Raw genomic sequence first — 133776 nt, 5'->3', positions numbered from 1 at the left:
CTGGCGGTGAGGGCCTAGAAAATCCTTACAATTGCTGCTGTTCAGTAAACTGACAGGCTGAAGGAGCTGCAGTCTGATGTCACTAGAGGATTAGAGGAGTAACAACAGCAGCTGCCACAACAGGCACACTCAGCAGCTATGAGCAGACACGTACAAGCAGGAACATTGCTTTTTCTTCAGACAGACTCTTTATATCCAGGCCACAAAGCAGAAAGTGAGGCCACTTACATGTGAAGCCTGTACCCAATTGGGGCCCTGGCAGATAGAGGGCATACATAAGCTGTGATTGCTGGTGCAATAATGGCATGGCTACCATGCGTACAATAAGTTTTCCCACCGGACTTAATGCAGCTCTACAGGAGGAAATTCATGTCTGGTACCATAACCCAAGACAAAATCCTATGGCTGGAGACATTGTAGGCCCCAACTGCAAAATAACTTCTATGCTTTTTGTTTGTTTGTTTTGTTTGTCAAGACACAGTTTCTCTGTGTAGCCCTAGCTGTCCTGGAACTCATTCTGTAAACCAGGCTGGCCCCAAACTCACAGACCTGCCTCTGCCTCCCAAGTGCTGGGATTAAAGGCGTGCGCTACTACTGCCTGGCTTAACTGTTACTGTTTCAATGGATGGAAGTAACATGTCTGACAAACTGCCTTATAAGCATCCTTGATTACACACAACACACCAACACACACACACACACGCACGCACGCACGCACGCACGCACGCACGCACGCACACACACACACACACACACACACACACACACACACGGACCACTGTTATTGTTATCTGCAGTTCATCCTGGGAGCAAACTTCCTTTTACAATGATGCTGTACTCCAGAGATTCATAACCACCAGTGAAGTTTCTGACATCGATATCACCCCCCTCTAAAGCTAAAAAAGTATTAAAAAAAAAAAAGTTCAGAGTCACAGGAAGGGATGGCTTGCTGTCCAGTCATATCCTCTGGATTGAAACATTCTCCCAGGGGAGAAGAGGAAGCACCAGATTCAGGAAGTAAACAAATTAACCTGTAAGCCCCAGAAAGCTAAAGCTTAAAATATACAGAGATAAGAGACTCTCTGAGCAGACAAGTTGCCTTCAAGTTGTGCAGGTTTATAGGACTGTAGTCAATACGCAAACTGGCTTGGGTGGTTTGGTGATATATCTGCATGAAAGTTGTCCATGATCCTATAAGCAACCCTAATAAAATCATTGGCTCATCAAGTTGGGCTCTGGAAGAATAAGTTTTTTGCTTTCCATCTGAGATAAGTAAATATTTTTTCACAGTACCTCACACAACAGTCTCTGAAACTGTGACAGACAATGCCTTTATTGAGTGTGAAGAACTGAAGAGATCTGGTTTATACAAAGGATTTATATATGGATATATTTTACATTTGTAGGGTTTTTCTCGAACATGGGTTATATCTGAAGAACCCATGTCTAAAGAACACTGTGATATGTAACTTTTTGGCCATAGTATTTACATTCAGAGGACTTCCTTCCAGAATGAGTTCTTATTTGTTTTGGGGTTTTGTTTGTTTGTTTGCTTGCTTGCTTGCTTGGTTTTTTGAGACAGGATTTCTCTGTGGTTTTGGAGGAGTTCCTGGAACTAGCTCTTGTAGATCAGGCTGGCCTCCAACTCAGAGATCCACCTGCGTCTGCCTCCTGGGGCTGGGATTAAAGGCATGCCCCACCACCATCTGGCAAATTCTTTTTTGTAAAACTGCCAAGTGTAACATCTAAAAGCCTCAGCACAATGTTCAGTCACACAGCTTTCTCCAGTATACAGTTTCTTTATAAAACTGAAGGTGACTATCTAAGGGCTTCATCACAGTGTTTACTTCATAGAGTTTGCATCTAATATGATTGATTTCATGTAATTGCAAGGACGCATATGAAACCTAAAGGTTTCCCAACATTATTTATACCGACAGCATTTTTCTCCAGTATGAATCCTTTCATGTGACAAAAGATAACTGTGAAATATAAAAGCTTTAGTATGTTATTTACACTCATAGGGTTTCTCTCCAGCGTGAATTCGTTCATGTCTCTGAAGATGACTGTGTCGTCTGAAGGCTTTCCCACACTGTTTACATCCATAGGGTTTTTCTCCAGTATGAATGTTTTCATGTAACTGAAGATGATAGTGACGCCCAAAAGCTTTACCACATTGTTTACATTCATAAGGCTTTTCCCCAGTATGAATTTTTTCATGTAATGTCAAGGAACCAGGAAATCTAAAGGCTTTTCCACATTGTTTACACTCATAGGGTTTCTCTCCAGTATGAATTCTTTCATGTAGTGGCAAGGAACCAGGAAATCTAAAGGCTTTCCCACACTGTTTACATTCATAGGGTTTCTCTCCAGTATGGATTCTTTCATGTAATCGAAGATACTTGGAATTTCTAAACGCTTTACCACAATATGTGCATTCATAGAGTCTTTCAGTGTGAATTATTTCATGTCTTTGAAGTTTAGTAGAAGAACTCAAGGTTTTACCACATATATTACATTCATAAAGCTTTCCCATAGTATGGGTTTCTCTGTATGTATAAGAAGCCTTTCCACATTCCTTGTATTGATGGGGTGTTTTTCCAACATGAGTCTCTTGATTTATACCTAACGAATTTGGAAAACAGGAAGCTTTTAAACATACCTCACATTCACAAGGCCCATTCCCAGTGTGAGCTCCCATACACCTCTGAAAGCTGGTGAGAGAGCTCAAGTCATACTGCTTGGCTCCACACTCCTCATGCTCATGTAGTTTATAAGGCGGGTAAGATGTGGTATGTCTACTAGAGAGTGAAGGACATGTGGAAGCCTCTCCGCACACTTTGGGTTCACATGATGTTAGTCCAGGAAAAACTGCCACGCTGCTGTGGAGATTTGCTATCCACATCATGGTTTCTTCATCCTGACCATCTTCAGTACTCTCATGGGGTGTCTCTAACACCGACGTTCTGAAAAAGGACAAGTATGTTACCAATTGCTGCTTTACTACCAACTGCTAACTAGTTCCCTGTTATACACTGCTCCCAAAATCAGGGAAAGTGCATGCTTTCTGACACCTGACACATGGGAACTGTGTGAAACTAAAGGGATTGCTGGTTCCATAATGTGGCTCCCACCGAGCTATACAAGAACAGAAGCATTCACTGATACAAGTTCTAGTCTTTTGTGTTTCCATGAGAGAACACTCTAGAAACACTAACGGGCACTCTAACATTCAACACATATTTAGGTGCCATAATTTACCTGTACTTTTTCTAATGACACAACTTAAAGCTGTTTTTGTTTTCTTAAATTTTCATGGGACATTAAAATTCCTTCAAGTACATTTGCTTCAACTTTTGATACAATTTACCTTAGATTTCTTCCAGGAATTCTATAGCAGTCTGCAACATTCTCCTTTTCCCATTTGTTTCCTAAAAGGTAATCCCAGAAGATTTAGGATAAATTATTAGAAATCACTGGAAAAAATTAGTTTCTAACTTCGATGTCCATAGTAACACTGCCTGAGATTTTTACCACATTCTTCCCCTTCAATAGTCCAAACCCCAGCAGAGCATCGATGCCAAGAGAGTCTTGCTACATAATCTACAGAGTGATGGGAAGACGATGTCCTCACCTATGGCAGCGAGGTTCCTGCAGGTTTCCAGCATCACGTCTCTGTACAGACTCTTCTGGGAAGGATCCAGCAAAGCCCACTCTTCCTGGGTGAAGTGCACAGCCACGTCCTCAAAGCTCACTGAGGCCTAAACATTGCACACACTTGATTGGCAATAGGCTCACTCCACACTGTGGGGTCTACACATCTCTCCCACGACACAGCAGCTGTCATGCAGACACTGAGGACGGGGAAGGAAGCAGCCCTATAGCAGCTCTCCTCTCATTACTGGGCCCAGGGAACAGGATGTGCTGCTGCTCTGCCCCAATCCTCTTCCTACAGTGCATTTCTACTTCCTGTCTCAGAGCCCTCCTCCCTGATAGAACGGTGTTAACACTAGCATGCAAGCGTCTGCTTGTCCTTAGAAATTCCTGGTAGCAATGTTTAAATTGTGATGGCATGAGGGAACTTAGTATTTTGATATCGTTCACATGAATATTAAAGGATCAACCATCCAACATAAATGATTTATGTAAATACTGTAACACTTCCTAAGCTCCTATTAGCCTTCAGAAAGAAAGTAGTGGTTATTGAGTATAATGGGCCTCTCTAGTGGGCACTACTTCACAGGTGCTGCCACAACAGCTAAACAGGTAAAGGAGACTGGGTGGTGGCACACGCCCATAGTCCCAGCACTCAGGAGGCAGAGGCACGTAGATTTCTGAGTTTGTGGCCAACCTGGACTACTGAGTGAAATCCAGGACAGCCAGGATGACACAGAGAAACCCTGTCCCGAAAAACAAAAGAATGAATGAATGAATGAATGAATGAATGAATGAAAAAGTAAAAGTCTTGGGTAGAAAGACTGTAACAGCCAGAGGAAGTGTGCTGTAAGATTGTGTCTCCTAGTAATATTAGAAGCTGAACTCATAAAGTCTCACCAACATGACTACCCAAACATGAGCTGAACAAAGATACACCAATGGGCATGCCAAAGGGGATTGAAAGCCCATAAAGCTTCAGCCTTACTCAGACAACTATAGGAAACTGAGGAAAGCTGGGAGTGGAAGAGGTGCTCTTCCTTGGGGAAGAGCACACCAATTGGTTGTCCAGTGCCAAAAGTTCAGCCCTGAAAACATACACATAAGTAGCATTACATGGACTAAACAGGTTATATTTAGGAATATATATGTTATATGCATGCAATAACAATTAATGAAATAAGGGGCCATGAATTTGAAGGACAGCAGGGAGGGTATATTGGAGAAAGTTTGGAGGGAGCAAAGGGAAGAGATGTTGGAATTGTATTTATAATCTCAAAAGTAGTTTTTGAAAATTCCACTGGGGAGGCAGAGGCAGGAGGATCTCTGTGACTTCGAGACCAGCCTGGTCTGCAGAGTGAGTTCCAGGACAGCCTCCAAAGCCACAGAGAAACCCTGTCTCAAAAAAAAAAAAAAGTAGTTTTTTAAAATACAAATCTTTCCAAACTGAAAATTCCTAGACCAATAAAAACTCAAGGAACTAATAAGATACTACAGCAAACAGCAAACTTTTGGAATACAAGATCAATACATGAAATCCATCATTTTCGTATAACAGCTATGAACAATCAAATGATTAACAATTTCACACTGCATATATGACACCACAGATCAAAAGAGACAAAGCAAAACTTATAATTTTTGTTTGGTTGGGTTTTTTGTTTGTTTGTTTTTCAAGACAGAGTTTCTCTGTATAAGAGTCCTGGCTGGGGGGCTGGAGAGATGGCTTATTGACTGTTCTTCCAGAGGTCCTGAGTTCAATTCCCGACAACAACATGGTGGCTCATAACCACCTTAAATGAGATCTGGTGCCCTCTGCTGACATGCAGGCAGAAGACTGTATACATAAAATAAATAAATAAAATCTTTAAATTTAAAAAAGAAAAAACAGTACTGGCTGTCCTGGAACTCACTGTGTAGACCAGGGTGGCCTCGAACTCACAGAGATCCACCTGCCTCCGCCTCCCGAGTGCTGGGATAAAGGAGTGCTGACATCACCACCACCCAGTGCAATAAATTTAACAAAGATCTATGGATGAAGATAAATTTCTTTTTCATAAACTAGTCAAGCCAGGCATGGTGGCACAAGTCTTTAACCCCAGCACTCAGGAGGCAGAGGCAGGTGGAATCTCTGTAAGTTCGAGACCGGCTTGGTCTACAGAGCAAGTTCCAGGACAGGCTTCAAAGCTATAGAAAAAACACTGTCTTGGGAGGAAAAAAAATTCAAGTCAAAAAATCATAAGATATGCAATGGTCCTGGTAAACAGAAAACATCAAGGTGTCATTTCCAAGAGCTGGAGAGTTGGCTCATGGGTTAAGAGCACTTACTGCTCTTCCAGACGACGAGGGTTCAATTAGCGGTATCCAAATAATGGCTAACAATCATCAGTAATAATAGTCACAGGGCAACCTAATGCCCTCTTGTAGCCTCTGGCGGAACTGCACGATTGTGGCATAAAAGATTTTTTAAGCTGGGTGTGGGTGGCACACCCCTTTAATCCCATCACTCAGGAGGCAGAGGCAGGAGGATTTCTGTAAATTCGAGACCAGTCTGGTCTGCAAGAGCTAGTTCCAGGACAGCCTCCAAAGACACAGAGAAACCCTGTCTCGAAAAAACATTAAAAATGTCGATTTCCTCAATTTAAATTCAACACAATCTCAACATCTTGTGTAACTGCAGAACATCTTGTATGAAAGCTATTCTAAAGGTTATTTGTAAAAGGGTAAACTCAATGTTCAACAAAATCCTAAAGAAACAGTACACAAAATAACACTGGCTTTATCTTTAAAAATTTTAATAATCATGATAGTGTAAGAATATCTGGAAACAAACCTATGTGCAAAAGAGTACAAAATAACTCAGAAAAAAACACAATACAGTCAATTATTTAAAAAGAGCACATGAAACTCAATGAGAGCGTGCTCTTCTCAGATACTATCCGACATCCTGGGCATCCATAAGCAAAAAATTAGAGTTTACAACTTCCACAAAATTAACTCAAAGTGGATTCTCCACCTAAATGTAAAGACAACTCAGAGAACCCGCGGGACCTTCCGTTTAGCAAGCAGCATCCGGGAACCAAAACCACGCGTTGTGAGTGACGTCACGGCACGGAGGGCGGGGCCTCCCGCGGCGCCCAGCGCTCTGCGCAGACGCGAACGAGGGGCGGAGCTGCATAGCGGCAGCGGCCCGTGCCGGAGTCCGGCGGCCCGGCTCGGCTCACGGCAGGTGCGGCTAAAGCTGGCCGCTCCTCCCCGCCTGAGGACAGCGGCCCGCGCTCACCATGTCGCGGGGTCCGAGTTCGCTCGCGCTTTCCTCACAGCGCCGCACACGGGACCACGGCGCCTCCCTCAGCCGCGGAGCTCGGTCCTGTGCGCGGCGGCCAGACAGAACCGCCTCCCGCCTCCCCGCGACGCTTGTGGTCGAACGGTGTGCGCTCCGAGGCACTGATTGGCTAGGGCCGCTCAGCATCCCCTGAGTGACAGCAGGGCCTGAAGTGATGAGCTGGCAGTGCCTGCCCCGGACTGCCTTTTCTCCTGCGCAGAGATTTACGTTTAAGCAGAACTTGTGCTCCTCCTTGGCAAGCTGGACCCTGGTGTCTCGGTGAGCTAGCTCAGCAGGCACTTCCTAGGCTAACCGGCACCAGATGGTTCTTGTACAGTGTGCAGTGTCATTGTCTCCGTGCCCTAGACCTACAAGGGCAACCCAGCCCACCCTTGGTTCCAGTTGGTATTGGAGGTAGCTGGAGAGAGGATGAGAACACTTGCTGCTCTTCAAACCCACATCAGGTGGCTCCCAACTGTCTGCAACTACAGCTCCAAGGTCTTCTTTGGCCAGCACAACATGCTGTCCTAGTTAGAGTTACTATGACCAAAGCAACCGGAGGAATGGGTTTCTTTGGTTTCCATATTCAGAATCACAATTCATTGAGGGAAATCGGGCAGGAACTCAAAACAGAACAGTAACCTGGAGGCAGGCTCCGATGCAGAGGCCGTGGAGAGGTGCTGCTAACTGGCTTGCTTCATATGGCTATCTCAGCCTGATTTATTTTAGGACCCAGTGGCACCAGGCCAGGGGTGGCCCTACCCACAATGGGCTGGACTCTCCTTCATGAATCAGTAATTAAGAAAATAAAAGCTGGGCATTGGTGGCACACGCCTTTAATCCCAGAAATCTGGAGGCAGAAGCAGGCAGATCTCTGTAAGTTCGAGGCCAGCCTACAGAGCAAGTTCCAGGAGAGGCTCCAAAACAATACAGAGAAACCCTGTTTCGAAAACCAAAAGAAAAAAGAAAAGAAAAGAAAATACATCCAGATAGTAGTGGTACATGCTTTTTAATCCCACCACTCAGGAGGCAAAGGCAGGTGAATCTGAGTTCCAGGCCAGCACGATCTACAGACAGTCAAGGCCACACAACTGAAACCCTGTCTCTAAAAACAAAACAAAACAAAAAAGGCCCCACAGGCTTGCCTAAAGCCCAATCTCAAGGAACATTTTCTCAGTTGAGGCTCCCTCTTCTCTGATGACATGTGGCGGCTGACATAAAACTAGCCAGGACACATACACCTACACATAAATCAAGATGATAACAATAGGGGCTGGAGAGATGGCTCAGAGGTTAGAAGCACTGACTGCTCTTCCAGAGGTCCTGAGTTCAATTCCCAGCACCCACATGGCAGCTCACAAACTGTAACTCCAGTGGAGTTACAGATGGGGATCTGACACCATCACACCAATGCACATAAAGTTAAAATTTAAAAAATAAAATAAAATAGGGGCTGGACTGTTTGTCAGTTACTTTTCTATTGCCATGACAAAACATCATGATGGAGGCAAATTATAAAAGAATGTAAGCCACCTTAGGTTCCAGAGGGCTTCAAAGGCTAGGCCAAAAGCAACTGGAGCAGCACCTGAGAGCGCTCACCTTGATGCACAAATAGGAGGCAGGGAGCACAGTGGGAATGTTACAAGTCTTTTTGAAACCTCAAAGAGCACCCCCTTGACAGAGCTCCTCCAACAAGGCCATACCCAGTTTTCCCCAAATAGTTCCACCATTGGGGACCAAAAATTCAAACATGGCCTATGGGAGCCATTCTCATTCAAACCACCACAGCTACTCGCTGGTCACCATAGACCATTCAATAGTGACCAATGCAAAATGCACTTAGTCCAATTTCAAAAGTCTCCATAGACTTTCACAGTATTGAAAGACCCGCTCGAAATGCCCCTGAGCCCCCTGCCCCAAAGCTGCCGGAGCCTCCCAAGCCTTCACCCCGGCAGGGCTCGCGCCCCCAGCCCGCCCCGCCTGGCACCGCGCCTCGGGGCTGGGGCCGAGCAACGAGCACCAGGTGGGCAGGCCCGAGAACGAGCACCGGGTGGGCCGGCCCGAGAATGAGCACCAGGTGGGCCAGCCCGAGAACGAGCACCGGGTGGGCCGGCACGAGGGCGAGCACCAGGTGGGTCGGCACGAGAACAAACACCGAGTGAGCCGGCCTGGAGCCCTGCCCCTGAGCCCCCGCCCCGCCCGAAGAGAAACACTCCGTCCCAAGGTCTCCGCCCCCAAGGTCAGCCATCAGGAAGGGGGGGGGAATTGAGTCTGCTGTACCAGACACCAGACCTTGAGAATATGCTGATCTGGAATGGCTCTGTGTCTTATTTGAACCATCCAATAGAAATGATTCTGTATTTCGCCTCATTTGAAAGACTCTGTGTTTCACCTCATTTGAATAACTCTGTACTTTGCCTCATTTGAATAACCCTGTATAGCGCCTCATATACATTGACCAATGGGAATAGCTCTGTACAATGCCTCATTAGAATTATCCAATAGAATCCCTGCTCCTAGCTTGCGCCTTTTTCCCTATATAAGGACCCCTTTCCCTTGGCTCGGGGCGCTTAGCCACACAAAGGCTGAGTCGCCCCGGGTGCCCGCGTCTCCAATAAAGCCTCTTGTTTTTTTGCATCCAGTTCGTGGCCTCGCTGATTCCTGGGTGTGTGGGTCTCCCTCTACGAAAGTGCCTCTTCGGGGGTCTTTCATTTGGGGGCTCGTCCGGGATTAGAGACCCCCCACTCAGGGACCACCGACCCACGTCTGGGAGGTAAGTGTTGTGCGGATCCGCTGTTTTGTCTTGTCTGGTCTGAGTCCGTTTTGTGAATTGCGCTTGCGTTTGTAGTATACAGCTGTGTACATTTGTATTTGGCGGATCCGAGAGGAGCTGACGAGCTCGGACTCCCGACCGCGGCTCCAGGAGACGTCCTGGTAGCGTTTGAAGCCCTCAGGATGAGGGATTTGTATTTTGAACTTGGGAAGCCCTCGGGATGAGGGATTTGTACTTTGAACTTAGATCTATGACTGGACATCTTCCCAGTCTCTTTGGAGAAGGCCCTCGGCTTGAGGGATTTGCAATCTTTACTGGGGGCGAAGAAGGAGGGCCCCCTTCTTCGACCCCACCCCCTTCTCAATTCTTTCGACTCTCTGTCGAAACCGCGCTGCGAAAACCTGTTCTGTGTTCTGTGTTGTTTGGCCTTTGTTTTGTAATTGATGTGCATAAACGCAAATGAATTACTCTTTGTTCCTCAGCTCGAGCGTATAAACTTATCTGGCCTGATCCGGACATCTAAACGGCCTTAAAGTTATTAAGAACTGTAAAAAGGACTTTGATGAAATTTTGATGTTAACTGAGAAATGAGAAAAAAAAATTATAGGAGACGTAAATAATAAAAAGGGAAAGAAAAAAAAAGAGAACTTGTCTAAAAATGTCTAAGAGAGTCAGAGAAATGAACTAAAAGGTTATAAAGAGTTAAAGCAAGCGGTAAAAGTTCCAGAGGGTTAAAGCAAGTTGTTGGAGGTCACAGAAAGTTACAGAGGGTTAAAGCAAGTTGTTGGAGGTCACAGAAAGTTACAGAGGGTTAAAGCAAGTTGCAGAAGGTCAGAGGAAAGTTGTCAAAGGTCAGAGAAAAGGTTGTTACAAGTCACAGAAAAACCCTGCCTAAGAAAGAAGTTAAGCTACTGTTTAAGGAATCCTGGCACTTAGATGTGCCTGCCCTGGCCTTGCATCACCTGTACCTCTCTAGAGCAGGTGCTAATTATTTACAGAAATAAGACCTTACCTAGCCACCTGTAGATACTTAATGTATGCTTAAGGCAAGTAATTAAAACAGACAAACAGACCTCTAATGCTTCAGAGATCTTCAGAATATGGCATTTAAATTGTTATCTTTAAAGTTTTTAATGTCAGACAGACTGCCAGATCCTGACAATGACCCAAAATCTCCAAAAGATTACGAGGCACCTCGGTTCCCGCACCTGGACCAGTGAGCGAGATGCTCAGATATAAAACCTGCCGCCTGCCAGAACCTGGCCGAGACCGTGGACAAAGCTGCTGGACGCTGGAAAATTGATTGTACCCCTTTGCCTAGACAAAACAAGGTCAGTCTTTTCCATGTCCCTCTTCCACAGAGAGAAAATAAAACCTCTCACAGTATAGGCCTGGCAAAGATTGTTGTTCTTTGAGACAGCTGCCTCCAACGGTAATGGAGAAACTTGGGTTTGGCTAACTGTATATGGACCTGCTTCTAACTGGCTTCTGTCACTTTTTAGTAGATTCGGATAAAATATACCCTTCTCAGATCTCTGAAATATTACTGGTTGTCAGCTTGACAGCATCAGACAGTCAGATCCACTATAGACTAGTCAGTATGTTAGCTGATAAAATAATGACTATCTACTGTTCAGGCACAAGCTCAAGGTTTTTAAGTTTATTTTGGTTGTCATCTAAGTACAAACTTAAAGGGCTTTTCATCAGGCCAAAGGCACCTCTGTCCAATCCATACCCGGCTCTCTGGACAGAGGAGAAATGTACATGCTTATAGCCCAAATCTGTAGTTCTTGCTAGGACTCAAAGTTATAAATATGTTCTTGCTGTTTGAACAGATATCCAGATATCTGCTTTTTCTGCACTGTGGGCTTCAATAAATAAGTTTTAACCTCTGTTCCCAGTTTAAATATGTCTTAAACAGGTTTCTGCTTCTGACAGACATCTGAATATCAGTTGCGGACTACAGGCTGTTCTAAATAGACTGCGAGCCCTGGACTTGCTATGAATATGAACCAGTCTGCTGATGTGGACACCCCCTATCTCTGCAACAGTGTCTGCTAACCAGAAGCCCCTGATGGATTCCCCATTGCCCAAATTCCTTTTTGCTTTTGACTAGCATTTCAACCTTCTGGGGTCCCTAACTTCGTCCCAAAGTCAGCAGGAAGCAGTTTGGAAAGAAATTTCGCCGTCCATTTTCCCTGGTTAGAATGCTAAGTCAAAAGGAACTCCCTTGCATGGGGATGCGAAACGACAGGGCATGCTCACTGGAAGCCTTCATCCTCATGGGACAAGATTCAGGTAACCAGAGGATGGCAAAAGGGCTCCACCGGTACCACCTCTATGCCTCTCCTTATTTCCTTTACAGCGTGTTAGGGAAATCAACCCGATATAAGAGGGAGCCAATATCCTTTACCGTGGCCCTATTATTAGGAGGGATAACAGTGGGGGGCATAGCAGCCGGCATAGGGAATTAATCATTTCAAACTTCTACAGCAAGCCATGCACACAGATATCCAGGTCCTAAAAGAGTCAGTCAATACACTCGAGAAATCCTTAACATCACTCTCTGAGGTAGTCCTATAACAGACCATACAGGAATAGAGGCAGCATGGCCAAGCTTAGAGAAAGACCTAACCAGAGACCTCTGAATGGAAGATTCCATTCAGTTACAAGAGAAATGGGGGAATGAAAGACCCGCTCGAAATGCCCCTGAGCCCCCTGCCCCAAAGCTGCCGGAGCCTCCCAAGCCTTCACCCCGGCAGGGCTCGCGCCCCCAGCCCGCCCCGCCTGGCACCGCGCCTCGGGGCTGGGGCCGAGCAACGAGCACCAGGTGGGCAGGCCCGAGAACGAGCACCGGGTGGGCCGGCCCGAGAATGAGCACCAGGTGGGCCAGCCCGAGAACGAGCACCGGGTGGGCCGGCACGAGGGCGAGCACCAGGTGGGTCGGCACGAGAACAAACACCGAGTGAGCCGGCCTGGAGCCCTGCCCCTGAGCCCCCGCCCCGCCCGAAGAGAAACACTCCGTCCCAAGGTCTCCGCCCCCAAGGTCAGCCATCAGGAAGGGGGGGGGAATTGAGTCTGCTGTACCAGACACCAGACCTTGAGAATATGCTGATCTGGAATGGCTCTGTGTCTCATTTGAACCATCCAATAGAAATGATTCTGTATTTCGCCTCATTTGAAAGACTCTGTGTTTCACCTCATTTGAATAACTCTGTACTTTGCCTCATTTGAATAACCCTGTATAGCGCCTCATATACATTGACCAATGGGAATAGCTCTGTACAATGCCTCATTAGAATTATCCAATAGAATCCCTGCTCCTAGCTTGCGCCTTTTTCCCTATATAAGGACCCCTTTCCCTTGGCTCGGGGCGCTTAGCCACACAAAGGCTGAGTCGCCCCGGGTGCCCGCGTCTCCAATAAAGCCTCTTGTTTTTTTGCATCCAGTTCGTGGCCTCGCTGATTCCTGGGTGTGGGGTTTCCCTCTACGAAAGTGCCTCTTCGGGGGTCTTTCAGTATCAACACTATTGAAAGGTACAAATCTCTCCTAAGACTCATAACAATCTCATTACTAACCCCCTGTAAAAGCAAATTACATACTTCCAACATACAATGGCACAGGTAATGCATTGCTATTCCAAAAGGGAGGAAGGGGGGCATAGTGAGGAAATGTTGGACCAAAGCAAGAACAAAACCTAGCAAAGTAAGTCCCGAATCCTTTAGCTCCGTGTCCCGTGTCAGGGTTTAGGTGGTTCTGCCTTTCCTGCTTTGCTGCCCACAACACACTTCTCTCTCTTGGGCTGGTTCCACTTCCTATCTCTTTCCTTAGCAAATGACTCATGACTCAGGGATCTGCACTACAATGCAGGCTCACAATGGCTTCTCAGTGCATCCATTCAGTGACTCCCCTGCTACATACCTGGCCTTCTCCATAACTACTGAGGAAGATTCCATGACCACTTTACCAATGTCTCCTTCATGACTCTAAAGCCTGAACAACATAGACATGGCCAAGTTCCACCTTCTTGGGACAGAGCCATGAATCACATTTGCAGCAGCTTTCCTTTGTTGTTGCATTTTAGGAATAGAAAATGCCTCAGACTTTTCCCTTTTCCGTATTAGAAGCTTAGCTGGGTAAGGTCTTGTTCTGAGGAAACCTGGGTAGTTTGAAGGAGGTCCATATGCTCAAATACTTGAATGTTTGGTTCGCAGTTGATGAACTGTTTGTTGTGGCCTTGTTGGAGGAGGTGTGGCACTAGGGGTGGACTTTGGGTTTTCAAAATCTCACACCAGGCCCCTCCCCCTTCTCCCTCTCAACCTCAAGTAAGTTCTGATACCGCTACAGCACCATACCTGATGTGGCCATGCTTGTCATGATGATGAATGTACTCTAACCCTCTGAACTAAAGGAAGCCCTGATTAAATGCTGTCTTCTGCCTTGGGTATGAAGTCTATGCACAGTAACAGAACATTAACTAAGACAATGAGGCCTTTATCCCAATACAGATCAGGCCTTGACTTGATTTCCCCCTGCCCCCAACTCTCTCTTATATTTTTCTAAACAGTTTCTCTGTATAGCCCTGGCTGTCCTGAAACTCACAGATATCCACCTGCCTCTGCCTTCTGAGTGTTGATATTAAAGGTGTGGGCCACTGTTGCACAGCCTCTCCCTTTTTAAGGATTTATTTTTATTTTATGTATATGAGTTTCTTGTGTACACAGATATCTTGGATGTGCCTAGTGAGGCCAGAAGAGGGCATCAGATCCCCTGAAATGGAGTAACAGATGGTTGTGAGCTACCACGTGGGTGATGAATTTGGTAATGTGTTAAGTCTCCCATGTGGTGTTAGTTTTGGCAACATGGAAGCTGCAGGATTGAGAGGCTGAGAATTGGCACCACGGGAGAACTGAACCTAAGTCCAATGCTCTGAACCACAGGGCCATCTCCTCAGCCCTGGTCTCCTTTTCTTTCAGCACAAGCCTTGATTTAAAAATTACATTTCCACTGGGCGTTGGTGGTGCACGCCTTTAGTCCCAGCACTGGGGAGGCAGAGGCAGGCGGATCTCTGTGAGTTCGAGGCCAGCCTGGTCTCCAGAGCGAGTGCCAGGATAGGCTCCAAAGCTACACAGAGAAACCCTGTCTCAAAGAAACAAAACAAAAAAAATCAAAAACAAAATTACATTTCCTGCCAGGTGGTGGTGGTGCATGCCTTTAATTCCAGCACTAGGGAGGCAGAGGCAGACGGGTCTATAGAGTGAGTTCCAGGGCAGCCCGAGCTACCCAGAGAAACCCTGTCTTGAAAAAAAAATTAAATTATCAAATTTCCTGGTGCTCTTTTTCTCTTAAAACTGTATATATTTTTCCCCTTCTTGCTTTTTCTGCATAAGAGTGATCACTAGGGCTGAAGAGATGGCTCAGTGGTTAAGAACACTAGCTGGTCTTCCAGAACTCCTGAGTTCAATTCCCAGCACCCACATGGTGGCTCACAACCATCTATAATGAGATCTGGTGCCCTCTTCTGGCCTGCAGGGATACATGCAGACAGAACACTATGTATGTAATAAATAAATAAATCTTAAAAAAAAAAAAAAGATAACTAATAACCACACAATGGAGTCAATATTACATTTTTTGCACCAGGTGTGGTGGCACATCCCAGAACTTGGGAAGCAGAGGCAGGTGGATCTCTGAGGTCGAGGCCAGCCTGTTTCTACAGTATGAGTTCCAGGACAACCAGGACTACACAGAAACACACACACACACACACACACACACACACACACACACACACACACACACCCCTTTTCATGTAGTTCTGCAGAAGATCTAATAACCACATAACAAAGTCAGTATTAGGCTGTCTTGAAATCTCCTCTACCAACAAAATTAGTCTTAAATTTAGTCTCAGGAAAAGTCTTAGGACAAGGATAGAAAGTGGCCACAGTCTGTGCTAAAATATCACCAAGAATGGGCACCAGCCCAGTTGCCAATTGTTCCTTCCTGAAACCACTTGAGTTGTGCCTCTACAATCTGTGGAGTTCTCAGCATTGCTGCCTTGAAAGCTGCTCTTAGGAAATCCTGTTGAGCCCTGCTCACAATGTACAACCACTTTCCTACTCCAAAGTCCAAAAGTCTTCCACATTCCTCCAAAAATCAACATGGTCAGGGTTGTCACAGCAGTAGTTTATAGTTCCTGATATCAAACTTCAATTATTTTTTCATTACTGAGACAGAACACCATGGACCAAGGCAGCCTATAAAAGAAAGGGTTTATAACTGGGCTTAGAATTCCAGAGGGTTGGAATCTATGATAGTAGAGCAAGAGCATGGTGATTCGGCAGAGGGTTAGGGGTGGAGCAGTAGATGAGAGCTCACATCTTGATCTTCAGCGAAGAGGTAGAGAGGGGACTCGGGGAATGATGAGAATCTTCTTAAATCTCTAAGCCCACCGGCTATGGGTTATGACACACCTCCTCTAACAAGGCCACACACATATGTACATACTGTTGTCACTATGTAGCTTAGGCTGGCCTAGAACTTAAAACCCTCTGGCCTCAACCACATGCTAAATTGTACCACCAAGCCCATCTAGAAACCACTTTTTTCCACTCTCTTTCTTGAACTCAATCTGTAAACCAGGCTGGCCTTGAACTCATAGACTCACCTGCTTCTACCTTCAGAGTGCTGGGATTTAAAGTGTGAGCCACCATATCTATGCCAAGACTTTGAATTTTTTTTAACTTTCTGTTTACATTTTGCCTGCATGTATGTATGTAGGTGTTGGCTACCCTGGAACTGGAGTTTCAGACAATTGTGAGCTGCAATGTGGGTGCTGGAAATTTAACCCAGGCCCTCTAACAGCAGTCAGTGCTCTTAACTGCTGCGACATCTTTCCAGCCCAAGACTTTGAATTTTTGTATTTGTTTGCTTTGGTTTTTCGAGACAGGGTTGTACCTTTGGAGGCTGTCCTGGAACTCGATCTGTAGACCAGGCTGGCCTCGAACTCATACAGATCCGCCTGCCACTGCCTCCTGGTGCTGACCATGAGGTCTTGTGGAGGAGCTACACTGGAAGAGACTAGGAAGAGAGGTTTTACCTATGCAGTTATGGGGAAGCCATCATACATATTTTGAAAACTTTTCACTGTGGCTGCTTTTGGGTCACCCACAAGGCTGTCAGCAATCCCCTACCCATGCTCTGTAAATTAAGTCCAAAAAATCCATTGATGCTTCATTTGGGATCTTAATATGACAGACACTGCCTAGTCTTTCCCAACCCCAAAGAGAAAACTCTCAAAACATGAAAAATGGTAGCCATGGCTCTCTGCAGATCAGGCTGGCCTAGAACTCCGAGATCCACCTGCCTCTGCCTCCCGAGTGCTAGGATTAAAGGTGTGCACTAACATTCCCCAGCCCAGATGGTAAATTTGTTAATATTATGTCTCATAGTATCTAAGCAAAAGAAAATGTTAGAAAAATATGGAAATCATATTAATAAAGAATTTGTATATAGACTTTGAGGACTGAATGTTCACAGAATAGAGAACTAAAAAGTTTATATAAGATATAATGGTCTGAATAAATTATTAAGATATATAAAAGATGGACTGGAGAGATAGCACTGGCTGCTTTTCTAGAGGACCCAGATTCAAGTCCCAGCACCCACATGGCAGTTCACAAGTGTAAGTGCAGTTCCAGGGGATCCGACACCCTCACAAAGACATGCAGGCAAAACACCAATGCACATAAAATAAAATCATTAGGAAAGATATAAAAGGTGAGGTTTAGATTCATTGTATTGAGTTTTGAAAAGGTCAACATTCAGTACATTGATGTCATAAAGTCCATGAAACCATTGATCTGCTTTCAGTAACAACTGCAAGGACTGGCCGAAGAACATCATTGTATGCCTGATCAATTTTGTTTTAAGAAGTGTTTGGGCCACACGGTGGTGGCACACACCTTTAATTCCAGATCTTGGGAGGCAGAGGAAATCCCTGAGTTTGAGGCCAGCCTGGTCTACAGAGCGAGTTCCAGGACAGCCAGGGCTACACAGAGAAAGCCTGTGTTGGGGGGGATTGTTTTTTGACCACACTTTATCTAAATATCACACAGTAGTTAAAAGCACCATCCAAGCATGGGGGCACACACCTTCAATCCCAGCACCTAGGACACAAAGGCAGGTGGCTCTCCGTGAATTGGATGCCATCCTAGTTTACAAAACAAGTTCTAAAACAGCTACACAGTAGAGACCCTGTCTTTAAAAATATAAAGGACACTTTAAGTGTTTAGTCAGTTATTATATACATGGGAGTTTTCTTCGTCCTTTCATGTCAAAAAAAAAAAAAAAAAGCCTGCAAAGCCTTTTATATTCATTATTTGATGGTCACTGAATCTATATTCATCAAAATTTCCCCCCTGAGTTTTCCCATATATTTGAAGAGAATTAGAAAGTTTAAATTTTTCACTATGTTCACATTCAAAGCATTTCCCTCCAGCAGGAGTTTTGTTTTCAAAGAGAACCACCCTCCGCCACTTCACCAGATAGTCTGAGACCCTTCAGACATAGGAAATAGATGTAGATAAATGTGTCACCTTCATCCGATTCTCACATTTGTCCAATACTATGAGCAACAATACCAAACTGTTTCCAAGGAGTGAATTTATTAAGCATATGTATTTACTGTGTGTGTGTATACATATATACAAGTGTGTACATATATACAAATGTGTGTGTGTGTGTATATATATATATATATATATATATATATATATATATATCAAGTACATTAAAGCAATAGGGGCTGATAAAATGGCACAGAGTCTGGCCCCTGGGACCCACATGACCTCTGTACAATGATGTACACACATACACACCCACACAAAACTAAAATTTAACAAAAAAGTAAAAGAAGCCAGGCGCAGGCAGGTAGGTGGATGTGTGTGAGTTCCAGGCTAAGCTAATGTACATAGTGAGTTCTATGCCAGCCAGGGCCACATAACATAGTGAGATGATGTCTCAAATAAACCAACAAGAATAAACAGAAAGCAACAGGTAGAATTTGTAGGTGAATAGCAAAACATTCTGAGACACTGACAACGTCCAGAAGACTGGAACAGCACAGTCAAGAAGCAAACTGGGGTGGCTGAGGGTGGCAGGAGATGGAGAAGTTCAGAGCTTAAGGCAACTCACTGCTTTGGGTTTGATTCCTAGAATACATATGGCAGCTCACAACTATCCATAATTCCAGTTCCAGCAAATCCAATACTCTCTTCTGGCCTCCCCAGGCACCAGGCACAAATGTGATACACAGACCTACACATAACCAAAATGCACAAATGTATAAAATAAAAATATATGTATATATAAAAAGCAAACAAAGAAGTGAGGCTTAGAAAACCCAGCAGAAATACGCTGGGGGAGACTGTGTAGGTCATCAGCATCCGGCTTTTTATTCCCACTGCAATCTTGAAATGCTTTACCTTCTATTTGTTCACAAAGATGCTACCACACTTTTTTGTTTTGTTTTGGAAACAGGGTTTCTCTGTGTAGACCACACTGGTCTCGAACTCACAGAGATCCACCCGCCTCTGCCTCCTGAGTGCTGGGATTAAAGGTGAGCACCACCACCACCCAGCACTACCATGCTTTTTAATATCTGCAGCTACTGCTGAACAACTGTCTCCCTGTCACAGGCCAGCACATTCTAGGACAGGAATAGAGAAACCTTGAGGTAAACATGTTTGAATATGAAAAAAAGGGAGAGTATGCCCCTCCCAGAGTCTGCAAACTTAAGCAACATGGCAGCTTGTCAACAAAATGCATATTACAACTGTGTGAAACTTTTTCTGAGGTCTGTCCACCTCAGACAAGGGTACCAAACACAGACACAAGGAAAAGATTTGACACAAGTGCAGCTTGATGAACCAATTATTTTAATTAGGGTTACTTACAGGAGGAGCATGGGTCTTTAAAGGGTTAGTGACAGGAACATGAGGAACTTATGGGTAGGTATTCCATTGAAGAAAGGGTTTCTCACTTTACCAGCAACAATCATCTGCTTTTATATCCAAAGGAGGGAGGTCTTGTGAGACTCTGCCTAAAAATATTCAGGGATGGGCTGGTCCATGGTGGCACACACCTTTAATCCCAGCACTGGAGAGGCAGAGGCAGACGGATCTCTGTGAGTTCAATGCCAATCTGGTCTACACAGTGAGGTCCAGGACAGCTAGGGCTACACAGAGAAATCCTGTCTCGAAAAATCAAAACAAAAACATATATTCAGGGAGACAAAGGTCTCTTGATCCCTCCCTGCAATGAATATTAACTGCCTGTAAATCATCAGGGAAGGTGCCAGGGCTCCATGCCCATCCCTCTGCATAGATACGAAAGGCCTCAATCTTGTGCAGGCCTCCTACGGGTCATCACAGGTACTGGAATTTCAAGATTGGCAATGGCATGCTCAAAGGACAGCATTCCAAAACATGCCATCCCTTCCTCTGCTGCCCCCTTTTCTAGAAATTTGTCAAGTCTAGGAGGGGGTGATAAGTCTCATCAGTAACTACTGCCTACAGAAAAAAGGAACTTCTCTTTCCAAAAATGACTGGAGCAGTACTATGCAGGCATGAACACAGAACTTGAAACAGTCATTTCACAGAAATATACCCATTTAGCAAACACCAATAGCTTTATCCTGTGACTGTCAAGCCATAGGTTGTGGATGGTTCTTAAGAGATGTGAATTGACCCCTGCAGAGCAAGCCTTCAATCCAACCAGAAAGCAGTTGGTCACTCTCATTAAATCATTCCACTATAGTCCTAGAGACTATATTACATTTATTTCTATATTGTTCCAGGAAGATGCATGCCACAGCATGAATGAAGAAATCAGAAGACAACTTGCAGGATTTGTTTCTCTTTCCATCACATGGGCTCTGAGATCTAACTCAAGTTGCCAGCCTTGGCAACAAGCACCTTTGCAGATGGGTGCCTGTCTTACCAGCCCTAGCAGGCTCATCTTGACATTTTAGTAATACACAGGGTTCAGAGCGAATGCTGGCCATCTTGCTTTCTCCACATTCAGGAACCAAAGCATGTGTGTCTTCAGGAACAGTCTTAACACTAATGCTAGGGACAACTTATAGCACTGGCAATAGCCAGTACCATCTGGGGACTTCCGAGGCATCTGTGGGCAACACCTGCTGGAGAAGTAGCCCACCCCTGACACTGCATCTTGACTAAAGAGCCTATGTTTGCCCACGTACACAGGGTGCCTTCATTCAAGGTTCTCAACTATTCTTTTAACGTTTAATGTTAGCCATTGGTTATAAAGGATTTCCCTCATTCACCTTGTTTTGCCTCACCTGTGTCTTACCCAACCATAACATCCCAAGAACTTCCCATGTGCCTGCCCTGTGCACATGTGCCCTCTGGTCATCACTCTTTCAGCTCACACGATGCTTTTCTAACTCTGTGGAACACTCACAGGCTAGCATTATGTCAGTGCTGACACCTTTTTACACAGGGGTCTCATCAGGATCACTGAGGATCCACAAGCCACCATCCCAAACAAGTGCCAGCTGGACTCAGGAGCTAGAAGGCAATAAATAAATTAACAAGACCCAACAGCACGAAGATACTGTCACTTGTACCAAGTGTGTCCTCAATGCTGACCTGAGGACATAGCACAGCTGAGAGTGGGTTTGTTTCAAAGCACAGGAAAACAGGTAGGGAGACTCAAGCATACAACCCCAGTATTTGGTAAGAGGAGGCAGGAGGACCAGGACTTCCAAGATCATCCTCGACTATGTAGTGAATTTGAGACCAGCATGGGCTACCTAAGAACTTGCCTCAAGAAAACAAAAAATAAACCCAAACCAGTATTGGATACAGTGGTGTAGATGGGAGGTCGTACCCTGCCCTGCACCATCTAGTGCTTCTTAACGAGCCACCTGTACCCTCATCTTGAGTGCAACCTTGGTGGGGAAGGAGCTGGCTCTTGTTCTCTAATTGGTATAGGGGCCAAGGGGAAACCCAGATATGCTCACCTGCTGTATCCCCACGGACTCCCTGGTCTGACAGCCTCTGGGCCCAAGCTGTAGCACACTGCTGCCTCTTCAGTGGACGTACATCCCTGGCTGCTGAGAGGTCCCTGGGCTGAACAAACAAGTTACACACAAGCATCCTTTCCTGCAGGAGAGCATACAACTCATTCTGGGGAAAAGACTCTAGGGAAAGAGTAGACTTCTCAGCTGCACTACTTTATCAGATCTTCCTTCATTGATGTTTTCTTTCCTCAAGCTTTACAGCCTCAAAGACAGAATATTTGCTATCACAACTTCCTCTGCTGGGCGACTATTTCGGCCTCCACTCACATGCTGCGCCCGATTTCCTAGTCTTCTGTTCTAAAGGTCAGGCCTAAGGGCAACATAACCACTTCTACTTCACTCCCTTTGAATACAGCGTCCTCATGCTCAAGGCTTTACATGGGCTTCAAGTTTCAGCATCCCCGAGGGACTACTTGACAGATATAACTTTTAATTTGTTCCCCTTATGCCATCTCCGGCTGTGAGAAACTGGAAGCCAGCAGCTCATTCATTCCATCCTCCTTCCTTAGTTTCCCTGCCATTTTGGAGGCCAATCCCATGGACAACATCTCCACATCTTTCCCTCAAAGTAACTCCTCCATTCAAGGGGCGAGTTCATGCTAGTAGACAGCTAAGCCTTATTCACATGTCTTATTACCCAACGCAAGGGCTGTGCACCTGATGCCCACTTAATCCAGTTCCACCTGTACAGGGGTGGGGGGCTCCATGTGGCAAACAAAACTTGTCACCCACTTGACACTACATGAAGGCACACTGCTGCACGGCACACTGGAAGGACTGCCACTTCAGAGTGAACACCACAGATGGTCCTCCCACAGAAAGCTTCCCTTTAGTGGCATATCTCATCACCCACAGCAGAGACAAGGCAAGTGCTCCTCTCAAACTCATCTTTGGTTCCATTGTGTCCCACATTTGGACGCCAAGTGTTATGTGAACATTTCCTGGCCACATGTTGAACAAGTGTCTATTCATCCCAGATAGGGCACTGAGGACAGAAGCAAAGAAATGATTCTATCCAAGTGAAGCCGGGGGAGCCACTGAATGTAATTGGACTTACTGAGCACAGGCAACTTACAGGTAGCTACACTACCAATAAAAACATCTGTCCATCTCCTGGCAACCAAAAATGTACCATACTCTTTACTTGTATAAGAAGGGTTTGTCCCATCATCAATCATTATGCATCTTTGAAAGGAACTGTGAACATGAAGGTGTCACATCTTTGTTCCCACTCACAGAATTGTTTCCAGTAGTTCATTCACGGAATCTATGGGAGCAATGGCATCTAAACATCATGGGTTTTTCCTCTAGTAAGATGTCTCTCATATTACCAAAGGAGCCTGCATCACCTCCTGAAGGCTCCAGCACACTGCTGACATTCACAGCCTTCTGCACTGTAAGTTCTTTCATGTGCTTGAAGCAAATAGAGCTAGAAGACTGACCACATTGTCTCCATTCATAAGGCATTTCCCCAGCATGAACTGGCTTCTCTGAAGCCAAGGACTTACCACATTGCTTACACTTGTACAAACTGTGCCCAGCATCAATTCCTTTGAGAATTTGAAGTCTAAACTATATAGTTCATATGGACAAGACTTATCACAGGACATCTTCTGCTCTCACATGTGGATAAGGATAAACACTTTAGCACACTGTTCACACTCATAGTGTTTTTCACCAATAGGCATTGTCTGATGTGTTTGGAGGAAACAGGGATAAAGGGATTAGATACTGCTGACATTCAAAGGGGCTTTCCACAGCATGGATAGATTTATGTCTCTGAAAGGAACTGTGACGGCTGAAGGCTTTCCCACATTGTTTGCACTCATAAGGTTTTTCTCCTGTGTGTGTTCTTTCATGTAATCGGAGGTAACTGTAACGAATAAAGGCTTTATCACACTGTTTACATTCATAGGGTTTCTCTCCACTATGAATTCTTCCATGCAGTCGAAGGGAAGAGTGATGTCTAAAGGCTTTCCCACATTCTTTACATTTATAAGGTTTCTCTCCAGTGTGAGTTATTTCGTGTAATCGAAGGGAGGTGTGGCGAGTGAAGGCTTTCCCACACTGCTGACACTCATAGGGCTTTTCTCCTGTGTGAGTTCTTTCATGCAGTCGAAGGGAAGAGTGATGTCTAAAGGCTGTGCCACATTCTTTACACTCATAGGGTTTCTCTCCAGTGTGAGTTCTTTCATGCATTTGAAGTAAAGAGGGGTAAAGGAATGACTTACCACACTGCTTACATTTATATGGTCTTTCACTAGTGTGAGTTCTTTCATGCATTTGAAGTAAAGAGGGGTAAATGAAGAGCCTACTACATTGTTTACATTCATAGAATGTTTCTCCACCATGAATAATTTTATGTCTGTGATAGGAAGTCTGACATCTGAAGGCTTTGCCACACTGTTTACATTCATAGGGTTTCTCTCCGGTGTGAGTCCTTTCATGTAATCGCAGGTAACTGTGACATGTGAAGGCTTTCCCACACTGCTGACATTCATAGGGTTTTTCTCCAGTATGAATTCTTTCGTGTAACTGAAGGGCACTGTGACATCTAAAGGCTTTCCCACACTGGTTACATTTATAGGGTCTTTCTCCTGTGTGGATTCTCTCATGTCTTTGAAGTGAAGTGGAAGAACTCAGAGCTTTCCCACACTGGTTACATTTATAGGGTCTTTCTCCTGTGTGAATTCTCTCATGCCTTTGAAGGGAACTGGAAGAACTCAGAACTTTACCACACTGGTTACATTCGTAACATTTTCTTACAGTGTGAGTTCCTCCATGTGTGTAAAGTGAACTATGATAAACAGAAGCCTTTCCACATTCCTTGTAGTCATAGAAGTTTTCTCCACTGTGAGTTTGGTGATATATTCCAAGTGTACTTGAAAAACCAAAGGATTTTAAACATACCTCACATTCACAAGGTCCATTAACAGTGTGAGCAGCCATGTATCCTTGAATACTTGTGAGAGAACTGGAATCATATGGTGTGTTTCCATATTCCTCATGTTCATATGGCATGTATTCAGAGTGAGACGTGAGATGCCTATTAAGGAATGAATGACACATGAAAACTTTCACAGAGCTTAACTTCAGTGGGAAGCTTGCTGCTCATATTTAAGTTCAGCACAAGGGTTGAGGTTTTGTCACCCTGACTACCCTCTTTACTGTCTAACATACAACTTCTGCAAAAAATAACAAACAGCCAGGCTTGGTGGTGCATGTCTTTAATCCCTCAAGGGGCAGGTGGGTCTCTGTGAGCTAGAGGCTAGTCTGATCTACAGAATGAGTTCCAAGCCAGCCAGAATTACATGGTGAGACCCTGTCTCAAAAACAAAAGATGCTGGGCAGTGGTAGTGCACACCTTTAATCCCAGCACTCGGGAGGCAGAGGCAGGCAGATCTCTGTGAGTTTGAGGTCAGCTTGGTCTACAAAGCCAGTTCAGGACTGCACAGAGAGATCCCATCTCAAAAAAACAAACAAACAAACAAACAAAAAAGACAACCAAGTTAGTTTCTAATGATTGCTTATTATTAAGGCCTAGGTCAGACACTGCTTTCACTGTATTCTTTCTGCCCTATCTGAACGGTGTGAAACTAAACAGACTGAGGGTTCTACAACAGACCTCCCACAGAGCTATAACTAGTGAATGTCACTGACACAGGGTCCAAGTGAATTATGTTTCAAACTGAGTAGCATTCTTACACCAAGGTACATATTTTTCTAATGATGAATAAAAGTTATTTCTTTTGATCATTGTTAAATTTATATGGCACGTTAAAGTTTCTACAAGAGACATTTACTTCCACTTATATATGCAAATTACCTTTGATATCTTCCAAAATTTTTGCAATCATCTTCAATATTCTGTTCTTCCCATATATATCCTAAAATATAGTACCAAAAATTTGTGACAAATTATTAGAAATTAATGAAAACAAAGCTGGATAGGGTGGTAAATGCTTTAACATCAACACTCAGAAGGCAAAGGCAAGTAGTCTTTGTGAGGTCAAAGCCAGTCTCTAAATAGTGAGACTCTATTTTGAAAAAAAAGTCAGAAATTTCTGAAAACCAAGAGCTGGAGCTAAAGCTCCCTGGTTAAGAGCACTTGGTGTTCATGTAGGAACACAGCTTTGATTACCATTACCCATAATGGGCAGCTCACAACCACCTGTAACTCCAGCTCCAGAGGAATCTGAAGCCTCTGCCCCTGCACTCATACACATACAAATACCCCCAAGCCCCTCACACACATAATTTAAAATTAAATTAAAGAAAAAGAAGAAAAGATGGGCTGGAGATATGGCTTAGGGGTTAAGAGTGCTTACTGCTACTGGGCAGTGGTGGAACACAAATGCCTTTAATCTCAGCACTCAGGAGGCAGAGACAGGTGAATGTCTCTAAATTCAAGGCCAGCGTGGTCTACAGAATGAGTTCCAGGACAGCCAGGGCTGTTACACAGGGAAATCATGTCTCAAAAAAAAAAAAAAAAAAAAAAATGCTTAGTGCTCTTGGAGAGGAACTAGGTTTGGTTCCCAGCACTCAGATGGCAGATAAAAACCACCTATAACTCCAGTTCCAGAAAGTCTGATATCCTATTCTGGACTCTAAGGGCTCCAACACACATATGGCACACATTTACTCACAAAGGTGCATACACACATAATGTAGCTCTGTGAAAGAAGGGATTTTCTTGTGTGTGTGTGTGTGTGTGTGTGTGTGTGTGTGTGTGTGAGAGAGAGAGAGAGAGAGAGAGAGAGAGAGAGAGATTTGTAGGTGCGCATGTCACGAGAGAGAGAGAGAGAGAGAGAGAGAGAGAGAGAGAGAGAGAGAGATTTGTAGGTGCGCATGTCACAGAGCACACATATAGATGAGAGGGTAACTTCGGGAGCTGTTCGACCTTCCCACCAGGTGGTTCCACCAGGCTTGCAGAATGAGGACCTTTAACTTCTTGGACCATCTCATCTGCTACTATTATTCACTTATCCACCAAATTCATCCCTTTCTACACCCAAATCACAGAAGACCATTTCTAACAGGGAAACACTTGCTCTCTAATTTACAGAGTGATGGGAAGACGATGTCCTCACCTATGGCAGCGAGGTTCCTGCAGGTTTCCAGCATCACATCTCTGTACAGACTCTTCTGGGAAGGATCCAGCAAAGTCCACTCTTCCTGGGTGAAGTGCACAGCCACATCCTCAAAGCTCACCAGATCCTAAAATATCCCACACATGTGTATAAAAGAACTGACGTGGGCTGGGTGGGGGGAAGACAGTTCAGTAGTTAAGGGTGCTGACTGCTGCTCTTCCAGAGGACCACAGTTCAAGTCTCAGGACCCACATGGCAACTCACAAGTGCCTACAACTCCAGGATCTGACACCCTCATAAAGACAAACATGCATGCAAAACACTGATATACATACAATTAATTTATAAAACTGGCAGTACTGCAAATATATGCTCAAGTGATAAAATGCTCACGTATTTCTGCAGTCTCCACACATGTCCTTCATGACTGGGGAGGTCTAATGTAAATCCTGAACAACTGTGAGCAGGAACATCCAGGTGAACAACAGTCCTCTCACTGAGTGGCCTGGAGTCAGGATACACTGCAACTCCACCCAAGTCTCACTCACAGAAAGTCCCGCCACCTGTACCCAGAATAGAGCCATCTGTCTCTAGACATCTATGTGGACAGAGTTTAAGCTCTGTTGGGTGGGGAGAACAAGATGGGGAGGCTCATGAATAAGCACAAAGAATGAGAATAAATCACTCAGCATAATGCGTCATAAAAATACTGTGGCAATTCAGAACCATTTTCCTTCTGAAAGTGAACTCATCTGTTACAAACTCAGAAAAACCTAGAGCCATCAGACACATTCCCAAGATAATGGACAATGTGTGTGAGCAGCTTCCCTGGTGAACACTCTGTCACCACTTAAATGGGGAAATGAACCATCTTATGTGCTAACAGGAAAAGAAATCATTAGAATTCCTGAGTACAGGGCTGGAAAGATGGCTCAGCGGTTAAGAGCACTCACTGTTCTTCCAGAGGTCCTGAGTTCAATTCCCGGCAACCACATGGTGGCTCACAACCACCTTCAACAAGATCTGGTGCTTTCTGCTGGCATGTGGGCAGAAGACTATATACATAATAAATAAATAAAATCTTTAAAGAAAAAAAAAAGATTGCTTGACTAGAAATCTCTTAACCACTAAAATAAACAAACCACAAGAGTTTGGAAACGTTCAAAAAAAAAGAAAAGAACTCCCAAGTACAACTTGCTCCAGTCCAAATGTTGGGTAGAAAAAGCCCCAGATCATTCAGGACTGGGTTGAGACCTAATAACATTCCAGCATGGCTGATTCGGTCACTCTGGCTAAGGGACCATCCCTAGAAAAGCAGGCTCACCATAAACCATACTAAAGAGACAGGGGTCATCATCAGTTCTTCAATGAGTTACTTTCTTTCCCTTCCCAGAATCCCTAGCCCTAAGTCTGCCTGGTTTTCTCAATTTTCCCCTCCTTTCTATCTCTTTTCCAAGCATACTTTAACTCTGCCCCCTCAACCTTTTGTTTTCTTAACTCCTTCTCTAAAGCTTCCCCATCACCATAACCGCTGGTTAGCGATGCATTTACCTCCATGCCAGCAGCTTCAAGGGCATGACTTCCTCCCTTCTCCTCCAGGCAGCTCACCTGCCCTGCATAGCTGCTCTTCTAAACACTGATAAAATTGTCCTTGTGCATTCTGAAATTCTTTTATTAATAAGACAAAGAACCCCCAAAGGGGACACCAATTTCCCCTGTATCACAAATCAAGTAAAGCAAATACTACATGATCAATATTTAAAGAGGAAAAACTGGCAGATCTCTGTAAGTTGGAGGCCAGCCTAGTCCACATAGGAAGTGTCAGGACAGCAAGGATAGAGAGCAGCCTCAAAATAAATAAATAGGTACTGGAGAGAGAGCTCAGAGCTTAAGAGCACTTGTTGCTCTTATAAAGGACCCAGGTTCCATTTCCAGGACCCACGTGGCAGCTCACAACCATCTGTGACTCCAGTTCCAAGGATCCAACACCTCTTCTTACTGCTCTCTGCAGGCAGGAAGCACTTACATGAAGAACATATGTACATGTAGGCAAAACACTCATGCATATATATAAAAAAGCAAATAAATCCAAAGAATGAATAAATAAATAGCTGGGCGTTGGTGGCACATGCCTTTAATACCAGCACTTGGGAGGCAGAGGCAGGTGGATCTCTGTGAGTTCAAAACCAGCCTGGTCTACAGAGTGAGTTCCAGGACAGTCAGAACTACAAAGAGAAACCCTGTAGCTGATTCAGGAAAGATCACCTGACTTCAGAAATCTGGGCCAGACTATGTCAAACAGTGGCATGTCCATATCTGGGAGGAAGGGAGACTGGCAGAGGTGCAGGGCCACTAACATTCACTCCTTCTTCATTACACTTCTATAAAAATCCCATCAATCTCACAGGCTTTTTTGTAGTCAACTAATTTTTTTTTCTAAACTGACAAGGAATAACAGCTGTTTAGCAAACTGGCAGAGTCTTGGTTTTTGTTGTTGTTGTTTCTCCAAGACAGGGTTTCTCTGTGGCTTTGGAGGCTGTGACCAGGCTGGTATTGAACTCACAGAGATCCGCCTGCCTCTGCTTCCTGAGTGCTGGGACTAAAGGCGTGAGCCACCACCGCCCATCGGCAGAGTCATGTTAACAATAGTGGGATATTATCTAAAATAGTTCAAGAATATATACAAACTATAAAGTTGACACAAAAGGCAAATTTTAAAACATATTCTCTCTTAGGAACTGAGGTCTTCAAAAGCACACAGGTATATCAAGGCATGTTGAAAGACACTTTCAGAAAACATCTGAGAAGGCTCTCATCTTGAACCCTGACTTCTCTCTAGGCAGGATTCAGCAGAAGGACAAAGGCTAGCTGTCTTAAAAGAAGGCCCCTAATTCAGCCATCCATAAATCCCCTCACAGGTAGCCTTTTTCAACCTTGATTTTAACTCTTGACATTCAAAGAAACCTGTGAAAAATAATAACTAAATACAAAGTGCACTCTGGAGGCAGATTGCTAGCACACAGGTAGTAGAATTTTGGAAACAAATACTTTGGTAACGTTTAACAAATGGCAAACTGAGCCTTCAACAAAGGGATAGCAAATCCTGGGGAAGACAGAAACTGACTTCCAGCAGTATTTACGGCCACAGTCATAGCTGGGCTGATCATGCTGACCTCTCCTGCCTCTACCTCCCAGTGCCATGTGCTACCACTAGTCTCAAATGCTCAGACCGTGTGCGTGCGTGCGTGCGTGCGTGCGTGTGTGAATTTTTTTCATTAGCCAACCAGTGATACAGTGAGACACTGTCATAATTTTTTTCAGGATTTTATTTTATTTTTATTCATGTGTGTTTAAGTGTTGTGTGTGTCACATGTGTTCCAGATGCCCATGGTTGTCAGAAGGCGTCAGATCCTCTAGTGCTGGAGTTACTAAAAACTGAGCTGCCACACCCAGCTCCATTCTTATCTCTAACACTCTGGAAGAGCAGTACATGCTTTTAGCCAATGACCCATCTAACCAGCCTCAAATGTCCCCTCTCCCCCAGGTCTCACTGTGTAGCCCTGGCTGTCCTGGAACTCATTATGTAGACCAGGCTGGCCTCAAACAGAGATCCACCTGCCTATACCTCCTGAGTACTGGGATTAAAGACAAACGCCACCACTGCCCAGCCTATTTTTAATTTCTAAAAATTTCATTTCACCTAAGTTACTAAATTTTTGACCATGGGATTGCAACATTTGTCCTTTATATGTGAGACATCCCCCATCCCCCAATAGGCTCGTGTGTTTGGACATTTCTCCACCAGCTGGTGGTGCTGTTTTACAAGGTTATGACTTAAGCACTTGGGAGGTAGAGGCAGCCTGGTCTACATGAGTTCCAGGACAGCAAGGACTACAAGAAGAATCCCTGGTTTGAAAAACAAAAACACAAAAAGAGGGAATATATCAAGAGACACACAAAGACAGACAATAGTCTGAATAGGCATGGATGTATCAAAAAATAAAAACTGAAACTCTTTAAAAAAAAATTACACACAAGTGCTGGGCGTAGTGGCGTACACATTTAGTCCCAGCACTCAGGAAGCAGAGGTAGGTGGATCTCTATAAGTTCAAGGACAGCCTGGTCTACTTAGTGAGATCCTGTGTTAAAATAAATAACAAATAAATAGAACGTTTTCAATTTAAAACTATGGCGATATTATTCCACACAAAGACAGTGAGTTGAGAAACAAAAAAACAAAAAACAAGAAACAACTATAGACAGATGGGAACAAATTCTCAAAACCATTAGAAAATGAAAAACTATTTCTAAGGTAGCACACAGCCAGGCACGGCAGCCCACATCTGCCATCTCAGAACCAGATTCAGGAGTATGAGGCAGTAATAATGCCACGACGCCCAGGCCAGCATGGGGCACAAAATGACACGTGTCAGTGTTTAAAACTAAAGCTGTGAAGGCTGGAATGGAGGTTCACAATAAATTCCAAGAATCAAGAGAAACTCAGGGAAACATATGACTAGGACATGAAATGCTGAAATGGGTGTATAAGGTGCAGTGTGCTGTACAACAGCAGTGAGCAAATGAACACACAAATGTCACACACAGTACAGCAACACAGACGGAAAGGGACATAAATACATATACACTTAATAAAGTCCTTGAGACTAGAACTCCATTGTTCTTAAAAAGATTTTTTTTAAACCACCAAAAAGTTTTAAGGGCAAATAAAGTACGAGTTTAGATATATACCAAGAGAGACACTGGGCCTCTCTGAGTGAAATAATACTTCTACTTTATTTCCAGATTTATTGTTTTATGCACATCATTGTTCTGCCTGCATATATGTGGGTGCCTGGTGCCTGTGGATCCAGAGAAGATATGGATCCCAAGACTAGATACAGAAGGTTGTGAGCTGCCAGGTGGGTGCTGGGAATCGAACCTGGGTCCTCTGCAAGAGCAACAAGTGCTCTTAACTGCTAAGCCAACTCTCCTGCCCCTCAAGAGGTCGCTCTGGGACTGGAGTGGCTGCTGTGAGCCACCTAAGGTGGGTGCTCCATAACTGTCCTAAGCAAGGAGACATCATCACAGGCCATCCACTCCTCATCCCAACTTCCTTTTTTGTTGTTGTTGTTTTTTTGTTTTGTTTTGTTTTCTCTGTATTGCTTTGGAGGTTGTCCTGGCACTCGATCTGTAGACCAGGCTGACCTCAAATTCACAGAGCTCTGCCTGCCTCTGCCTCCTGAGTGCTGGGACTAAAGGCGTGGGCAACCAACGCCCAGGCAGACAGGCTTTCACTATGTAGCCCTGGCTATGTAAACTAAGCTATCCTCAATCTGCCTGCCTCTTCCTTCCAAGTGCTGGAATTAAAAGTGGACCAACCCATCCTGCAAGGACTATAGGTTTCGAACCAAAAATAAAAGAATAAAAAAATCACAAAATAACAATATATAGTCCATGTTTATGAACAGGAAGCTTCTGTATTAGAATGTCAGGTTTCCTCAATCCGAACTACAAATTCAACAATGGCAATAAAAAAACCTAACAATTTTCTAAAAAAACTAATAAATTGATTCTCAAGTATATGGAGAGAGGGAAAATAACTCAAAATGGTCCACACAATTCCGATTGAACAGCACACAAACCAACAGTTTAAGACTACCAATAATACTACAATAATCAAGATAGGATAGTATTTTCAAAAGAATAAACAAATCAACAAAATAGAAAACCCAGAAATAAAAATCACAAAAAAGTAGAACCTGTTTTTGACAAAAAAGCAAAGAAACTCAACTATTGGTAAAATGCTATTGGCAGAACCGATATGCTTATAGACAAAGAAATGAATCGAACAAATGCTTCAATTTTCACAATATTGGGGCTGGAGAGATAGCTCTGCGGTTGAGAGCACTGGCTTCTCTTCCGGAGGACCCAGGTTCAATTCCCAGCAGCCATACGGAAGCTCACAACTGTCTGTTCCAGGAGATCCGGCACCCTCACACAGGCAAAACACCAATGCACATAAAATAAAAGGAATTTATAAAAGTTTAACATTTCACAGTATTGACTCAAGTGGAATGCTTGACCGAAATGTTAAATGTAAAATTCAGAACTCCTAGAAAGTAACAGGACCTAGACGACCTGGCGTTTTACCGACTGCAGGACCAACGCGCCAGCGCCGCACGCACAGCCAGAGTCCGGAGCAGGGCGGGGCCTCCCGCTGCGGTGCTCGGCGCACTGCGCAGGCGCGGCCCCCGGGGGCCGCAGGGGTCGCGGACACAGGGCAGCGCTGACGGGCCCGCCCCAGCCCCGGGGAGGACCCGGCACAGACGGCCGCCCTCGCTCGCTCACCATGGCGCGGCTTCCGGAGTCGGCGTGGTATCCTCTCAGCTCCCGGCGGCCGGGCTCCCAGCGCAGCACCGTGTACCTCCCTCGGCCGCCGCGCCAAGCCCGCAGTATGGCGGCCGAGAAGAACCCGCCTACCGCCGCCCATCGGCGCTCTTGATTAGACGGAGCGCTCCCCAATCCCGATTGGCTACCCAGGCTTGAGTGACACCTGCCTCCAAGCCACACCCATAGCCACCCTTCTAGGTCAGGCTTCCAAGCCCGACCAGACCCGGCAGTTTGGGGAGAGCTGCATTGTTGCCACTGTGTACACTCTATCCACTCGGTGATCCTTGCAGGAATCCTGCTGCCTCACGACTAGGAAGACACCCAAGAAAAGGACCTGGTGTTCTTCAGAGCTCAGGACCATCTCCTATTGTTCATCTTTCTCGGGCTATCCATTAACACAAGTATTCATTTCCTATATTTTCATAGCACACATGTTTTTCCAAACTACTCCAGTTAAGATCTGTGCCCGTGCCGGATGGTGGCATTGGTGGCTCATGCCTTTAATCCCAGCACTCGGGAGGCAGAGGCAGGTGGATCTTCGTGTGTTCGAGGCCAGCCTGGTCTACAGAGCAAGTGCCAGGATAGGCTCCAAAACCACAGTGAAACCCTGTCTTGAAAAAAAAAAAAAAAAAAAAAGTCTCTTCAAACTAGAGAGATGGCTCAAGAGTTAAAAGCACTGACTGCTATCCCAGAGGACACAGGTTTGATTCTCTGAATCCACAGGGCAACTCACAACCATCTGTCACTTCTGTTCCAAGGACAGTAACACACATAAATTTAAATTTAAATTTAAAAATTTAGCTGTGGGGCTTCAAAGCTACACAGAGAAACCCCGTCTCGAAAAACCAAAAAAAAAAAAAAAAAAAAAAAAAAAAAAAAAAAAAAAACAAAAAAAAAAGAAGAAGAAAAGAAAAAAAAGCAAAAAGAAAATTTAGCTGTGGAGACTGGAGGGATAGTTCAGCAGATGGGAACACTGGCTGCTCTTCAGAAGACCCAGGTTCAATTCCCAGCACCCACAAGGTAGCTAATCTGTTGGGACCCAGCCCCCATGGGGTCTCTAAGAGTTATTTTCCAGCATAACCACAGGTACTTCCTGTTTTCCTGACCTCACCCCCCTGGGATCAATATTCTGTTGTGAACCCTTTGACTGGGAGTTTTTGTAAGTTTGTATATAAGGCTGCTCCACAATAAAGGAGAGACATTCTCTTAGAAGTGGACCAGGAGTCTTGTGGTTCATCCAAATCTCCAGGCTTTCACCCAGTACTCGGACTTAGTGGCCAAGAGCAGCCACACTCATCACTGTTAACTGCAGTTCCAGGGGATCCAACACCCTCACAACAATATACATAAAACAAATTTTTAAAAATACCCAAATTTTAAAAATTCAGCCTCTTTAAAATACCTAATGTCTCTTTAAGAGATAAAGTCTCTTTAAAATATCCAAGGTCTCATAACTGTGGGTTTCTGTAAAATAAAAATAATAATAAAAAAAAAAAGCTAAATACTTTCTCCAAGAGGGAAGACCAGGGCATAGTCACAATCCGAATAAAGTCAAACCAAACTTGAACAGTGCAAAAAAAATTCAGTGCTTAATATCTGGGACTCAGTATTTTGGGCTCCAAAGGACCTCAGCAACTTCATTTACCTAACTCTGCCACACACAACATATGTTGTTTGCCTCCTAGAATCAGCCAGCTCTACACCTAACGCTGCCATTAGTGATTGTGCTATAGTAGCTCTAACATGTAGCTCGAGGCTTTTATGTGTCCTACCCAGTCCTGTAGCCACTTATAAAATATTCACTCAGAGGCTTAATATTAATTATAATTGTGTGGTCTATTGCTCAGGCTTATTATTAACTAGCTCTTACAACTTAAATTAACACATTTCTACTATTCTATGTATCGAAACATGGCCGAGACTTACTGCTAATGGTGTTCAGAATTCTTTCTCTTTTGGAGACTGGATGGCATCTTCAGACTCTGCTCTTCTTTACCTGTATCTCTGCTTAGATTTCCCACCTAGCTCTATCCTGCCTGGCTACTGACCAAACAGCTTCTTTATTAACCAATGGTAATAAAACATATTCACAGCAGACAGAGTGACATCCCACAGCACCAATAGGCTGGGGTATTCACTAAAACTGAGACTGCATCCTTACCAAAGGCATCTCCCAGTCTCTCTTTGTCCCGACCTACAGGACATCAACCTAGGGCAAGAGAGTCAGAGATAGGGAATGGGGACAAGAGACGCAGAAAGAACCACCACAAGACAGGATTCTGATCAAGTGGCAAAACTTTACTTTTTTCTCAGGCTAGCTTATATAGTGGACAGCAGGATATGGGGAGGGGTAGAATGGGTTGTTTGTGAGCCAGGTGTTAGTGTAGGCAGGATATTAGGAAGCCACAAAGAGGATGTTTGGCAGGGTAAAGAGTTTATGAGTAAGAGGTCCAGGAAGAGTTGCCTACGTGACTGAGCCTGTGGGTGGAGAACTGGGTCTTTTTCTTAAGCTGAGGTTCTAAGGAGCTCCTATGTAAAGGTTAATATACAGCTATGTGGCCGGCCAAGAATGGCCTAGGAACAAGCCCAGCCCTGAGATTTGGCTCCCAACATATCTTGAGGGTCTTTATCCCTGACACAGAGCTAAGCCTCAGCTGATGCCTCCAACACCAGTGCCACCTGGGTGACTCCTACACGTTACCGAGTTCAGTTGTTCAAATGCAGTCTTAGTCCCCTGCAGACCACAGCTTCTGGGGCTCACCTTCAAGAATTCTCCCAGGATAGTTGACATTCATCTCCATTCAACCACCATTAAAGCACAAGTTTCACTTAGTAATTCTGATCTCTTGATAATGATGGTCAATTCTTCTGTCTCTACTGACCAGAAGTATAGATTCTTAATTCAAAACATCACATGAACAGCCCTGGGAGTCTTTGCTTCCCTCTGAAGTTTCACAAGCCAGACTCCCACTGTCTGCATTACTCTCAGAATTATCTTCCAAATTGCCAGAATATCTTATTAAGCTCTGAGCACTCACTGGTTTTCAAACTCAAGTCCCAAACTGCTTTGATAATCCTCCCCCAAACAACATGGTCAAGTCTGTTACAGCAATACCCCATTTCTGGTACCAATCTCTACTGTGTCTCTATAGCTGTAATAATACACCATGACCAAAAACAAGTTGTGAAGAAAGGGTTTATTTGTCTCACTGAGGGAAGTCAGGGCAGGAGCTTGCGTCCAGGTCCACAATGTAATGTTTTATAACTCACAGACTCATGATGAGATCAAGGAAAATGTAGAAAAGAGTCTTTTAAAACTGAGTGCTGGGGCCAGATGGTGGTGGCACATGCGTTTAATCCTAGCACTCAGGAGGCAGAGGCAAGGGGATGGATCTCTGTGAGTTTGAGGCCAGCTTGGTCTACAGAGCGAGTGCCAGGACAGGCTCCAAAGCTACAGAGAAACCCTGTCTTGAAAACAAACAAATAGACTGAGTGCTGGATAGATGGCTTGTGATTAAGAGCACTGTCCACTCTTACAGAGGACCTGAGTTCAGTCCCCAGAATCCACATCAGGCGGCTCACAACCACCTGTAACTACACTCCTTCTTATGACCTTTTTGGCCCCTGCATACACATAAATGAAAATAAAAGCTTCAGAAAAAGCTAAGCAGAAGCCAAGCATGCTGGCACACACCTATAATCCCAGCACTGAGGAAGCAGAGGCAGGCTGATCTCTGTGAGTTCAAGGCCAGCCTGGTCTACTGTATGAGTTCCAGTGCATCCGGAGGTATTACTATGACCACATCTCAAAATAAACAAAGTTTTAAAATAGGGGAGATGGTTCATTGGATTAAGTGATTGCCATACAAGGACACGAGCCTGGGTTTAGATCCCTAGCACTTATGTTTCTAAAAAGTGAGGAATTGGCATACTTGAATCCTGTTTGCTGGGGAGGTGGAATTGGGAGGATCCCCTGGGCTCACTGGCTACTTAGTCTAACCAGATCAGTACATAACGGTATTCAGTGAGAGAGCCTGTCTCAGCAACAACAAAAACAAAGGTGTAAGCAATTCAGGAAGAACCATAAAGTATGCCCAAGGCCTGCAACAGACAGCATTATAATTAACAGCATATTGGCAGATGAACTTAGAATGTTATATTATGATGCAGTATAATTTAAACTTATCCTTCCTTTAACAGCTTGATAACTTTGTTATGTTGTTCTATCACATAGAAAGGAAAGAAATTTGTATGGTAAAATAAAATTTTGTCCTATGTTCAAAATATTACGTATAATTTATTGTTTATTTTATGTATATGAATGCTTTGACCCCATGTTTTTATACACACCATATGCATACCTAGTACCTAAGGAGGCTAGAAGAGGGTGTCAGATTCCAGGCAACTGGAGTTACACATGTTCGTAAGCGGCACATAGGTGCTGGGAACACACCTGAGTCCTAAGCAAGAGCATCTATAATTCCAATCCCTGGTGTCTGAATAACCTCTTCTGTTGTGAAATCTCACTTTGACTGTGCAAAGGTGTATTACATTTGTTTATGCTGCATTTTTTTAATAATGTAACTGATGGGGGATGTCCTTCTGTAAATATGTTTCTCTAATTGGTTGATGAATAAAACACTGTTTGGCTAATAGAGGCAGGAAGTTGGGTGGGACTAGGAGACAAGAAGAATTCTGGTAAAGGTAGGCAGAGAGGCACCTCAAGGGAGACGCCCTGTAGTGGAGGAAGGGGTAACAGGTACTTACCCTTCTCCAGTAAGATAAGACCACCTGGAAATAATTGGATTAATAGAAATGGGTTAATAATTAAGACATAGCTAGCCAATAAGAAGCCCTACCCATTGGCCAACAGTTTAATAATTAATATAGCATCCATGTTTTTATTTAGGGCTGAAGAGGCAGTGGGACCTGGCAGGATAAGTAACTCCAGCAACATGTAATGGTGTGCCCAAATTCTGAATCCCCAAGTCACCAAGAGGTCCATTTCGATGCAAAAGCAATTAGTCTTTTATTGCAGTTGTTTAACGAGCTAACCCCTTGTTAGCACGGGACTTTCATCCATCCACCATGACAGATGGCAGGGAAAAGACACCGAGAAGCCACAGGATAGAGATCTTATAGGGCAGCGTAAGGGGAGTGTCTAGGGGTACGCACAGGCTTAGGATTAGTGTGCCTCCAGGCTTGGAGGGCTTGCCCTGTGTTGATTGGTCAACTGCTTGTTATGGCCCATAGGCCCTCCCAGGGTGGTTGCTATGCTCTGCGTGTCATTGCTGTGCACTTGTCTGTAAAGCACACCCAGAGCCATAAAGCACAGCACTACCAGCTAACTTCTGATTGGTTCCTTGCCACGAGGCAGGCATCTGACCTCCTAATGACCAAGGCAAGGTCAGGCAACATGTGTTAGGCTGTTATGGCTGCTGAAATGGGGAGCTGGTCCCTTACAGTAACACGATGTTACATTTGTTTGTGCTGCATTTGTTTACTTATGTAAAGATGTGCTCCATTTGTTTCACCTTGCCTGCCTAAGGTACCTGATTGTTCTAATTCAGAGCTGAAACGTCCAATAGTTAGGCAGAGAGAGTGATAGGGAAGGCTGGAAGGCAAAGAGAATAAGTAGGAGAAATCTAGGCTTGAGAAAGAGAGGGAAATGCCTGGGGCCTGACAGACACATGTAGAAAAGTAGGATATACAGAAAGAAAAGACAAAAAGCCCCGAGGCACTGGGTAGTGGTGGTGTCCCGCGCGATAGTCTTGCTGGCAAGAACCACACAGGACATTCGGATCCTTCTGCAGTAAAGCTTTAATGCGTCTTGAGAGGAGAGCATAAGCTTACCAGAGCGGAGACCCCGAGCCAAGAATCCCGTCCCCTAATAAAGGCTGGCAACCGCCGCCTCGGACGTGTTACCCCATGATTGGCTGTAGCTCATCGGACCATATGACGCCATGGAATAGGCAGAGACCAAGGGATGGAAAGTTACCCAGCGCCTGTGCATTAACTTGTTTACATTCGGTGCCTGCCGGATGCAGGCGCCATCTTGTAATGGAGAATGCAGGGACGGCTCCCTACAGATCCCCCTTTTTTTATTAATTAATGATAAGGCTTCATATTTTTACAAGCAAATAGGTCACCCATATGTTGAGGGATAGAGGCAGAGGTTGTACCTTCCCAATCAAACATTAAGACTGTGTACAAGAGTCGCCATCAGGCTGTTAGCTTGACCCGAAGCGCTCTCGACCTGTCCTCTGCCATTTTTCTGGGAAAGGGAGACTAGGGCAGGCAACCCTTATGTAGGACAACATGCCTCCAAGAGAAGCCTGCATACTGGGCAACTCTCTGTGCGATGCCTTGCTCGACATCCCTCATGGGCTGCTCAAGCCAGACACTCTACCCTGTGCAATGAGCCTAGGCTCCGGGTGTGCAAGAGCTGTCTGGCCGGCGGCCTATTGCTTAAGCATAGTTAGCCAAATATCAGTGGAAGCCCCTTGTTCCAAAGCTATAAGCGCTTGGGCGATAACCACCTTGTCTCTCTTAGTTAGAGCCCTGAGCCTACAGACCAGCCAGAGAAGTAACATCAATCCGCAGCAAACGGCTGCACCAAACAATCCCACCCCTACCCAATCCTTAAAATAGGAGACAGCTGAAGCGATCCATGATGACAATCCCTCCGTCAAGGACAGGTCAAGGTGCAAGGAGTTAATCTGGATAATTGCGGCTCTCAACTCCCGGGGAGAGGGTGGAGTTCTGACTTTTGAAGGTCCGAAGGGGCTCTTTGGGTGAGTCTTTTCGGGATCCACAGGGGATTCTCTTTATCCTGTGGAAAAACACATATAGCTCCCCTGGATCTTATGAGAATAGGATCCGGGCCTCTCCAAAGACCAGTTAAGATATCTTTCCATTTTACCATTTCCTTTGGCCTTTCAGGTTCTGAGGTGTGTCGCTTGGGCGCAGTATGGCCCTGAGCGTCAATGTTTAGAAAATTAAGGGTAAAGAGTGCCATGGATATTGCAACTCTTGGCACCGAGGGTAAGGATGCTCCCATTCCCTCCTTTTGTTTGGTTTTCCCCTGTCAAAGACTGGGAAAGCCATCTGCAGTTTCCTCCGCTCCTCTAATGGTAAAAAGGAGTCGGTACCAAATTTTTGTAATGGGGGTGCTGATGGAAGTACACCCGCTGGATTAACAGGTCTCTTAAATTTACTGGGGTGTGACCGGTTATTCCCTATTTTCTCTCTCCCTTTTTTTTGTATCCTGGGGAGGGCCTTTTTCCTTAGACATGTCCTTCCTTTTTTGAGCTCCTAATCTCTCATCTCGTTCGGTTTCTGATATATTATCCTGTACCTCTTTAAGCGTTTTTTGACTCTCTGCTACCATGGGACGGCAAGCCTCAATCTCTAGACAGTTTTTAATTAGGTCTCTCTGTTTTGAAGAGCCCATTATGCTGGAGGCTACCTGGGGTAAGCTTGGTCGCGAACTGGAACACCAGCCACGGTGGGCACAATATAAGACCAATGTAATAAAGACTAGAATTAAGGCTTTTACTGATCCATCCCATAGTGGTGACAAATTAAAAGCAAAGTCAAAAAAGAAGGTGTCAGAATAAAGCATACCTCTCCGAACTTACCACCGTGCAGTTCTGAATCTGCCCCATCCGAGGGGTCTCCGCAGTGCCGGCGATGTTAACAAGTTCCCGGGTTTCGGCACCAGATGTCCCGTGCGATAGTCTTGCCGGCAAGAACCACACAGGACATTCGGATCCTTCTGCAGTAAAGCTTTAATGCGTCTTGAGAGGAGAGCATAAGCTTACCAGAGCGGAGACCCCGAGCCAAGAATCCCGTCCCCTAATAAAGGCTGGCAACCGCCGCCTCGGACGTGTTACCCCATGATTGGCTGTAGCTCATCGGACCATATGACGCCATGGAATAGGCAGAGACCAAGGGATGGAAAGTTACCCAGCGCCTGTGCATTAACTTGTTTACATTCGGTGCCTGCCGGATGCAGGCGCCATCTTGTAATGGAGAATGCAGGGACGGCTCCCTACAGTGGTGGCACATACCTTTAATCCCAGCACTCGGGAGGCAGAGGCAGGAGGATCTCTGTGAGTCTGAGGTCTACAGAGTGAGTGCCAGGATAGGCTCCAAAGCTACACAGAGAAACCCTGTCTCAAAAAACAAAAACAACAACAAAATAGTCCCAAGGCAAAAAGTAGATAAATAAAAACAGGTTGTTGTGTAATGTTTTGATTGTGTTCTGACAAATAAGGCTTGCTTGGAATCTAAGGGCAGAGCCAGCCACTAGCTGACCCAAATTAACCATAGAGGTTTGGATGACTAGACAGGGAGGAGACAGGAAGTGATAAGGCAGAACTGAAAGAGGATCTCAGCCATTTTGGATGGAGGCAAGGTAGAGGTAGGAAGAGGCTGGTGGCTGCTCTCTTCTTCTCTGATCTGTCAGGCTCTTACTCCGATATCTGACTTCTAATTTTTATTGATAAAGATTAATTAGATTAAATTTCAAACAGATTAATTTAAGCTAAAAGAGCTGGCCAGAAATGTGCCTAAGCTATGCCAATCATTCATAACTAATAATAAGTCTCCATGTTATGATTTGGGGGCTAGTTGGTGGCCCAAAAGAAAAAGCCTGGTACACTCTTTTGACCTTTATGGGCACTAGGTATGCGCATGGTGCTAAGACATATAAGGGGGGAAAAAAAGAAAAGGAAAGATAAGGAGAAAGCCTGAAGGATTTGGCCAGAGAGATAACTCAAAATATAAAACATTGTTGCAGTCAGATGACAGCTCGACGTCATCCCTAAAACCTAAATTTGATCCCTGTGACTCACATCTGCAATCCCAGCGTCCTACAGAGTGATGGGATGCAGCAATAAAATAATCACCTGGAAGCTCCTGGATCAGTTAGCCTGGAATATTTAGAGTACAAAAACAAGGGCGATCCATCCTCAACAAGGTGGAAGGAGAAAACTAGTTCTCTAAGATTGTTCCAACATCCTCTTCTGCCCTCATAGGCAGCCACATGCACATGGTACAAACACACACACAAAATAAATAATATAATTTGGAATCTTTTCTAAAACAGATTTATTTTTTGTATTTAATGTGTATGACTGCTTTCCTCTCATGCATGTCTGTGCATCACATGTGTCGCTAGTACCTATGGAGGTCAGAGAGGGCAATGGATCCCATGGAACTGGAGTTACTGGAGATGGTTGTGAGCTACTGCATGGGTGTTGGGAAGTAAAACCAGGTCCTTTGTAACAGTAGCAAGTACTCCTAACTGCTAAGCAATCTCTCCAGCTCATAAAACAAAATTTTAGGTTAAAAAAGGAAGAAGGGAAGGGGGGCTGGAGAGATGGCTCAGAGGTTAAGAGCACAGACTGCTCTTCCAGAGGTCCTGAATTCAATTCCCGGGAACCACATGGCGGCTCACAACCACCTTAAATGAGATCTGATGGCCTCTGCTGCCATGCAGGCAGAAGACTGTATACATAATAAATAAATAAATAAATAAATAAATAAATAAAATCTTAAAAAAAAAAGGAAGAAAGGTCCCCTATTACTGGGACCTGCTTCTACTGTACAAGAGCTCTTTCTGTCTTCTTTGTTTCTCTTAAGCTTCTACCCATAATCTTATAATAAATCCCTTTTCTAAACTCAAAAAGAGGGAACACTGCAGAGTTATAAGAAAAAGAATTAAAACCTTGCATTGAAGGAGTGAATACATCACTAGTGTATGCGTCTAAACTCAGGTTTTCATGCATGTGAAGCAACTGTCACTGTGCTACCACCCCTAGATTTTCTTTCCATTTCCTCAAGGAAAAAGCAGTTGTTTGGTAGCTCCACCTTTTCTTTGGGGGAGCAGATGCCTTCTATGTTCAGAATTGCAATTACAGAGTTGATAAATATGTTTGGCTCTTTGTGTATTTCCTCTCCTTCCTTTTCTGGATAAGTTCATTTTCCAGAGTCATTTGTTATCTTGGCCAGTTATGCCAAAATGGAACACTATGTAACTACCTCTCAGAGTCTTCTGAAACTAAGGAGTCAAAGTGTTTAAAGGAGCCTCTTTAAGGCTGGAGAGACGACTCAGCTTCTAAGAGCCTGTTCTGCTCTTACAGAGGATCTGAGCTGGGCTCACAGCATGGATGAAGTTACAGCATAGAGCTATAACTTCAGCTCTGATAGGGGAATGTCTTGTATATACATTTCTCATATTGGTTGATGAATAAAACACTGATTGGCCAGTAGCCAGGCAGAAAGTATAGGTGTGACTGCCAGATGAGGAGAATTCTTGGGGCATGAGGCAGAGAGAAGTGGAGGGAGACCCCATGTAGCTACTGGGACGATAGGACACCCTAGGCGTTCTCTGGTAAGATACAGCCATGTAGAAATACATAGATTAATAGTTATGAGTTAATAACCAAGAGAGAGCCAGCCAGGAAGAAGCCTGAGCCATCGGTCAAACAGTTTATAAATAATGTAGGCCTCTGTGTATTTATTTGGGACTGAAAGGTGGCGGGACCAGGCAGCACAGAACCTCTGTCTACACAGCTCCAGAGCTGAAATCCTCTTCTGGCCTCCACAGGCACCTGCACTCCAGTGCAAATATCCAGACACATGCAACACATTTTTAAATGATCCTTTAAAAAATCTTAAGTAGCATCCAGGTGTGATGACACATACCTTTAAACCCAGCATTGGGAGGCAGAAGCAGGTGATTATCTTCTGAGTTCAAGGTCAGCCTGGTCTACAGAGTGAGTTCTAGGACAACTGTGTCTATATAGTAAGACCCTGTCTCAAAAAAGAAAATCTAAGAAGCAACAAAGTTGGCCTAGGACCTCCAACATAAAAACATTTAAAAATTTATCAATATGTGGACAAGTGTAACATGTAAATTAATAGACCCAGAGACTGATATTGGGGTTCAAGCTTCAAGCTGAAGATCAGAAAAGCAAAGCAGCTGTTCACTAGCTCTTACTCTACCTTAGAATGTAATTCGAGCCTGGCTCCACCAAATCTCAGACTGTAACCTCTCCTTAGAGTGACTGTAGAATCCTGAAACTTCAATGACTTCCTATCCTCAATGTGGCTGGAGAATGAAAGCCTGATACTGACTACTGGAGACCCTGCTCCTATCTTTAATACCCTTCTAGTTCTGGGATTAACAGCATGTTATCCCAGATGCTGAGATCATCTTTGTGTGAGCTGTTTTTCTTTAGGACTGAATCAATCTTGTGTAGATCTGGGTGGCACTGGACTCACAGAGATCTGCTTATCTCTTAATCCTAAATCCTAGGATTAAAGATGTGTACCACCACCTCCTAGCTTCTGGATGCTGGAATTAAAGGTGTGGATCTAGCATCTATGGTTTGTGGCCTTTGGTTTCTGACTCCTCAGGCAAGCTTTAATAAATCATAAATAATATATCTCCACAGACAGGTCACCTAAAGTTGTTCCATCATGTTTTCAGTGTATGGATTATTGATATGGATTCAACCCTCTATTTCTATTTATTTATTTATTGGTTTTTACAGGATTTCTCTGTGTAGCCCTGGCTGTCCTGGAACTCACAAAGACCCGCCTGTCTCTGCCTCTGTCTCTTGAGTGCTAGGATTAAAGGCATGTGTCATCACTGCTTGGCTTCAACTCTTCAATTTTCAAAATACTTATTCACTTTTATGTCAAATGCACCATGTCCATGAAGGTGCTCGTGGATGTCTGAGAGAGTGTCAGATTCACTTGAGTTATAGTTACAGGAGGCTGTGAGCTGCCTACCCCATCCTGGAAGCTGAATCCAGGTCATCTGCAAGAGCAGCATATACTCTTAATCACTGAGACATCTCTCCAATCCCTATGTGGCTGTTTGAATGATGGCCCCCATAGGCTCAAATTTTTCAATATGTGATCATTAGTTGCTGGAACTGTTTGGGATGGATTAGGATAGGTGACCTTGTTGAATGATGAGGTTTCAAAAGACTTACGAGATATTCAGTGTTCTCACTCTGCCTTTTACTTGTGGATCAAGATAGAATTCTTGCTGTCATTCCATCACCATAGACCCTAACTCTGTGAAACCACAGATTCAAATAAATTCATTATGTTTTAAGTTGCCTTGGTCAGAAATAGAAAAGTAACTAATATATCCTATTTTAATATTTTGGTTTTTCTTTGTATGTGTTTGTATGTATACATGTTCATGTATATTTAAAAACATGTGTCCACATGTATATGGAGATCACAGAACAACCTCAGCTTTTAGAGTTGCAATACACTGTTTTGGAGGCATCCCCATACACATGAAACAGATGGTGTTCTTCAAGGAGACAGGACACTCCATACCAAGTAGAGGAGGAGTATGGTTACCCTGGGATTTCCCCCAACAGATGTTTCATTCTCAGACAGACAGGATTGCTTGTCTTGCCATCTACTGCAGGGAGCATACAACTGCCACTAGATCAGGGAGGCATATGAGTCTCACCATAAGGGGAAAGAAGCCATATTGAGATCACCCAAAGGTGTTTTCCCTCACACAAATCAGTTTCATGTGTATGTCTCAGCACCCATTGCAGAGACAATGCACTTATTCCTTCCCATCTTGGCTTCTATCAGCCCCTGTTTGTGAATGCACAATTATGTTGTGTGACACTATTCCTACAGAGATACAAACATCAACTCACCACAGAGAGGGACCAGATGACAGATGAATGTAAACACTTAAGTTCAACTTGGTGAATCAGTGAGTTTATTGAAGTTATCAGGAGCATGGCTTAGTGATTGCTTAAAAGGACAAAGCACTCAAAGGTAGGTGATCATTGAAAGCCCACCCCTAAATAGGTGAGGACTCCAAGTTGCAAACCTGGAGTTCTCTGAATGACATGCAAGTAACTTGACTACTTATATAGCCTTGTGGAGGAATGAGCCTTGTGCACTTGCTAAGTTTCAGGAACTTCCTCTGACTTTGAATTGTTATGTCCTCAGTCTTAGAGTCAGGCAGTGATGTGGCTCAGCAGGCTAAGGCATTTTCTGCCAACCCCAAGGACTGGGGATCAATCCCCTGGGGCAGAGTAGAAGAAAGAGTGTTTAGAACTTCCTTAGTCCTCTTATCAAGAGTTCCTCCAGTTCGTTCAACAGAGAAAACTGTAGGCAACAGCAGGCTACACAGTCAAGGTTTTTCCATTTTGTTTGCATGTTTTACATCACTGAGGATCAAACCCAGAGTTTCAAGAATGCTAGGTAATCACTCTAACACTGAGCTAGCCAATACTTTTATTACTTTTTTTAAGTTTAGAGGAAGTCTTTGAATTTATCATCTTTCTACTTCAGCTTCAATCATATATGGGATGACAGACCTGCTCTACAAAGCAAAGCAATACTGAAAAAGGAGAAGAATCTACGTTGTAAAGTGGGCAGAAACAAAACCATGTCTTTTTTTTTCTCTTTTAAAACAGGGTCTCACAATGTAATCCTGGCTGGTTTGGAACTTGCTGTATAGACCAAACTGTTTTCAGACTCACAGATATCCTGTTTATGTCCCCTGAGTAATGGAACTAAAGGCCTGTGACACCATGCTCTACTCAAATATATTAATTTTATTAGTTTATTAAATATTATGATGATTACAAAGTCTTATTGTATTTATTTTTAATTTTTGTTGGGGGTTGTTTGGTTGGTTAGTTTTAGTTTTTCAAGACAGGGTTTCGGCCGGGCGGTGGTGGCACATGCCTTTAATCCCAACACTCAGTAGGCAAAGACAGGCAGATCTCTGTGAGTTTGAGACCAGCCTGGTCTACAAGAGCTAGTTCCAGGACAGCCTTCAAAACCACAGAGAAGTCCTGTCTCGAAAAATAAAAAAACAAACAAACAAACATACATACATACATACATACATACATACATGGTTTCTCTGTGTAACAGTCCTGGCTATCCTGGAATTTACTTTGTAAACTAGGCTGGCCTTGAACTCACTGAGATCCACCTGCCTCTGCTTCCCAAGTGCTAGGATTAAATGCATGCACCACCACTGTCCGGCTGCTTCTCCTTTTATAAAGTCTTATATTTATGTTCCATAAGAACAAGGGGCTAGAGCAATGGTCCCATGTTTAAGAATACTTTGAAAGGGCTGGAGAGATGGATCAGAGTTTAAGAGCACTGGCTGCTCTTCCAGAGGTCCTGAGTTCAATTCCCAGGAACCTTATGGTGACTCACAACCATCTATAATGAGATCTTCTGCCCTCTTCTGGCCTGCAGTCACACATGCAGGCAGAACACATTATACATAATAGATAAACAAACAAATAAATAAATCTTTTTAAAAAGGACACTTTAAAGATAAAGCTGGTTTGGTTCGTAGTGCACACATGGTGACTAACACCTGTATGGAGCTTCAATTCCAAAGGATCTGACTCCCTTCTAGAATCTGTAGGCACATCATGATCTGATGGATACACACATAAAAAAAAGCAAAAATATAATCTACAAAATTTAATTATGCAATAAAGAACTGGAAAAAAAATCACAGGACTCTCTATGTAGTAGCCCACACCTGTAATCTCAGCATGGGGAAGTCAAGGAAAGAGGACCAGGATTTCAAGGCCAGTTCCCACTACATTGTGAGTTTGAGGCAAGTTTGGATTCAACCAGACCTTGTCTCAAAAACAAAACACAAACAATGACTGAAAGTGTCCAAATAAAATGTTGTGGCACAATGGCATAGATCAGGGTATAAAGGCACTTGCATCAATATAATGGAAGGAGAGAGCCAATCACAGTGAGCTGTCTGACTTCGACATGTGTGACACACACATAAATAAATGTAATATATTTTTAAAATATTTTCTCACACATACTAATTATTACATAATTAGCAATATTTGAAATTCCTATTATGGGTGTTAGAGAAAGGGCTCAATGGTTAAGAATGCCTGCTGGTCCTTCAGAAGACCAGAGTTCAGTTCCCAGCACCCAAGTGGGGCAAGTCACAACTAACTGTAAGGCCAACTCCAGGGTTCACATGCCCTCTTAGGACCCCTGTGCGAGCGCACACAGGTGGCATACACACGCAGAAATAGACAAATACACATCTAGAACCTCCCAGTTCCAGCCTCAGTGTTCTCTCAGGGCCTGAGGGTGAAGGAAACAAATCGGCTCACACACATATCTTTTTCATGGCTCTTTACTCTTCCAAAAAAAGCTGTTCACTTCAAAGTCTTCGTTTTCCACAAGGTTTCCAGTTTATATACCCACACAGACACAATTAGCAATTGTCTGGCAATAGCAAGGGCAGCGCCTGCACGGCCTGGAACCGAGAATCTGCGGAGGGTGTCGGGAACCTGGGTTCAGGGCACGGTCTCGGAGTTCTCGGAGGGAAACAACATTCTGCTCCAGTAAACATGTTTTGCAATGGGGTTCTGTCAGGGTCACCTTTTCCCCACAAGCAAGGATAGTGAGCATGGATACCTCGGGGTCAAGAAAACAGATACGATCTGTGCCTTAAGTCTCCAAGGGGATGTGACTTGTAAAATATCGGCATAGCTTAAGAGGCATTAAGGGTTAACGGAGTAAGGGGCTGTGTTTTCTAAGAAGGGAGAAGGGGTATTAGTACATAAAACTACAGTTGTGTGGTTAGTTAAGCTAGAAGTTTGAAATTGATAAATGTAGAGAGAGAGGAGGGGAAGAGACACTGTAGCTCTGCTTTCTATGCACTGGCTTTTGCTTTTGAGGCCGCTGGGAACACAGCTTTGTGCTAACCATGGCATTTGGTCCACATTACCATTTTCACCAAATGTTAGCTGATTAAAGGGGACTTCTCAGTGCTATATCAAAGGGAAAAGCTACAGCTATGTAGTGTAAGATCCAGAGGCTGCTGATTCCAGCCACAGGGTAAGCAGTGGGCGCTCTTACCCGATACCTGAATGAGAAGGAATTCCTTTCTCTGGGGCCTATTCGAGAATACAAGGCAGCCAGTATATAATCTATGTATCAAGATTATACAGCCAAATGAAATCATCCTCCTGACTTCCCACAGATATATGAACCTAGTGGATGGAATATTTTCATGAGATAAACACACACCAGCAGTGGGAATCACCCAAAGCTATTTTTAGGGACGAGATGAAGCGCCTTGCCAGGTGGAGCTCCCTTATCACTCACGTGGTGGGTCGGCTGTGTTATCCTGCTGTGTTTCTTATGGTCACTGACACAATTTTTCTAAATCTTCAAAAATCCAATTAAGGTTGTGTCCAAATAATAGCATTTGTACAGAATAGATGAGTAACAGTAAAACAAATTTCATACAAATATCAAATTTTCCATTTCTTATATTCATGTGGCCACTTTGTGTAATTATTACAGTATGGCTCGCACGGAAGAGCCACTCTTCGGACTACCTCTCGAAAGTTCCGCCCTCCTACCAGACCCCGCCCTCAAAGCTCCTAAAGGTCTTATCTTTGGATTGGCTGTTCCCGTCACGTGTCGAGGCTCTGCCCCACGTAGTTGGTGCTTCTCGTTCAGGTCTCTTGGTGGCGTGCAGCCCGCCGGCGAGGCTCCCCTCAGCAAGCTTATTGGATCTTTGATCCCTTCTTTGTCATGGCAATACCCTATTCCCCTTCCAGCCGCAATCTGTCATGGCAGCTCCTGAGCAGACACCTCCCGACCCATCCAGCGCGTTCCATAGGCGCTTCCTAGACCTAAAGCCGTTCATGGTGGCTCGCAGGCCTCGCCGGAAGTAACTTACCGGAAGTAGGGCAGTGCTTCTGCCGGAAGCCAGCGCAGCACTGGGAAAGATGGCGGCGGTGGGCAACGCGGTTCCTTGCGGGACCCGGCCTGGAGCGGCCGGGGGCAACGGGCCTCCTCAGCCTGGGCGGCGGCCGCGGCCTCTGCTGGCCGCGGGGCCAGCGCTCATAGCGAGTGGCGATGAGCTGGTGGCCGCCGTGTGGCCATACCGGCGGCTGGCACTCGTGCGGCGCCTCACCGTGCTGCCGTTCGCCGGGCTGCTGTACCCAGCCTGGCTGGGCGCCGCCGCCAGCGGCTGCTGGGGCTGGGGCAGCAGCTGGACCCAGGTCCCCGAGGCCGCTCTGCTGGCGCTCGCCACCATCTGCCTCGCGCACGCACTCACTGTGCTGTCAGGACATTGGTCTGTGCACGCGCACTGCGCGCTCACCTGCACCCCGGTAAGTGCGCGCGCACGACCCCGACCGGGACCCAGGCACCCGGGCGCCTAGCAGCAGGGTTCCGGGCTGCCGCATCCCCAGTCCAGTCCGCAGCCTGCCGTTTGCACGACCCGAGTCTGCACAGGCGCCCTCTGCCCTGTGTTGTAGCCCTAATTGTGACCCCGCTGTGACTCGCCGTGCGATTCACAAGAAACTCATAAAACAGACTTGTCGCAGAACCTATGTGTTACCTTTTGTGTGAATTGTTGTCTTGGCTCCCATATGGCGTGGTGTTTTGGAACGATCCTATACCTTCCTTCTTCATCGTCTCTACCTTGATTTTTCTTTTCTTGCTTTGTTTTTTATAAGACAGGGTCTCACTATGCAGCCCTGGCTCGTCTGGAACTCAGAGAGATCTGCCTACCTCTGTCTCCAGCATGCTGGGATTAAAAGCCGGTGCCACCATTTCTGGCTCCTACTTTTTTTTTTTTTTCTCCCCGAAGTGTGAGGCTAAATCTTAATCTGTGTTCAGCCTCTGTCCCTTGCTAGATCTAAAGGAGCCTGCAGTTCATCCTGGTGCTTAAGATGAGCAGGAGCTAGTTGTAAGTGACTTAGAACAGTTTAGAGTCTCATGGTGTCTTGCTATAAGGGTTGTTAATTCTTTGAGGGTTTGTCAGGGTGGATGTTCAGCAAGACGGTGCACTGATCCAAGTTCAGAATTCTAAATACAGTGCCACTGCAGGAAGCAGTGATACAAAGTGCACTGAGTTGGCAAGTAACACCCAATGACCACATTACAGATCACACCAAATTTGAAGCCTGGGGCACTGATATCTGCTCAAGCCAGTTTCCTTTCTATAGGCGCTCAGGAAAGGAAGTGTCATGTACTGCAGGAAAAACCAGAATACCCTTACCTACCCTCCCTGGTTCTGTGTGCATTGAATCCTCAGTCCCAAGAGAGTGCACCCTATTGTCTCCTTCATTTATCCAGCAGAGGGGCCCAACTTTCTGAGCTTGGCACTGAGGGTTGGTGGTAGAGTTGAGGGGGTGAGTGTGGGACACTCAATTCCCCCAGCTGGCTAGCTGTCTTTTGGACTATAGCTAAACATTTGCAGGGGAGAATTTCCTCTCCCAGGATGGAGAAGTGAGTGGGAGGAGCTAAGCAGTCTTGGGGTGAGGAGAGAGATTAGGGTTTGCTTCCCCCTGGGTGTCCACTTCCCGCTGCACTGAGGGAAGCTAAGATGGCCTGTGAAGTGCCTCCCTCAGGGCCAGCACCCTACACGGCACCCTGTGCTTGCCTTCTGTGTTACAGAAGCTCATCATTGTGTGTTTGTTTCTGTTTGCTGTATGGTTCCAGGGCCATGCAGTCCCTCTGGAGTGGCATTCCTTCAGGGCCACCACTGTGTGTCCCTCCTCCTCCAATCATTGCAGGTCTAGCAAAACAGCTCATGGGAGAGTGGTTCTTGTGTCAAGAAGTAGCATGAAGAAAACCAGTGGGGACGAAGGTGGACTCATTTGTCATTGCAGAAGACAGATAACCCTAACAGGAGCCTCAGATAACACTAGCTTTAGATTGAGCCACCTGGAGCAGGCTCCAGAGTAGGTGACATTTAAGCAAAGGCCTGAATGAATCGGGAGAGCTAGCTGTTTCACTGTGTCTGCTTGCTGCAAAGAAGATGGCGTAAAGGAAGGAGGCATGACCAACCTCTTGATGTCACAGCACAGTGTAGTCATCAACGTAATTATTCTGGGAACCTCACAACTGAGTTACTGAGAAAAAAAAAATCTCATGGTGTTTTAAGTATGAAATTTTGTGTCACATTCATAGCCAGAGAGAGCCAGTGTGGCAGCAAGTGGGCTGTGGCGAGACTTGGTCTAGTGAATGCATGGCAAACTAGATGTACCATATGGATTTGAGTTCATGTCCAGAATCCTGGGTGATGAGTATGCTTGTGACTTCAGCTTTCTAATCTAGTGATCAAGTAGAGTATGGCTAAGCCAGCACTAGAGCCTACGAATACATTTATAACATTCATAACATGCTCACACTCCTCCGCCCCTGTGAGGGCATGCAGTTTTGGGTTAAGAACGGCTCAACAACAATCTTTGACTTTTGACAGGAGTATGACCCCAGCAGAGCAACCTTTGTGAAGGTGGTACCAACCCCTAACAATGGCTCCACTGAGCTGGTGGCCCTGCACCGTGACAAGGTAGGTAGGGATATCCTGTAGGGTAACTGGAATAGGCATTTGTGTGGTATTTCTGAGCACTGATATTCCATCCCCCATCCCCTAGGGTGAAGATGGGCTGGAGGTGCTGTCATTTGAGTTCCAGAAGATCAAATATTCCTATGATGCTCTGGAGAAAAAGCAGTTCCTCCCCGTGGCCTTCCCGGTGGGGAATGCCTTCTCCTACTATCAGAGCAACAGAGGCTTCCAGGAAGACTCAGAGATCCGAGCTGCAGAGAAGAAGTTTGGGAGCAACAAGTAAGTCTTTGCCTTCCCCATGAACCCTGTGCACGGCTGTCCTACTCTGTTTCTGGTCACGGAGCCCCGGCAGCAGGGCAGAAGGCTCTGCTTTCAAGCCAGAAATACTAGGTGACAGTGGCCCCATTTGAGAAACATGCTCGCCTCTAGTTTCCTCCAAACTTGTCTGCCAACAGCCCTAAAAGGGCCAGAAGCCTCTGCTTTATGGTGTGAGACCTTGATTTGGGAGAGTTGTCTGTCATCTGTGACCATTCTCCATTTGTCTGTTTTGTGACTCTTGTAATTTCCCTCTTGATTGTGTGTGGGGGGGTGTGCATGTGCAAATATATGCAGAGACTGGAGGTCAGCTTCAGGTGTCACCCCAGGAACCATCCACCTTGTTTTTAAGACAGGGTCTCTGAATTGGGGCTCACTAAACAGGCTTACTGAGTAGCAACACTAGCAGTCCTCCTGTCTCTACCTCCCCAGTGCTGTGATGTTAAGTGCATGCCACTACACTTGTTTTTTTTACATGGAGTCTGGAACTTGAACTTAGGTCCTTGTGCTTTTAAGGCAAGCATTTTATCAAAAAAGCCATCTCCTTGGCCTGCCCTCCCCCACAAACGTGGAGTTAGATTTTTTTTTTCCCTCTACATGGTTTCTCTGTGTAGCCCCTGGCTGTCCTGAAACTCTCTGTGTAGATCACGTTGGCTCGAAGTCATAGAAATCTATCAGCCTCTGCCTCCCAAGTGCTGGGGTTAAAGGTGTGAGCACCACTGCCCAGCATGAAATTAGATACTATCTTGAAATTTCTGTTCAACTACTTATGCTCATTAGCTTCTCGACACACTAGAAATGGTACTGATGCACACTCAGTAGGTTTGGAGTACAGCTCAGTAGTTGAGTACTTAGCTAATGAGCTAGACTCCAACACTGCAAAAGGACAACAAAGCAAAATACATTGATGCCTGTTTGATATTGGGTACGATGACAGATATTCCATGCAGACTTTCTTGTTTAATCTCTTACTAAAACACAGGTTCTGATATGCATCTGGGAGAGGACAGACCAAAGCTGGGTACCAAACATCACCATATGGCATCACAGGGTGTCCACCCTGACAAATGGTGCTTAGTCAGGAGACCTGTAGAGATATTAGGAGATTGTTTTTCCTTCTGTGGTGCTGTACATAGAACCTGGTACCTGGCACATGCTAGCCAGGAGTCCTGCCATGAAGTCACACCCCTCTCTGCCCATGAAGTTCTTTCGTGGCTCAGTTGCTACATCCAGTGCCAAGTTAGAAGAATCATTTGTTGGTCTCTAAAACCCTGGTGTTGGCCTCATTAATGGCCTGGGACACATTTTCATGCTCTCACTGTGGGTGTTTTGTTTTTAATCTATGGGATCATTTTGAGAGTAGAGCAAAGGAGATCCAAGTTAGACTGGGTGGCCACACACTGCTGTAGGAGACACCCCAGGGACAAGCTTCTTGAGCCCTAGAGCTTATTCAGGAAAATACTAAAGAATCCCAAGGCTGCCAAGATAATTCAGTGGGTATGGGCCCTTGGCACCTGAGTTTGATCCCAGGACCCACACGATGTAAGGAGAGAACTAACTTCTTCAAGTTGTCCTCTGACTGCCACACACACACTGTATCACATGCATGTCACCTCTCCCTCTTCATACAAAAGAGAAAAACAAAATCTTTTTAAAGGACAGTGCAATGTAGTGTACATAATTAATCCCAGTACTCAGGAGGCAGAAACACTTGGATTTCTGTGAGTTCTAGACCAATCATGGCTACACAGTGCGGAATCTGTTTGAAAAAAGAAAAGAGGGGGTGTGGGCTGAGGTTGGCGTAACCTGTACAAGGTTCAGGGTTCCATCCCCACCACCACATAAACTGGTCATGGTGGCACATTCCTGTCATCCCCACACTCAGAAAGTGGAGGCAGGGTTATCAGAAGTTCCTCCTTGGCCCTATAAGGAGTTTGAAGAGAGCCTGGGCTACATGTCCGAGTAAAAGAACATCCAGTCCCCATGAGGATTAGCCTCTGTCACTAGGGTTCCCCTTCTTCCAGACACCCCTGTCCTGCTGCCTGTGTCACTGACCAGCTATTCTCATCCTGGCATAGATAGTATTGGGAAGAACCTGTCACAGGTTCAGCAGAGCTAGGGGCTCAGTGGGTATGGACAGCCAGTCTGTACCTGGCTTGCAAGCAAGCAAGGAGGAGCTCCCACCTTGGATAGCCTATGTGTTTGGAAACCTGCAGAAGTTCCCAGTTAGAGGTAGCATAGCCAGGGCTGCCTCTTCTTCAGCCTCAACCAGGAATTTGAAGAATTTAATGGGTATGGATTCTTGCAGGGCCGAAATGGTGGTGCCTGACTTCTCTGAGCTTTTCAAGGAGAGAGCCACGGCCCCTTTCTTCGTGTTTCAGGTAACAACTCTGGTCCCTGTACCAGCTCCTTCTTTGGGTTTGTCTCAGCCAGAGTGAGCCTGGCTGCCCTTGCAAACCCCGGAGCTTCTCCCTGCCCTCAAGGATCATTGGTGTTTGCTGGGGTTTCTGGATACAGTACTGGTGGGCAAGGCCTGACAGACTGCTGGTTCACAGGTGTTCTGCGTTGGGCTCTGGTGCCTGGATGAGTATTGGTACTACAGTGTCTTCACTCTGTCCATGCTCGTGGCTTTCGAGGCCTCCCTAGTGCAGCAGCAGATGAGGAACATGTCAGAGATCCGCAAGATGGGCAACAAGCCCCACATGATCCAGGTGTGGCTGCCGGGACCAGTGGGTGGGCAAGCACCTGACGGGACAGGTGGGTGGGCAAGCACCATCTGTGCTCTGTGTTGACACTTTTCATACTCATGCTTCCAGGTCTACCGCAGCCGAAAGTGGAGGCCTGTGGCCAGTGATGAGATTGTTCCTGGGGACATCGTGTCTATAGGTGAGGCAGGATTTCTCTCCTTCCAGACAGAAACCCTTCCTTGGTCTGTGACTGACCCTCCTGCCTGCACATTGCAGGCCGATCCCCCCAGGAGAACCTGGTGCCGTGTGATGTGCTGCTGCTGCGGGGACGCTGCATTGTGGATGAGGCAATGCTCACTGGGGAATCGGTGCCACAAATGAAGGTGATGGGTGGGACCCATAGTTCACTAACCAGTTCATGAAGAAAGATAGAGGGCAGGAGAGGCCAGTGGGCTGGAGCCATTTCCATCGATGTGGGTGAGTCAGGTAGAGAGAAACCAGGATATCCAGTCGAGATGGGCGGTATCACCGAGGAGCTCTAATGCAGATCACAGGGCATTAACTCCACAAGTCCTTTGGTGAGGAGGCACCGGCCAAGGAGCCCACGTGGATAGGATTTGCTGATCTAGGGTGGGGCCCTCATGGGAGTTGGACAAATCCCTTTGGGCCAGCCCTGCAGAGATGCAGCCTACTAACCCTCAGCCCTGGAAGGCTTGAAGTAGGCAGTCACCCAGCGTCCTCTCTCAGGAGCCCATTGAAGACCTGAGCCCAGACCGCGTCCTAGACCTTCAGGCTGATGCCCGGCTACATGTCATCTTTGGGGGCACCAAGGTGGTACAGCACATGCCTCCGCAGAAGGCCACATCCGGCCTGAAGTGTAGGTGCCTCAAGAGTGTCCTGGCTATCCCAGACCTGCTATAGCATGAAGAAGGTGAGACAGGGGTGTCATTGACACATGCCTCTGCTTGTCTCCTCAGCGGTTGACAATGGATGTGTGGCCTACGTCCTGAGGACTGGATTCAACACTTCCCAGGTATGGTCTTTGATCACATCTAGGAGGGCCCAAAACAAAGTGTGTGGTGGATCCTTCCAGAACATTCACACTAAGAATAGTACAGGCCTTGCCATCCTAGTACTAGCCTGCTTTCACTGGCCTGAGCTAACAGTGTCCAAGGCAGTCTGGCTGTTACCATCGTAGGAAAGGGATTTTAAGTGAGGTGCTCTGGTAAATGCTTCAGGGTTCTGCCTGGAGGGGTGATGAAAGCCTGACTTCTTCCTTTGTACTTCCCACCACTCCCCTGTGGCCCCATGGCTGGCATCCTTAATTAAGGCTCTTGTCTGCAGGCTTCATGGTCTAAGGTGGGCATTGCTGTTTCCTAGAAAAGCTAGCCTCTGTGCTATCAGGGAGGGGAGGCCACTGTCCCCCATAAACCTCCCAGAAAAGACTGTTCCCTACACCCCCTACACCCCCATCCCTACAGGGCAAGCTGCTCCGTACAATTCTCTTTGGGGTGAAGAGGGTCACTGCGAACAACCTGGAGACCTTCATCTTCATTCTCTTCCTCCTGGTGTTTGCCATTGCTGCAGCTGCATATGTGTGGGTGGAAGGTAAGCACCCTGACAGCTCCTGCTTCACGGCCCTATCCCTGCCCCAGGCTGCCAGGCCCTGTTTCCACAGGGACCAAGGACCCCAGCCGGAATCGCTACAAGCTCTTTCTTGAGTGCACCCTCATCCTCACCTCGGTTGTACCCCCTGAACTGCCCATTGAGCTGTCCCTGGCTGTCAACACCTCCCTCATAGCCCTGGCCAAGCTCTGTGAGTACTGAGTAATTGATGGGGTGTGGTACAGAGCAAGCAGGAGCCTGGAGGGATCTCCTGACTCCAAGTCCCATCCCCCGCCCCCAGACATGTACTGCACAGAGCCTTTCCGGATCCCCTTTGCTGGCAAGGTTGAAGTGTGCTGCTTTGACAAGACGGGTACCTTGACAAGTGATAGCCTGGTGGTTCGTGGTGTGGCAGGGCTGAGGTGAGCATAAAGGGACTGCCCCCCAACCCGTCTACATCTGGCAAACAGAACCACACTTGACCTGAGCCTCCATTACAGAGGTTCCTACATGGATATCAGTGTGAGTGGTGTCAGGGGTGAGGAGGGTGATTCAGGCCCAGAGCAGCCAGCACAAACCTGGTGCTTCGTCTATTGTGACCTCAGGAGTCATCCTTGAGGCTGGTAGTCTCAGAAGGACCACTCTCCTCACCAAGGCATCCTTAGTGACCATCAGACTGAGTACTGGCAGCTCAGAGGGTAGTCCCTGGTAGCCCTCAATGAAGATTCCTTTCCCTGGTAGAGATGCAGCTCACCCTTTGTCCACCTTGTAACCAGCTGTCCCCATCTTTGCAGAGATGGGAAAGAGGTGACCCCAGTGTCCAGCATTCCCATAGAAACACACCGGGCCCTGGCCTCCTGCCACTCGCTCATGCAGCTGGATGATGGCACCCTAGTGGGTGATCCCCTGGAGAAGGCCATGCTTACAGCTGTAGACTGGACACTGACCAAAGGTGAGGGACTACCATCCAAGGCCTGGCATGGGTGGCCTCTATCCTGGGCATGATGGTGTCATTCCTCTAGGCTAGTGCCGGGCTGGCCTCACATCAGTATCTTTTTGGGTCAGTGTCCAGTCTTCTATGGCTGATCCACTGTGCCTGTTGTAACCAGCAGGGTTTGGGGATGCTGGGGTGGGAAAGCCGGTGCGGAGAGTGGGGGCTTGGCTACCTCTCGGGAGCGAAGCCCCCTCAGGACTCGTACTTATTTGTTTCCAGATGAGAAAGTATTCCCCCGAAGTATTAAAACTCAGGGGCTGAAAATTCACCAGCGCTTTCATTTTGCCAGTGCCCTAAAGCGAATGTCCGTGCTCGCCTCCTACGAGAAGCTCGGCTCCACTGACCTCTGCTACATCGCGGCTGTGAAGGGGGCCCCTGAAACCCTGCACTCCATGGTGAGCCAGCCCCAACCCTGGGTTCAGGGGCAGGCAGGGATCAGGCAATGACATTCCCCTGTGTTCATGCAGTTTTCCCAGTGCCCACCTGACTACCACCACATCCACACTGAGATCTCTCGGGAAGGAGCCCGTGTCCTGGCTCTGGGGTACAAGGAGCTAGGGCATCTCACGCATCAGCAGGTGAGGGCCTGCCACACTCAACAGCCCATGCTGCCCTGCCACCTCAGTGGGATGAGCTTTCATGTTACCTTCTCTGCTCTGGGATGTTGTGGGCATCTCCTCTGGAAGTCTAGATGTCTCAGACTCTACTATTCTTGTCCCTGCCACCTGGTGGTCAGAAGGCCTTAGTGCATCCCAGCCCCTCCCTATCCTTCCTTCGTCTATCCCTGCCCTTCTTTGCCACCTCTAACAGTGGAACTGTCTTTCTACCTGCTTCCTGGTCCTGGTCCAGTCTGCCTTCCCCTACAGGCAAACATCCCTCTAAAACTTAATGTCCCTGATAGTGGAGACACACTCAAGCCAGGACTCAAAGCCTCTGTCCCCCTGCACTGTGCCTATTCTCCTAGTCCTATCCACCCTAACCCCGCCTTTACTTTTCTTCTACTGTGTCTTCTGGAATTTTTACCACCTGCCTTCCCTGGTCCTTTGTGGGTACCCTAAGGGTAGTGGCCTTGGGCAGTCCCATTTTTGAATTGAGCCACAGAGGGCTCTGTGTTGTGTCTCTGTCCACAGTCTCAAGGTATAGGCACAGTTGGGTCTAGACCCTACCATCACTATCTGGGCCCCACTTGGACCTCCCTAGCCTCTCCCCTCCTGGCTCCGACATTTCTCTTCTCAGGGGACTTGGGCCTCCTTTCCCAGCACCGTCACATACATACACAGTGGCTCTAGTTGCTGAGGCACTTGTAACCTGCTTTCCTGGCTGGGTTCCTCACTCTGGAAGATTTGAAGAGGCTAGTGGGCAGGACAGATGGTGAGGGTGCCCTACATCTGTCCACAGGCCCGGGAGGTGAAGCGAGAGGCGCTGGAATGCAGCCTCAAGTTCGTGGGCTTCATTGTGGTCTCCTGTCCGCTCAAGGCTGACTCAAAGGCTGTGATCCGAGAGATTCAGAACGCATCCCACCGGGTACGAGCAAAGCAAGAAGTTGAGGCAGGGGCAGGGGGCTGGCAGCAGAGAACGGTGACACGTAGATATGGCTGGCACTCTCAGGATTGGATAGAGGATGCTCTGTAACATGCCTCCTCTTACAACATGCGTCACCCTCCTCAGACTTTTTGTGGCTGTCAGAAGGAGGCAGAAGCTGGAGGTAAGGGATCTGGAGGCCATGCCTGTCCTGGTGAACAATCTCAGAAAGGCAAATAACACAACTGGGGTTCACTGGGGAGTGAACCCACCTAGGTGATGCCTTGCCTGCCTTTCCCATCACTAAAATGTTCTCTATACAAGCAGGTACCAGGCCCTGAGCACTGACAGCCAAGGGCTAATTCTTTTGTTGTATTTTTTTTTCTTTTTCTTTTTGGTAATTCTTATTTGTGTTTTAAGTAAAAGCAATAAGCTGAACATGGTGACATGCCTGTCATCCTAGCACTAGGAAGACAGAGGTCAGCAGGTCAGTATGGTCTACGTAGTGAGTCCAAGGCCAGCCAGGCCCTCATAGTGAGACCCTGTCTCAAAAAGCAAAAAGTAGGATCTGAGAGTTGCTCAGCAGTTAAGAGAACTTGCTGCTCAGTCCTGAGGACCAGAGTTTGGATCCTGACATCCACAAAATACCTATAACTCCAACTGTGAGAGATCAGATGTTTCTTCTGGCCTTCGTATCCAAAGGGACACACACCCATTCCTGTAAGCACATAGCAAACAGTGAATTACTTTAAGAAGCAGTGCGTTGGGGCGAAGCATGCCTTGGCGTGTGCTTAGTGTATGAGCGCCCCTGGGGCCCCTGGGGACCCGGACTGTGGTGTTGATGAGCTAGCACAGCCCTGCCCTCTGGATAGCACGCCCGGGGTTGGTAGGCTGTTGTAGCCCATACAGGTTGTGGCCTTTTCCCTTCCACTTCTTCGGGGGAGCTGTGAGGCCAAGGTAAGAACTCTGTCCAGCAAGTATTCCCTGCTAAGCCCTACTCTTTGTCCCCTAGGTGGTCATGATCACAGGGGACAACCCACTCACTGCCTGCCATGTGGCTCAGGAGCTGCACTTCATTGACAAGGCCCACACGCTCATCTTACATCCTCCCTCAGAGAAAGGTGAGGGCGAGTAGCTGGGGCCCTAGTCCAGGACAAGTGCCTTACCACTGTTTACTGCTGATCACAATTGATGTCAGCCTCACCTTGAGGAGGCCTAGAACATAGGCAGTGTAGCGTGTGGGTGTGGGTGTGTAGTATAAGGGCATTCACTGGTTCCTGAGTCTGCCTTGTTTGTTTATAACAGGCCTCATGCATGCTGCCTTGTCCACCTTGGGCTGGGCAGGTCACTCTGTGCCATTGTCCAGGGGTTGCTAGGTCCACAACACCTGATGAGGGCACTAGTTGCCCAACACTGAGGATGGTAGATCCTGGATAAAAGGCATGGCATTAACACTTCTGTTTGCCCTACCGTGCGCTGTGGGCAGCTTCTACCCATATTGTGGGAAGGAGTAAACTGCTCAGCTGGCTACTGGCATCTTGCTTGTAAGCAAGGAGGCTAGGACTCATAAGAAGTCCACTTAGCTAGGTGGGAGGGCCTACTCTGTCAACCTAGCTCTTAAGGCAGGAAGATTGCTGTTAGTCCCAGGCCAGCCTGGGCTACCCAGTAGCTTTCAAGCTAGTCTTTGCAGACATATCTTCTGAGACCAGGCTTTAGAACCCTTCCTGTGTAAGTAGTAAACCCACTTCTTTATTTTTATTTTATTTTATTTATTTATTTATTTATTTATTTATTTTTTTTTTTTTTTTTTTTTTTCGAGACAGGGTTTCTCTGTGTAGCTTTGGAGCCTATCCTGGCACTCGCTCTGGAGAACAGGCTGGCCTCGAACTCACAGAGATCTGCCTGCCTCTGCCTCCCGAGTGCTGGGATTAAAGGCGTGCGCCACCAATGCCCGGCGTAAACCCACTTCTTGCTCAGGCCACTTAATGTCACTTAGTGCAGGACCTACATGAGGAGCAGTGGGTAGCCCAGTGCAGGATGGCAGAGTAGAAGGTAGTAGGTGTACCCAGCTAGGAAGGCTTCTAGAACCTCCCCACTGCTTCTCATAGAACTCAGTTCAGCCATCACTCTCAACTGTTGGCTCCAAGTCTCCTTCCATTCCAGCCCTGTGTGCTATGTTCTTAGACCTGAAGGTTGTGGGCAGGTGACCCTAAAGTGACGATCGTAACTGTTGTTTATGCACAGGCCAACCAGGTTGATTGAACCTCCCATCTGAGACAGTCTAGTGGGAAGTCAGTGCTGGGTGTGCTGATGAGCCTCCCTTCCCCAGCCTGCTCCCGAATTTAAGCTTCAGAAATAAAAGTGGGTCCCATGATGCTTGGCATGGGAAGGATCTTAGCACCAAGAGAGATGGAGTTCAGGCTGGCTGGGGAGAGACCTTTTAGATGAGGGAGCAGTGTTGTGTAACTTCTGAGACCAGGCCTCCTGTTTGCATCTAGCCCAGTTATGTAGCTACCAGAACAAGGCTCAGGTCCCTCAGTTCTCAGTTTCCTCATCTATACTTGTGGGCCTATGTATTTTCCTGTGAAATTCCCAGAGCAGGGCCAGTTTCTGGGTGAGGTTGTCCTCTTGGTCCTGGAGTCCCAACCCTGACTGTAGATGTGACCCACAGGCCGGCCGTGTGAGTGGCGCTCCATTGATAGCAGCATTGTGCTGCCTCTCACCCTGGGCTCTCCCAAGGCCCTGGCCCTGGAGCACGCACTATGCCTCACAGGTGATGGCTTGGCTCACCTGCAGGCTGTGGACCCCCAGCAGCTGCTCCGCCTCATCCCTCATGTACAGGTGTTTGCCCGTGTGGCCCCCAAGCAGAAGGTACGTTCAGGACCCTGGCGCTGGGCACTGGGGGCTTTGGGGACAGGTGCAGCCCCATTTATCTCATGTCTACCATGCAGGAATTTGTCATCACTAGCCTGAAAGAGCTGGGCTATGTGACCCTCATGTGTGGAGATGGCACCAATGACGTGGGCGCACTGAAGCACGCTGATGTGGGTGAGCGCCAATAGCTGGGAGCCGTCTCCATCACTAGTGTGGGACATCTCACCTGGCCCTGTTGCTCATAGACAGAAGGATTGGATTTTTAAGATAGGAGCTGGGGTATGGCTCTGTGGCAGAGTTCCTGCCTAGAATCCTCCAGTGAGAGGCCAGAGGTGTGGCTCAGCAATACAGGTCTTCCTTACATGTACAAAGACCTGGATTTCATCCCAAACACTGAAAAAAGACGTAATTTTAACTAATAACCTCCCTGGGCAGTGGTGCTCATCCAGGCAGAGCTTAAGAGAATCCAGTTCAAGTTCATTCTTGACTATGCAACAAGTCCAAGGCTAGCCTGGTTATATGAAGCCTGTCTTTTAAAAAGAAATGTTGAGGGGGCTACAAGGTCAGGGAAGGGTACAGGCATGAGGAACCAGGGTAGGAGGGAAGAGGTAGTTGGGCATTGTGTAAATCCCACAACCAGGTATGGTTGCCACAGGCCACTGAAGACCAGTATTGACACCCTGGACTACAAAGGCTGACCTTTGGTCTTTATTCTTTTCCATCTGACCTGCAGTTCTCGTCCTCATAGACTTTTCTCTCAAGTCATTAGTTTCTTGGAGGCCAGCAGTTTTCATTTGCTCATTTTAGGTTCTGATGGGATTTTTGTGCTCGTTTGAGTCTGGATCTTGCTGTGTGCCTAGCCTGGAACTCAAGACTCTCCCTGCACCAGCATAGTTTTGACACACCTCAATTAATTGGTGTGTTCTCCATTTGACTTCTTGTGGCTTCTACTTTCTTTTCTTTCTTTTTTGTTTGTTTGTGGAGGGGTTTTGAGACAGGGTTTCTCTGTGGCTTTGGAGGTTGTCCTAGAACTCGCTCTGTAGATCAGGCTGGTATTCAACTCTCAGAGATCTGCCTGCCTCTGCCTCCCGAGTGCTGAGATTAAAGGCATGTGTTACTGACGCCAGGCTTTCTTTTTCTTTTTTAAATAACATTCTCTCTTTACAAACTGAAAGTAATACTTTTTTAAAAATTTTGCTTCTGGCTGGTCAGTGGTAACTCACAACTTTAATCCCAGCACTCGGGAGGCAGAGGCAGGCAAATTTCTGTGAGTTCCAGGCCTACAGAGAAACTTTGTCGAGGAATTGGACTTGGGGACTTGAGTATGGGTAGGCAGGTACTCTACCACTGAAGTATATCCCCACTCTTGCTTTCTTCCTTCCTTCCTTCCTTTCTTTCTTTCTTTCTTTTTTTTTTTTTTTTTTTTTTTTTTTGGTTTTTCGAGACAGGGTTTCTCTGTGTAGCTTTGGAGCCTATCCTGGCACTCGCTCTGGAGACCAGGCTGGCCTCGAACTCACAGGGATCTGCCTGCCTCTGCCTCCCGAGTGCTGGGATTAAAGGCATGCTCCACCAACGTCCAGCCTTGCTTTCTTTCTTTATCCAGTGTTTTAGAATACATGTATTAGTATTGTGATGTATGTTCATGCTGGGAGCACATGCCTGCTACTACATAGCTGTAAAGGTCAGAGGTCAGCCTTGTGAAGTTGGTTCTCTTCATGTTCACACGAATGCAAGGCATGTGTGGGAAGTCCTTTTATCTGCATTCTCCAGCCATTCTCCAGCAAAATAAGGTGGCCAGTCCCCGAGGGTCATAGGCACACAGGTGAAGGGGGTTTGGAACTGGTGGGCGGTGAGCAGCAGCTCAGCCTGAGGCCTAGCTCTGCAGCTGGACACTGGTGCCTGCCCCTGGGCCCCTTCCCATCATTCCTTCCCAATACCTTCTCAGGGGTAGCACTCCTGGCCAATGCCCCTGAGAGGATTGTAGAACGGCGACGGCGACCAAGGGACAACCAGGTCTTGAGCAACAGTGGCCCCAGAGTCTCTTCCAGGTCAACCAAACAAAGGTCGGCACTCCTGTCCCCTGAGGAGCCACCAGCCTCCCACAGGGTGAGTGTTCAGAATATAAATGCCCAGAACCCTTGCTAGCCAGGGCTGACCTCTGCCTCCCACCTCATAGGACCGCCTGAACCAGGTGCTGCGGGACCTCGAGGACGAGAGCACCCCCATTGTGAAGCTGGGGGATGCCAGCATTGCAGCACCTTTCACCTCTAAGCTGTCCTCCATCCAATGCAGTGAGTCCTAGGCACCGAGCCCTGCCCCTGCCCAGTCGTGCCCAGAGCCACACCCACACCCACCCAGGACCTCTGCCCATTCATACCCTGCTTCCCCACAGTCTGCCACGTGATCAAGCAGGGCCGTTGCACATTGGTGACGACGCTGCAGATGTTCAAGATCCTGGCCCTCAATGCCCTCATCCTGGCATATAGCCAAAGTGTCCTCTACCTGGAGGGTGTCAAGTTCAGCGACTTCCAGGCCACCCTGCAGGGGCTGCTGCTGGCCGGCTGCTTCCTCTTCATCTCCCGCTCCAAGGTGGGCCCTGGACCGCCTAGGAGAGCTCTTGTGAATTGGTGTTCTCATCCTCAAGTTACAGACAGAGACCTAGAGCTCAGAGACTGCACACAACATGCAGACAGGGTCAGGACTGGGACTGGCTGCCAGTGATAACACTTACGGTATACCAGTCTGTGAGCTTGGGGTTCAGACAGGTCACAGTCTCCAGGGCAAAGGAAATGATAAATGAGAGCAAGCAGCATACAGTGCTGTGTGGGTAAAGTGTGTCACAGGCTTCAGGGGCTGGCCTCAGGGACAGCCAGGGAGGCCTCCTGAGAAAGGGTGCTGCCACAACCAGGAGTCTGCACTAGTCGCTGAGGTGGTGAAATAGAGGTTCCAGTGCCTAGAGGGTGCATGTGTCAACTTCCCATCGAGGTGAGGAAAGGCTGGGCAGGACAACTTGAAACAAAAGGTCTGTATTGGCTTAGGCTTCCAGAAGTTTCAGGCCATATTTAGAGCTACTCACCTCACAGCAGCTAAAAGAGGAAGGCTTGGGATTGTCCCCAGGGCTACACTCCCTGCATGCTGGCCCCACCATCTAAGCTTTCAGTCAGTCCAGGCATAAAGTCAGAGCTTAGAGATTAGTCACTTTCCAAATCCCCTACCATGACTTGCACCCTGGGTCTCCTGAGGACATTTCAGATCCCAACTTAATAGGATGGGAAGCTAGCAAGCCCCCAGGCCCCAGGCTCTAACTGCATCTCGGGGGTAGGGAGAGTAAATCTGTTTCCTGACAGACCTCTGTTGCTACCTTGGAGTATGGACTATTTGGGGCATAGGCAGCCCCAAGGTCAGGAATATCTCACTACCTGTCAAGTGAGTGAGCTGACTCTGACTGTCAGTCCTGCCCTCCAGCCTCTCAAGACTCTCTCCCGAGAGCGGCCCTTGCCCAACATCTTCAACCTGTACACCATCCTCACAGTGATGCTGCAGTTCTCTGTCCACTTTCTGAGCCTCGTCTACCTGTACCAGGAGGCCCAGGCACGCAGCCCTGAGAAGTAAGTGGCTTCCAGGAGGAGAGGAGGAAGGGGCAGCCTGCCAGGCCCTGCCATTTGTCAGGGTAGCAGGAAGCCACAGAAGGTACCTGAGCTGGAGATGGTACTGACACCCACATTCCCCTGCAGGCAGGAACAGTTTGTAGACCTATACAAGGAGTTTGAGCCGAGCCTGGTCAACAGCACTGTGTACATCATGGCCATGGCCATGCAGATGGCTACCTTTGCCATCAACTACAAGGTGAGGCCCCACATAAGTACTCATGCCTACCCGGCCTACCCCCTGCTCAGCCCTCCCCAGGCAACTGTCTCTTCACTACAGGGCCCACCCTTCATGGAGAGCCTGCCTGAGAACAAGCCATTGGTGTGGAGTCTGGTGGTGTCACTGCTGGCCATCATTGGCTTGCTCCTTGGTTCCTCACCGGATTTCAACAGCCAGTTTGGCCTCGTAGACATCCCTGTGGAGGTGAGTGGCCCTGAGCAGTGGCCCCTGGCTCAGTCCAGCCCATCCGGGCCCAGCCACTCACCTGCCTCCTCCTTGACAGTTCAAGCTGGTCATTGGCCAGGTCCTGGCCCTGGACTTCTGCCTGGCGCTCCTGGCTGACCGTGTCCTACAGTTCTTTTTGGGGACTCCGAAGCTGAAAGTGCCTTCCTGAGATGATGGTGCTGGTATCCACCGCCTATCCTGGTTGCTGCTGGGCAGGAGTACCGCCCCCCATTGCCCCAGAAGGGAACACTGCTCCCATCTCCCCAGTGAGGCAGCCCTGTCTTGCCCTTGGAAGACTGAGCTGGGACCCTTGTGGGCAACCATTGGCCAGGCTAGTGGAAACAGCCCTGGCCTTTGGTAAATAAATCGGCATCTGCAATTTTGAAGCCTGCCTGCACTTGTCTGTGCCACACAGGGCCCCTGGGAATTGGAGGGGCCTGGTGGTCACCAAAGAAAGGCCTGGTATCACCACAGCCCCAGGGAGGAGAGTGACACCCTCTGTGGGCATTCAGTACTCTGCAGCCAAGCCTGGAGCTGGGGCTTCAGGGTTCCTGTGTCATGGCCGTCCTGTATTTGCTGGGCTTTTAACATGTCAGGCCCTGGGAGAGGCAGCAGTGAGCTCTCCTCGGTGATGTCATGGATGAAGAATAGTTCCCTTGCACTCAGATCTCACTCAGTGTCCTAGCCACCATCCCCACTGGCTGGGGTCCTCAGGCACCACTGGGTAGTCTCCTTACTTTCAAAGGAAAACACGTGAAGGTGGAGGACTCCTGAGCCTGGGATAGTTTTGGAGGTCCCAGTGCAAGGTGTTTGTGTCTCTGCCTGCTCCTAAGAACACTGACTTGCACTGAAAGGGAACCATCTTGGGGTGGTGGGGAGGTTCTTGAGTTGAGGCTAACCAGTCTACACATGTAATTAACGTCAGCCAGGGCAAATAGTGAGATGTGCCCCCCCCCAAAAAAAAAGGGAACTTCACACATGAAAGCTACCAGGTGCTGAGGACTTGGGTTCACTGCAGTCTTTATAACATCGGTTCTTCACAGGGGGCGCCCTAGATCTGAAAGCCTGGGCCTGGAGTTTTGTCTAGTCGCTGGGCGGGGCAAGGTTCTGGGGCGGGCAACCCAGGCTTGCTGGAAGGGATTCCTGCCAGGCTTTGGGGTGACAAATCTACAGAAGGGATCCCTGGTCCGCTGAGGCTCAGCTGCGAGGATCCTGAGATGAGCATTCGAGGCTAGTCAAAGGCTTCCGGGAGGGGCGTGTCGTCTCGGGGCGTGGCAGAGGTGGGGCGGGGCCACACCACTGGGCCGGCAAAGGCAGGAAATCGGGGCTGGTCCCGAGTCGCGCGCAACCCAGTCCCTATCTCTGCTCCGCCGCCCGTTCCCCACCCCACCCCCCAAGCCCCCGGGCTTCGCCATGGACACTACGGAGACAGGTAGGGGGTGGGGACCGGGGGGCCTCACTCCACCACTCCTCAGCTCCTAACCCAGGGAGCCCCACTTACCCCAGAGCTACCTGACAGCCAGGAAAGAAGTCCTGGCAAGGGAAGGATCTGGGAAGGTCCGCGCACCTTGGAGATCCCCGAAGCTCACAGGGCGTGCACGACTGCAGCCCCCAACCCTCCAATTGCCCTGCGGAGCCGGCACCCCGGATGCCTGGGGGAAGGGGCCCAGGAAGGGGAAGTGGCCGCTTCTGCTTCTGATTATAGGATGGATGGGGGCAGGGTGTCACGGCCAGGATCCCTGCAGGGCTCTCCGCGGGGCATCAGGCCAGGGGGCAGCAGCAGAATTATGACTAGGCTGGGTTATGTATCCGGCTGTCTTTGTGTGCGTCGAGTATCATTCAGTCCTGTCCCTGGTGGTTTCAGCTGTACTTGCGTGTGTTTATGCCTCAGGCTAAATGCCTGTGCGTCCCACGTGGGTTTCCATCTGTCTGCCCTGGGGTCCTTGTGGCTCCATTGTCAAGCCAGTCCTCTATTTCAGCATTTGTGTGGCAGCTGCATCTGTTTTCTTGCTTTGCTTATGGGTCTGTGCTTGTGTGTGTCTGTGCCTGTGAGCAACCCCTTCTCTGATTTTGCCTGGGTCCATCTATCTGGTCCGAAATGACCCCACCGAAGCTCACTGTCCCATCCCACACTAGTCTTAGACCAAGACTCCCTCATGTGTCTGTCTCCATCTCTGTTTCTTTCTCTTTCTCTCTTCCTCCCACCTCTGCTTGAAAGTGGTTGAGGTGCTTATAGATTGCTTTACCATCACTGCTGGTGGAGGGAGACAGTGGTTAGCTCATGTTTTCTTACACTTCCCTCCCCCAGAGGTAACCCCAACTCCTGAGGGCAGGAAGAGGTACAGTGACATCTTCCAGAGCCTGGACAACCTCGAGATATCATTGGGGAACGTGTGAGTCTAAGCCTGCCACCACATCTGGACACACTGACTTCCAGCCTCCTGAGCCTAAAACAGGGCTCTCCCAAACACCTGTGCCTGCTGGTGTTCTGGATACACGGGTTTTTGGGGTATATCTCAAAAGTGGCCCTGAGACAACCCCCGACACACACACACACACACACACACACACACACAACCTCATGATCCCTTAAAATAGTTGAAATAGTTATAGTTCCACTCTGTGGACTCCTAAATTACTTAAGACCCTCCAAACCCTTTCTCGGTCCTGTTTTTAGGAAAAGACCTCCCAGGGATGGGGATGGTGCTGAGAACTGGTCAGATGCATACCACTCACAAGGCCCAGGGTTTAATCCTGCCTGTACCACAAAAGGAAAAGCAGTGGAAAGAAGTTTGATTGATAGAATGCTTGTCTGGCATACTCAAAGCCTGGACTCCATCCATAGTACTGCACAAACCAACCAGGGTGGTAGTGCATCCTTGTAATTCCCACATGTGGGAAGTGGAGGCAGAGAATCAGAGCCAACACAGTGAGTTGAAGACCTGCCTGGATACATGAGCTTCTGTCTCAAACCAACCACAGCCTCACCTGGTTCCTTTAAATCCTCAGATCACACAGATAATACCAAAGACTATATCTTCCCTTCTCCCCCGAACTGTCCTAGCACCCCCAGGACTTCCCCCAGCAAAAGACTGTCTGGGAAGAAATGGCTTCCTCATACCTTTATCCTCCTGATCCAGGGCTTTCGACCCCCTGGCTGGAGACCTTGTACTCAGAGAGGACCTGGAGCCTGACAAGACTGCCACAGCCACAGTGGTGACTGAGGAGGTAGGGGACAGGATCAGGGTCCTCAGTGAGGCAAATCCCTGTCATACTTCTGAATGCTGTCTCTCATCCTCTTACCCCAGAGCAGTGAAGCCAGCTGTTGGAGTGATGCATCCTCAGAGGGTCCTGTACCCCTCACAGGTAGGGGGGGATCTCAGGCAAGGATGGGGGCAGGGTAAAGGAAAGTGTCTCTTCACCAAGGCAACACAGACCCTGTTCTGTGCCAGATTCAGGAGACAGGGCAGAGTCCCCTTGTCCTAAAGGGTTCCCCAGTCTTGAGTAGAGACTGTAAACTGTGGTATTGACAGTGATCCCAGAAGGGGCTTTAGGGACCCATGAAGGTGTGGAACAGAAGCCATGGGTCTGACCTCAGGGTGCAGGGAAGACTTCCACAGGAGAGCTCAGCTCAGGGTTTTCCCTATTTGTCCCAGAGGAAGAACTAGATTTGCGACTCATTCGGACCAAGGGCGGTGTGGATGCTGCCCTGGAGTATGCCAAGGCATGGAGCCGCTATGCCAAGGAGTTGCTGGCCTGGACAGACAAGAGAGCCAACTATGGTGAGGAGGCTTTTTTCTGCCCAGTCCCTGATGGCAAGCAAGACCCAAACCTCAGCTTTCGATAGACACCCCTACTCTCTCCTCCCCCTAGAGCTCGAGTTTGCTAAGAGTGTCATGAAGATTGCTGAGGCTGGCAAGGTGTCCATTCTCCAGCAGGTACCAGCCCTCCCCAGAACCCAGCAACCCCCCACCCTGCCCCAGGTCCTCCATCCCTGTCCATTCAGTTCCTGAGTCAGCTCTGCACTCCACCCCAGAGCCAAATGCCTCTCCAATACATCTACACCTTGTTTCTGGAGCATGACCTCAGCCTGGGAACCCTGGCCATGGAAACACTGGCCCAGCAGAAGAGAGACTACTACCAGGTGAGCATGTACTCGAGTGCACACACACACACACCTAACGAGGGAGCTGGAGTCTAGAGATGTTCAGGATCTTGTCAAACATTCCCACACTGAGATTCCAGCCCAGCACCATGTGAGATTGCCGCACACAGAGTGCTCTCATTTGAGAGGAGGGGACTAGGGAAGTCTCTACCAGCAGAACTACAACCCCAACCCCAAATCCTAAAATTCTTCCACTTAGAAATACTGGTTTCCAGGGGCATAGTGGTACACGCCTTTAATCCTAGCACTTGAAAGGCAAAGGTAGGTGGATCTCTGAGGCCAGCCTGATCTACATAATGAGCTCTAGGACAGCCTGAGCTACATGTGAGTCTGTTTTGAAGAAACAAAACAAAAAAGAATAAACTAATTTTTTTTTTTTTTTTTTTTTTTTTTTTGGTTTTTCGAGACAGGGTTTCTCTGTGTGGCTTTGGAGGCTGTCCTGGAACTCACTCTGGAGACCAGGCTGTCCTCAAACTCACAGAGATCCACCTGTCTCTGCCTCCCGAGTGCTGGGATTAAAGGTGTGCGCCACCAACGCCCGGCCCAAAGAATACTAATTTAAAGCTGGGCCTGGTGACACACACCTTTAATTTCAGCACTGGGGAGGCTGAGACAGGCAAGAGTCTTGGAGGTGGTGGCCAGCTAAAACCTTGTAGAAAGACCAGGACCAGTGAGATGGTTCAGAAGGTCAAGGTGCTTGCTGCCTGAGGACCTGACTTCAGTCTCTGAAGCCCACATAAAGGTAGAAGAGAGAGATCCAACTTCACACACATGCCATGGCATGTATGCCCCCACACACATACACACATCATCATCATCATAATAAATAGATCTTTAAAAAAGAAAGTCTGGCGATATAGCTCAATAGTAGAATACTTAGGTAACACATGCAAGGCCATGGTTCAAATCTCCAATAACAACAACAACAATAACAACAAAAAGCAAGTAAAGATGCCACCAATCCCTGGGACCCATATGGAAGAAGGAGAAAACTAACTCCCACAAATTGTCTTCTGGACCTCCTCACACATGCTGGCATAAAGGTATCCCTACACATATACAAACACAAAATAAATAAGTAAAAGTTAAAAGGGGCTGTAGAGATTCTCAGTGGTTAAGAGCACGTGCTGTTCTTGCAGAGGACCTGAGTTTGGTTCCTAGCACCCATGAGTAGCAGTTCATAACCACCTGTAACTCTGGGGATCTGATGCCTCCATAGGCACCCACACTCATGTGCACAAGCCTGCACACATACACACATTTTAAAATAATTAAAATAAAATTTAGGAAGTTTTCATTGAAAAGAAAACACTGACTGGGGTATCAGGATGGCATTACTCAGGAATGAGACTTCAGGATGTCTGGGCCCGGTAGAAAAGATGGAGTCATTACATAACTTTCTGCTCATGTACATGGGCCTAGGGTAGAGCAGACCTGATTGAAACAACAGATTCAGAAAAGGGTTCGGTCTAGGGTATGGGTATCATGTCTAAGGGTAGATCCCATGCCAGAGGGTGGGGAGTGGGGGACAAAAGGGAGGACTGAAGCTGCTTCCCGATCCCGAACCTCCCCTCTGCAGCCTCTGGCAGCCAAAAGGGTGGAAATTGAGAAGTGGAGGAAGGAATTCAAGGAGCAGTGGCTGAAGGAGCAGAAGCGCATGGTAAGGCCCTGTGTAGGTGGGCCCTGCCCCAGACAAGAAGCCTCTGCAGACAGCGCTCGGAGGGCTTATGGTCCTCTTATTATCGCCCCCAAGAATGAGGCGGTGCAAGTACTGCGGCGAGCCCGGCTCCAGTACATTCAACGCAAAGAGGACCTGCGGGCACGTTCCCAGGGGTCCCCTGAGGACCCTCCCCCCCAGGCAGCTCCAGGATCCAGCAAGCAGCAAGAGCGCAGACGGCGCTCCCGAGAGGAGGCACAGGCCAAGGTGGATACTAAGAACCCCTAACGTCTGGCTACTCCCCTCTGCCCAACTCCAGTCCACTCAAGTTGTCTCCGCCTTGGTTTCCCTAGGCACAAGAGGCAGAAGCTCTATACCAGACCTGCGTCCGGGAGGCCAATATGCGCCATCAGGATCTGGAGACCACCAAGCAGCGGATAGTGTCGCACGTACGCAAGCTGGTGTTTCAAGGAGACGAAGTGCTCAGGCGGGTGAGGCTCAACCCCGCCGTCACCCTTGGCTCATTACACTTGGACACTAGTAAATACTCCTTTCCTCTGTCCCTAAGTCATTGCAGAGGTCCCAGGACACCATGTTTACTGCAGACCCCCCCCCCCATAGCAGGCCCCATACCCTGATGACACCCAGCCTACCAATGACAGACCCCGCCCACAAACACTGACCTTGTTTCTTGGTAAGGGTTAGGCTACCCCCCACCTCAGGTCCAATCCTCTGAGATTATGTGACTCTCCATCCTTACAGGTGACGCTGGGCCTGTTTGAGCTGCGAGGGGCACAGGCAGAGCGAGGACCTCGTGCTTTCTCTGCTCTGGCTGAGTGCTGTGCTCCCTTTGAGCCTGGTCAGCGCTACCGGGAGTTTGTGCAGACACTGCAGCCTGGGGCACCGCCACCGCCATCTCCCGCCTTCTGCTTCCAGGAGTTCACACCTGTGCTGCACAGGTGGGCCCTTGTGCTGGGCTTGGAGTAAGCCCAGAAGCCTATACCAGGGTTTAATATATGTATATAATATATTTTGATTATGTTCACCTCTTTTACCTTCTCTTGCTCCCTCCCACCCCAGCTGAATTCTTTATTCTTTAATATCTTCAAGATTTTTGTTTTGTTTTTATGAGATATGGTTTCCAAGCCCTGGCTGTCCTAGAACTCCCTCTGTAGACCAGGCTGGCCTTGAACACACAGAGATCTACCAGCCTCTGCCTCCTGAGTACTGGGATTAAAGGAGAACACCACCACTGCTGGGCCCTGGGATATTTTTGAAACAGAGTCTCTCCACGTAGCCTGGCTGTCCTGGAACTTGCTTAGTGTCTTTTTATTTAAACAATTATTTTTTTTTTGTCAGACAGTGGTGGCACACACCTTTAATTTCAGCACTTGGGAGGCAGAGGCAGGAGGATCTCAGTGAATTAATTCAAGGCCAGCCTGGTCTACAAAGTGAGTTCCAGGACAATCACAACTGTTACACAGAGGAACCCTGTCTCAAAAAACCAAGAAGAAAACAAATTGATTTAGATGTGTGTGTATATGCCACCTGTGTGCAGGTACCCTCAAATACAAGAAGAGGGCATCAGACCCTGTGGAGCTGGAGTTGTGAGCCACCTATGTGGGTGCTGGGAACTGAGCTTGGGTCCTGGAAGAACAGCCAAACACTCATAGCCACTGAGCCATCTCTCCAGCCCTTCATGTATTTATTGTTGTTTGCTTTGAAATGGCTCAATGGCTTTCCTTAGGGGAACTTACATGGGGGGGGGGCTTTTGGTGAAATACCCCAGTCCTCAAGTGGTGGACCTAGGAACCTTATGGGCTAAGATGGCCCCGGACACCAGAGCTTGCAAATCCTTGGAGTTACTATGCCTGCGTCACCCAGGTCAGCTTCCTGGGGAATCAAGCCCTCAAATCTCTCTCTCCCAGTTCCCCTCAGGACACAAAAAAGAAGTTTTCAGGGCCCCCACAAGCAAGGCTGGAGGAGGGTTCCTCTGAGCCTGGTCCTTGGGAGGATACCAGCTTAGGCAGCCAGGGTAAGTTCATAGAGGCTTGGTGGGTAGAGGGCCTGGACCTGGGCCAGCCTGATTGACCTGTTCTCACTCAGGGATGACAGGCCCTACTCCAGGCAGTGATGTGGACAGTGTAGGTGGTGGCAATGAATCCCAGTCCCTGGATTCCCCTACTTCCAGCCCAGGTGAGGGTAGGACCTGGCCCTTTGCTGCCCATACCCACCTGTACCCTTCCACCTCCCACCATCTGTCCTCCAGCTCCCAGCTAAGCACCTGCCTTTAATCTGCAACCTACCTCTTGGCTTCTGATCTACCCCGGACCCCTGACCCTCAAGTGGTGGAACTTTTCCTCTCAACCATCAGACATTCCTGGATTCTTTCTCTCACGGATGTCTCTGGGTGTTTTTGGAAGCCCTGAAAACAAAACCCATCTCCTTGGACCCAGCCTGTCCCATGACCACCATAATGGCCCTACCTCTGTACCCCTCTGACCCCAGGTGCTGGCACTCGGAGGCTTGTGAAGGCATCGTCTACAGGCACTGAGTCCTCTGATGACTTTGAGGAGCGAGACCCTGGTAAAGCTGGACATAGGTGGGCAGGTGGGCTTACAGGGACAAGAGGGTGGCCCTGACAGCACTGCCCTCCTTCCTTGCAGATCTGGGGGATGGGATGGAGAATGGACTCGGCAGTCCCTTCAGGAAGTGGACACTGTCCACTGCTGCTCAGACCCACCGGCTACGGCGGCTGCGTGGCCCAGCCAAGTGCAGAGAATGCGAAGCCTTCATGGTCAGCGGGACAGAGTGTGAAGAGGTGTGGCCTAGGCTGGAGACCCAATGACCCCTGCTGACTTTCACCAAATACACTGACTCAGATCCCTGCAGCCCTTTTGCTCTAGGACCCACCTTTGTCTGATGACCTCTGTCACTGTCGATGCTGTGTGTGGTGTGTGTGTGTGTGTGTGTGTGTGTGTGTGTGTGTGTGTGTGTGTGTGTGTGTGTGTGATTTAAAGGCATCATTTCTCTCCTTCCTGCATGTGAATCCTGGGGGTTGTCAGACTTAACAGCAAACACCTTTACCTGCTGACCTCCTGATAACCTTCTTGTCCCCAGCTGAACTCCTAACCCTGTGACCTTCCCCCGCAGTGCTTTTTGACCTGTCACAAGCGCTGCCTGGAGACCCTCCTCATCCTTTGTGGACACCAGCGGCTTCCAGCCCGGATGCCTCTCTTTGGGGTTGACTTCCTACAACTCCCCAGAGATTTCCCTGAGGAGGTGCCCTTTGTGGTTACCCGGTGCACGGCTGAGATAGAGCACCGTGCCCTTGGCCTGCAGGTAGGCACCATGTTCATTCTTGATTGCTCCCACAAGTGATCTATCCCCACTGATGGCCAGATTATAAAATAGATGTCCTCTACCTTCAGGGCATCTATCGGGTCAGTGGGTCTCGAGTGCGTGTGGAACGGCTGTGCCAGGCCTTTGAGAATGGCCGAGCACTGGTTGAACTGTCAGGAAACTCTCCTCATGACATCACCAGTGTCCTTAAGCGATTTTTGCAGGAGGTAGGTGGCTCAGGGCTGAGGTGGTGGGCAGGAGCCTGCACCTACAGCCTCTGACTCAGGACCCTAAGCAGCCCACCCGCACTCCTGTCCCCACCAGCTCACTGATCCCGTGGTCCCTTTCCACTTCTACGACGCCTTCATCTCTCTGGCAAAGACCCTGCATGCAGACCCTGGGGACGACCCTGGGACCCCCAGCCCCAGCCCTGAGATTATTCGCTCGCTGAAGACCCTCTTGGTGCAGCTGCCTGACTCTAACTACAGCACCCTGCGGCACCTGGTGGCCCATCTGTTCAGGTGTGCATGGGTCCCTAGCTGTGAGCCATGGTCCTCTTTCCTTAGACGCGTCACTGCCTACCTATGTGGCTCACATTAACCTCTGACCTTTTGTATTTCTTCTGAGTTCAGAGTCCTGGCCCTAACGCTGACACTGTCTGTGCGAACTAGCTGGTCTCAAACAGTGACCAGAGACTACTTTCCTGTGGCCCGGCCAAGTCACCAGGCTAGCCCATGGGTCCTAACCTTCTCCTTCAACTCCATATTTGACCCTTCTCCCCACACTAACCTTAGGGTGGCTGCTCGATTTGAAGAAAACAAGATGTCTGCCAACAACTTGGGAATTGTATTTGGACCAACACTGCTACGGCCACCAGATGGACTCAGGGCCCCCAGTGCCAGCCCCATGGCCTGCCTGCTGGACTCCGGTCACCAGGCTCAGCTTGTTGAGTTCCTCATTGTGAACTATGAGCAGATCTTTGGAATGGATGAGCTCCCTCTGGCCTCTGAGCCCCTGACCCAAGACATTGGCCTGGCTCCTGCACTCCTCGAATCTAGTCCCCAGCACCCAGCACTACTGCTTGCCCAAGATACACAGCCCTTGACCATAGCGTCAGACTCCATCCCAGACCCCAGACACCACAGTGCCCTGGAGAAGTATCCCAAGGTCACACCTCCTGAGGTAGGAACCTGCTTGTCCCACAGATGTGGGGAGGGCCTTGTCTGTGTTTAATTTCCCTTCTTTTGCACAACTGGGTATTGAATTCAGAGCATGGTGCTTACCACTAAGTCACACTCTCAGCTCTCTTTACTTTTGCATTTTTTAAAAGCATTTATTTAGAGAGAACGTATATGTGTGTAGGCACATTCATGTCATGGTGTGAGTATGAAGGCCAGAGGACAATCTGTCCTCTCACCATGTGGGTACTGGGGATGGAATTCTGGTTCTTAGACTTGGTGGCAAGTACCTTTACCCACTGAAACATCTCCCCAGCCCAAATTTCTCTTATTACATTGTATTTGTTTATTGTGGGGGGCATCACATGGGAGTCAGAGAAAACTTGGGAGAGTCAGTTCTCCTCTAGCATATATGTCCTGGGAATTGAAATTGCCAAGCTTGGTAGCAGATACCTACTCAACCTTTTAGTTTTCATTTTGTGGCAGAGTATCCCTAAATTGCCAGATTGGCCTTGAATTCATGCTGTAAGCCAGGGTGACCTTAAGATTACTGACCCTACGGTCTCGGCCTATTAAGTAGCTAAGATGATACACCTGCCTTTTTTTTTTTTTTTTTTAAGTGCATTGGTGTTTTTTACCTGCATGTATGTCTGTGAGGGTGTTGGATCCCCTGGAACTGGAGTCAGTTTTTTTTTTTTTTTAGTTTTTTTTTTAATATATATTTGAATTACAAACAAGATTGAATTACATGATCCCAGTTCCCTTCTCCCTCCCTTCCTCCTCTACCACCCCTCAACTAAAATCCTACCTATCATATGTCCTTTCTTCTAATCTACACCTGAATCAAAATTTCTGCTTCCTCATGACCTCTGCATCCTTCCTTTTCTTTCCTTCTCACTCTCGTAGCTTCCTCCCCCCTCTTCCCATGTTCTCAATTTGCTCAGGGGATGGTGACCCTTTCCCCTTCTCCAGGGGACAAAGTTTGTCTCTTTTAGGGTCTTCCTTGTTTACTAGTTTCTCTGGCAGTGTGGATTGTAGGATGGTAATCCCTTACTCTATGTCTCAAATCCACATATGAGTACATATGTTTGAAATATCTGGTCTTTTGGTTTTTTTGAGACAGGGTTTCTCTGAGGCTTTGGAGGCTGTCCTGGAACTAGCTCTTGTAGACCAGGCTGGTCTCGAACTCAAAGAGATCCACCTGCCTCTGCCTCCCGAGTGCTGGGATTAAAGGCGTGCGCCACAAACGCCCGGCTCACAGTTTTGAGTTGTCATGTGCATGCTGGGAATTGAACCCAGGTCCTCTGGAAGAACAGCCAGTGCTTTTAACCACTGAGCCATCTCTCCAGCCCAGACACACTTGCCTTTTTACTGTATTGTTTTACTTGATTTTGAGATAGGGTCTTTCTCTGTGATCTTCCTGCCTTTTTTGTGCTTTGAGTGCTAGAATTGCAGTTGGGTGAGCATCTTCTTTCTGGGCACCTTTTCTCTATAAAATTTACTTACTAGACTGGGCCATGGTGGCGCACACCTTTAACCAGCATTCAGAAAGCAGAAACAGGTAGATTTCTGGGAGTTCAAGGCCAGCCTGATCTATGAGAGTTGGAGCTGCATAACAGCAAGACCCTATCTCAAAAAGAAAAGGAGAAAAGAAAAGCATTTGTGCTGGGTGGTGGTGGTGCACACCTTTAATTGCAGCACTCAGGAGGCAGAGGCAGGCAGATCTCTGAGTTCGAGGCCAGCCTGGTCTACAGAGCGAGTGCCAGGATCGGCTCCAAAGCTACACAGAGAAACCCTGTCTTGAAAAAACAAAAACCATAAAAAAACAAAAAAGCAAACAAACAAAAAAATGTATTTATGTATTTAATGGGAGAGGCACACAGGTATAGGTGTGAGGTCTGAAGAAAACTTGCAGGAATCAGTTCTTGGAAATCAAACTCATTGTCAGGTCTGGTGGTAATTACCATCACCCCTGAGCCATCTCAGCAGTCCTGCATCTGGCTCCTTGGCTTGTGATTGGTACCAAGATTGTTCAGTGAGTACCACTTTACCCACTGGGCCATTTCACCCTCCTGCCTTTTAAAACGTTTTCCACCCACCCTAGTTTGACTTGTGCTGGCCATAGAGGTAAACATGGGGAGTAGAGTCAATGCTGGGCAGCTCTGCTGTCTAGCATAGTCAGAACCCACCCCATTTTTTTTTTTTTTTTTAAGTATTAAGCAGGATGGAGTAAGATGAGGTCTAGAGGACTTTGTAGCAGGGAATATAATCTGGGCAAGTCTTCTGGAAAGGTGGATTTAAGCAAAGACTAGCATGGCACAGAAAAGAGGTGCAAAGAGACCTCTTTGGAAGATCTGGGGAAAGGTGTACCAGGCAGTGGGAACAATTCATGTTAAGGCCTTGGGTGGGAATATGCGTGCTGTGTGCAGTCCTGTATTGTAAGGAAACAGGAAGGAAGCAAGGACCAGGCTGCAAATGCATCTCAGGAGCAAAGTATGCATCTAGCATGTGTGAGTATCTGGGTTTGGGTCCCAGCACTAGAAAACGTTAGCCAAATGACTCTGCTAGCTGTCATGAGCACATCATGAGAGCAACAGATGAGCACTGGCTATGTGTATTGAGGATCACACATTGAACTTGCAGCTTGCTATTTCAGCTAGGCTGGCATGCCAATGAGCTCCCAGGACCCTGTTTCCACCCCACACCATAGGAGTCACAAGCACTCCCAGCTGTGCCTGGCTTCTTACAAGGATGCCAGTAATTCAAACTTGGGTCCTCATGCTTGCACAACAAATCCTCTGACCCACTGAGCCACCCCCACAGACCCTAAAACAGGGATTTTACTGTTGGGAGTCACATTCTGGGTTTCTTCCTGCAGATTGCAACTCTGCAGAGGGACGAAAGGGAAGAGAAGGAGGTGGAAAACACCAGAGACGGGGCAGGGGAAGGTGAGTGTGCTGGGGAGCTCTCTTTGCCCCAGCGTTGCCTGGCTGACAGGTCACTCCTGGGGTACATCCTGAGAACATGGGAGATGCTTAGCATTCATCACCCCACAGGGTCCAGCCACAATCCTGAGGACTTGCTACTGGGAACACAATCCCGGGGCCATTTCAGCCGCCAGCCAGTGAAGTATTCCCGGGGAGGTGTACGACCAGTCACTCATCAACTGTCCAGCTTGGCTCTGGTGGCTTACAAGCTGTGTGAGGAGACTCCTGTCACTGTCTCAACAGTGCACGGAGGTAGTTTGAGGGGACGAAGTCTGGGCCCTGCTTCTGCCTCCTCTGAAGGCAGCCCCCTGCGCCGGAACCCTCTGCCCAAGCACTTTGAGATCACCCAGGAGACAGCACGGCTACTCTCAAAGCTGGACAGTGAGACTGTGTCCAGGGCCACCAGTTGTGCTGACACTGAGCCTGAGGAATCTGAGGAGCATCTCTGACCACTCCCATCCTGAGGGACCCAGGACTGAGTTGATTGATGTCTCCCTGCCTGCTCTACCTGGTAGCCAAACCAATTCAGTAGGGTATGGGGAGAGACGGGGTTACCGGAAAGTTGGGAAAGGAAGACCACTCATCTTGGAGAAGTCCTAACACACGTGGTTACAGTGTCTCTCCCTGCCTGCCAGAGGAGGAGGTTAAAACAGCAAGGCAACACAGTACAAAGGCAATTCAGGGTCAAAACTCAGTGGTCAGTACAGGTCCGAAGATCCTTGGGGTCTACCCAAGTCTCTGACCTCTGAGACAGATAGATACTTGGCGGCTCCTGGCCCTGCTGCCACTTGCCTCCTTGACAGATTCCAAGTGAATTCCTGTCACCTTTTATGCCTTTCTTTCATTTTGTTTATTTTGAGATGGGGGAAGTCTCATGAAGCTCTGGCTGGTCTAGAACTCTGTGTAAACCAGGTTGTTATAGAACTCGAAGCAATTCTCTGCTTCCCAAGTTCTGGTCAAGTCTGGATTCTTACTACCTCTGAATAAACCCATGCCCTGTCTCCTCACAATGGTGCTTGCAAAGCCAGACCGGTGGGAGCTGGATCTTCCAGACCCACTTGATGAAAGAAGAGAACCAGTCTCTGCAAATCGTCTGACCGCTGCACATAAACATGCACAAATAAAATTAAATTTTAATTTAAAAAAATGCACCAGGCATGGTAGAACATGGCTTTAATCCCAGCACACGGGAGACAGAGGCAGACAGATCTCCGAGTTCAAGGCCAGCTTGGTCTATAGAGTTAGTTCCAGGACAGCCAGGGCTACACAGAGAAACTCTATCTTTGAAAACAAAAAATAAAAAAAATATATAAATCCTGTTATGTTCTTGCACATCTGTCTTTGCCAGGGAAGGCTGACAAAGAGATCACCAGTAAGAGCAGCATATTTTACCCCTTTATTACTGACCTGACTGAACCAAGGCTTCTAAAGTCCACCCTAGGAAACCCACAGGCAATTAGTGTAGGTAGGGCCTGGAGCTCCAGATGAGTCACTCGGGTCCTGCGAGAGCTCTGTGTCCCTGATCCGGTTCTACATAATCAAATACAACCCGGTGCAGATAATCGGGACAATGGGGCTGTGTGCTGTGGACGGGGGAGGCCAGGGGAGGAGGCTGCCGGCCAGAGCCGCCGCGGGAAGCCAGGGTGCGCACAGGGTCGGCGGGCGCCTGTGGCGCAGCAGCAGTGGGGCGGGGGTCCGGCCGCGAGCTGGACCACGAAGGGGCGGGGCGGGACTTGCATCTCGGTACAGGATTGGACAGGAACCGGGTGGGGGCGCCCCAGAGGCCACCCCGAGGATCTTTCCAGCTGTCAGGTGACTCAACCCCAAAGGCGCGAAAGGGCAAGCACGTGAATGTGCGCGGGGACGGAGTGGAAGGAGTGTCCCACATGGGGAGCCCGGGCTAAGGAGGGCAGGTGGGACTGCAGCACTTACAGGAGACCACACTTCCGACGTGGGGGGTGGAACGCTCCAGGGGGCGGGACAGCCCCCAGGGGGCCCCGGAGCTGGGGCAGGTAGGGGCGTGGCCTTGGGGCCCCGCCTCTCCCGCCTCCTCAGCCTGGGGCTCGCACACCGGACGAACGCAGCTGCGCTGCGCAACCGCCGCCCATCGCAGGGACCATGGGTCTCAGTCCCGCCTCGACCCCCCGCGAACCCGCCCCTTCTGCCGCTTGACTGGAGGCCCAGGTAAGACAAGTACCAACCGGACCAGGGTGGGTGCAGGCTTCCGGAGAGAGTGAGGCGCTCCGGTTCTTCTCCACAACCCTTCCTCTAGCCCAGAGTCGCTGAAACTCCCTCCTTTGTCCCGGACGACTCTTGCTCCTCCGTCCCACCCCGGAATGGCTTGCTTCCAGAGCTCTTGCGCGGAATCCTGCCTTAACTCAACTTCTGGGGCGGTCTCTCTGACTCTGCTCACGCTAAGTCACCTCTACGCTTTGGCACTGACCTCCGAGTGCTGACTAGGAACCTCGCTCTGGTGTGCACACGCCCCCTGGCCTCTGCACTGTGCAAGGGCCCTGGCACCAGTGTGATCTTCAGCCCGCCCAGCTGCTCCTGCCGCCTTTGTGCTGCCCCAGCCAACCCTCTCACACCCTTCGGAAACCACAAGTGACCAATCTGGTCGTAGATTGGTGGCACGAGGCTTTGAATTTCAATGAAGATGCATTTGCTGTGGGTTTTTCAGATTTTAAAAAAGCAGAAAAAAAAAACCCGCCAATCAGACATCCCTTTGAAAATGGTTATGGCAGCATTCAGCACAGGCAAGCGGATCTTTGTGATTTTGAGGCTAGTCTGGTCTCACAGGGAGTTCTAGGCTAGGTGGGATATGTAGTAACCCTGCTTTATGAGTAAAGAAGCGGCTTGTGCTTTTTAGATCACTCTGGCTCTCACCACAGACACCTTACTCAAAGGGCTCTAAATCTGTGGCTTATACTCACCCAATCTTGATTCTTGTCTCTGGCCACTGCCTGTTCCTTCCGTCAGGGGCCACCTGCACTGACCTCTGTCTTCTCCTATCCACAGGTGGCCATCATGGGTCAGTGCTACTACAATGAGACCATTGGCTTTTTCTACAATAACAGTGGCAAGGAGCTCAGCCTTCACTGGCGCCCCAAGGATGTGGTGGTGGTGGCTCTGGGGCTGACGGTCAGTGTACTGGTGTTACTCACCAATCTGCTGGTCATTGCAGCCATCGCCTCCAACCGACGCTTCCACCAGCCCATATACTATCTGCTCGGCAACTTGGCTGCTGCTGACCTCTTTGCCGGCATGGCCTACCTCTTCCTTATGTTCCATACTGGCCCACGAACCGCCAGGCTCTCCATCAAAGGCTGGTTCCTGCGACAGGGCCTGCTGGACACCAGCCTGACAGCATCGGTGGCCACACTGCTGGCCATTGCTGTAGAGCGGCACCGTAGTGTGATGGCCGTGCAGCTTCATAGCCGCTTGCCCAGGGGCCGTGTGGTCACACTCATCGTGGGTGTGTGGGTGGCTGCACTGGGCCTGGGGCTGCTGCCTGCACACTTCTGGCACTGTCTCTGTGACTTGGACAGGTGCTCACGAATGGTGCCCCTGTTCAGCCGCTCATACCTGGCTGTGTGGGCCCTGTCCAGCCTGCTCGTCTTCCTGCTCATGGTAGCCGTCTACATACGAATTTTCTTCTATGTGCGTAGACGGGTGGAACGCATGGCAGAGCATGTCAGCTGCCATCCCCGCTACCGAGAGACGACACTCAGCCTAGTCAAGACTGTTGTCATCATCCTGGGTGAGTGGGTGCTTTGATAGCAGCTTCAGGGACCTAACCTCTATAGAACCCTAGGGAACTGAGAAAGTGACCTGATATCGAAGGAAGTGGGTTTGGTGTTCTCCATGGTAGTACCCTCAATGCAGGGGAAAGGAAAAGAGAACAAAAAACAAAATGAAATTCCTGTGGCAGGACCAGGCAGAGCCTCCAAAGAGGAAAAGATGACCTTTCAGCCAGCCTCTACAGAGGACAAAGGCCAGCCTCAGTTTTCATGTTCCCAAGGAAACCATTTAGAAGTCTTGTTTGATTCTGTTTGAGGCAAAATGTCATATAGCCCAGGCTGGCTTCAAACTATGTAGTAGTGGGGCATGACCTTGAACCTGTGATCATCTTGCCTTCATCTCCCAAGTCTTAGGGTTGTAGATGTGCACTGCCACCCTTGGTCTGAAGTGTTAGGGGTTGAAGTGACAGTTTAGTGCAGGCTAGGTAAGCACTACCAACCAATCGATATCCTCAGCTCTGTTTTTATGTTGTTTTTGTTAAGGCAGGGTCTCGCAAAGTATCCCTGGCTGTCCTGGCACTCACTCTGTAGACCAGGCTGGCACTCACTCTGCCTACCTCCGCCTCCTGAGGACTGGAAATGGGTCACTGCATACCCAACTTTTCCTTGTCTTTTTAAGATTTTTATCTGTGCATGTATGTAGGTGTGGCTGTGAAACTGTCTGGACTTGTGCAAATGTGTGCAGGTGCATATGGAGGCTGGTGGCACCCTAGCCCTTGGAGCTGAGATTACAGGCAGTTTCTAGGTGCTGGGAACTGGATTTAGGTGCCTGCTCTTAACAATTGAACCTTCCCTCTCCAGCCCTGGTTTTGATTTTCTTTTGAAGTAAGGTCTCCCTGTGTAGCCTTAGCTAGCCTGGAGCTCACTAAGTAGACCAGGCTTCTTTGAATTCATAGAGATCCATCTGCCTCTGCCTCCCAAGTACTAAGATGAAAGGTGTGCTCCCCTACACCTGGCTCATGGGTTTTTTTTTTTTTTTTTTTTTTTTTTTTAAGACAGGGTCTCTAAATAGCCCTGGCTATCCTGGAACTCACTCTGTAGATAAGGCTGTCTCAAACTGCCTGTCTGGGATTAAAAATGTGCACCACTGCATTCATCTTTTAATGCAGGGTTTCATGAACTCCATATGTAGCTAAGGCATACCTTGAAGCCCCAGCCCTCCTGTTTCTATTTCCCTGGGTTGGTGGGCCTGTGCCACCTGGCTCCCCTTTGGAGTTTATTTTCTGGGGCTAGAAAATGGCTTGGTGATTAAGACCACTACTTCTTCCAGAAGACCCAAGTTCAATTCCACACTGGGCAGCTCATAACCACCTGCAACTCTAGCTCCAAGGGATGTGACGCCCATTTTCAGCCTCCAAGACAGCACCCACATGCATGTGGCTTACACTCATGTGCACATATGTAAATAAAATTTTTTACGTTTATTTTGTGTGTGCACATATGTGTGTACGCATGCACTTCAGTTCATCTGTGAAGGTTTGAGGACAACTTGTGGGAAACAGTTTTTTCCTTATTCCACATGGGAATTTGGGTCTGAGCTCAGTCTTAGCAAAAAGTCCCTGTTTGGGCTTTTGTTTTGTTTTTTGAGACAGGGTTTCTCCGTGTTCCTTTGTAACCTGTCTTGGCACTCGGTCTGGAGACCAGGCTGGCCTCCAACTCAAGAGATCCCCCTGCCTCCACTTCCTGAGTGCTGGGATTAAAGGCATGCGCCACCAACACCCGGCTGTGGTTGTTTTTTTAACATTTTCATGTTTATGTCTCTGGTATAACCACCACCCGGCTCTTTGGGGCTTTTAGTATAGGAGGAAATCTATTCCTAGTCCAGGATTGATTCTCCCCAGTGATTCCCGGCCCTCTAGTGTGTAACCAGCCTGTCCCATCCTTTAGTGAACAAATCTCGCTCCTATAGAAGGCTCCAGGGCCCTGGGCTGCTTTGTCCTGGTTAGGAAAGGTGCCCCTCTGGCAGGCAAATTGGAGAAAGGTGTCCCCTCCAAGCAGTTCTGCCCCTACAGGGAGCTTATGTGGTATGTGCCACACAGTTGGTCCCTGCCTGAGCACAGAGTGGTTCAGGCAAGGCTCCTGGTGGCTTACCATCATCAACTCCACCCCACCCCCATCCCACAATCCCACTCCCTGCCTCTGTCCTGCAGGGGCATTCGTGGTGTGCTGGACGCCGGGCCAGGTGGTGCTGCTCCTGGACGGTCTAGACTGTAAATCCTGCAATGTCCTGGCTGTGGAGAAGTACTTCCTACTCCTGGCTGAGGCCAACTCACTGGTGAATGCAGTGGTGTATTCCTGCCGAGACGCTGAGATGCGCCGGACCTTCCGCCGCCTCCTGTGCTGCATGTGCCTTCGCTGGTCCAACCACAAATCTGCCCACTACTCATCTTCTGCCCGGATGGGCGCCAGCACCCGAATCATGCTTCCTGAGAATGACCACCCTCTGACGGACTCCACCCTTTAGCTTCCGTGGACTGAGGCGGGAGACAGGCAGGAATGTTGTCTGTCTGTACCCACAGCCACTTGCAGTTCCCCTGACTCAATCCAGCCCAGCAGATGCATGGCCCCTCAATGCTCCCCAGGCCCACAGATCTGCCCACCTCAGGACACTGGGAGTTGGGGCCATCTCCATGCACCTGGGAGGGCATCCAAAGGGGCTTGGCAGTCTGGCTCTGTTATCTCAGGGTTTTTTTGTTTTTTAATTTTTGGTTTTTCGAGACAGGGTTTCTCTGTGTAACTTTGGAGCCTATCCTGGCACTCGCTCTGGAGACCAGGCTGGCCTCGAACTCAGAGATCCACCTGCCTCTGCCTCCCGAGTGTTGGGATTAAAAGCCTGCGCCACAAACGCCTGGCTGTGTTTGTAGTTTTTTTAACATTTTCATGTTTTACTGTATGTCTCTGGTATATCCTATGGACTCTTTCTTTCTACATGGTGCTGTAGGTGTTCAGGGTAGAAGAGATGGGAGCTGTCCCAGGTTAGACCACCCACTGTTACAGGCTAGACTATAGGTGTACTGTCTTTCTGAGGCTAGTTTGGTTTTTTTGAGACAGGATCTCATGTAGTCTAGCCTGGCTTTGAATTCACTGTGTAGCTGAGGTTGGCCTTGAATTCTTAATCCTCCTGAATCCACCTTCCAATTGCTGGCTCTGGTGTTGAATGGTAATTGATCAGCCTTTGAGGGCTCGCCTCATAGAGGACCACATGATACAGGGCAAGCCTTTCCACTCCTAGGTTGCCAATTTGCTTGGTTGAGTTTCTTTTTTGTGTGTGTTATTAACTCAGACAATTTGTCCCTGTGTCCTGGAGTTATCTATCATGTCTCACAGTTGGCGAGACTCCTTCAACATGGAATCTCGGGCCCTGACCTCATTCCTGTTCTTCCTCTCTCCTGTAATCCCATACCACCACCCCCCCCCCCCCGCCACTGTCCACTCTGTCCCTCTCTCCCTCTCCCTCCCTCCCTCTCTCCCTGCCTCCGAATCCTATGTGCTGGATTAAAGCTATATGCTACCATTCCCAGCTTCTCTTTCTGGAGCCTTGCACTTGTTTCTTTATGCCAACTGTTCTACCCATCTCCCTCTTCAAGAACCTAGGGTGATTTCTGGTTGTGTAAGCCTTTTCCTTCTACATGTCCCCCCACTATTATTAGACACAGTATCTCACAACATAGCTCAGGCCATCCTAGAACTCACTGTGTAGCTCAGGCTAACTTCCACCTCTCTGCTGTCTTCCTGACTCAGCTTCCTGAGTGCTGGGCTGACAAGCCTGAGACACCATATTGAAAAGTATCCGGTGACTAGACTACACAGCTTAGAAATGACAGACATGCCAGGAGGGACCAGAAAACTCCCTGAGGAAGGGGCTTCATCGTCCCATGGAGCCTGGAATTAAGTCATAAGTTTACCTGGACTTTCTACTCCTCAGTCCCATAAGGCCTTGGAGATGCCAGGCCTGAGATGAACCCTCTTTGGGCTGAGAGCTCCACCTCACTGGAGGAGTCAGCTATGTTCTCACGTCAGATCCACATGCCAAGCAACAGCAGGAATTTGAACCTCTGTCTTATCTGAGGCCAAATTCTTAAGACATTAAAGCATCCATTTAAAAGAACTGAAAACGCCTCTGTCTCTAAAGTGCTTTTCATTTCCCACTGCTGGGACACTGCACACACTTGGCCAGTTCTCTGCCTGCCGCAGAGCTCTGTCACAGGAGGCATTTCCAAAAGGAAATGCCACCCCTACCTCTGTGAGGATACAAGACCAAGCTTGTGGCTGGGTAGTTCTTGATCCAATGTGGGCAGTGTGCACCTACAGGTGGTCTCCCAAGGTGACAACCCAGGAACCCAGGACAACCTTCAGATGTCCATGAAGGACAATGTCCCTACTTCTATGGAGCTCCAGGCCTGCTAACCCTGTGTCACTTTGTATATTGAGGCAGCCAATCAAATCCTGAAACTGGGACCCCTACAGCCTTCAGAAAGGCATCAGCTGCCTCACCTGTACTCAGGCCTGCCTGCCTACATCAGCATATCCAGGTTCTGTTGAGGGATTTGTATTTTTTTATTCTTTTGTTTTTTTTTCGAGACAGGGTTTCTCTGTGTAGCTTTGGAGCCTATCCTGGCACTAGCTCTGTAGACCAGGCTGGCCTAAAACTCAGAGATCCCCCTGCCTCTGCCTCCTGAGTGCTGGGATTAAAGGCGAGCGCCGATGTGGGTATTCTTGTACCTTTGTGTTCATGTGGAGGGTGGAGGTTTAGTGTCAGGAGTCATAGCTGGAGGCTCTGCTGCCACTGTACACGATGAAGCAAGGTATCTAAGTCAAACCTAGAGCTCATCAAAACAGCTAGTCTCACTGACCAGCTGCTCTGAGGAACCATTTGTCACTGCCCTCCAAGGCTGGAATTATAGTCAGGTCACCCCTCCCCCAGCCAAGTGTTTCCTTCAAGATCTCTCCTCTGCCATGTGGCGTCAAGTTTGGAACTTACAGTCCTCTCCCTTCCCACCAAAACAGGCCTGTGTAGTGCTGTGCCCCTGGCTGACATTTGTTGCCTCTGGCTGACGTTTGTTCAGTGTACCCCTCTCAGCCCCCCTTCAAGGGTTCTATTACTTCCTGTTGCTGGGGCCAAGCCTATGCTTTCCTTCTATGGTTTTTCCTGTTCTTGCATTTCTTTCCAGGTGCCCCTGAGGTCTCCCCATTGCCTCACCTGTTGCTTGGGTGTCCTCTTCAGTAACAATGAAGATGTTGCTTCCCAGCCATCCTAGCCCTCACCAAGCCTTCAACTGAATTCTGTATCAGAGCAAACAGATTCTGGGAGGTTCTTCGACTTTGGAGGGGGATTTGTGTCCCTTTTTCTTTTGCTTGAGGAGCCTGTTGTCATGTCATGAATCCCAAATAAGAGACAAAAGGCATTTTGTATCATTTGCTAGACCTGGGACACTGGGGTTGGAAGGAATGAGCAGGCCTAGGATCAGCAGATAAAGGAGCTTTCTGCCAAGCCTGACAGGAGTTCAATCTCTGGGCCCATGTGGTAGGAGAGAATCCAGTCCTGAAAGTTGTTCTCTGACCTCCAGGTGTGCCATGGTGCAAGTGAGTCCCCCCACCCCCACCCCACCGCCACAAACAAACAGATTGAGGTCATTCCTAAACTGGATCTTGCTAAAATGACAGAGCTGACTTTTTCTCTAGTGGAACTCTAGCTTCCTGCTGTCTACACAGATCCACAGGTTTCATCCGGCCCCTCAGCAATGTAAGGGGAATAGAGAACTTCAGGGAAACAAGACAGGGTGCTGGGGACCAACCAGAAGGGACTGTGCCTGAGAAGCCCAGTAAGCCCTGAACCACAGGGGCACAGGACTTGTGGGGAACTGTTGTATAGCTATTTGTCCAGGTTCCCTCTCCTTATGACTCACACCTTTCTCAGAGCCTCACTGTCCTTGTAATGTGACTTTTTCTTGGGGGAGCCACCCCTGGTAAGAGGATAGCCTGACCATTTTACTCAAGTCAGTTTTGTGAACCAGGGAACTTCTTGAAGTTACAGAAGCATGGGCAGCTAGAGCACCGAAGTGTGTCACCCACCCTCATCATTATGAGGATAGTGGCCCAATTTTGTGAGCTCATGTGTTCATTCACATGTGTTCATTCACATGTGTTCAACAACACAGTTGTGGATTCAACATGACAATTTTCATTGCATAACAAATTTGAGGTCAGCGTGGACTACATGAGACTCAGTCTCAAGTTACTTACTTTAGAGAAAAGGTCTTTGTAAATAGCCCAGGCTGTACTGAAACTCACCATGTAGAGCAGGCTGGCCTCGAACTCACAGAGGTCTGCTACCCTGATGTTGGGGTTAAAGGTATGTGCCACCATGCCCAGCCACGAGTTTTTTTAAAAGTTCTGAGGACGGGAGGTATGCAGGTGGGGACGGTGAGGGTGCAGGCCCCTGAGGAAGGAAACTCAGAGATGTGTGGGGCTGCGAAGAACCTGGTCCTGTGAAGAAGTGGGAACCTGAGAGAACACACAAGGGACCTGGATCCATAAAGTGCACCAGACGGAAGCAACGCCGGCGGTCGTCGGTTCTGGGTGGCCGTTGAGAAGGCAAGTTTCTAGGAAGTCTCTGAGAAAGAGGAACAGTGCCCGGCGCTGATTGGCGACGGCTCCCGAGGGGGTGTCCTGGGGGCTTGCAGAAGAGAATCTCCGTTTCCTAGACAACCTCCAACCGGTTCCTCGGTATCGGTTGAAAAGACTGTTTGGGGTGCGTCACGAGTGAGAGAGCGCTGCACCGCGCCGATTGGTGAAAGGTGCCTGCAGGGCGGTTCCGCAGGCCGTGCGCGGCGGCGATTGGCTGGTGGGCGTGGAGTGGGCGTGGCGCCTGGGCTGGGCGGTTGACTGATGCGCACGCGCGCGAGAACTCCGCTGTCCCTCAAGGCAGCCCGGCCCGTCGCCCATGGCCGCCCCGCTGCGTCCCGCGCCGCAGCAGCCCGCCCCGCGCCGCCCGGCGCCCGCTGCTCCACTGGGCCGTGACACGAGTGACGTCCTGCAGCAGATCATGGCCATCACGGACCAGAGCCTGGACGAGGCTCAGGCCAGGTGCGGCGCCCAGGCAGGGAGGGGACAGGTGCGGCCGAGCTTGGAGTGATGGCCAGAGGGAGGGAAGGGCGGCTCCGTGAGGAAAGGGGACGAGGGACCAGCCCTGGGGACAGGAGACGTCGGAAGAATAGTGATGTAGTCATCTGTTATTGGCCGGGCGAGGACCCCAAGTTTACAAGGCACACACAGTCGAAGGGAAGCGACTGAGGAGCTGAACTAGGGTGATTTGACGAAGGATCCGTTGAGAACTTTGAGAAATGGATACAGAGAGCTGGGTGAACCTTAGAGAGCACTCCTCTTCCTCCTCCTCCTCCTCCTTATCATCATCATCATCATCATCATCATCCTTCCCCTCCCTCGTCCCCTCCTCCTTTTTTTCAGGACAGGATCTCTCTGTATCCTTGGCTGCCCTGGAACTAGCTCTTGTAGACCAGGCTGGCCTCGAACTCTGCCCCCGAGTGCTGGATTAAAGGCGTGCACCACCACACTTGCTGGCACCCTTCTTTTTTTTTAACGTTTTGTTTTTTTGGTTTGGTTTTTAAATATGTGAATATGTTTGTTCACCCGACATGTGTGTAGGGACTTAAGTTCACTGGAAGAGTAACAAGTGTACTTAACCCCTAAGCCATGTCCCCAACACCTCCCCTCCCCACGCCCCCACTTTTATTATCAGGCTGGCCTCAAACTCGATGTATTGTAAAAAGATAACCTTGAACTCCTGATCACCTGCCTTCACCTCCATAGTGCTGGGATGAGAACTATGTGCCACCCATTGACCATACCCCAAAGATTCTTTTCCTTTTTGTTTGTTTGGTCAGCCTGAAACTCAACATGTAGCTCAGTATGTAGCCCAGGATGACAGTGAGCTTCTGACCTTCCTACTTCAGCTTCCCTGAGTACTAGGATGACATGCACGAACCACCAAACCCAGCTTATGTGATGCTCGGAGTTGAACACAGGGTTTTGTGCACGCTAGGCACAAGTGAGCCACAACCAGCAAGGAGCCTTTTAAAAATGTTTCTTTCATGTATGTGTGTGTTGTGTAGGTGTGATTTTGTGTGGATTGTACAGGTGCACAGTCACGGTGCATGTGTGGTTTGAGGCTCCTCTGTCATGCTCTGTTCTGTTTGTTCTTTATCTGTTTGTGGAATACAGGCATGTGTCTGAGAAGACTTAGGAAAGTTGGTTCTTTCCTTCCACTATGTGGTTCATGAGATCAAATTTGTGTTACGGATCTTGGCAACAACTACTTTTACCCATGGAGCCTTCTTCCAGGCTCAGGTTCGATATACTTGGAGTGACTGCAAAATTGCTGCTTCAGAAAGATAAACAGAAAAGTTTTGGCAGAAGCCCAGAATGGATTCAGTTCTTGGATAGGTCCCCAAAGGATACCTCAGGAGTCATTATTTGATTACCTTTCTTGTTTGTTTTTTGTTTTCCAAGAAAGGTTTCTCTTTGTAGCCTTGGCTGTTTTGGAACTCACTATGTAGTAGATTAGGCTGGCCTTGAATTCACAGAGCCTCCTGCTTCTGCCTCCCAAGTGCTGGGACTAAAGGAGTGTGCCACCACTGCCCAGCAGGCCATTACTGTGTTTTTAAGACAGGGTTTCATCCAGCCCAGACAGGACAGATGAGCTGAGGTCCTGGCATCCTCTTTGTGTGTGACGTCCCTACATCACAGCACCAGGGTTGAAGATGCCATCATGCCAAGCTTTTTTATATGGTGCTAACGAATCTGAACACAAGTTCTTCTGCTTGCAAGACAGGCACCTTACTGACTGAGCCATCCCTCCAGTCTCTGAAGAAGCCCCTCCTTTGGGGGGGCGGTGCAGGGTCTCTCTCTGTAGACTAGGCTATCCTCAAACTCAGAGATCCACCTGTCTGCCTATGAGTGCTGACATTAAAGGCGTGCATCTGACTTCAGAATCCATTTTTACATGTAAAAATTTAAGGATTGTTTTGTTTCATTTAATTTTAAAGATTTGTTTATTTAGTATACAGTGTTCTGTCTGCATGTATGCCTGCATGCCAGAAGAGGACACCAGATCTCATTACAGATGGTTGTGAGCCACCATGTGGTTGCTGGGAATTGAACTCAGAACCTCTGGAAGAGCAGTCAGTGCTCTTCACCTCTTAGCCACCTCTCCAGCCTGGATTGTTTTGTTTTAAATGTATGAGTATCTTACCTACATGTCTTTATGTGTACCATGTACATGCCTGGTCCTCTAGGAGGTCAGAGTCCTTGGAACTGGAGTTACAAATGGTTATGAATCACCATGTGGATGCTGGGAACCAAACCCAGGTCTTCGGCAAGAATAACCAATGCTCTTAACCACTGACCATTTTGCCAGCCCCAAGACCCATCTTTAAAAGGAACTTGATACATACTTATCGGATACTTACTATGTCAGGGCACTGGTCTAGGGCTGAAGTAGTCCTTGCTTTCACCTTCACGGGCTTGGGGGGTTTGGGACAGAGAAAGGAAGTGGAAAAATACACACATAGATAAATTGTGACTAAGCGATAAGGAAAGGACTGGCATGCTGTGGGAAGCTATCTGGAGAAGGGACAGAACCTCCAGAAGATCCCAGAAGCCAGGGAAAAGATGTTCCCAGCCCAAAAGGGAGAAGCCTCAGAGGGTCAAATTTGGAGAAACCTTGAAGCCTGCTTATACAGTTACACAAAGTTTGCAACTCTCAGTAAGGGTTAGGATTCTATTCCAGTTTCCTTTTCCTCTTATATGAAGTTTTTGTTTGTCTTTCGACACAGGGTTTCTCTGTGTAGCCCTGACTGTCCTGGAATTCGCTCTATAGACCAGGCTGGCCCTGAACGCACAGATTCACCTGCCTCTGTTCCGAGTGCTGAGATTAAAGGCGTGTACTACCACTGCCCAGCTAAAGATTTATTTTTTTAAATTTGTGTGTGGTAGTGTTTTGTCTGCACAAATGTATGTGTACCAAACACATGCCTGGTGCCCACAGAAGTCAAAAGAGGGCATTGGGTCCCCTGGAACTGCCGTTACAGACAGCTGTGAGGTGCCATGTGGGTGTTGAGAATGGAACCCAGATGCTCTGCAAGAGCAGTGTCCTTCACTGCAGTCGTCTCTCCAGCCACCATTCCAGTTTCAATAGCAGAGAAAAAAAAAAATCAAAGCAGGGTTGTTTGTTTGTTTGGTTTTGGTTTTTGAGACAGGGTTTTTCTGTTTACCAGCTCCGGCTGTCCCAGAAATAACTTTGTAGATCAGGTTGGCCTCAAACTCACAAGATCTGCCTGCCTCTGCCTCCAGAGTTCTGGGATTAAAGGTGTGTAGTCAAAACATTTTTAACTGTCCCATGTCCACACACCAGTGTCAGCCAGCCAGGGCTATGGAGATCTGCTTTACAAGGTAGTTTACTGTGCTTACACCTGCTGGGATGGCAGGGGATAGCAAATAGGAAGGGGTTGGATTCCTTTTGGAGCATGGGTGTTTATTGAAAGAGTCTGTTTTGAGGTGATGGTGGTTCCTTGGGGTCTGACAGTATGTATTCTAGCCCTGCAGTGAGATCAGTTTACTAAGCAGAAAAACAAAAACTACTTAGTACTTAGGGCAGGGAGTTCGGCTCAGGTGATGGAGCACTTAGAGCACTCACCTCCAATACACATACATTCAGGAGCCCTGGCTTTTCTCTTCAGAAGTGCATAAAGCTCGCCTCACTTCCGTAGTGAGGCCAGCCTGAAATGCCTGAGACCCTGCCTACAGATACCCCCACTCCTACTGAGCTCAGAACTTTTGCTCTTGCTAGGCAAACAAACAGTTTCCTAGCTGTGTGGAATGCTGACTCTTTGGTTTTACATCCTCTCTGGGAAGTCAGGAATGCTGCCCTGCCTCCAGCTCTTTGCATTCCACTTTTAAAATGTATCTTTTATTAGGGTGTGTGTGGTACGTATGTATACACATGTGCTGTGGTGTGCAAGGGATGGTCTGAGGACAGCACTGAAAAGCCTGCTCTCACCCTCTGTCATGGGTTCTGAATGAACTCAGGTCATCATGCTTGCAGGGGCCAGTGCTTTTACCGCACCCTAGCCATCTCACCGGGACTGGGTTTTCCTGCATGTCTGTAGTCTGTCCAGCATCTATCCGCTCATAGCATCCACCCTTCCAACATCCTGCTCTCTGGGTGGTTCAGGTACTGGGGGATCGGGGATCCCCAGTGCTCACCTGAGCTATGAGATTGTCTGTCTAGTGTATATGAAATAGAAGCTGCTCCACAGAGGACCAGGAGAGGTTTTCCTGTGAGCTCCTTGGTTAGTCCCCAAGAGAGGGAGGGCTTTGCTGTACTTTGAATTATCAAAGCTCTTGGTACCCAGCACTCAGTAAACTGTCATGGCACTGAAGTCAGTGCCTTTTACAAGGGTCAAATATTAGATATCATACAAACAGATATTTATATTACAACTCACAACAGTAGCGAAATTACAGTTATGAAGTAGCATTAAAAATAATTTTATGAGAGCCAGGCGTTGGTGGCGCACGCCTTTAATCCCAGCACTCGGGAGGCAGAGGCAGGCAGATCTCTGTGAGTTCGAGGCCAGCCTGGTCTCCAGAGCGAGTGCCAGGATAGGCTCCAAAGCTACACAGAGAAACCCTGTCTCGAAAAACCAATAATAATAATAATAATAATAATAATAATAATAATAATAATAATAATTTTATGGTTGGGGTTACCACAACATGAGGAACTGTGTGTGTGAAAAGGTTGAAGCACCAGGAAGGTTAAGAACCACAGTCTTGAAGGGTTAAGCTCTGGGGAGAGAAGAGATGAAACACAAGAAGTATCACCACTAAAGGAACATTTTGATGTGTCCTGGGGAACTGCCTGTGTCCCATTCTGGAAAGGGAGCTGCTGAAGAGCTGAGCCCTGCTCAGGTATGGCCTTCAGGCATCTTAGGCTCAGTGTAGCTCCAAGACTGAACCCTTGTGAGCTTCTGGTCTGTCTGTCCCAATGGCCAGTGCTCACAAAGGAATACAAGCACTTGTCTCATGTTTTCAGGGTGCCTGTCTGTTTTAAGGCTAAGAAGTTAATCTCAATTACATTTTTTATTTTGTGTGTGCTTGCATATGGCATGTGTACAGCACACTTATGGAGGTCAGAGTAAATTTACAGGAGTCAGCTCTTTTTCTGCCTTGTGGCTTCTAGGGATCAAACTCAGGTCATCCAGCTTGGTGGCAAAGGGCCTTTGCCCACTGAGCCACTTCACTGCCACCTCCCAGCCTCTTTTCTACTGTAGTTGTTTTTTTTTGAAGATTTATTAATTTTTATTCTATGTGTATGTGTTTTGTTTGCACATATGTATATGTACCACATACATGCCTGATGCTTGCAGAATTAGAAGAGGGCATTGGATTCTGTGGAACAGGAAATACACATGATTATGAGCCACCATGTGGGTTCTGGGAACTAGCCTGGATCTTCTACAAGAGCAGCCAGTGTTCTCAACACTGAGCCGTCTCTGCAGCCCCTTTGGGTTTTTGTTTCTTTGAGACAGAATCCACTATATGACACTGACCTAGGATTCTCCATGTGGACCAGACTGGCCTTGAACTCACAGAGATTCACCTGCCTCTGACTCCCAAGTGCTGGGATTAAAGGTGTGAGCCACCACATTTTGGTCTCCACCTCTTTATATAAAATCTTCAAACTTATTAGTTCTTTGTCATAGCATATTGTCATATTTTTCATTTGTTCATTTGTTTGGTTTTCCAGACAGGGTTTCTCTCTGTAGCTTTGAAGCCTATCCTGGAACTCGATCTGTAGTCCAGGCTGGTCTCGAATTCACAGAGATCCACCTGCCTCTGCCTCCCGAGTGCTGAGATGAAAGATGTATCTCATCTTTCCAGCCACCACTGCCTGGCTTCATGTTGCCAGTTTTTAATCAGTGAGCTGGACATGAAGATTGGAGCAGGAAAAAGTGTAGTTCAAGGCCAGGATGTCTCAAAAAATAATAAGATTGGAGGGAAGAGTATTATTCTTTACCTGTTAAAATACTTGTGAAAACTAGTCCCTTACACTTTTTGTATAGCTTGTGAGACTTTGGAAGCTTCTGGTTCCCCTTCCCTTTTTGGACTTCAAGGCTCTGAAGATCACCTAAGTCCTGAGAAAGCTTCAGTCCTTAGGCATTCCGCTCCATAAGCAACTCAGCTTGGCTGGGTCTTTTCCTCACAGTATAGTCAGCCCTCTGTTGTGGGGTTCCGTACCCACAGACTCAACCCACCTTAAACTGAGAATCCATTAAAGGGCTGGCAAAATGGCTGCCTGCTTCCAAGTCTGATTATCTGAGTTCAATCCCTGGGACCAACACAGTGGAAGAAAAGCGCTAAAAGTTGTCCTCTGACCGCCACACACATGCCTTTGTGCACTTGCCCACATGTACACACACATAATGCAGCAAATGTATTAGAAAGGAAATATATTGAAGGGATCACTGTGTGATGTCAACCTTTGCAGAGTGAGTTCCAGGACAACTTGTGCTACACACTGTTTCTTGTTTCCCAAAACAACAACAACAACAACAACAACACACGCGCACACACACACACACACACACACACACACACACACACACACACACACACACACGCACACACACACATGGGAAAAGAAGACAGGGAGACAGAGATAGGATGAGGAGCTGCATGCCTGTAATCTCAGCACTGTAGAGACTGAGAGGCCAGAGGATTAGAAGTTCAAGGTCATCCTTAGCTACATAAGGTATTCCAGACCAGTCTCAGCAACTACATGGGGGATTCCAGGAAATCCTATCTACATAATCTTAGTCCCCCCACCCCCAAAAAGAAACAAAACTTGGTACATCCTAACAGAGCCTGTACTACTTTTCTGACAATTCTCTAAACAGCACTGGATACAGCAACTGTAAAAGTATCATTTGCACATTGGATAATATAATTGGGTTATCATTTAAATTACACGGTAGTGAGACTGGACGGTTGGCTCAGTGATTAAGACCTATTGCTGCTCTTACAGAGAACTAAGGTTTGATTTCCAGCACCCACAAGGTGGCTCTGTTCCAGGGAGCCCAATATCCTCTTCTGACCTCACCAGGCATCATAGTACACATAAAATAATATATTTTTAAAGCATATAGGAGGGGTTGGAGAGATGGTTCAGTGATTTTTTTTTTTTTGAGACAGGGTTTCTCTGTGTAACTTTGGAGCCTATCCTGGCACTCGCTCTAGAGACCAGGCTGGCCTCAAACTCAAAGAGATCCTCCTGCCTCTGCCTCCCGAGTGCTGGGATTAAAGGTGTGCGCCACCAATGCCCGGCTGAGATGGTTCAGTGATTAAGAGCACTGACTGCAGTTGTAGAGGACACCAGTTTGGTTCCCAGCATCCATGCTGAACCCTTCTTTTTTTTGGGGGGGAAGGGTTCCAGACAGGGTTTCTCTGTGTGGCTCTGGCTATCCTGGCACTCGCTGTGTAGATCAAGCTGGCCACAAACTCACAGAGATCCACCTGCCTCTACCTCCTGAATGCTGAGACTAAAGGTATGCACCATCACCGCCCCAGCACTGGACCATTCTTTTAGTTTTTATTAATTTATTTTTTATATTCCAATCCCAATTCCCCCTACCTCCCCCCACAACTCCACCTTCCATTTGCTCCTTGGAGAGGGTAAGGCCACCCCTAGGAAGTCTACTAAGTCTGTCCCATCATCTCATTGAGGCAACCCCCCCCCTTCTTAAAGCACTTCCGTCCCTCCATCTTCAAAGGATCCTGTGCTTGCTTCTGGCCTCTGTGTGCAGCTGCATGCATAAGCATCTCCCCACACACAGAGAAGGACCACATGAAGACCATATGCAAAAGCTACAGTGTCATACACTGCCTTTGAGATGCTAAGGGACAAATACTGCAGCCTGACAGCCCAGGAGGTGGAACCAGCTGCATCTCTCCTGATCAGCCTACTGGACCAGGCTTTGCGAGTCTTAATGACCCAGCTCGTCTGTGGTCTGTGAGCGAGCCTGTCTCCACCATAGCTCTAAGGTCAGTTTGGCTCAAATGTCCATCAAGAACTGTTCATCCCCCACAAGAGGCCTCTCATTTGTATTATACTACCAGGTGTGTTTAAAGAAAGGAAAATGGGCATTGGTGAGATGGCTCAGCAGGTAAAGGCACTTGCTTCCAAGCCTGATGACCTTAGTTGAATCCCTGGACCCCACTGGTTGAAGGAAAGCACTCACTCCCCCAGGCTGACTTCTAACTTACACTCATGGGCACACACATAATAAATAAAATAAATAAAAATTGCACTAAATAAAAATTGTTTAAAATGTAATAATATAGAAACTAAAAAATCAAGGAAGCTAATTATTTACTGGAAGGTGAAGCTATAAAATGAAGTGGGGGCTGGAGAGATGGCCCAGGGGTTAAGAGCACTTGTTGCTCTTGTGGAGCACCTGGGTTCAGTTCCCAGCACAACCATTCAAAACTACAATTCCAAGGAATCCAGCACTAGGGCACTAGGCATGCATGCATACATACCCATAGGGAGAACACACATACACATAAGTGAAGTAAATGTAATGAAGTTATATTTTTTAAGTTCCCACTAGTCTTTGTGTGTGAGTACCAATGTGTATAGCAAAATACCATAGAGGCACACTGAGAGAGGACAGAAGGAAGCAGGAAGGTGGGTGTGAGTGTCAGCTGACGGTGTCCCGTTCATAGCCAGGGCTGAATGGACTCAGCTGGCTGCCACAGCTGGTGTCCCCTCCCAACATGTGCCAGTGGAAGAGGACAGCCTCTCCTGTAGAGGAGGACTGTCCTCCTGTCACCAGCATACATCCTCTGCTGGAGCCTCCAAACAAGCTCCAAGGGTATTGCAGATCAGTCAGGCTTTCAGGACCCAGGTGGACACACGTGGCAGGCTGCTGCTTCTAGGGGAAAGGAAGGAAAGTGGGCCTCTCATGTTCAAAGAGGGTCCTTTCCTTCCAGGGCCAGGTGGGGCATGGCTGCTTTGTCTACTTTTACCTTCATTCATTTATCGTGTGTGTGTGTGTGTGTGTGTGTGTGTGTGTGTGTGTGTGTGTGTGCGTGCGCACTTGCTTATGGAGGTAAAAGACACCTTGCATGAGTTTTTTCTTTCTTCCATGTGAGCACAGGGAATCAACTCAGATTCAGGTCCTCAGGCTTTGTTTCAGGCTCCTTCACCAAAGAGGCCATCCAGGCTTAATTTCTGAGATGGGGTCCCACCAGCCCAGGGTTAGTTTCTGAGATGGGGTCCCACCAGCCCAGGGTTAGTTTCTGAGATGGGGTCCCACCAGCCCAGGGGTAGTTTCTGAGATGGGGTCCCACCAGCCCAGGGTTAGTTTGTTTTTGAGTTGGGGTCTGGTGTAACTAAGTCTGGCCTCAAATTCACTGTGTAGTCAAGGTTAACCTTGAACTACTCATGCCCCTACCTCCTGAGTGCTGAGAAGACAGGCCTATACAGTTCAGGATTGCTTTTTCTATTTCTGTGGAAGACTGATGATGGAATTTTGATGGGGATGGCAGTGAATCTGCAGATTGCATTTAGTAGGATAGCTGTTGTCACAGTGCTCCAGTGACCCAAGCACATGGGAGGTTTTCCTATTTTCTGGTTTCCTCGGCATCTTTTCCTTAGTATGCCATAGGTTATTGTTCTGATTGCTCCCCATTCATCGATGAGCAGTTTCTAAAGGTTATCAGTTTAGGACCGAGGACTCTGGAGTTCTCTTCTCCAGGTCCTTGGTTGGTGTTTGAGTCATAGTTCCTCTGAACATCTGTTGAAAGTCCTGGGGCCTCCCATGACAGTGTGTGCTGGCTACATTGTTTTGTTTTGTTTTTTGAGACAGGGTTTCTCTGTAGCCCTGGCTGTCCTGGAACTCACTCTGTAGACCAGACTGGCCTTGAACTCACTCTGTAGACCAGGCTGGCCTGCCTCTGCCTCCCCAGAGCTGGGATTAAAGGCATGGGCCACCACTGCCCAGTTGCTAGGAGCCAGGGAGTGTCTACTCAGCAAAAGCTGACAGACTCATAGTGATGAAATGCCTAAGAAGTTGGTGTGAGACTCAGCCTGCAAATTGTTTAGGGGTGACTCGGTGCAACCTAGTGGCTATTGGAAACAGAATGGTTGATGGTTGTCTGGAGACGCAGGCCTCTGTACCTCACACTGTGGCAAAGGCAACTTAATGTCCATCTGAGCTGTCTGACAGAGCTCCTTGGGTCACGTGGGCTGAAGCACAGGAAGGCAGCTGCAAATTCCAAGCCAGTGAGGACTGCTTCCTGCTTCCTGTCGGCACTGGGGCACAGGACTCCTGGTGCCTTGCCCCTTCTCATGGGGACCCCTTTTACAATTTTATCGTCAAGTTAATGGCATTTGAACAAAGTGTATCTGTGGTTTCTTTCCCCTCGTAGCTTCCTCACCCCAACTCTTCATTCTCCTAGAGCTCCTCAAACCACCCCTCCCATCCTTCCTTACCACCTAGTAGACCTCTCTGTTCTTGGTAGAGTTTTAGGTTTACTCACCCCTGTTTTCATGTATGCATGTATATATTACAGGCCAGAGTCCCTAAATGAAGAAGAGCCCACTGTTTTTGCCTTTCTTTTTAAAACTAATTAGCATGTATTTATTTTGAGGGGGTGGGCGTGCATGTGGAGGTCAGGAACCATTTTGCTGCTGGAGTCTGGAGTCTGCTGTTTTTCCTCTTACTGTGTATTCTGGGCCTTGAACTCGGGTCATCAGGCTTGGCAGATTGTGCTTTTATCATTGAGCCATCTGAGAGCCCCAGCTTTATTCTGAGTTTTTATCGCCCCAGTTAATGCTGTCCTTTCCAGAGCCATCCATTTCCTTGCAAAATTCACAATATTATTTTTCTTTTCAGCTGAATAATATTCCATTGCGTATATGTATCGCTTTTTAAATTTAGTTTTTACTTTATTATTTTATTGAATGTGTATGGGTGTGCTGCCTGCATGCTTATCTGTGCACCACTGTGTGCGCCTGTGCCCAGAGAGGCTGGTTAGGGCATTGGATCCCCAAGAACTGGAGTTAGACCGCCATGTGGGTGCTGGGAATCAGACCTGGATCCTCTGGAAGAGCAGCCAGTACTCTTAACCCCTGAGCCATCTCTCCAGCCCAATATGACATTTATATTCATTCATCTGTTGATGGACACCTAGGCTGGTTCCATTGTGTTGCCATCAAGAATAGGGGACCAGTGAACATGGATGTTCAAGTGTTTCTGTGGTAGGATATGGAATCTTTTGGGTAATTGCCCAGGAGTAGTATAGTTGGGCCATACGATAATTCTGTCTTTAATTTGTGTGGTGTGTGTGTGTGTGTGTGTGTGTGTGTGTGTGTGTGTGTGTGTGTGTGTGTGTGTGTGTGAGTGTGTATGTGTGTGTATGGTGAGTGTGTGTGTGTGTGAGTGTGTGTATGGTGAGTGTGTGTATGTGTGTGTGTGTGTTGTGTGTGTTTTCATGACAGGGTTTCTCTGTGTTAACAGCCTTGGCCATCCTGGAACCCTCTTTGTAGACCAAGCTGGCCTCCCACTCACAGATCCACCTATGTGTGCCATCTGAGTACTGGGACAAAAGGCGTGCACCACCACTGCCCAGCTTGTTTTTATTTATTTATTTTTTGAGTAACCTCTATGAGTTTTGTTTTGTTTTGTTTGTTTTTGTTTGTTTTGGTTTTTGGTTTTTCGAGACAGGGTTTCTTTGGAGCCTGTCCTGGAACTCGTTCCGTAGACAAGGCTGGCCTCGAACTCACAGAGATCCTCCTGCCTCTGCCTCCCGAGTGCTGGGATTAAAGGCGTGCGCCACCAACGCCTGGCCTGTATGAGTTTCTATAATGGCTAATTTACTCTTCCACCAGCTGACTTTTTTTTTAACGTGTGTGTGTGTGTGTGTGTGTGTGTGTGTGTGTGTGTGTGTGTGTATGCACTCATTCATGCATGTCTCTGTGTCTGTGTTGTATGCACGCATTCATGCATGTGTGTGTGTGTCTGTGTGTGTGTATGCACGCATTCATGCATGTGTGTGTGTGTGCGCGTGTGCATGCATGTGCAAATGTGAGTGAACATGCCTTAGCACATGTATAGCAGTAAAAGGACAACTTACAGATTGGTTTTCTTCTTGTACCATGTGGGTGCCTGGCTTGGCTGCAAGCACCTAGCCAGCTGAACCGCCTCCCTCACCCTGAAGTCTCTTTTCTAAGGGCTTAGGGTCTTTTTATGAGGCTTCCCACTCAGGACCTCATCATCCCTTAATTAGGCCTCACCTCCAACATGATGCCACTGGGCATTAGGTCTCTGCATAAGACCTGGAGGATCTGGGGATGCAGCTTAGTGACAGAGACCTGCCAGGCACAGCAAGGCCCCCTGTTCCATTCCTAACACCACAAGGGAGCAAAGCACCCATGACATTCAGTCTGCTCCACAACCGAATAGGACTGTCCTCCTCCAGCTGCTCTCTGGACGGACAGATGGGCTGTGTTGTGATTGCAGGTCTGGCCTTGAACGTTCACTTTCTATTCATACATGCTGTGCACTAGAGTGCTGTCCTGGCTGATTTGCCACCATGTGTTTTTTATTTTTATTATTAATTTTGTATTTTTGCATGTCTTTTAGATATTATTTAATTTTTTTAGTTTTTGAGGCATGGTGTTACTATATGGTTCAGATTAGCTTCAAACTTGAGATCCTCCTGCCTCAGCCTCCCCAGTGCTAGGGTCATGTCTAGCACGGTGAATCCTTTCTGTGGCAGAAAATGCTTGAGACAGGGTCTCTTACTCTGTAACCCGGCCTGCCCCTACCTTGTGAACTGGGGATTGCAGGCACACAACACCGTTCCTCACTAGGTCATTTGGACTTTGTCAAGTCAAGGGTACTCTCTGATCCTGTCTGAGAGTTCTGGCCATTGTTTCATGAAGAGGCTGGAACCCAGATCTGCTAATGTAACACTGTGATGTTTTTAGTCTATGAATATAATGGACTACATTAATGATTTATTTTCATTTTTTACTTATGTGTTTGTCTATATCTATGTGTATCTGCCATGTGACAGATAGATGCTGGGAGTTTCTCTCAGAAGCCTGTGCAAAGCATTGGAGCCTCTGGGGCTGGAGTTACAGGTGTTTGTGAGCTGGGAACTGACCTCAGGTTCTCTGCAAGAACAGTAGCTCTCTCCTTCCACCATGTGGTCCTGGGGATTGAAGTCAGGGGACAAGGCTGGCAGCAAGCTCCTACAGTTGTCTCACTGGCCCCTAGCTTACATTTTAATGACAAAGCAGCGAGATGTATGTTGTCATTGTCACAATGCATCGTTAGTTGTAGTGCTCTTGGAATAGTGTGTATGGTGGAATAAGCCATCGTGTGTGTGTGTGTGTGTGTGTGTGTGTGTGTGTGAGTGAGAGAGAGAGAGAGAGAGAGAGAGAGAGAGAGAGAGAGAGAGAGAGAGAGACTCTGGGAGCACTCAGTCCTTCAAAGAATGTGAGGCTCAGTGTACACTTGGAATTTTCCAGAGTCAGATAACATTAGTATGAGAGGATCTCATTAATCCAAACCTGTGGAGCAGAATTTCAGATTTAAGTTTCCTTCATCCCTACTTTTCTTTTTAGTGAGTTCTGGGGTTGAATCCATGTCTATATTGCAAGGCAAGCACTGAACTATCAACTGAGCTGCCTCTCCTCTGCCTCCTTATCAGCACTTTTGACTGAAGCCTCACCTCACTTCCCCTTAGAGGCGCTTAGACATGATCAAGTACCAGACGTCAGACAGTCACATGGCCCTGAAAGCGCATCTCCATCTTCCCATGTCCCTTCTCATGCTGCCTTGGTCCCCAAAGCCTTTGTTGGTAGAGAGGAGTGTGCTGAGGGACTTCAGAGGGGAAGGTACGTAATGGCATGTGCCCAAGGGGAGCCTAACTCTAAAGGCAATTAGAAATGGGCTAGGGAAGGAGTCAGCCCTGAAAGTGGTCAGTCAAGAGAGGTCAGTGCCACTGTGCAGGTTACATGCAAGCAGGCATGCATGCCAAGGCAGACACTGCACAAATGGGTATGAAGTGACTCCATAGAGCACTAACGCCCTTCAGAGGGGAATCAATGGGGAGAGACCACTTGCCTCAGCCTATGTCCATCCGAAGTTGCTAAATGAGGACAGAAAACATGTTTTGGGGTGTGTGTGTGTGTGTGTGTGTGTGTGTGTGTGTGTGTGAGAGAGAGAGAGAGAGAGAGAGAGAGAGAGAGAGAGAGAGAGAGAATATCTGTGTGTGTGGCTGGGCGTTGGTGATGCACGCCTTTAATCCCAGCACTCGGGAGGCAGAGGCAGGTGGATCTCTATGAGTTCGAGGCCAGCCTGGTCTACAAGAGCTAGTTCCAGGACAGCCTCCAAAGCCACAGAGAAACCCTGTCTCGAAAAAAAAAAAATCTGTGTGTGTGAGTGTATATCTGTGTGTGTGAGAGTGTATATATTTGTGTGTGAGTGTATATATGTGTGTGAGAGTGTATATCTGTGTGTGATAGTATATATCTGTATGTGTGTGTGAGTGTATATCTCTGTGTGTGAGTGTATATATCTTTGTGTATGAGTGTATATCTGTGTGTGAGAGAGTGTATCTCTGTGTGTGTGTGTGTGTGTGTGTGTGTGTGTGTATTTGTGTGTGTGTGTGTGAGAGTGTATATGTGTGTGTAGGAAGGACAGGTGTCCTGCATTATCACTCTTTACCTTATTCCTTGTAGATAAGGTCTTGTAGCATGAGTAATAAAACCCAAAGACAGATATTGGGGTTCAAGCTGAAAATCAGAGAAGAAAAGCAGCCACTAGAAAGCTCTCACCTCTACTATGACTGGGGCGATCCTGACTTAAGCGTGGCTAGAGATTGAATGCCCTCCTGTCTTATACACCTCTCTAGTGCTGGGATTAAAGGCATGAGCTCTGATTCTCCTTTAGATTGATTCACTCTCATGTAGTTTGGGGTAGCCTTGAACTCACAGAGATCCATCTTCCTGTCTCCTGAGTCCTGGGATTAAAAGTATGTGCCACTCCTGCCTGGCCCCTATGGCTGACTAGTTTGTCTGGCTTTGCGTTCTGACCTTCAGTGACTTTATTAGATCATAAACAATATATCACCACATTTCCCCTTTTTTTTGTCTAATACAAAAAAGAAGGCTATAACTAATATAAAAAACCATGTACAATAAGTAAAATAACTGTATACAATATATACAGGCAATAAGTATATCAACAATGTCTAGTCCATTTGCATTTGACAAATTCAGAAAAAAATACTCTAATATCTATCCAATATTGGTGAGTCCAAACTCTTGTACCTAAATCACTTTTTATTCTAATTTGCATTATCAAATTATCTTTTAATTTCTTTCAACCTTTTACACTTTATAACTCCTTGGTGAGTTTCTTTTCTGAGTGTGGTGAACAAGGAAAACTATAACTATCTAGTAACTACCTAGACTCCCTCAGAGACCAGAAAAGGAAATAATATTAACTGAATAAGCAGGAAGTGTGAGCAAGCAACCACCAAAAAATGTGAGAAATGACAGAAACTGCTGGCTTCCTGGACAGTCACCCAAGGTTCCTCTGCAGTGTTGGGGCATCTTCAGCCTATAGGCCTAGCATATCTGACAGACTTTTCTGTGAAGCAAGATTTTCTGTAGGACTGTCCTGCCTTGTCTTGGCAAGGTTTTGCAGTCACTCTCTTTTGTGTCCTGCTTATCCAGTTGGGACAGCATGCTGTCAGCAGTCAAGGCAAGGGCACTTCCTTGCCCAGTGACTTGTTTTTGCCACAAGGAAAGTAAACTCCATGTGGAGTTTCTTCAGTGCCCATCATCTCTCTCTGAAGTAGACGGATGCAGCCAGGAGCAGATATGCCCACTGTAATAAAAGAAATAAAGAACCTATGTTATTAAAACATGTTAAATTCCATATTCTGTAGTTCTCTGAAGTGTTTGAAGATGACCTGTCTTTCTAAATTATAAGTCTGTTTGACCTTTTAAACATACCTAATATGACTACAAATTTGATTGTAATAGGTGACTAATTATTAACCTGCATTTCCTTATTCCCTAAATGCTTAGTAACAATAACTTTCAAGGGCTAGAAATTTGCATTACATTATTAAATGAGCTGTGTAGGTGCAATACCTTGAACAAGATTGGAAGTATATGTACAATATGTTTTAACAAATAACCTCAAATTTGTATCAATATACAAAATTTGTATACAATTTTCAATCTAATGTAAAATATTTAAAACTAGTAGTTGCTTTGGCAGGGGTTGAGACAGAATTTCTCTGTAGCTTTGGAGCCTGTCCTGGCACTTGCTGTGTAGACCAAGCTGTCCTCAAACTCAGGAAGATCCTCCTGCCTCTGCCTCCCAAGTGCTGGATTTAAAGTTGTGAGCACCACTGTCCAGTTTAGTAGTTGCTTTTTAAAAAGTAGATTCAATAATCTACCTTTTTATCCTATCACATCTATATCCCCCTTTTTTCTTTTCAAAACAAGATCCCTGAATCTAATCTCCTTTGTCTAACTTTTTTCCTGACCATTACCAATAACAACTTGTAACCAACCCCCCTAAATAATGACAAATATTCATAACCTATTGAATGACCAAAAACCACTCACCCCAACTCTTGGGAATGTGGACATCATGTTCTTAAAGTTGCTCCCTGCTGTCTGGGGGCAATAGCATCTTTAGGGGATCCTGAAAAGAAATTTTTGGGTAATTGTCAAGTTCTGGAAGAGGTAGCTGTATCAGTTGTTGAGTAGACCAAGCTGGCCTTGAACTCACAGAGATCCGCCTTCCTCTGCCTCCTGAGTGCTGGGACTAAAGGCGTGCGCCACCACCACCTTAGCTGTATCAATTGTTATCCAGTCTCTGCACAATGGGAAAGTGCAGGGCTTATCTCAAGTCTTGGCCAGAATAGTCTGTGACACTGGATCATCTCAGCTGGCCTCAAAATTGTTCTGAGCAGTTTGTAGTGCAAAGCTGATCTTTAATTGGTGTTTTTCAGCTTAGTGGTATTATCATAATCCTGGTGAAATTGTCATTGTGGGATTCTATCTTCTTTTTGGAGACTTCAGAGATCACATTAGGTCAGATTTTTTGTTTTGGTTTGTTTTTGTTTTTTGAGACAGGGTTTCTCTGTGCTTTATAGACCAGGCTAGTTTCGTTTCTTTTCGTTTCTTTTCTTTTCTTTTCTTTTCTTTTCTTTTTTTTTTTTTTTTTTTTTGGTTTTGGTTTTGGTTTTTCGAGACAGGGTTTCTCTGTGGCTTTGGAGCCTATCCTAGAACTAGCTCTTGTAGACCATGCTGGTCTCGAACTCACAGAGATCTGCCTGCCTCTGCCTCCAGAGTGCTGGGATTAAATGCCTAAACCCACCACTGCCTGGCACCAGATTTATATGTCTTTGCTTGGTCATTTTTTCCAGGTAGCTCTCCCTTCTTCTTTGGATGCTTATTTGTCCAAATAATATCTTAAGTTCTTCAAGATGGTTGCTTTTATTTTCCTGAAGAGACAGAAATAAAACCTTTCCTCAACCCTAACTTTGGGGAGATTTCCAATCTAGTCATAATCAGTTTTGATTTATGGTTTCTCCTGAAATTTTTGTTTTAACTCTGAAACAGATTCGGCATAGGGGCCCTCGAGAGCCCCCCAAGGAATTTCCCAACGGCAAAGGATTACTTTGACTATCCCTTGTCCAATGCCTGCCTTTGCCATACCTGCTTAATCCAGAAGGGAGGGACATTCTGTTTGGATTATGCTTAGAAAAGTATTGTTTCTAGGAATGCCCAGTTTACAGTACGTTTTAAGGTGACCTTGTTTGCCATAATTAAAGCATTTGACATTTTGATTTTTCTGCAAACCTCTTGAAATCAACTTCCTATCCATGCATCATCATGGTCATGAGATTCAATATTGATTGTATCTTGGATCCATTCCTCTGAAGGTGCTGACCTTGCCTTTCAAGGCCTAATTATCCTTTTGCATTGAGAATTAGCATATTCAAAAGTCAGAGATTCAATTATTATTTGTCTGACTTCTGAATCTGGTACTATTCTATTACTGCTGTTGCCAATCTTTGTAAGAAATCCATGAAGGCTTTCTTGGGGCCCTATATAACTTTAGCAAATGACTCAGTTTTCTTTCCTACTTCTCCAGTTCTGCCCCAAGCATTCAAAGCTGCTGCATAGTTTAAAGCCAGAGCATGGTCATATAGAGATTGCCTTTCTATAGTAGCTTAATCTCCTTCTCCAAGAATTTGATCTTGGGCAATTTCCATCCCTCTAGTTTTACACCATTGTGCAATAGGCTTAACCTCTTCTCTGAACCAGGTACTCCATTGTAACTGAAAACCAGGCTCTACGACAGCTTTAACCAAGCTATCCTAGTGCATGGAGGCAAAGGACCTGGAGTGCCAGACCATTTTGGGGTGCATAGTGAGATCCTGCCTAAAAGTGAAGGGAGGGGAGGGGACAGTTCAGCAGGTAAGGGCACACAGTAACCAGGGGTGCAAGCCTGGTGACATGAGTTCAGTTCTCATACGCCATATAATGGTGGAAGAAGAGAACCAACTTCACAGAGTTTTCCTCTGACCTCTATATTTATGCTGTGGAGGAATGGACATGTACACACACACACACACACACACACACACACACACACACACACACACACAGGCTCACAGGGCTGCAGAGATGGCTCAGCATCGACCCCATTTTTGGCCCATAGTCTCAGTAGTCTCAAGTTGGCCAAGGAGCGTCAAGTCTGTTTCTGTGTGACAAATCACAGCCACACTAGCAGCTAAAATCCACACACATTCCCATAAACTCTACATGCATTCCCATAAAAATCTACCATATAGGTTTTGCACTACAGTGGGGTACAGGCCAAAGGGAGGGTGCTTGCCTAACAATCATAAGGCCCTAGTTATATCTCTCTACTACAAAAAGATGATGATAAGTTAATAGCCGGGTGTGGTGGCACATACCCATTACCCCAGCACTTGGGAGGCTGAGGCAGGAGGATTGCCATGAGTTCCAGGAGGACCTGAGATGAAAAGAGATATCCTATTGCAAAAGAAAAAGTAATGAAATCTCTTTAAATTTTTTGTTTGTTGTTGTTTTTCAAGACAAGATTTTTCTGTGTAGCCCTGACTGGCCTGGCACTCACTCTGGAGACCAGGCTGGCCTCCAACTCACAGAGATCTGCCTACCTCTGCCTCCCAAGTGCTGGGATTAAAGCATGCGCCACCAACGCCCGGCTGGTGGTATCTTAGGCCTGGTGGTCATGGTGAATTCCTTTAATCCCAACACTGTGGCAGCCAGGTACACAGAGCAAGTTCCAGAACAGCCAGGGCTACACAGAGAAACCCTGTCTACAAAAACAAACAAACAAAAACACCAGAGAGAGAGAGAGAGAGAGAGAGAGAGAGAGAGAGATTTATTTTATTGTGTATTTATGTGCATATGTGTGTCCTGTCTGTGGGGTGTACACAAGTGTGAGTGTTCTGCTCCTAGAGGTCCAGCTCCATCCTGACTGGTTATGAAACAGATTTGTTTGAATTAAGTGTAGCAGGGTGGCACACATGGAGACGAGTGCTTTTGAAAGATTTGCTCATTGCTCCCAAGAGAGGCACACCATACCATACACAGCCATGGCCATAGGTGTGTCTGTCTGTCTGTGTTTGTCTAGGCAGAGGCCCAGACCTTTGGTAGGATTTTCTCCAGAATGAACTGGATGGGCTGGGCAGGCCAGTTTGAGGCACCTGGAGCTGGATAGAGTAGATTCGAGTTCTACTCTGGGTCATAGGGAGTGTCTCTATTTGTCTAGAACCAGGAACATGGTAAGGACAGGGGAAGCCTTGGTGGTGTGCAAGATGAGAGTTGTTGGAGGAATTTGAAGTAGCTGATGTGCTTGTGGAAGGCAGTTTTGCTCTGTCTAGGAGTTAGCTGGCTCCAGTGTGGCCAAGCCTCACCCCACAGAGTAGAAACCCAGCTGCCTCCACACTTCATGTTGCCACTTGCAGACTTCTTTGCTTTCCTTCATGACAAGACGGCTGTTTCTTCTTCCTCACATCTCCACCCTCTCCCCATGCGCCACTCTGACTCTACGAAGTCCCCTTCTCCTGGCATGCTTTTCCTTGGTCCCTCCTTAGTAGCACTTGGATCCCACTGCCTTCCCTGTAACCTCCAAAAGTCTCTGAGCTTTAGTCTGGGTTAGTCTGTCTCCTCCTGTGGAGATTTCTTCAGATCTCTGGGCCAGTGACTCCCTCCCCAGCCCTGTGCTAGTGCTGCTCCAGCCTAGAGTTGCTGGCCCTGCCTGCATCCACCCTCAAGGACTGCACCTGTGACTGCCTGCATGTGCCTGTGCAGTCTCTGATCCAGGTCCAGTACCCATGCAGAGCCCAGACAAGAAATGAGGGTTGCCTTGGTGTTTTCTCCCCCCCCCCCAAACCTTTCACCACTTTCTAGCTACAGCTCAGTCCTGTTCTGTGGCCTCCACAGTGGGTCCCCTGGCTCTTCCTTCCTGAAGTCTAGCCTCCAAAGCACAATAACTGCTATTTTGTTGTTGTTGTTGTTGTTCCAAGACAGGGTCTCTCTGCAGCCCTGGCTGTTCTGGGGCTCACTATATAGACCAGACTGGCCTTGAACTCACAAAGATCCACCTGCCTCTGCCTCCTGCCTGAGTTCTGGGATTAAAGGTGTGTGTTACCCCATCCAGCCCACAAAATATATTTTTAAAATGTATTTCAGACTGGCTGTGGTTGTCCATGCCTATAACCCTCAAAGGGAGGGGACTGAGAGAGATGAGTCAGGAGTTCAAGGCCAGCGTGAGCAATTTAGCAAGCTGCTGTCTCAAACTGAAAAAGTAAAAAGGGCTCCCCATGTAGCTCAATGTAGGTGGTTGTCCAATGTTGTAGGGTGCTCTGGGTTTCATTCCAGCACATATATACACAATAAATTAAAATATAAATATTCGGTTCATGCTTATAATCCAAGCATTCAGAAATGGGAGACAGAAGAATGGAAGTTCCAGCCTAGCCTGAGCTACATCTCTCAAAAGAACCAAAAATTTGAAAAAGAAATTACATTTCAGCCCAGCACATGGCATGTACCTGCAGCTCCAGGTACTTGAGGCTGAGGTCAGGAAACCCCTTAAGTCTGGGAGTTTGAGGCTAGCCCAGGCTACACATCAAGACCTCATCTGAAAACAATAAATAATTAAGTGCTTTTCACTTAAGACTAGGCAAACAGGTCAAAGGAATAGAATTGAGACAGGGTCTCCTGTCACCTCACATCCCAGGGTGACCTTAACTTCTAATCTGCCTGCTTCTACCTCCACCCCTAAATTCTGGGTTGCAAATGTACACCCCATACCTGGCTCGTGTGTTGCTGGGATCATGTACACTAGGTAAACTCTATTGGTCGATCTGCTTCCCCAGCCAGCCAGAGGTGTTTGACAGGTGCGCCGAGACATTTGGTGGGGAAAAGATGGGCTCGAGCAGAAGAGTGGACCTGGAGTCTGTCCCCATTGGATTCCATTGCTGTGATAAACACCATGACAAAAAACAGCTCGGGGAGGACAGGTTCATGTCAGTTCACAGTTCACATCTCAGTCATAATGCCCTTCAGACTTCCCTCCAGACGGGTCTGATGGAGGAGGCATCCTCTCAGCTGAGGACCCTCGTCATAAGATGCAAACCTGACCACATGGACAGAAGACTGACAGTACAGCTCCTCAGCTCATCACCTCTAATCTCCTACCACATGTTCAGCTAGGACGCTGGGCTGGGGACAAGGTTCCACAGTGGAGCAGTGCCATAGCATACAGGAGATCTGGCTTCAAGTGCCAGCAACACACACGCGCACACACACACACACACTCACACACACGCACATACACACACACACACAGAGAGAGAGAGAGAGAGAGAGAGAGAGAGAGAGAGAGAGAGAGAGAGATTAGATGTCTAAATATCAGAACTAATTTTGTTAACTTTGTATAATTTGTTTTTTGAGACATCTTAGCTCAGGCTCTCCTGACACTTAGAGTGGCCTGTCTGCCACCTGAGTGCCAGAACTACAGGCATGAGCACCACACCTAGCCAACTTGTAAAGCACTTAGAAGAAAGTGTTGATGCACATCTTAACCTGGAATTAGGCAATGATTTATTAGAAATAATACTCAGCTGGGCCTGCTCGGAGACAGAGACAGGCAGATCTCTGAGTTCAAGGCCAGCTTGGTCTAAACAGTGAATTCTAGGACAGCAGAAAAGCAAAACAAACAAAAGAAATAATACTTAAACCCCAATCAAAAACCAAAATAGATCACTTAGATTTCATCTAAATGGAAAACTCAGGGTCCAGGCAAGGTAGTATGTATGCCCTGTGATCCCAGCACCAGAGGCTTAGTTGCAGGATTGGGAGTTAGGGTACCCAGATGCTATCCAAATATAGTTAAAAGCATACTCCCTAAAGCTTTCCTCTGGTCTCCACATGTGTCATACACAAACACATTTAATCATGATAAAATCTCAATACATAGGGCCTGGAGAGATGGCTCAGTGTTAAGAGCCATCCAGGGTCAGTTCCCAGCACCCACATGGCACCTCATAACTATTTGTGACTCTAGTCCTAGGACATCCAGCAAACACCCTCTTCTAGCCTCCGCCAGGCACCAGGCACATACATGATATATAGACATACATATATTTAAATAAATAAACCATCAAAACCCTATCCAAGAAGTAAAAAAGACCCCTAGAAAGGAAGAGAGGTGCACATCATAGCCAAATAGCTGACAAGCTGAAGCCAATAGACAGTAATTCTTACAACTCACCTGGCTACAGCACCCCAACTGATAGAAGGGCAGAACTGGGCCAAGGGCTTTAAGTCGTCTTCTGGCTTCTGTGGGCACTACTCAGACATGCTGCATAGATTTATATGCAGACAACACCTACACTAAAAATACAATTTAAAGAGTCAAGTAAAGTCAGACTTGGTGACTCACACCTTTAATGAGGTAGAAACAGGTGGCTCTGTGAGTTCAAGGCCACCCTGGTCTACATATCAAGCTCCAGGACAGCCAGGGCTACACATTGTGACCCTGCCTCAGAAAACCAAAAATAGTCCAAGTTCAAGGCCAGCCTGGTCTACAAAGTGAGTTTCAGGACAGCCAGGAATACACAGAGAAGCCCTGTCTCAAAAATAACAAAAAAAAAGAAAGGGAAAAAAAAAACCCAAAATATGATGACATTAACCATGTTACTGTGTGACCTGCAGTACTATTGCAACATATGGTGACAGTATTGTGCACAGTTTATAGCCACATTGCTCATAACACCCAAAATGGAAACAAAGCAACTCTATCAAGATGACTGGTGGCTGGGTAATTCATGTGGTAGAATACTTATCCTAGCACCTCATAAACTCACCCAGAACTCAAATCGAGGCAGAAGGATTGGGAATACAAGGTTATCTTTGGTTACATAAGGAGTTGGAAGCTAGCCTGTACTTGAGACCATGCCTTGGGGAAAAGGCAAGAGTGCTTAACAGGTGTGGTGGCACAGGCCAGAAATTCCAGAGTTCAGGAGGTAAAGTGGGGATCAGAAAGTCAAGGTAATCCTCAACTACATAGAGTTTGAAGCCAGCCAGGACTACATGAGAGTCTTAAAAAAGAATGGGTGAGGCTAGAGAGATGGCTCAGTGGGTAAGGGCACTCAGTGAGCACCTATGAGAAGGGACCTGAGTTGAGATCTCGGCACCATCGTGACAAGCCAAGTATGGTCTCAAACCATTAGTGCTTCTTGGTCCTCCTCTCTCTGAAGTGCTGGGATGACTGCAATGTGGCATTTCTTTCCAATTTGTTTGTTGAGACATGGTCTTGGTGTGCAGCCCCAACTTGCCTGAACTCATTATGTCAACCGTGCTGGCCTCAAACTCTCAGAAAGCCACTCTTAACATTTCTGTTGTTGTTGAGCTGGGGTCTCACTATGTAGCCCTGGCTAGCTTGGAACATAGAGTAGACAGGCTGTGAGCTAGATCTACCAGGCTTAGCCTCAAGAGTGCTGGGATTAAAGGCTCATGCCAACAAGCCCAGCTCCAAACATTTCTTAATCCAGTCAAGTTGATAATCAAAGTTCACCATCACAGATTGCACATTCCTGTTTTAATTTTGCATGAATCAGAGAGATGTGGCATACTTCACCCTGTCTTTACAGGGTGTGACCAGTGTCATGATGGCTGGCTAGGCCTGGTCTCTTGGGAAGTTGGCCCCTATTCCCTACAAGATAACTTTCTCACCACACCTCTGCTGCCTCTTTCAGAAAGCATGCCCTGAACTGCCATCGGATGAAGTCTGCTCTCTTCAGCGTGCTCTGCGAGATCAAGGGGAAGACAGGTAAGCAATTCTAAGACTGTCTGGCTCCTGTGTCGTGTGCTGCACCTGTTAACCCCTCACAGCACATGGTTCTGCCCTCTTTCAAAATTCAAACAACAGAATAATATTCTAATTCAAGTGTCCAGGGTTATCCCCATGGAAGTCTTTTACCTCTGCAAATACTTGTGTTTAAGAAGTGGGTGGTTGAGCCAGGCGGTGGTAATGCACACCTTTAATCCCAGCACTCGGTAGGCAGAGGCAGGAGGATCTCTGTGAGTTCGAGGCCAGCCTGGTCTACAGAGCGAGTGCCAGGACAGCCTCCAAAGCTACACAGAGAAACCATATATTGAAAAACAAACAAAAGAAAAAAGAAGGGGGTGGTTGCTGGGTGGTGGTGCACACTTTTAATCCCAGCACTCCGGAGGAAGAAGCAGGCAGATCTCTGTGATTTCAATGTCATCCTGGTCTACAGAGTGAGTTTCAGGACCGGCTCCAAAGCTACACAGAGAAACCCCATCTTGAAAAACCTAAAACAAAAATAAAAAATAAAAGAAGGGGGTGGTACACAGGGACTTGGTGTCGTCTGGGCTCAGGCTGCTTCATAGGGCCATGTCTGGGTCTGTGGCCCAGCAGCAGCCAGGGTCTGAGTTAATGTCCATGGCTCCTGTTACCACCAGGGCCTGTGCAGATGCCCAGGGTCTGGACAGACACCTGAGACCATGTTGGTGTTCAAGGTCTTGCTGCCACTGATACCACATTGATCTGAGTGGCCTGTGCTGCCACTGGGGCCATGGTGATAACCAGGCCTGGACTGCTGCCAAAGACCATGTCTGGATCTATGGTCCTGGATCTGATATCCATGCCTGGATCTGTAGCTGGTATCTGGGATGATACCCAGGACTGGTACCACAGGGGGCCATAGGAACCATGCATGTTAAAATTCAAGGGCCATGCTGATCCAGCCCTGGAGCTGGTCCTGCCCCTTACTGGACACTGCAGCAGGAGAACTGCCCCCCTCCAACTTAGGAGAGATGGCCCCACCCCACCATAGGTGTGGGAGAGCTGGTCCTGATGGCATGGGCCTAAGAGAGTTCCAGTGACCCAGACGGACCAGCTCAGTCACCACCCAGACCCACATCCTGGGCCCTGGGTTGGCCCACCCCAGCATCTACCTCATGTATAAAGTGCTGGAGCATATGAAGGGGCTGGTCCTGCAGAACAACAGCCACAGCATTTCCATGACTCAGGACAACAGCAGGATGGCTGAGAGGAGTTTCGGTGAGGGTCCAATGATGATGGTGTGTCAGAGGCCTGAACCAGACCAACGACTCACTGCAATGAGCATTTTGTGGGTGGAGCTGTTTGGACAAAAGGGCACACTGCATGACACACCTTAGCAGCACTCGGATGAATGAAGACAGAGGATGGAAGTGGGTTTTCTGTTTGTTTGTTTGTTTGTTTGTTTTCAATTGATTTGGTTGCTTTACAAGTATGTAAAGGGTGAAGGAAGGAGATAGAGGGACTGGGAGGTGAGTAGATTTGGGATGCATGATGTGAAATCCCCCAAGAATCAAAAAAGAATGAAGAAGAAGAAGGAGAAGAAGGAGGAGGAGGAGGTGGCATGGACTAGCCAAATAGCTCAGTAGATAAAGGCACTTGCCACTCACTGTGTCTGACCTGAGTTTCGTCTCTATGGTAGCAGAGGAGAATTGGCTCTGGCCCCATCTTACAAATAAAGAAGTATGGTTAAATTCAATTTAAAAATTAACAATAATGAAAAGTGAGGAATTCCAGCACCTCTTGAGGGAGATCAAAAGTTACAGCTTAAGATCTAGGCCAGTATGGAAAACATGAGCTCCTGTCTCAAAAAAAAAAAAAAAAAAAAAAAAAAAAAAAAAAAAAAACAAATGAAAAAAGATGTTGTTGGGGGACATAGCTTAGTGTTTAAGTCACTTGCCATGCAAACATGAAAACTAGAGTTCAGATTCCCAGACCTATGTGAATATGAGGCCGGCCTGGTAGCTGCCTGTAACCGTAATAAAATAGGATCCAGCGTCAAGCTGCTTGTCTAGACTAGTCAGATAATGAGTTATGGGTTCAAATGAGAGGCCTTAACTCAGGATGTAAAGGGGAGGGACTGCAGAGATGGCCCAGTGGTTGAGAGTGCTGGTTGCTCTTACAGAGGGCCCAGGTTCAATTCCCACATCACCTATGTGATGGCTCACAGCCACCTGTAACTCCAGTTCCAAGGGATATGAAGCTACCTTCTCACCTCAAAAGCAGGCAGACCTCATGTGCACAGATATGCATGTAGGTAAAACACCAATACACATAAATCAAGAACATTGATGCCAACCATGGACCCACACACACACACTCACCACAGACATGCACACACACACACACACACACACACACACACACACACACACTCACTCACTCACCACACACACACACACACACACACACACACACACACACAGAGAGAGAGAGAGAGAGAGAGAGAGAGAGAGACGTGCAAAGAAAAAGCCAAGTCTGGGGGGACAGTCCTGTCATCAGTTCAGGAAGCTGAGGCAGGCGATTGCAAGTTCAAGGTGAACCTGGCCTTGACAATACCTTGCAAAGAAAGACTTTGTGAAGCCAGGCGGGTGACTCACACCTTTAATCCCAGGAGAGGCAGGCATTGCTCTGAGTTCAAGGCCAGCCTGGTGTACATAGTTCCAGGACTGCCAAGGCTACAGAGTGAGACCCTGTCTCAAAAACATGAACCTCAAACTTTTTTAAAGTAACTTTGTTGTTGTTGTTTTGAGACAGAGTTTCTCTGTGTAGCCTTGGCTGTCCTGGAACTCGCTCTATAGATGATGCTAGCCTTGTACACACCAAGCCACCTGCCTCTGCCTCCCTAGTGTTGGGATTAAAGGTAAGCGTCACCAACACCCGGCTCTAATTTATTTATTTTTATTTTGTGTGCATTGGTATTTTGCCTGTGTGAGGGTGTCAGATCTTAGAGTTACAGACATTGTGAGCTGCCACGTGGGTGCTGGGAATTGAGCTTGGGTCCTCTGGAAGAGCACGGCTGAGCCATCTCTCCAGCATGAACCTCAAACTTTGATCCTTCTGCCTCAATCTTGTGATTGCTGAGATGTCTGCTTCCATCAGTCTGATGGCTCCAGGAACTTCCTTCGAAGGGCTGTGCACTCTGGCATTTTTTTTTTTATTTTTATTAGTTCTACTTAGGGAACAAGCTTATTTCAAGTCCCTTCCCCTCTCCCTCTCCTCACCCCCCCCTCCTCCCCCACCCCAGTCTACCCCCCACCCCATCCACCCACCACTCCCCAGGCAGGGTAGGGCCCTCAACAGGGGCTCTGCAAAGTCCACCAAGTCTTCCTATGCTGGTCCTGGGCCCTTCCCCATGTATCCAGGGCCAGGCACTCTGGCATTTTTGCAGATGTTTCATGGAGGGGAAAGGCTTCATGTATATCTATTGTAGCTTATGTCATAATTTCATACTTACTGAGAGGCCAAATGATGTTCTACTGTGTGCTTTTTCTTCTTTATTTTATTTGAGGCAGAGTCTCTTATCTCAGACTATGTAGTTGAGGCTGGCCTTGAACTTGTGACCCTTCTGCCTTTGCCTTCCTCAGGTGTGCGCCACTAACTGAGATGTAACTGGTGTCTGTGTCTCTGTTCCATTGTGAACAGTGCTATGGATGCCAGGGGTGCATAGATCTGTCCAAAGTCCCTGCTCTTCTTATTTTTGTCTTTTTCTTTTTGGCAGTGCCAGGAGAGACCCAGGCCCTCAAACATGCTGGTTTAGTTCCTCCTCTTGCTGCTATGATTAAAACAAACAAACAAACAAAAAAACACCTGGCTTAATAACATGAAGAGGAATGGTTTGCTGTGGCTCCTGGTTTAAGGAGCCACAGTCTATCTCGGTGGGAAACCTTGGCGGCAGCAGAGGCTCTAGGCTGCACAGAGGGAATTTGAAGCAGTTAACCAATACCAAAACTTCTTATGTCTGCCATTGCCCAAGTCCGCACTGCCCAGCAGGGGACTTTGTGTTCAGATACAACAGCCTGGGCCAAGCCAGGCAGTGTGGCTCACACCTTTAATCCCAGCACTCGGAAGGCAGAGGTTGGTGGATCTCTGTGAATTCAAGGCCAGCTTTGTCTATAGTATGAGTCTAGATTGCTAAGGCTGCACAGGGAGACCCTCTCCCATACAATTAAAAGAGAAGAAAAGCGGGAAACAGTTCCGTCTTTTTTGTTTTGTTTTTTTTGGTTTTTCAAGACAGGGTTTCTCTGTATTGCAGGCAAATGCTCTACCACTGAGTACCCCCAGGTTTCTCTGTATTGCTTTGGAGCCTGTCCTGGAACTCACTCTGTAGACTAGGCTGGCCTTGAACTCACAGAGATCCACCTGCCTCTGCCTCCTGAGTGCTGGGATTAAAGGCGTGAGCCGACACCGCCCCGTCTGTTCCATCTTGCTAACATATTAATTCATGGACTAAGTCATTATGGAGCTTCCTGGGGCTGCGCTTTAGCTGAGTAGGCGGCAGTATCACTTGCTCTCAGTACGTCCTCCAGCTGTGCCATATCCTGCCTCTCCCAGCCCAGAAGGCCACTGCATCTGCTCTCAGCGCCCTGCAGCCTCCTTGGTTTGCGCTTGCTTTCTCAATTCCTTCTCATTTCTTAAGTTTATAAAGTAAAATTTTTAATTTTGTTAGCTTGTTTGGTTTATTTGGAGTTTTTTGTTTTGTTTTGTTTTTATTTTCTCAAGAAAGAGTTTCTCTGTGTAGACTTGGCTGTTCTGGAACTTGCTCTGTGGACCAGTCTGGCCTCAAAGTTGTAGATTCTCCTGCTTCTACCTCATGAGTGCTGGGATTAAAGGTGTGTGCTGATGGGGGTTGTTCTTCTGTATATATGTTCTCTTATTAGTTGATGAATAAAACACGGATTGGCCAGGCAGGAAGTATAGGTAGGGCTAGGAGATGAGGAGAATTCTGGGAAAGGTAGACTGGTAAGATAGGATGCACCAGGAGTTCTCCTGTAAGATAAGACCACCTGGAAATCTATAGATTAATAATAATGGGTTAAGAATTAAGACACAGCTAGCCAATAAGAAGCCCTAGCTACTGGCCAACAGTTTCATAATTAATATCATGTCTGTGTGTTTATTTGGGGCCAAACTCTGCTCCAACCCTTTCTATATACTCCCTCCCTCTCAAATTCATGACGTCTTTTTAATCATTATTACACACAGAGAAAAAGAAAGAGAAGGCTTGCTAGGCTGAACACTTGGCACTGGATAAGCAATCAGGAAGCTCATCTCTGGGAAAGACGTCTGTCTGTCTGTCTGTCTGTCTGTCTGTCTGTCTGTCTTCCTACCTATTCTCCCTAGGGTTGGGACCTGTGAGATTTCCCCACTCACGTTAGCATGTCTATTAGTGCTGTCCTTACTCAGATCTACAAGAAGATGTCCTGGTCTGGTGGCTCTTACAGTGTGCCCCTTGTTCTTTGGTGTGGATTGTGTACAGCTGGGCTGGGCCCCCCTCGCCTCGATGGGTGTTCTCTCTCTTTGAGAGATGAGAGCTGTACTTATCACACTGGGCCCTGGCACAGTCCCACCTGAAAGAGCTGTCCCCAAAGCAAGGCATTTGCCTCCGAACCCCATGTGAGCAGATGAATGGCTGCTTGCTCTGTGGCCTCCATACAGCTCAGCATGTCTCAGTCCCATTGTGTCAGGATCAGCTTCAGATGTCACTTACGTTGACGTGGGTAGTAGGAGCCCTTGGAGCTGGCCTGCGACCTGCTGTCTCTTGACGTCTGAAGGTTTTCTTCTTCACTGCCAGAAGGTTCTCTGTGTGACATCTTCCCCTCAGCCCAGCTGCACCGCCTGTGTCCAGAGAAGCACTGACGTCACCCAGACATGTCATTGCTGTTGGGTCTTACTGCTTCCAGGGACTGTCAGACCTCAGGGGTGTTTGTGGGCACCTCACCACCCTGCTTAGCTTCCACTCTCTCAGTGTAAATGTTACCTGAGCTTTCTTTCCTGTGTGGTGTGTGGATGTGCTTGTACTTACATGGGGAAGCCAAAGGTGGGTGTCACATGGGCCCTTGCTTCTCTTACTCTCCGTTTTATAGTTTGAGGCAAAGGCTCTCTGGAGCTGGGACTCACTGACTGAGCTGGACTGGCTAGCCAGCAGGCCCTTCCTGTCTGTCTCTCCAGTGTTGGGATTTCAGGGACTGTACCTGGCTTTTTACATGGTTGTTGGGAATCAAACTCATGTCCTCGTGTTTTCAAAGTGTGCCATCTCCTCAGCCCATACCTGTTTCTTATTTAAATTCTGAGCAGCAGATGCTGTGGGTCCCAGCAAATGGGAGCATGGAAGGTAGGCTTTCTTAGGGACCCCAACAAGTTTATTGACAATGCCTTGGCTTCAAGCAGACCACCCTCCTCTACTATTGACACTGCTGCTTCAGACTCTGTGTGGTAGCCCCATATGCAAATGAACCCAAAGACTTGTGAGCTAGGAGGATTTATCTCCTCGACCCCATGCAGGGCCACATGGCTGTCCTCTGGGTACAGTTGACAGCCACGTGCTCATCAGTGTTGGTCTATTTCACCTTGTACCTAATAGCCAGCCAGTGTCAACATTACATTCTGAGGCATGCTGTCCCCACCCATGCCTCTCTGCTCCCTTTGTGAGCTGCCCACTGCTCACAACAAGTTGTCCCTGTCACCAAAGGTCCTCAGATATGTAGCCTCTGGGGCTTGTCGCTTATTTGTTTAATTGATTGACAGGGTTTCTCTGTGTAGCCCTGGCTGTCCTAAAACTTCTCTGTAGGCCAGGCTGGCCTCAAACTCAGAGATCCACAGGTCTCAGCCTCCTGAGTGCTGGGATTAAATGTAGGCACCATCACCTCCTAGTTTTAATATTGTTTTGAGGCAGGGTCTCCTTATACAGTCCTGGCCAGCATAGACCTCACTATGTGGAACAAGCTTCTGGAGCTGTAGCTCAGCTTGTAGAATGCTTGCCTGGCACTCATGAGCCATGTGTGGCCATCCAGCCTTCAAGAAGAGAATGAAGCAGGGGGATCAAGAAATCAAGGTCAGGGCTGGAAAGATGGCTCAGCAGTTAAGAGCACTGACTGTTCTTCCAGAGGTCCTGAGTTCAATTCCCAGAAACCACATGGTGGCTCACAACCACCTTGAATGAGATCTGGTGCCCTCTGCTGGCATGCAGGCAGAAGACTGTATACATAATAAATAAATAAAATTAAAAAAAAAAAAAAGAAATCAAGGTCAGCCTGGCATAGTGGCACACGCCTTTTATCCCTGCAGTCGAGAGGCAGAGGCAGGTGGATCTCTGTGAGTTCAAGGCCAGCCTGGTCTACATACTGAGTTCCAGGACAGCCAGGGCTGCATGGTAGAGAGACCCTGTCTTAAAGAGAGTTCAAGACTGACCTGGATTACAAGCCAAGGCCCTGCCTCAAAAATCCAGAAGTGGCCAAGTGTGGAGGCATGTGACTGATCCCAAAACAGGAGAGGCAGGCAGATTGGGAGTTCAAGGTCAACCGAGTCTATTTTGTGAACCTGAGCTCACAAATAGACCCTATCTCACCCCCCTGCAAGCATCTGCAGACCCAGAAACAAGAAGATATTTTCATGACTGCAGTCTCTGCGGGCTGTGTTTCCTCTGTGAGCTGAAAGAGGGACCAGTTAGGCTCGGGTCCTGTGCTTCGGCGTCTCAGTCTGAGCCATTCAGAGAGGCTGAGGCCTGTTCCATTGTGGGCAGATAAGAGGACCTGAACACTGTAACCCTGTCTTCACCCTGCCCCTGGAGGGGTGGCAGGCTCAGAGTCTAAGCCACACGTTATTGCTAATATGCCTTCCACCCACAAGCTCAGAGAGCTGAACTGGGGCACATTTGTTATTAGGATGGGGCAGGGTGGAGTTCAGGTTCTTACTCAAGCAAAGTGAGTTGTTGAAGCGCCCTGTGAGTTGACTTGACAACCCCAGGGTAGCCATGATGCCACAGCAAGGGGAAAGTGCAAGCTGGGGGCACCATGGGTCCCAGCTACAGGACTTCAGTGTGGGACAGCAGGCGAGCAAGGGAGTGTGAGTTCTACTCCACCGGAAAAGGCCAAGGCTCAACTCACAGAGTCTTCTCCATAGTCCTGACCTGATGCCCACAGCCACTGGCCGGGAGCTGACCTTCCAGCCAGGGTAGGATGTGTCATAATGAGAGATACAGGACATAGGTCTCTAAGCTGAGAGGCATTTGCCTACATGTGTGTCTGTGTACCTTGTGTATGTCTGGTGCCCAAAGGAACCAGAAGAGGGCATTGAATTCCCTAGAACTGGACTTACAGATGGTTGTGAGCTGCAGTGTGGGTGCTGGGAACTGAAGCAGGGACCTCTGTAAGAGCTGAGCAATCTCTGCAACCCTATTTGTTTGCTAGTTTGTTTGTTTTTCAAGACAGGGTAGTTCTGGTTGTCCTGGCACTCACTCTGTAGACCAGGCTGGCCTTGAACTCACAGAGATCTGCCTGCCACTGCCTCTGAGTGCTTGGATTAAAGGTGTGAGCCACTACGCCTGGCTTATTTTTTATGTATATTGGTATTTTCCTCGATGTATGTCTGCACCATGTATGTGCAGTGTAGGAATTACAGACAGGAGCCAACTCTCTAGTGCCTGGATCAAGCATTTCCTTTTCTGCTCTATAGGAGCACTACCTTCCACACACACGCACACGCACACGCACACGCGCGCGCGCACACACACACACACACACACACACACAGACACGGACATGTGGGCACAGAGCATCAGTGCAGTACTGTGCCAGATCCCAGTGACAGGCTGTTTATCTTTAATACTTTTTCACATTTTCTTCCTTTGGAGGAGGACAGAGAGAGAAACCATGTAGATAAGAGGACGAGTTGCAGGATTGATCTCAAACCATCAGGCTTGGCCCAAGCTCCTTTACCTACTGCGCCCTCTCGCCAGCCCTGCAGCTACCTTTCTATGTTCACCAGCACCAGCAGGACCCTCCCCAGCACTTCCAGACACCCACCCAGCCCTGTCTGTCTTCCCATGTGGCTGTTGGCTTCTGTCCACATGTGCTGCACTGCCCTGGCACCCTCTCCACAACCAGGCCTGTGCTCCTGAAGATGACATTTGGGTCAGTGTCCCAGTGGGTTCCCAGGTGTCCCTGATCCAGTGTGGCACTAAAGGGGCTACAGAGATGATTTGGAGCCTCCAAGTGTTTCCTGCTCTTGCAGAGGACCTATACTGAGCAGCTCACAACTTCGAGTGACACCATTCCAGGGAGTCTGACACCTTCAACCTGGACTCCTAGGACATCTGCACTCACACATACACATGTCCCATGAATTCTAATTGGTATTAATAATAAAAGCCCAGAGACAGATATTGAGGTTAAAGCTGAAGATGAGAGAAACGAAGTGGCTAGCCACTAGAGAGTTCTCACCTCTACCAATGCTTGGACAGAACGGGCGGGCAATCCACTGAACCCAGACTTCTCCAGACTGCATCTGTCTCCACCAAGCCTCAGATTACACTTAGCTCCTGTCTCTTCCCACCTTATATTCCTCTCTAGTGCTGGGATTAAAGGCTTGGGATCCCAAGTTCTGAGATCACCTTTGTTTGTGTGTGTGTGTAAGTTCTGTTTCTCTGTTGGACTGGATCGATTTTTGTGTAGCTCAGGTGTCCTAGAACTAACAGAGAGCTGTCTTCCTCTGTCTCCCGAGTGCTGGGGTTAAAGGTGTGCACCACCACTGCCTGACCTCTATGGCTGTGGCTAGCTTTGTACTCTGATCTTCAGGCAAGCTTTATTTGTTAGATCGTAAACAAAATATCACCACATACACACACCAACAACCAGACACACATGTACACATAACAAATGTTTTAAAATGATGCCCAGCTATGGTGCCAGTGTCACTTGGTCCTGGCTATTTTTCTCTGCAGAGAACACATCCCAGTCTGCCTGTCTCTTCCATCTAGCCATGAGCATCCAGCAGCATCAGGAGGAGGACCCTCCCGACGCTCAGCTCCTGAGGCTGGATAACATGCTGCTGGCTGAGGGTGTGTCCAGGCCAGAGAAGAGAGGACGAGGAGCAGCAGCAGGCACCACAGCAACACCAGGTGGCTGTCCAAATGACACTAGCATTGCGCACTCAGACTACAGGGCCAAGCTGTCCCAGATCCGACAGATTTACCACTCTGAGCTAGAGAAGTATGAACAGGTGATCTTTCTACACGCAAGAGTTTCCCATGTGAATGTGCACTGGCCACAGCCGGATGTGGACGCTGCCCCCTCCTCTGCGGCAGAGCAGAGACGGCCTGCTGTAGTCAGTCCCTGCAGAGGTGGCTGCTGTCACTGAAAGCCCTTTTCCTTCCCTTCTCAGAAGCTGCCCTCGTGTGAGCTCTGGGGGTGTGGAGCCCGCTGCCCTCACCCGGCTGCTTAGTCACAGGCTGGCCCATCTTTTCCCACCCCAGGCCTGCCGTGAGTTCACCACACACGTCACCAACCTCCTCCGGGAACAGAGTAGGGTGAGGCCTGTGTCCTCCAGGGAGATGGAGCACATGGTGGGCATGATCCATGGCAAGTTCACTGCTATCCAGAGGCAGCTGAAGCAGAGCACCTGTGAGGCTGTCATGACCCTGCGCTCACGGCTCCTGGATGCCAGGTCAGGGCTGCATGCCACCGGGTTCCCCAAGGGTTGACTCTGGAATAGAAGCGGGGTCAGTGCCACCTCTGGTGTCTGTCTTGTTCTATGTTGCTGAGGATTAAATCGGGGACTTTGCACTAGGCTCATGCCTCCCCGCTACTGAGTGCCCCCCCCCAGCCCTGTCCTGGACTTAAGTCCATGCAGACGCTCTAACTAGGCCTCACACACCTTCTCTTCGAGAGAAGAGCCAAAGTACTGACTGCTGGTGAGTGTTAATGTGTGTGTGAATGGCAGGTGACTGTGCCATGGCACACAGTGTGGCTGTTAGAAGACAACCTCGGGTATTGGTCTTCATCTCCCACTCTGCTGTTTTTCACTGTGGCTGGATGCCCACTAGCTGCAGGGGGCTCTCCTGTGTGCTGCCCATCTTGCCACAGGAGCCCTGCAAGCACAGACATGCACTGACATACATGGCTCTTATATTGTTCATTACCCCCTGGGGCATCTCTCAAGCTCCTAACTGCTGTTTTAAAAACTGCAGATCAGGAATGAGAGGCAGCTCAGTCAGTAAAGTGCCTGCCATGCACACAGAAGGACCTGGTTTTATATACAGTGCCTACATAAAAGCAGGCATGGGCCAGCAAGATGGTTCAGTGGGTAAAACTGAACTTGTTGCAAAAGTCTCAAGACCTGAATTTGATGCCCAGAATGACCGGAACCTGCAGGGATACAGGTCCTGAGTGGTGAGTGTCAGTTGGAGGGTAGGGGAGGATAAATAAGCAATAGCTGGGACCAGGAGGCCTTGCATAAGCTGACGATTTATACCAAGCTGGTTTATTAAAAAGTATAGCATCCTGGAATATAAAAAGTAAATTTAAAAAATGTTAAAAAAAAAAGTAGTATAGCACCCTGTATACTATTTGCAGGGGGAATGTCCAGGGTTAGCAGAGAGCTAAAGCAGACAATGTTGGCAAAGACATGGACACCTCAAACAGCTGCTGAAGCACTGATCACCACAGCCCAGGGGGAAGGATGGGGTCCCCAGGAGCTGCAACCTTGACTCCTCCCAGACCCTGGCTCCAGCATCAGACTGGCCTTGTCAAGTCCACTCCTGGACAAGGACACAGAACTATTGTTCCCTTTGTCCTTTCATCAAGGCCTCTGAGACACTCCTGGATTGGTCTGACTTTCCACACCAGAATCCATAATAGATGGAGAGAAGCAAGTGCCAGAAAGAAAGTTGTCCCCTGACCTCTGCCTGCCATGCCATGCGTGCACCTGTGTATACTCGGCGCGCGCGCGCGCACGCGCACACACACACACACACACACACACACACACACACACACACACACACACTCACACACTAAAAAAAAAAAAGCCAGAAACTACTGTGACCAGGCACTGGGAATGTGGAGACAGGTGGATCCCTGGAGCCTGGTGGCCAGCCAGCCTGGCCAGATCAGTGAGCTCCAGGTTCAGTGAGAGACTTTGCCTCAAAGACACAAGTGTAGAGTGACAGAGGAGGACACAGGATATGAACATCTGGCCTTGACAGGCATGCGCACATGCACACGCGCATAGACTGTGAGGAGATTATGGATGTGACAGCTGTGACTAGAGTCTCATCACGAAAACACCACAGACTGAAGGTCTCTGTCTGCAGGCGGAAGCGGCGGAATTTCAGTAAGCAGGCCACTGAAGTGCTGAACGAGTATTTCTATTCCCATTTGAGCAATCCTTACCCCAGTGAAGAGACCAAAGAAGAGCTGGCCAGGAAGGGTGGCATCACTGTGTCCCAGGTGAGCCTTCCTGCCCCTGCCCCTGGGAAAAGTGAGGTCTTTTGTTGTTGTTGTTGTTGTTGTTGTTTTGTTTTGTTTTGTTTTGTTTTTTTGAGACAGGGTTTCTCTGTGTAGCTTTGGAGCCTGTCCTGGCACTCACTCTGTAGACCAGGCTGGCCTTGAACTCACCAGAGGCCTGCCCCTGCCTCCCAAGTGCTGGGATTAAAGGCGTGCGCCACCACCACCTGGCAGAAGTGAAGTCTGATGAGGACATTACCTAATGTGTAGGGAGGACTCCTGGGGAAGTTACCTAACGTGGAGGGAGGACTCCTGGGGAAGTTACTTAATATTTGGTGCTGGCCCTGTGTGTCAACTGGCACAGCTCAGATCCCAGCTTGCACTGTGAATTAGAACACTGGTGGTGACTCTGCTCCCTTTCCTGGAAGAAAAATGTGAGAGCTCATGGCAAGGTGTGGAGGCTGGCTCGGGTACTTCTGGGAGCTCTAGGAGACTGGTGGTAGAGGCTCCATGGAGCCCTGTGGTTGCTGACGGAGCAATGTGTGGCTGGGGTTCCCTTGGGCTATGTGGTGGAGTGAGACTCCTGACCGTTGATCACCTTTGTCTTTCTTGGAATTGGAGCAAAGGAGAGAGTGAGCAAAGGCCAGAGTGCCAAGAGAACATTCCTGAAGGCTTGAAGGTAAGCCCGGTCAGTTCAGGCAGCAGGCAGGCCAGACCACTTGAGCAAGCAGTGAGGGTAGTATGACTGTGGTCTCAGGTCACACTGCCTGTCACACAGAAGTGATGGACACCACAGGCTCTCTGACATGCCCTGTTCCTCCTTGCTGCACATTGGAAAAGCTGTGTACCCCTTTTGGGATCATCCTCAGCCCGTAGCCGAGGCTTCTGGAAATGTGTCTCTGTGACAGAGCTGAGTCATGCAGGGGACCCAGGCACAACTTCCTCTTCTTCAGGGAGCTGCTGTGGTGCCATCAGAGCTGTGAAGAGACACCATGACTACCGCGGCAACTCTTACAAGGGAAAACATTTCACTGGGGCTTACTCACAGTCCAGAGATTTAGTCCATTTCATTCATCATGGCAAGAAGCATGGCAGAGTGCAGGCAGACACGATGCTGGAGACGGAGCCGAGAGTTCTGCATCTGGATCCACAGGCAGCAGAAGTGAATACCACACTGGGCCTGGCTTGAGCATCTGAGACTTCAGAGCCACCCACAATGACACACTTCCTCCAAGACCACACCTCCTAATAATGTCACACCCTATGGGCCAGTCATTCAAGCACATGAGTGTATGGGGACCATTCCTATTCAAACCCCACAGACAGTGTGCAGAACAAGCAGATTCACCCCATCCTACTCCCCCATGCCCCTACCTATAGTGGGAAATTACCAATACGGAGTCAGGTAGAAATATAAGGGTATTTAATAGGGAAAAGCCTTACTTACAGAGCGAACCAGCCAGCCGGTGGTAGTCTGTACAGCAAGCAGCAAAGAGAAACCGAAACCGAAAACGCAGTCCCCCTACTCACTCTGACCACACCCTCACAAGCCCTCAGGTACTCCTGTAGCCAGCCCCTAAGAAGGCGTGGCTACAGCTTCCCCTACACCTACCCCCCACACCCTTACCCCTGACCCCCTGTTTCTGATGCCAGGTCCTCCAGGGAGCAAGGTCAACAAGTTTTAAAGGCCTTGCCACATTCCAAGGGCTCTCCTTTTGGGTGATCTGGGCCCTGAGGCCATCCCCAGCAACAACTGAGTTCTATGTTAGCGGCTCCACCCTACCTTGTCTCATCCACTAAAGTGGTCAGCTATTAGTTGAATGAAGTGAGGTTCTGAATTTGGGGTGCAGGTGAGTAGGCTGTGAGGGCCACCTCAGGGGAAGTCAAGAGGAAGGAAACACTGTAGGGTAGGAGGCACTTCTTTCTGTTGATGCCAGGGTCACGATCAGCCCCACATCAGGCTGAGGGAAGGGTGGGGCTCCAAAGGGGTCCCAGTGAGCCAGACCCTACCCTAGAACTGATGCCAGAGCCCCACCTGCAGTGAGGTGGGGTCTCCCTGTGTCCTGGGTTCCCACTCAGCACTGTCCAAACCTGGACACATCATCCACACACAAACTCTGCTCTTGTCCGGGGCAATGCACAGGAAGTAGCCCGTGTCCCAGCTGTGCAGGAAAGTACTGGAACTAGGCATCCCAGTGGAGCTGGGCAACAGCCAGATCCTCATCTTGAAAGAGAAACTTGGGGCTGGGCCTGGTGATGCAGCCTTTAATCCCAGCGCTCTGGAGGCAGAGGCAGGCGGAGCTCTGTGAGTTCAAGGCCAGCCAGAGCTACACAGAGAAACCCTGTCTGGGAAAAGAAGAGAAGGAGGAAGAAGAGTGAAGGAAAGGAAGAGGGAGTGGGGGAACAGAAAGCCGTGGTAGTGAAGTGGGGCTGGAGAGACCGATGGCAACATGGCAGCTCTCAACTATCTTTAAGTCTAGGCCCAGGCACCCAGTGCCCTCTTCCATCTCTAGGGGCACCAGACATGCACATGCTACACACACACACACACACACACACACACACACCACACACACACACACACACACACACACACACACAGGCAGAGCACCCATGCACATAAAATGGAAAAATCTCAGAGTAGTACACACGCCTGGTGGAGAGTGGCCTCAGCATCATCCAGGTCTGCAAGGAAGGTGGCTGCCCTCCTTGCAGAACAGAGAGCCAGAGTTTTTGGGGCCTTCTTCCTGTTTTTTTCAGTTAGGTTAGGTGGGGTTTTAAGCCAGGTCTCACCTAGCTCAGGCTGACCTGGAACTTACTGTGTTGCCCAGCATGACCTTGAGTTCACAGTAATCCTCCTGCTTCAGCCCCCCACTCTAGGGTAGCAGGTGTGAGCCATCAAGCCCAGTGTCTTTTATTTTAGTGGTGGTTATTTTTTATATTTATGTATTTATGTTTTATATTTATGTATTTCTTATTTGTGTGTGTGTGCACACTCCATGCATTAATCCATGTCCCTATCACTGTGTGTGGTGCCTGTCACTGAAGGAATGTGGAAATCAGAAGACAACGTGTTTCTCTACTTCCTCCATGTGGCTCCTAGGAATTGAATTCGGGCCACAGACTTGGCAGCAAGCCCCTTTATCTAGTAAGCCTTCTCTGCAGTCCCATCCTCTTTTTTTGTTTTGTTTTGTTTTGGGTTTTTGTTTTTTTGTTTTGTTTTTTTCCGAGACAGGGTTTCTCTGTGTAGCCCTGGCTGTCCTGGATCTCACCCTGTAGACCAGGCTGGCCTGGAACTCACAGAGATCACCCTGCCTCTGCCTGGAAGGAGTGTGCCACCACCACCTAGCAAGCATGCCCACACCAGGACTGCATCCATTGTCTGTGCATCTGTCCACAGGTCTCTAACTGGTTCGGCAACAAGAGAATCCGATACAAAAAGAACACGGGGAAGTTCCAGGAAGAGGCCACCATGTACACTGAGAAGACATCTACGGCCACCAAAGTCCGGGGTTCAGGGGGCCAGAGCAGCTGCCAGTCCACACCCAGCCCAGGTGACAAGGCCATGGCCTCCATAATTGTAAGCTTTGGGGGTTTGGTTGACTCACACTACCCGGACCTAGACAGCCAGTGCCAGCAGAGGGACAAGAGCATCACCTTAGCCTCACGGGCCAGCGTCACCCACACAGGGCTAGGGGAAGAGCAGGTGGCTACATGCTTTAGGGAGTCAGCTCTAGAGTCCCTTTTAATGAGGGACTGGGCAGTTGCCACCCAGAAATCCCTGTGACTGCTGGCCCAGCTTCTGCAGTGACTCACACCCTCCACCCCCACCATGCCAACCTGACTCCACCCACTCCTCACAGGTTCCTGTGGCCCCTTCCCCCTGACCAGTGGAGGTGACATGGTTCTCACCCTTCGGACCCTGGCCTTCCTCCAGCCCCCACCTGGGGGAGTCTGCCTCCAGCCCCCGGTGAGTCAGCTGCAGCCACCTAGGGACCCCTCTAGGGCTTTGGGAAAGTAGAGGAACCCTGATGCTGAGTCTCCAGAGAAGGAGAGTGGTTAGCCTCTGGACTCAGAGCCATCTGTCACTGGGGACTGGAGACATGGGAGAGGGCGTCTCACCCTGAAAGGGCAGCAGCTGCCAGACTGGGGTTTCGTCACTGGGGTCTAAACAGCCAAGCTACCTCTAGAGATTTCTCAGGGTATCATCTGAATCCTTTGTAGGTCCTGTGACCTCCCAGTCTGTCCTGAGCCTCCTCTGAAAGGCCTGTGAGGGCACTGCATAAACAGAATGAAGCCTGGCATGGTGGCACTGGCCATGGCCCCATGAGTCCCATGGGATTCCCAGAAGCCCCCTCTGAACCAGACCTGGGGCTCAGGACAGTGGTGGGCCTGGCTCACTCTGGCCCTGCCTGCCATCACTGTGAGACCCAGCCTGACACAATCTACAGGCTGCAAAGTAGTCTGGGCCTGCTTCTCACATACCTGGAGCTGAGGTGCTCTGGAACAGAACCAGCAGGGGTAGGGGAGAAACTGGAGGGAGGCAACAGGCTGCCTGCCCTGGACAGCACAGAGCAGATGGAGGGTCAGACCTGGGGTGATGCCACACCCTGCAGGCACCCCACCTGCACCTCCATTAATTTTCAGCTAAAATGTGATCCAAACAAACCCTTTTTTTGTTTGTTTGCTTGTTTGCTTTTTTGAGACAGGGTCTCTATGTAGCCCTGGCTGTCCTGGAACTCACTATGTAGACCAGGCTAGCCTCAAATTCACAGAGGCCTCCTGCCTCTTTCTCCTGAGGGCTGAGATTTCCAAGCCAACATTTCTGTCCCTCTGTTCACCTGGCTCTTCTTAAAGGTCACTCTGCCTGCATGGCCACTGTCCGTTACGTGGGTGCTTCTGCGCATGCCTGCATGGCCTCACTCATAGAACCTCAGCCACACTGCTCTGCTTGGTACAAGTGTTCCCTGAGCTCAGCACGCTCGTCCAGCTGTCCTCAGACAGATGGGCAGAGCAGCTCCAATGTGCACTGTGCCCATGCACACTACAGACAGGAAGGAGGCTGCCTGTGAGGAAGGGCTCTTGTCCATGAGCCATGGCTGTTCCATAGGCCACTGTGGCTAGACTCTTGGTTCTGACACACTGTTAGGTATTTCATGGAGGGTTAGGGGCTCAGTAGCCCCCTTCACCCCACTGCTCAGCCAGCTCTTTCTGAGACTCATCTGCTAGAAAGTTGTGAGTAACCCTGGGGACACAGGGACTGGCTGATCACCTATGTTCACACTCTGTCTTTCCAGACCCACAGCAGCTGGCAGAGAGCCACCGCCCCACAGCCACCCTCATCACCTGCTGGAGACTCTGGAAGCTTCAACTCAGATGTGTCTAATTAAGTTTTGGGTACCTGGTTGAGTGCCATGGATGACTGGCCCTGTGTCCTGCCAATTACCTCAGAAACCCTGGCTGTGGCAATACCCTTTTCCTGGCCACTTACGTACCTACCTTGGAGTGATTTTTAAACAACAGTATGTTGGTTGACAGTGGATTGTTCATCTAGGGCTTTGTTCTGAGCACCTTATTAAAGTGTTTGACTTGTCTGCATTCCAGTGTTTTCACTCCAGGCTTGTCTGGGTGATAGGTGACAACCTAGATTCCGTCACCAGCTCTAACCCTCCTGGCCCCTGCTTTGATTCGGAACTGGTTCAGTATTTGTTTCAGCTAAAAGGGGCTGTGAGGCCGCGTTCCCACCATGTGAGGCCTTGTCCCCTCAGCGGCAGCTAAGGGGCCTCCTCTCAGCCTTCATCTGAGAGCCACCTACCAGTATCCCCGTGGCCCTGA

General features: G+C 47.9%; 5 protein-coding genes across 25 annotated transcripts; 4 read left to right on the top strand and 1 right to left on the bottom strand.

Annotated features, from left to right (window-relative positions):
• Positions 1–1309: 1309 nt before the first annotated feature.
• On the bottom strand, positions 1310–33457 carry LOC100762310 (zinc finger protein 709). Of its 12 annotated transcripts, XM_035450850.1 has the most exons (7): positions 33300–33457; positions 26952–27078; positions 25688–25748; positions 24772–24907; positions 3635–3761; positions 3371–3431; positions 1310–2966 (listed from the first exon to the last, which is right to left on the bottom strand). In XM_035450850.1, the coding sequence occupies exons 1-7, from the start codon at positions 33300–33302 to the stop codon at positions 2009–2011; spliced, it is 1473 nt and encodes a 490-aa protein (XP_035306741.1). In that variant the 5' UTR covers positions 33303–33457; the 3' UTR covers positions 1310–2008. The 12 variants fall into 12 exon arrangements, with proteins under 12 accessions (XP_035306741.1, XP_035306744.1, XP_035306747.1 ...); XM_035450853.1 differs by lacking the exons at positions 1310–2966; positions 3371–3431 and adding an exon at positions 21802–21943 and having other exon boundaries at positions 3637–3761; XM_035450856.1 differs by lacking the exons at positions 1310–2966; positions 3371–3431 and adding an exon at positions 21802–21910 and having other exon boundaries at positions 3637–3761.
• A 16400-nt stretch (positions 33458–49857) lies between these two features.
• Atp13a1 (ATPase 13A1) lies at positions 49858–67199 on the top strand. Its single transcript, XM_027394603.2, has 26 exons — positions 49858–50539; positions 52639–52728; positions 52814–53004; positions 55349–55421; positions 55596–55751; positions 55857–55926; positions 56004–56110; positions 56475–56604; positions 56705–56760; positions 57209–57335; positions 57406–57543; positions 57634–57754; positions 58127–58284; positions 58546–58721; positions 58794–58904; positions 59725–59850; positions 60860–60968; positions 62519–62718; positions 62799–62895; positions 64667–64827; positions 64898–65012; positions 65114–65310; positions 66187–66329; positions 66456–66567; positions 66649–66792; positions 66872–67199. Exons 1-26 carry the CDS (start codon positions 50153–50155, stop codon positions 66980–66982), a joined length of 3606 nt encoding a protein of 1201 aa, XP_027250404.1. The 5' UTR covers positions 49858–50152; the 3' UTR covers positions 66983–67199.
• A 917-nt stretch (positions 67200–68116) lies between these two features.
• On the top strand, positions 68117–80792 carry Gmip (GEM interacting protein). The gene is made up of 21 exons (XM_027394605.2): positions 68117–68245; positions 69122–69206; positions 69954–70041; positions 70122–70179; positions 70470–70595; positions 70687–70751; positions 70850–70957; positions 72558–72638; positions 72732–72902; positions 72989–73126; positions 73398–73594; positions 74564–74670; positions 74742–74831; positions 75144–75221; positions 75302–75456; positions 75789–75977; positions 76067–76204; positions 76302–76498; positions 76772–77159; positions 80034–80103; positions 80212–80792. Exons 1-21 carry the CDS (start codon positions 68227–68229, stop codon positions 80589–80591), a joined length of 2928 nt encoding a protein of 975 aa, XP_027250406.1. The 5' UTR covers positions 68117–68226; the 3' UTR covers positions 80592–80792.
• A 1102-nt stretch (positions 80793–81894) lies between these two features.
• On the top strand, positions 81895–88077 carry Lpar2 (lysophosphatidic acid receptor 2). Its single transcript, XM_027394607.2, has 3 exons — positions 81895–82326; positions 83161–83902; positions 86093–88077. Exons 2-3 carry the CDS (start codon positions 83170–83172, stop codon positions 86404–86406), a joined length of 1047 nt encoding a protein of 348 aa, XP_027250408.1. The 5' UTR covers positions 81895–82326; positions 83161–83169; the 3' UTR covers positions 86407–88077.
• A 2762-nt stretch (positions 88078–90839) lies between these two features.
• Positions 90840–133539, top strand: Pbx4 (PBX homeobox 4). Of its 10 annotated transcripts, none has more exons than XM_027394609.2 (8): positions 90842–91028; positions 115389–115462; positions 125475–125716; positions 125970–126160; positions 127809–127944; positions 131342–131495; positions 131805–131911; positions 133239–133539. In XM_027394609.2, exons 1-8 carry the CDS (start codon positions 90886–90888, stop codon positions 133329–133331), a joined length of 1140 nt encoding a protein of 379 aa, XP_027250410.1. In that variant the 5' UTR covers positions 90842–90885; the 3' UTR covers positions 133332–133539. The 10 variants fall into 10 exon arrangements, with proteins under 10 accessions (XP_027250412.1, XP_027250411.1, XP_035307065.1 ...); XM_027394608.2 differs by having other exon boundaries at positions 125439–125716; XM_035451176.1 differs by having other exon boundaries at positions 90939–91056.
• Positions 133540–133776: the final 237 nt, after the last annotated feature.

Source organism: Cricetulus griseus (assembly GCF_003668045.3).
Source record: "Cricetulus griseus strain 17A/GY chromosome 1 unlocalized genomic scaffold, alternate assembly CriGri-PICRH-1.0 chr1_0, whole genome shotgun sequence".
In the NCBI taxonomy this organism is placed as follows: Eukaryota; Metazoa; Chordata; class Mammalia; order Rodentia; family Cricetidae; genus Cricetulus; species Cricetulus griseus.
Note: the sequence above shows the minus strand (reverse complement) of the source record. Positions and strands in the feature narration are given on the sequence as shown.

Coding starts and splice junctions, on each gene's coding strand:
- LOC100762310 (XM_027394587.2), bottom strand. Junction 25,749..26,951: donor CAGGAACCTCGCTGCCATAG/GTGAGGACATCG, acceptor ACTATATTTTAG/GATATATATGGGAAGAACAG. Junction 24,908..25,687: donor AATTTTGGAAGATATCAAAG/GTAATTTGCATA, acceptor ATTCCTTAATAG/GCATCTCACGTCTCACTCTG.
- Pbx4 (XM_027394608.2), top strand. CDS start 90,886: ATGGCCGCCCCGCTGCGTCCCGCGCCGCAGCAGCCCGCCCCGCGCCGC. Junction 91,029..115,388: donor CTGGACGAGGCTCAGGCCAG/GTGCGGCGCCCA, acceptor TGCCTCTTTCAG/AAAGCATGCCCTGAACTGCC. Junction 115,463..125,438: donor CGAGATCAAGGGGAAGACAG/GTAAGCAATTCT, acceptor TTTTCTCTGCAG/AGAACACATCCCAGTCTGCC.
- Lpar2 (XM_027394607.2), top strand. CDS start 83,170: ATGGGTCAGTGCTACTACAATGAGACCATTGGCTTTTTCTACAATAAC. Junction 83,903..86,092: donor GACTGTTGTCATCATCCTGG/GTGAGTGGGTGC, acceptor TCTGTCCTGCAG/GGGCATTCGTGGTGTGCTGG.
- Gmip (XM_027394605.2), top strand. Junction 70,180..70,469: donor GGGTCCTGTACCCCTCACAG/GTAGGGGGGGAT, acceptor TATTTGTCCCAG/AGGAAGAACTAGATTTGCGA. Junction 74,671..74,741: donor TACCAGCTTAGGCAGCCAGG/GTAAGTTCATAG, acceptor GTTCTCACTCAG/GGATGACAGGCCCTACTCCA.
- Atp13a1 (XM_027394603.2), top strand. CDS start 50,153: ATGGCGGCGGTGGGCAACGCGGTTCCTTGCGGGACCCGGCCTGGAGCG. Junction 50,540..52,638: donor GCGCGCTCACCTGCACCCCG/GTAAGTGCGCGC, acceptor GACTTTTGACAG/GAGTATGACCCCAGCAGAGC. Junction 52,729..52,813: donor TGGCCCTGCACCGTGACAAG/GTAGGTAGGGAT, acceptor CCCATCCCCTAG/GGTGAAGATGGGCTGGAGGT.